Source organism: Ahaetulla prasina, chromosome 15 (assembly GCF_028640845.1).
Source record: "Ahaetulla prasina isolate Xishuangbanna chromosome 15, ASM2864084v1, whole genome shotgun sequence".
Classification (NCBI taxonomy): domain Eukaryota; kingdom Metazoa; phylum Chordata; class Lepidosauria; order Squamata; family Colubridae; genus Ahaetulla; species Ahaetulla prasina.
Genome location: NC_080553.1, coordinates 375,554 through 519,732, shown reverse-complemented (window position 1 = coordinate 519,732; position 144,179 = coordinate 375,554). Strand labels below are relative to the sequence as shown.

The 144,179-nt window shown below is 43.8% G+C and overlaps 2 protein-coding genes across 2 annotated transcripts in view; both read right to left on the bottom strand.

Moving 5' to 3' along the window:
- Positions 1–25,547: 25,547 nt before the first annotated feature.
- Positions 25,548–120,569, bottom strand: LOC131185831 (solute carrier family 2, facilitated glucose transporter member 11-like). Its single transcript, XM_058158735.1, has 12 exons — positions 120,441–120,569; positions 110,163–110,261; positions 87,240–87,400; positions 86,882–87,006; positions 86,635–86,764; positions 86,153–86,301; positions 83,279–83,463; positions 78,663–78,773; positions 78,285–78,386; positions 72,834–72,909; positions 29,122–29,249; positions 25,548–25,760 (listed from the first exon to the last, which is right to left on the bottom strand). Exons 1-12 carry the CDS (start codon positions 120,567–120,569, stop codon positions 25,548–25,550), a joined length of 1,608 nt encoding a protein of 535 aa, XP_058014718.1.
- Positions 120,570–138,578: 18,009 nt separating this feature from the next.
- The window catches only part of LOC131185830 (solute carrier family 2, facilitated glucose transporter member 11-like), a gene marked incomplete at its 5' end in the record, with an annotated part of 23,725 nt that continues 18,124 nt past the window's right edge, over positions 138,579–144,179 (bottom strand). The window contains 2 exons of the mRNA XM_058158734.1: positions 138,579–138,766; positions 141,287–141,433. Coding sequence (XP_058014717.1) covers positions 138,579–138,766; positions 141,287–141,433 — 335 coding nt within the window. The remainder of the gene's footprint in view (positions 138,767–141,286; positions 141,434–144,179) is intronic.

Here is a 144,179-nt window from a genome sequence, read left to right as displayed (position 1 = left end):
ATAATAATAATAATAATAATAATAATAATAATAATAATATGCATTATTATTATTATTATTATTATTATTATTATTATTATTATTATTATTATTATTATTATTATTATTATTATTATTAAGAATCCTGGTCCAGAAAGGGACGCAACTGGCATATCAGGCGAACCTGATAAAAAGCCCCCCTGGCAACGACCGTCATATGCTCTTCTAAAGACAGCCGTGCATCCAGGAGGACACCTAGATTGCAAGCCCTCTCCGTGGGTGCCAATAACTCGCCCCCAACAGCCAGCGATGGCGTCAGCTGGTTATATCGGGACGCTGGCATCCATAGCCACTCAGTCTTGGAGGGGTTGAGTTGGAGCCTGTTTCTCCCCATCCAGACCCACACGGCCTCCAGACACCGGGACATCACTTCAGTGGCATCGTTGGTGTCAGGCCTGGAAACCATACTAGACTTTAGGGTTCCAGACGCTGCCACATTTTTCCCCTGAGGGGAAGAAGGGGGGTTGAGGGGTATGGTAACATTCTTCAAGCGGTCAAGGTCGGATGGTGTTCACATCTGCAGGAAGAGTGGCAAGAAGATATTCGAATGAACTGGGAGAATGTGGGACCATGTGACCATCAAAGGGGTCAGGGGGTGGGACTCTTGGGGTTTGTATAACTGGGAAAAGAATCCGGAAGTTCAGTTTTGGAATTTCACTCATCGTGTGCCAGTTTCCTCATGCTAGTAAAGAACTCTGAAAAACAATGGCTTCTGAGTTTTTTTATGCAGAAGAGGTTTTTCTGGAACCTTGACATTATTCCAAAAAACTCTTAACTTTCTTTTGCTAACGGTACCCTCTCCTCCACTCAGAGGGGGCCCGATAGGGGGGTGCTGGGCCCCAGCCTCCGCAACCTCCACAGCGGTACAAAGACCCAGCGAAGATGGAAGGGCAGCAAGCTGAAAGCGTGGAAGTAGCACAGAAGTTTGAATCTGAGGATTTAGTTGAAATCACCTACTTCCCATCGGAAGATATGACTCAAAAACCCGAAGTGGTAGAGCCTACTTGTCAGCTTGGTGCACGGCCCAAAGACTCTGATTCATGGGTAAGCTGTCGTTCAGAAGAAAACATTTCCCAGGGGCGGAATGGAGAGCCCCCTCCCTCTTCTCAACCTCACTGGAGGACAGTAAAACCCGGAGAATCGGGAGAGTCACTGGATTGGGACCTGAGAAACCCCCTGAAATCCCAGTCTCTATTAGACCTCCCTAAAACTTTTGAGCGTTTGGAAGTGAGGCCTCGTATAAGCTCAGCTCACCCACCTTGAGAGCCTTTAGCTCAGCCTAAATTCACCTTCCCTCCCACCAGAGAGGGAGAAATTACTGAAGCTCAAAGCCGTTCCAATGAGCAGGAGGACCTCCTTCCCTCCTTCAGGCGGCAGGGAATTCAGTCAGCACCAGGGACTTGGGGGAATCGCAACTCCCTCCAATTGACTTTTCCCGCCAACAGAGGCCTCGCTGCCTCCTGCTGCTTCTATTCCTCCTGGTTGGGCATTTTATCATGGACAAGGATGGATCCAATACCCATGGCAACCAGCCAGTTCAGCACCTTTCTTTCCTGGGGCCCCAGGCCGATTTTTGCCTCGTCAGCTGAAGACATATCTATTCTTTCGAGCAGGACTGGCTTAAATAGGGTTTTAAATATGGATTTTATTGGGTTTTTTTTATATTTTGTATGGTATTTTAAATTTAGGCTATTTTGAATAAGTTTTTTAAAATGTGTTTTATTGTAATATATTGTACTATTTTATTTGCCTGTTCACCACCCTGAGTCCTTCGGGAGAAGGGCCCACACACACACACACACACACACACACACACACACACACACACACACACACACATAATTATTATTATTATTATTATTATTATTATTATTATTATTATTATTATTATTATTATTATTATTATTATTATTATTATTATTATTATTATTAAGAATCCTGGTCCAGAAAGGGACGCAACTGGCATATCAGGTGAACCTGATAAAAAGCCCCCCTGGCAACGACCGTCATATGCTCTTCTAAAGACAGCCGTGCATCCAGGAGGACACCTAGATTGCGAGCCCTCTCCGTGGGTGCCAATAACTCGCCCCCAACAGGCAGCGATGGCGTCAGCTGGTTATATCGGGACGCTGGCATCCATAGCCACTCAGTCTTGGAGGGGTTGAGTTGGAGCCTGTTTCTCCCCATCCAGACCCACACGGCCTCCAGACACCGGGACATCACTTCAGTGGCATCGTTGGTGTCAGGCCTGGAAACCATACTAGACTTTAGGGTTCCAGACGCTGCCACATTTTTCCCCTGAGGGGAAGAAGGGGGGTTGAGGGGTATGGTAACATTCTTCAAGCGGTCAAGGTCGGATGGTGTTCACATCTGCAGGAAGAGTGGCAAGAAGATATTCGAATGAACTGGGAGAACGTGGGACCATGTGACCATCAAAGGGGTCAGGGGGGTGGGACTCTTGGGGTTTGTATAACTGGGAAAAGAACTGAAGTTCAGTTTTGGAATTTCACTCATCGTGTGCCAGTTTCCTCATGCTAGTAAAGAACTCTGAAAACAATGGCTTCTGAGTTTTTTATGCAGAAGAGGTTTTTCTGGAACCTTGACATTATTCCAAAAAACTCTTAACTTTCTTTTGCTAACGGTACCCTCTCCTCCACTCAGAGGGGGCCCGATAGGGGGGTGCTGGGCCCCAGCCTCCGCAACCTCCACAGCGGTACAAAGACCCAGCGAAGATGGAAGGGCAGCAAGCTGAAAGCGTGGAAGTAGCACAGAAGTTTGAATCTGAGGATTTAGTTGAAATCACCTACTTCCCATCGGAAGATATGACTCAAAAACCCGAAGTGGTAGAGCCTGCTTGTCAGCTTGGTGCACGGCCCAAAGACTCTGATTCATGGGTAAGCTGTCGTTCAGAAGAAAACATTTCCCAGGGGCGGAATGGAGAGCCCCCTCCCTCTTCTCAACCTCACTGGAGGACAGTAAAACCCGGAGAATCGGGAGAGTCACTGGATTGGGACCTGAGAAACCCCCTGAAATCCCAGTCTCTATTAGACCTCCCTGAAACTTTTGAGCGTTTGGAAGTGAGGCCTCGTATAAGCTCAGCTCACCCACCTTGAGAGCCTTTAGCTCAGCCTAAATTCACCTTCCCTCCCACCAGAGAGGGAGAAATTACTGAAGCTCAAAGCCGTTCCAATGAACGCAGGAGGACCTCCCTTCCCTCCTTCAGACGGCAGGGAATTCAGTCAGCACCAGGGACTTGGGGGGAATCGCAACTCCCCCCTCCAATTGACTTTTCCCGCCAACAGAGGCCTACGCTGCCTCCTGCTGCTTCTATTCCTCCTGGTTGGGCATTTTATCATGGACAAGGATGGATCCAATACCCATGGCAACCAGCCAGTTCAGCACCTTTCTTTCCTGGGGGCCCCAGGCCGATTTTTGCCTCGTCAGCTGAAGCATTCAAGGACTTAGTTCTGGGTTCCATCCGGAGACCAATGGAGCGGCTTAAAAATTGAACTCGATGGTGGAACAATACATACGGTGTTATGTAAATTACCAACAAGAAAACTGGTCAGATTTGTTACCATTTGCAGAGGTCGCATATAATAATGCTGTACACAGCAGCACGGGGTTAACCCCTTTTCAAGTAACCACCGGCATGGACTTCGTTCCAATGCCTGAACTCCCTGTGCAACCCCCCACTTCCGTTTCCCTAACGGACTGGATGAATTGGTTGAAAAAAGGTTGGGAAAATACAAAAAAGGCCTTAGCTGTGACAGCTCGGAATTACAAAGCCCAAGATGACAAACACCGTTCCCTTCAACCCCCTTTTCGCATTGGAGATAAAGTCTTTTTATCTACTAAGTATCTGAGGTTGAGAATACCCAGCAGAAAATTTGGTCCAAAATTTTTGGGTCCTTTCCCCATTGTAAAAATTATTAATCCCGTTACCGTCCAACTCAAGCTCCCTCGAATGTTGGGGAAAATACACCCGGTATTCCATACCAGCTTATTAAAACCTGCTAGACAGTCTGGTCTGAGACCTCAACCTGCCGCTCCCCCACCACCCTTGATAATCCAAGGTGAAACCCACTATGAAATCAAGAAAATCCTTGACTCTAGACTATACAGAGGTCAATTACAATATTTAGTCCACTGGAAGGTATATCCATTATCTGAATCTACTTGGGTCAAAAGTTGGAAAGTAAATGCGGACAATTTGATTAAACAATTTCACAACACTTTCCTGACAAACCTAAAAACCTCTTGGAGAGGAGAGGGGGTAGAAGGAAGTGTGGACCACTGACACTCTTCTTTATTAACTCTTTGTTTTCTTTCCTAGGATATAGCTTCTTTTCCAAGAGGGGACGCCTGTCAGGCCTGGTAACCATACTAGACTTTAGGGTTCCAGACGCTGCCACATTTTTCCCCTGAGGGGAAGAAGGGGGGTTGAGGGGTATGGTAACATTCTTCAAGCGGTCAAGGTCGGATGGTGTTCACATCTGCAGGAAGAGTGGCGAGAAGATATTCGAATGAACTGGGAGAACGTGGGACCATGTGACCATCAAAGGGGTCAGGGGGGTGGGACTCTTGGGGTTTGTATAACTGGGAAAAGAATCCGGAAGTTCAGTTTTGGAATTTCACTCATCGTGTGCCAGTTTCCTCATGCTAGTAAAGAACTCTGAAAAACAATGGCTTCTGAGTTTTTTTATGCAGAAGAGGTTTTTCTGGAACCTTGACAGTTGGGATGGTTTGGGGTGGAAATGTACAACTGAGTATCGTCAGCGTACAGATAGCATCGCACCCCAAAACCACGGATGATCTCACCTAGCGGCTTCACATAGATGTCTGGAGGCGAGAGAACTGACCCCTGTGGCACCTCACATATGAGGCGCCTCGCGGCTGATCTCTGCCCTCCTGCCAACATCGTCTGCGACCGGTCAGAAAGATAGGAGGAGAACCACTGCAAAACGGTGCCCCCCACTCCTAACCCCTCCAACCAGCGCAGCAAAATACCATGGTCGATGGTATCAAAGGCTGCTGAGAGATCTAATAGGACCAGGACAGAGGAGCAACCCCTCTCCCGAGCCCTCCAGAGATCATCCACCAATGTGACCAATGCCGTCTCCGTGCTGTGCCCAGGCCGGAAGCCAGACTGAAATGGGTCGAGATAGGCAGTTTCATCCAGGTACTGTGGGAGTTGTCGCGCCACCACACTCTCTACAACCTTCACCACAAAGCGAAGGTTGGAGATGGGACGATAGTTCACTAAAACAGCTGGATCCAGGGAGGGCTTCTTGAGGAGGGGCCTCACTACGGCCTCTTTCAAGGCGGCAGGGAAGACACCCTCTGTCAAATAAGCGTTGACAATTCCCTGAAGCCAACCTCGTGTAACTTCCTGGGTGGTCAATACCAGCCAGGAGGGACACAGATCCAATCAACATGTGGTCGCATTCAGCCTCCCCAGTATCCTGTCCAGGTCTTCAGGAGCAACAGTATTGAACTCTTCCCAGATAACATCCTCAAGACCCATCTCCATCACCCCGCCAGAATCCACCCAGTCAGAGTCCAGACCATTCCAAATCTGAGTGATTTTGTCGTGCAGATATCATCCGTAATCCTCAGCATGCCCTTGCATCTCAGAAAGGGTCGGCGTGAATGAGGAGACGGCTTGTAACACGAACCATTTATTGACAACAAGGCAACTCCAGAACAGAATCAACACTAGAAAAAGAGTTGACAGCTCTTAAAATACAGAGCTGTCCAAAACAACAACCAATAGCAAAGCCCTAATTTTCCCACCTGAAAGGATTCAGAAATAAACCAATCAGATCGCATTGCGTGAGCACGCTTAATACTCCTTTGGCAGCTCCACAGAGATAACACTAAGCAACTTTGTGGGATGAAAAGATCTCCGTGTGTCCAGGTAGTAGTAGGGTTCCTGGAGATAGCAGCAGGGTTGATGGAGGGAGGGTAGATTGAGGGTGGATGGACTCAGAGGCTAAAGATGGATTGAGAGGCTAAAGATGTACTCAGTTCTTTGAATGTAGAAATAGGCTGCTTGGACTTGAGAGGTTGAATAAAGGAATTAGGAACTAATATACCACAGACTTCCACACAGTGAGTACCTAATTTCCAGAGAGGATAAATAACAAGAGCAAGAGCACTTAGACTTATATATTGCTTTACAGTCCTCTCTAAGCAATACAGAGTCAGCATATTGCCCTTAGCAATCTGGATCCTCATTTTACTGACCTTGGAAGGATAGAAGGCTGAGTCAACCTTTTTTTTTTTTTTAATTCAAAAAGTTTTACAAAATTTTTCCCCCTTTCCTCCCAACCCCCCTCCCTTCACAAACCCCCTCCCCCCTCCCCCCTGACTTCCCGGAACAAGCACAAGGTATAGTTAAAAATAAAACAAACATATGCTAAAAAATTTTTCCCCCAAAACTATTATACCAATTTTCCCTCTCTAGCTCTGACTTCCTCCTTACATAACCAAAATCCTTCAAAAAAATTAACAATAAACAGTAATAAAATATATAAGTCAATAGAACAAATTAATCCTAAAGTATTTAAAACCAGCTAAAGCATAAAAATCCAATCCAATTCAGAAAATATCTCCCTTATAGCTTCTATAACCATATAATTTCCCCCCCAAGTCTTTCTTACATAAGATCTTTTGAGAATATTCTATTTAAAATTCAGTACAACACATTATAAAATTTCAATACAGGAAATTACAATATCTATTCAACTTTAGTCCTTCCTCGTCAAAATCCAGTATAAATCCAAATATCTAGTTTTTTATGATAGATATAAAACATATAATCAACCCATTTCTTCCAGATCTTCCTCACGTATTGTCTTTCAGGGACGCTAATATTTTTATCTGTTAATATTTCAAAAAAAACTTCTTTCAAGGATAATACTTTTGTCTCTTGCCATTTTTTTTGATGCATTAATCTCTGTTTTTCCTTCATTACTCCTTTTGAAAAGTCAGTCGCAATATTTCCTAGTAGTTCCTTATGTCCAAGAATCCACAAGTTACTGCCGTATATTCCATCAGTCCGAAAAGAGAACTCTTGGAAAGCATTAATCCTGTGATTTTTTTCGGTTCGGGAGACAGCCTCCTGTAGTACAAATTCAGGCATTTCATCCAAACTTTTTTTAAAAAGCTTCTTTACATCAACTTGTTTATTCATGATCATATCTTCATATTTATCCACTTTTGTTTGTATCTCCTCCATTCCATTTTCCAAGTTCTGATTACACTGGTTAATTTCCTCCAAACTCTCATCCAAAACATCTCCATTTTTTATCAATTTGTATTTTTGAATAATTAAATACATTCTTTCTGTATAATCCTGTATAAAGTCACGAATCCATTCTTCTGAAAGAACCTTCATGGCAAAGTTCTTGCTGAGAATCCCCTTATAAAATACTTAAGCAAACTAAAATAATCCAACAGTCCACAGTCCAGCACAATAAGATAAGGTCTCCATTCACTTTCACTTTCTCAGCAAGTAAACACCATTTTATTTCATTATGTTGATTGTAGATGAAAGAAGAAAAAAAAAGTTTTTTAAAAAATAGAAGTCAGATTTAATACTTGCAATTTAAATGACTGATCTCCTGTGTTTATTCCGTCTGCTTATAAATATCCATAACAATCACTTGAAGCAGAAGTGGTCACTCTTTTCTCTTTCTGCTGAATAAAGCAGAGACACGCTGGGTCTGGAGCTGCTGCAGAGAGATTTCCAGGGAACTTTCCCCTTCGAGTTCCCCAAGCGGGGCCTCTAGAGAGTTCTACCTATCCTTCTTCTGCTCTTTCCTTTCCCCTTTACCGGGGAAAGTACTTTCAGCTGGCGAACGGCTGATATTCGCTGTTTTCGCCAGCTTTTTTACAGAATCCCAGCGTGGGCGCCCTTAAGGCGTCCTTCGGAGAGAGCGGAGCCACTGGAAGTCAACCTTGAGCCAATAAGATTTGAACTGCCAAATTGCAGGCAGTTGGCAGTCAGCAGAAGTAGCTTGAAGTACTGCATTCTAACCACTGCACCACAATGGCTAAATGATGTGGAATGATGGACAGTTTGATATGAGTAACATCTCCTATGCAAGTTAAAGGTAAGAGACTGAGGGTGAAGGTTTGTTCTCTGAGTGTCAGGCTGCCTCTGATTATATTTAGAAAAGAATACACCTTGACTTCATTTGTAAATAAAGAAAAGTACTTTTACTAAATACATCCAGACTGCAGCAGTATAAAGTTGGATCTGAGACAAAATATGGCTAACATTCCATATCCCCTCGTTAGTCTCTCCTCCCCCAAGAAGTCAGGCAGGTCTGGTCCAATGCCAGCTCCTTCTCGGCCCCCCGTGGTAATCTTCTTCCGGTCTCTGGCTGTAAATCATCTCAGGAATGCAATGTCCATTGGAAAGCCCACGCTCTAACATTCTTGCTGATTACAAACCATCAATCTCCCCTCCCCTTGATCTCATGTCAGACGACACTCTTAAAGGGCCCTCTCCACTTAACCTGAATCCATGAGCTATTTACATTACACATAAAAACCCATTGCAATCTAACTACTGAATATAAAGTGTACAAAAGGATGTGAGGATGTGGAGTAGAGGCTGACACTCAGCTTGTGAGTTAGTTTCTGAATGTTTCGTTACAGGGCTAGTAACATCTTAGGCAGAGTTTTGAAGCTACTTTTAATTCTACTCCCACCATCATTGGTCTCGAAGCTCCATTTATCATTGGGTCGTTGTTGCTGCTTTCACTTCTCCAGGAAGTTTTGGGTTCTTCACCAGAGCTCCTTCACCTTCACTGGATGGAGGGGTGAACTCCACAATCTTGGTTCTTTTTCAGGTGCAACTTTGGTTTTGGCAGCCAGTTTCCCACATTTTGGTGAGGCATTTGTTGGTAGTGGATTGGGGCAGTTGTTTGCCCAATGGCCCTCTCTATCACACTGGAAACAGCCTGCCAGGCATCATCTGGGGCTAGTCTCTCTCTTGTCCATTTTCTCTGGGGTTCTAAAATGTTGTGAGCCTTCCCGTATGGTTGTAGGTAATGGTGAGGTTAATCTCTACTTTGGTGAATGGTAAGATGTACCATTCCCATAAGGTTCTGGGTGATCCCCAAGGATAAGTAAGTGACCAAGACTTCCTGGTTCAGACCCTGATGGAACCATTCTAGAAGTATCTCTTGGGGCCAGCCCAGGACTTTTCTGGCTAGCCCTCAGAATTCCTGGATGTGACAGACCACCTACTTTACTTGATGGTTTTGATTCTTCTTGGTCGCCTCTCCTTCCAGGACCACTGTGATGCAGTGCACTCTGGGTTCGTCATTTGGGAAGTTCGGCCCATATTGCACCATGAACTCCAAGACTTGGGTGAGGTAGTATTCCAACGGCCTCTTTGAACTTCATTTATAGCACCGTGGTCTGATGGTCATCTTATCCCATTGGGGCTGCAGGGGCCAGTGATGCTGCACAGCTTAATGGCGCTGCAGGTACTGGTGTACTGGACAAGTGGTGCAGCAGCTGGGAGTGATCTCAGATTGGGTGCTTGATCAGGCTGTTTCTGGAGATTAGGGGCTAAGGGTTCCCCAAACTGCTCCCTGATGAGGTCTATCACCTGGTTGATCACTGTGCCTTGGGCTCTCTTCTTGGGTTGCCTCAGATTGGCTGCATCTCTGGGTAGTCTGGACCCTCAGTGAAGGTCACCCCACTGGGGCTTCTCCAATTTTGGGGTGGGAAGCAGAACGCATTAAAGAAAGGTAAAAGGGAAGTGGGGGGAGTGGTGGGGGAGAGAGAGAGAGGCGGGCTGTCTTTAATTTGCTTCACGTGACGCTGGCGTAGTGGGGCGGGGTAGGAATGACCCGCCATTTAGCACAGTCCTGGGGAGGGGAAGGAGAAAGCATCCCTGAGTGGACCTGGCATTTTCGTGAGACCTTGCTGGACCTCTGTGAGGTAAGGGAAGCAGCAGCAGCAGCCAAGGCGACGGATGCTGTTTGTTGTTCCTCGCCACACTGTAAAAAGCAACCATTTCCCCAAAGAGGTAGCAATCCGACGAAAATAAGAGGCCCCAGAGATGGCCACTTCAGCATCTGTCAGAGGCTGGAGGCTCTTTTCTTTTCATTCACTCCCTGTTTCTCCTTCATGCAAAAATAATAATAATAAATGCCCGATCTGATCTGGAGCCAAATGTCATGGAAGCAATGCTGTCAGCCTAGAGCATTTCATTTCAGTCTTTAACGTGGCGATGAATTGAACCTCCTCCCCTAAAACAGATGTGATGTAGATTGTTTTTTGAGGTTTTTTTAGTGACTTGGATTGTTCCCCTAGACCAGAGGTTGGCAATGTGCAGCTCTAGAGCTGCATGCAGCTCTTTGGGCTCTCTCCTGCGGCTCCCTGTCAGATGATCCCACCACTGGATGGCCGCTCCCCTCCCTCTCACTCCTTGCCTGTCCTGAAAAGAGAAGGACAACTGCGGCAGATAGAGACTTGCTCCATATCCCAGAGTGGAAGTGAAGCGCCCCTCTACTTGCCTCTTTTTCCAGCCCTTGTTGGTACTGTGTGCACCTCGGCTGCTGGGGGAGATGTGTGACTTTGCTCTGCACTGAGACAGTGGCTGGGCTGCTTGGCTACAGCCAATGCTCCGTGCTGTAATGGGCTCCAGGAGGATGAGGAGGGGATGCCGTCTCCCCCGTTGTGCAGTGTGCTAAGTTTAAGTGCAAGAGCGGCAAGCAGCCATAGAGGCGGTGAAAAGTGTTAGATCGGTCGAATGAGGAGGCACGAGACTGTTGTGGCTCCCACCCCCGAACCTGGCCCCATGCCCCAAAGTGCCTTGGAGCTGGGCCTGCTGCCAGAAAGTGCCTTGGAGCCGGGCCTGCTGCCAGAAAGTGACTCGGAGCCGGGCCTACTGCCAGAAAGTGACATGGACAGTGAGGGGGAAGGGCCATCAGGACTTACCTCGAAAGCACCGGCCTCCCTGGATCAGCTCCAGGAGCCAGAAGCAGGCCAAGCGAAAGAGATAACGAGGCCTCCTTCTCCTGATTCTTTCCCCCCCCAGGCCATGCCTGCAGACCCAGCTGACAGCAATCAGGCTTGGCTCAATCCCAGGTTTCGTAGGCAGGAGAGAAGAGAACAACAGAAGCAGGGGAGGGGCAGGCCTAGGAAGTGCTGAGTCATGGAGCCACACCCCATAGGATATAGAATAGAATAGAATAGAATAGAATTTTATTGGCCAAGTGTGATTGGACACACAAGGAAGTTGTCTTGGTGCATATGCTCTCAGTGTACATAAAATAAAAGATATGTTCATCAAGGTACAACATTTACAACACAATTGATGGTCAATATATCAATATAAATCATAAGGATTGCCAGCAACAAGTTATAGTCATTCAGTCATAAGTGGAAAGAGATTGGTGATGGGAACTATGAAACGATTAATAGTAGTGCAGATTCAGTAAATAGTCTGACAGTGTTGAGGGAATTATTTGTTTAGCAGAGTGATGGCCTTCGGGAAAAAACTGTTCTTGTGTCTAGTTGTTCTGGTGTGCAGTGCTCTATAGCGTCGTTTTGAGGGTAGGAGTTGAAACAGTTTATGTCCAGGATGCGAGGGATCTGCAAATATTTTCACGGCCCTCTTCTTGATTCGTGCAGTATACAGGTCCTCAATGGAAGGCAGGTTGGTAGCAATTATTTTTTCTGCAGTTCTAATTATCCTCTGAAGTCTGTGTTTTTCTTGTTGGGTTGCAGAACCGAACCAGACAGTTATAGAGGTGCAAATGACAGACTCAATAATTCCTCTGTAGAATTGGATCAGCAGCTCCTTGGGCAGTTTGAGCTTACTGAGTTGGCACAGAAAGAACATTCTTTGTTGTCCTTTTTTAATGATGTTTTTGATGTTAGCTGTCCATTTGAGATCTTGCGATATGATAGAACCCAGAAATTTGAAGGTTTCTACTGTTGATACTGTGTTGTCAAGTATTGTGAGAGGTGGAAGTATGGAAGGGTTTTTCCTAAAGTCTACCACCATTTCTACGGTTTTGAGTGTGTTCAGTTCCAGACTGTTTTGGTTGCACCACAAGGCTAGTCGTTCGACCTCTCGTCTATATGTGGATTCGTCATTGTCTCGAATGAGACCAATCACTGTTGTGTCATCTGCGAACTATATAAAAGGCAGCAAGAGCTGGTGTGTCTCTTTGTATCAGGCAAATCCACAGATAGACTAGAGCCGAAGGTTGTGACTCACCAGCGTCTTGGCAGCTATCGAGGGCTCTTGGCAGACGCTGATTCTTTTGCTGTCAGAGCTGATAAGAGCTGGCTAATTAAGCCATCGTTTGGATGGAGGCGAGGAGGACACAACAGAGACCCAGTGAGTGACAACAGCTCTTTTTATTAAAGTGAGAATCCAGCAAGGGGCACTGGTCAAGAGTGCCCCTTATATACCCACATGGCTGGGGCACCAGCCAATTAGCAATGTTTATTTTTCCGCCAAAAATCCCACCAGTAGATTCACACACAACACTCCTCCCCTCCCAGAAAGGACTTTGCCCCGGATTTGCATTTATTTGCATTCGTAATCACGCAGGTAGACAGGGCGTTCCCTGTCTGCTGGACCTGCGCAACTCAGTTTTGCTGGGGGAGTCATGCGGTTCGGAGGTACTTTCTGATCCTCCCAGCTCTTCTGTTGGGGCCCTTTCGGTTAGACTATTGCCAGTTGTTTCTTCATTTCCCTCTGGGTTATTTGCTGTTTGGTCGTCATCGGGGAGTATGGGCGGTGTCGGACAGCGCTGGACACCGAAGTCCTCAGATAAGTCATCCGGTTCCCTCGGGCTTGAGTTAGGTGTCGGAAGGATTGGTTGGCAGTTAGGGATTGGCTTTTGTGGTGTCTGTTCTACACTTTTTCTAAGTTGGTCAATGTGTTTCCTCTCTATTTTGCCATTGCTCCAGTCCACAGAGTAGGACTTTGGGCCTTTGATTCCTGTCACCCTGCCGGCCACCCATGTGGGGTCTTCGGCGTAATTTCTTGCGAACATGGGTGTTCCTATTTGAAAACCCCTTGTGTCATCCCCTCCCCCCTGGTAACCGTCTGGGGAGTAGTTGGGGTTGAGTCTGTCTAGTGTGCGCCTCAGTTTCCGTCCCATTAAGAGCTCAGCTGGGCTTAGGCCTGTGGCTGAGCAGGGTGTCCCATGTTGGGCTGTCAGGAAAACATCTATTCTTTCCTGCCAATCCCCCGGCCCAAAGCATGCCAATGCCTCTTTGGTTGACCGCACAAATCGTTCTGCCAATCCATTTGATGCTGGGTGGTATGGGACCGAGAGGGTGTGACGGATTCTGCCAGGTAGCCTTCAGAAAGGGTTGCGGTGAACTGGGCCCCATTATCTGAGACCAGTGTGTCCATAGCCCGTGGGTTGAGAATAGTTTCCGGAGGACCCTTATGATTGCCTCTGCAGTGGTAGATTTCATGATGACTACTTCTAACCACTTTGAAAAGGCATCGACTATGATCAGAAAGGTTTGGCCGTGGATGGGCCCCACAAAGTCTATGTGTATGCAGGACCAGGGGCCTCGGGGTCATTCCCATTCCTTTACCAGGGCTGAGGGGGGGTTGGGTCTGGATTCTTGGCATTGCAGGCATTTTGCTACCCAATTCGTTATATCGTTGTCCATTTGTGGCCACCACATGTAGCTTCTGGCCAGACCCTTCATACATACTATCCCTGGGTGACCCTCATGCAACATTTCAAGAACCCTTTCATGCAAGCAGGCAGGAACAACAATCTGATCACCCCACAACAAACACCCCCCTTGCGTAGACAGCTCGAGTTGCCTCATAGCGAACTGTTTAAATTCTCCTGCCACTTGTTCCTTTGGTCAACCCCTTTGAACCCAACCAATTACAGTTTTCACTACAAAGTCCCTTCTCAATGCCCTTGCAATTTCTGCTGATGTCAATGGTCCAGAACTCAAAGAGTTTATAAGCAGTGCCAGTCTCCCCAGGGTTGGGTCTTCCACCAACTTCAGCAGTGGGCATCTGCTAAGAGCATCGGCATGGCTCAAGTCCTTGCCAGGGCAATGGACCAGTGTATAATTGTAGGCTGCCAGGAAGATAGCCCTAGGTGTCAGTCTCGGAGACATGGCAATGGGAGTGGGTCGGTCCCCTGCTAACAGTCCTAGTAGGGGGCGGTGGTTGGTGAGAAGTTCAAAGCCCTCCCGAATAGATATTCATGGAATATTTTGACCCTGACCACCACAGCCAGGGCTTCCCTATTCAGCTGGCTGTAGTTTCTCTCGGCTGGACAGGGTTCGGGAGAAGTAGGTAATGGGGGCTTCGGACCCATTGGGCATTCGGTGGTTCAGTATGGCACCCACTCTGAAGGGGGATGCATCGCAGACGAGTACAAATAGGAGGGTATTATTACATTGGATGAGGAGGCTGTTCTCTGTTAGCAGTTTCTTAACCCCCATGAACGCTGTTGCTTCAGGCTTTCCCCAGACCCAGGGTGCTTTCTTTGCCAAAAGTCTATGGAATGGTTCCGCTATCGTGGCTTTTTGTTTTAAAAAGACCGCATAGAAGTATAGGAGACCCAGAAAGGCTTGTAGCTCCGCTTTGTCCTGAGGGGTGGGTGCCTCCCTGATGGCCTTGATTTTGGATTCGGTGGGATGGATGCCCGCCTGGTCTATCCTGTACCCCAGGAATTCAACTGAAGGGACCCCGATTTGACATTTTTCTAGTTTGAGCTTAAGTTCTGCATTTCTAAAAATGGTCAGGATGCTTTGTAGCCTGTCCCCCAGTTGTTGATGGTTGTCTGTGGATACCAGGACATCGTCGAAATATGGCACTACTACTAGTATCCCATGCAGTAGCCTCTCCATCAAATTTTGGAAAAGTCCCGGGGCTACGCTGACTCCAAATTGTAACCAAGTGCATTTGAAGGCACCTCTGTGGGTTACAATAGTCTGCGCTTCAGCTGTGGCACCATCTACAGGCAGTTGTTGGTATGCCTGCGCCAAATCTAGTTTTGCGAATGTCTTTCCTGGCCCCAGGGAGTGCAGTAGATGCTACACTATTGGCACCGGGTAGGCGCTCTTCTGTAGGGCCTTATTTAAAGTTGCCTTATAGTCTGTGCAAATGCGGACAGACCCGTCGGACTTTATGGAGGCCTCCCATTTCGCATGATCGGTGGGAATAAGGACCCCTTGCTTAACTAGCTTTTCTAGTTCCCGGTTAATCTTGGGCTTTAAAGCAAATGGCACCCATCTGGCTTTCAGTCTTATGGGGGAGATCCCAGGGACTAGATTGAAGGAAATAGGGGTCCTCACATACTTGCCAAGGCTTCCTGAGAACACACCCTGGAACTCTCAAAGAAGGTCGTCCTTCCGGCTCTGGTGGGTGGCATGGATCCCGGTGACCCAATAGAGTCCCATTCCAAGGGCTCTGATCCAGTCCCACCCTAGGAGGTTCGGTAGGTTTTCCTGGACGATGGTCACTGGCACTCGTTTCTTGTAGGGACCATAGGTTACATTGACTGTTGTGATGCCTTCCACGGGGATTTGGTTCCCCTGGTAGTCTTGCACGTGGAGTCGTTGGTGTTCTAGTTGCTCCTTCTGGATGTGTGGCAGGGTTGCCCTAATGTTGTCCTAAGATACGATCGTGATGGACGAGCCGGTGTTGATCTCCATCTCAATCTGCTTCCCATCGATGCCGACCATGGTGAATACTTTGTCTTCTGGGTTGGTGTTGGCTTGGCCGATTCAAATGTGGTTCAATTTTGCGCCTTTTCTCTGGGGGCCATTTTGGGTCCTCCTGTGCGGAGGTGGTTGCTGATTGGAGGGCTTCCATTTAGCGCGGTTCTTTTGGCGGGAAGGTTGGCTTGCTCTGCACACTCTAGCCAGATGTCCCTTCCCTTTGCACCGCCGGCATACTGTGTCTTTAAACCAGCAGCTGCCTCAGTGGTGGTTCCCGCCACAGCTGGCGTACTCGTCTTCATCGTCTTGGGTGGCTCTATCAATTTTGAAGACCTCTTCCTCTTCTTCCACGTCTTCGCTCTCGAGCCTTGCATCCCCCCGGTGTATGGGAGCACGTTGGTCGAGGGGCTCGATGTGCCCGGTCGATGGAGGGTCTCGGCTGCCTTGCTGGACAGTTCGTGTCCCTTGGCCTCGTCGATTGTGACCTACAGGGTTAGGCTGGACTTCAATAGGAGTCACCTCTGTAGCCATAGATCCCTCACCCCACAGATCAGTTGCTCTAGGAGTGTGTCATCCAAATCTTGGTACTTGCAATGGGTGGCTGCCTTGCTCAGGATGGCAATGTAGGTGCTGATTGGCTCACCTTCTTGCTGCAGCCACTGGTGGAATTTGAACCACTGCACGAATTTGGATGGTGTCGGGGCATAGTGTGCCCTGAGAGTCTCTTTGAGGATGTGCCAGGGTATGGCCTGGACTGGTGTTGGTTCTGAGAATGATTTGGCAAAGTCGAATACCACGGGGCTGCAATGGTTTAGGAAGTAGGCTTGCTTCCAATTGTCTGGCAACCCTTGGAAATCATTGGCCTCGAGGAAACAGTCAAATCGGGCCATGTACGATCCCCACTTCTCGGTGGCTTCAGTGTGTGGTAGGCAGCCATCTTGTGGTCTTGGCTTCAGTGATGGTTGGTCTGCCTGGTGGATGTGGAGTCATCGGGTGTCTCCTTTGGTTCGTTCAGCTCTTTCATGCCAGCCTCAATCCCACCTTCGTTGCCAGTGTTAGATCAGGTGAATGAGGAGGCACGAGACCCAGAAAGTGACAACAGCTCTTTTTATTAGAGTGAGAATCCAGCAAGGGGCACCGGTCAAGAGAGCCCCTTATATACGCACCTGGCTGAGGCACCAGCCAATTAGCAATGCTTATTTTCCTGCCAAAAATCCCACCAATAGATTCACACACAACAAAAAGAATATGGGGAGATGCGCCCCAGCTGGTGTCTCAGGGCAGAGAAAGTCAGGTGTCTCCCCATATTCCTCTCACTGCCTCCATGGCTGCTTGTGCTCTTGCATTTAAGCTTAGTGCGCTGCACAATGGGGGAGACGGCATCCCTCCCTCCTCCTGGAGCCCATTACGATGTGGAGCATCAGTTGGGGCGGCCCAGCCGGTGTCTTGGGGTGGAGAAAGTTGCACATTTCCCAACAAGGGCCGGAAAAAGAGGCAAGGAGAGGGGTCTTAGCTTCCGCTCTGAAATATGGAGCAAGTCTCCATCCACCTCCACTGCCCTTCTCTTCTCAGGGCAGGCAAGGAGTGAGGAGGAGGGGAGAGCAGGGGGCAAGGGGGGCCAGCTAGTTAACAGGAAGCCACACCAGGGGGATGAAAGAGCTTCATTTATCTGGGAGCCTGAAATGACTCTTGATTTAAAATTAAATCATCTGGTAAAAAGCACCCAAAGAAGAAAGAACAACATCAGAAAAAAAAACCTTCACCTGTTTTTGGAAATGGTTCAAGAGGGAATCCATGCATGTGCACACACATGCACACACGAGAGAGAGAGAGAAGAGAGGGAGAAAGAGGAGAAAAAGAAAAAGAGAGATGAGAGAAAGGGAGGAAGGGAGGGAGGGAGGGAGATGAGAAAGAGGGGGAAAGGGAGAAAGATGAGAAAGAGAGAGGAAGAAAGAGAAAGATGAGGGGGAAAGATGAGAAAGAGATGAGGGAGAGAGATGGGAAAGAGAGAGGGGGAGAAAGATGAGAGAGAGGGAGGGAGAAAGAGCCTGGGAGAATGAGATGGGAGAAAGAGAGAGGGAGAAAGAGAGAGGACAAAGGGAGAAAGAGATGAGAAAGAGGGAGAAAGATGAGAGAGAGAGAGAGAGAGAGAAAGAGAGGGAGGGAGAGAGGGAGAAAGAGATAAAAGAGGGTGGGAGGGAGAAAGAAAAAGCCAGGGAGAAAGAGAGATGAGAAAGAGGGGAGGGGAGGGAGAAAGAGAGGGAGAAAGAGATAAAAGAGGTGGGAGGGAGGGAGGGAGAGAGAGAGAGAGACCTGTTTAAAAGAAAATACCTGGCGCCACAAAACCTGGGTAGGCGTGGGTGTGGGGTGTTATGTGACTGGGTGGGAGTGAGAGATGTAAAGTTGCCACACCCATTCAGGTTTTGTGGCTCCCAGTGTTTTGTTTTCTGTGGGAAACGGTCCCAAGTGGCTCTTTGAGTGTTTAAGGTTGCAGACCCCTGCCCTAGGCCAGGGTCTCAACCTGGCAACTTTAAAACTTCTGGACTTCAACTCCCAGAGTCCCTCAGCCAGAGTTGAAGCCCACAAGTCTAAAAGTTGCCAAGGTTGGAGATCCCTGCCCTAGACCACTTTAGGAGCAAAGTGGTTGGTTTTGCTGGCGTTTCTGGAGGGAGGGGAAGGAAGGAAGGAGGGAGGGAAGGAGGGAGGGAGAGAGAAAGAGAAAGAGAAAGAGAAAGAAGGAAAGAGGAAGGGAGAGAGAGAGAGGAAAGATATAAAGAAAAAGAGAAAGAAAGAGGAGAGAGAGGGAGAAAGAGATAAAAGAGGGTGGGAGGGAGAAAGAAAAAGCGAGGGAGAAAGAGAGATGAGAAAGAGGGGGAGGGGGAGTTAGAAAGAGAGAGGGGGAGAAAGATGAGAGAGGGGAGTGGGAGGGAGGGAGGGAGAGAGAGAGAGAGACCTGTTTAAAAGAAAATACCTGGAGCCACAAAACCTGGGTAGGCGTGGGTGTGGGGTGTTATGTGACTGGGTGGGAGTGAGTGATGTAAAGTTGCCACACCCATTCAGGTTTTGTGGCTCCCAGTGTTTTGTTTTCTGTGGGAAACGGTCCCAAGTGGCTCTTTGAGTGTTTAAGGTTGCAGACCCCTGCCCTAGGCCAGGGGTCTCCAACCTTGGCAACTTTAAAACTTCTGGACTTCAACTCCCAGAGTTCCTCAGCCAGAGTTGAAGTCCACAAGTCTAAAAGTTGCCAAGGTTGGAGATCCCTGCCCTAGACCACTTTAGGAGCAAAGTGGTTGGTTTTGCTGGCGTTTCTGGAGGGAGGGAAGGAAGGAAGGAGGGAGGGAAGGAGGGAGGGAGGGAGAGAGAAAGAGAAAGAAGGAAAGAGGAAGGGAGAGAGAGAGAGGAAAGATATAAAGAAAAAGAGAAAGAAAGAGGAGAGAGAGAAAAGAAAAAGAAAGAGAAAGAAAGAAAGAAAGGAAGGAAGGAAGGAAGGAAGGAAGGAAGGAAGGAAGGAAGGAAGGAAGGGAAAGAGAGAGAGAGAGAAAGAAGAGGAGGGAAGGACCAGAAACCCTGGCACTAGATGTGGCTTCAGAAGACGCTTTGAAACAGAACAGCAATATAGGGCTGGAAGGGACTTTGGAGGCCATCTAGTCCAGCCCCCTGCTCCAGCAGGAAACTTTATATCATCTGGATTATTTTGGTGCCTCTAACAGAGAGGAAAATTGCCAGACAAGAGAAGGAGTTTACTAGGACAAGGCTGCCATGCAGAGGAAGGCAGAGATATTCCTTGACTTATGACCATAATTGAGCCCAAAATTTTGGTTGCTAAGCAAGAGCGTTGTTAAGTGAGTTTCACCACATTTTACTCAATCCATCACCTCTCCTGCCTCTGACAGTCATGCTAGGAAAGAACATCTGAAAGTGTGTGTAATGTTCTAAATCAGGGGTGTCCAAACTTTTTTGAGTGAGGGCCAAATACAGAAAAATAAGCAAAGGCCCGGGCCACGGGGAATGGGTGTGGCTTATTTTGGGGTGTGGCTTGGTAGTCATGTGACTGGTGGGCGTGGCTAACTGCTCATGTGACTGAGTGGATGTGGCTATGGGCATAGAAACTACTCAGAGGGCTGTAATTTTGACCAGTCCTCACACTTATGACCATCCTCACATTTATGCCCATTGCAGCATTTTAACAACCATATCACTCATTTCACAACTGCTTCTCTTCACCACGGTTACAAGATAGGGTGCAAAATGTAAAGATAGTTGTAGGTGTGAGGACCAGTCAAAAGTGTGAGGACAGGTCAAAAATAACTTTTTCAGCCCTCTGAGTAGTCCTTATGCACAAAATGCTGCAACAGGCATAAATGATGACCGGTCATAAGTGTGAGGACTGGTCAAAAGTGTGAGAACCTGTCAGAAATCACTTTTTTCAGCCGTCTGGGTAGTCCCTATGCACAGTTTAGGCTTAAGTATACGAAAGTTTGGTGGTTGAGACACGAAGGACTTCACAGAGATGGCTATCAGTCATTCTGGATCTCAGTCTGCTTTTGTTCTGATTTAACAGAGAAAATGTTTGTTCACATATGTATGTTGAGCCGAACAGGCTCATCATTCTTTTTGCATGGCGTCTCATCAGAGGAAACTTGGCATGATCCAAATTCTGATAGAAGTCAGGGAGGGAGAGAAGCTGATGTTGACTCTTCAGAGAATCATCACATTGCATTTCAATCAGTTCTAACTGCAGACTCTCCTCCACTTCTTCTGCATCCACCAGGAAGGGGGTCGAGAACAGCTTGATTTGTTTTTCAATGACAGAAAAATCTTGAAAACGCTGGTTGAATTCTGTCACGAGAGATGTAATTACAGAAACATATTTCTCCTTTTAGCAGAAAGGTCTGCCTTTGGAAAAGCAGACTTGATTTCAGACAGCGAGGGAAGTGTACAGCATTAAAGCTTCAGTAGTTGTGTCTCAAACAGGCGGAGCTTTACACAGAAGGCTTTCATGCGCATACAGGTGTGATACCAGCTGTTCTTTGCCTTGTAGGTTCTTGTTCAGTGTATTCAGATGATGAGTAAGATCAACTAAAATGCCAGGTCTGCCAGCCACAGAGGGTCACTCAGTTCATGAAGAGGTCGGTCCTTCTCTTTCAAAAATTGTCGATTTCTGATCTCAGCGAATAAAACCCCTGCAGCACAGAGCCACGGCTGAGCCAGCGCACATCAGAGTGGTAGAGTACATCCACGTATTCAGCATCCACGTCAGATAAGAAAGCTTGAAATTCCCTGTGGTACAGTCCTCTAGCTCGAATTATGTTGACAGTTTTTACAACAGTGTTCATCACATTGCCCAGCTGCACAGTCTTGGCACACAGTGCTTCTTGGTGGATTATACAGTGCATCCTAACAGCCTCACCTCCGCTCTTTACCTTGACGCACACCATGGATGCCATTCCTTTGCGCCACCCGTCATGGCCGGAGCTCCATCCGTTGTTACTCCACAGAGCTTGTCCCATTTAAGCCCCATCTTTTCAACTGCCTCTGACACAGCGTCAAAATATTTCCACCTGTCGTTGTGCCTTTTAGGCTCATCATATCAAGCAGCTCCTCCGTACAGCAAAAATTATCATCGACTCCCCGCAAAAAAATTAAAAGCTGTGCGGTGTCTGTGGCGTCTGTGCTCTCATCGCATGCTATCGAGTAAAAATCAAAAGCACAAGCTTTCTCTCTCAGCTGAAGTTTCAGGTTAGCTGACAAGTCCTCGATTCTCCGCACCACTGTATTTCTGGATAAGGTCACATTGTTGAAATCCTGCACTTTTTCCGGGCACATTACTTCTGTGACTTTGATGAGGCACTGCTTTATGAAATCACCGTCTGAGAACGGTTTGCCATGCTGGGCAATAAGTTTTGCGACTTCATAGCTTGCTGCTGTGGCGTTTTCCTGTATTTTGTTAGCACGAAATAAAAACTGTTGTTGAGCTTGCAGGCTAGCTGCCATTTGCTTGAATTGGTGTGGCTTCTCCCTGTTAGGGCTGGTGAAGATGAGAGGATTAGCAGAGATGGCAAAATAGATTTTCTTGATTAGAGAAAGGACAATAATTACATTTATTAGTGACTGAAAATCCCTTATGGACTTTTTGTTGAAACATGAAAAAAATGAGCTTGATATATATTTGATAATGAAAAAGGGCAAATTATGGAAAGAAAGAACTTGTCAGGCAACCTTAGAGAGAGAGAAGGTAAGATATAAATGCCCTTATTCTCTGCTGCTGAGATCAGAAGCCACATCTGTTTTTCTTTTCTTTCTTTTTTTTCTATTCTATATTTTTTATTTGCATTTTCACTTACATATATATTACTTTTATTTGCTCTCCTTACCTTTTTCTTTCATAATTTGTATTGTTTTTATTCCTTCAGAAATTTCTTCAATATGAATTATATATCTAATTTTCTTTGCTTAGTCTTGCACCCAGATTGATGTAGAATGTAAGGACAGAATCAACATCTGTGGAAGGTGAACTAAGTGCTTGGTCAGAATTCATCTATTGAGTCAAAATGATCCCATCCACTCTGGTCCATTACAGCAAATATAAATCTAATCAAATGGTAATAATATTTTAAATATATATAATTTTAGAATACACACATTGTGATATTAGGTTGGTTTTTTTTAAAGTTAAGACTTTTGTGGTAGACCCCGGAAGCTTCATAGTCCCCGGAGTTATGCCTGTCTTGCATGACAAAAAATCCGGGCTTTCTGGCTCCAATGGAAGGAGGGAAGTGTGTGAGGCCTTTTCCCTGGCTGCCCTGATCATTCAGGAGCACCTTCCCTGCCCCTCTCCTCCCTCATCTCTTTGGCTTAGGCCTCAAAGCCTGTTTTTGCAGAGTTTTCAGGGCTGTGGTCATAACTTGGTGCAAAGGCTGTGGCTCCTGGGGGCAGAGCTGCTTTTCAAAGCAGGTAATGTAAGCCTCTTCCCCAGAGGGATCCTGTTGAGGTCTTCTGTGATGTCTAGGATGGACATTATACTCTTTCATCACGGCAACATCTTCATTGCAAATCAAACAGACACACTTTCCGTTGATTTCTTTAAAGAAATATTCATTTTCCCACCGTGTTTGAAATCTTCTACACTCACTTGCTATCTTGCGTTTCTTGTGCTGCCATTTCTGATGACTCGTGGTAAATATTTAGGACTATATTAGAGGCCTGAAAACCTGGGACATTACAATACAGATGGATACAGTCAGTCTACTAAAAGCAACAATATGTGGATATCATCTTCATTTAAGGGGAAAATGTTTCATATTCATTCATCTTGGGGTGTCAAACTTGGTCCTTAAGACTTGTGGACTTCAACTCCCAGAGTCCTCAGCCAGCAAAGCTGGCTGAGGAACTCTGGGAACTGAAGTCCACAAGTCTTAAAGAGACCAAGTTTGGACACCCCTGATCTTGGCTTTGTTTTGTATTTGGTATGAATAGAACTGCTGGGCCGGGCACGCCAGCAGCCTCTTTCGCGCTTGCCGCCTCCTCACCTGTTTCTCGATGGCTGTCACTGCCGCCACGCGTGTCCGACATGGGGAGGCGCGAGGAGCCTCGCCAGGCGGCCCGGGGAAGGCGAGGGTAGAACTGCTGGGGGCAGGCACGGCCAGCAGCCTCTTCCCCGCCGCCTCCTCTGCCCTTCCTTCATTATTCCCACCATGGGGAGGAGCAGCGTGTTCTGCGAAAGGCCATATTAAATTATACTTCCAGAATTTGCTGCGGGCCAATAAAAACTGACCCGCAGGCCGCAGTTGGCCCGCGGGCCGTAGTTTGGACACCCCTGTTCTAAATGTACATAAGTTATAATTAAATGTGTGGCAGAAAGTGGACTCTGGGTGTGTTTTTCCAAATGTAGTAAGTGAGGTTGAATGTGTATAGTTTTAGAAGAGCTGTGTGCGTGTGTGTACATACACATACAGCATACTGTATATAGTAGATAATGTATCTTTTTGTGTGCCTATATACACTCTATACTATGTAATACGTATGGTATATATATACATAGAATTAAATAGCATATTTTGGATGTTAAGTAGTAGTAGTAAATAAATAGACAGAGAAATTGTATTTTCTTTGAGGCGAGGAGAGGCCAGCACCCTAACTCTAACCCTAACCCTTGACCTGAGTGATGTCAAGTTGGCGTCACCCACCCAGTCACATGATCATTCAGCTACGCCCACCCAGTCACATGACCACCAAGCCACACCTACCATCACATGACCATCAAGCCACACCCACAAAATAAGCCATGCCCACAGAAAAAATTTGGAATCCACCACTGATTAGGGGTCTGGGGTCTAAAACATATGAAGAATGGCTACAGGAACTGGGCATGGCTAGTCTAGTGCAGAGAAGGACCAGGGGAGACAAGATAGCAATGTTCCAATATTTGAGGGGCTGCCACAGAGAGGAGGGGGTCAAGCTATTCTCCAAGGCACCTGAAGGCCAGACAAGGAATAATGGAGGGAAACTGAACAAGGAGAGATTCAACCTGGAAATAAAGAGGAATTTTGTGACAGTGAGAACAGTCAACCAATGGAAAAGCTTGCCTTCAGAAGTTATAGGTGCTTCATCACTGGAGGCTTTCAAGAAAAGATTGGACTGCCAATTCTGAGAAATGTTGTAGGGTCTCCTGCTTGGGCGGGCGGTTAGACTAGATGATCTACAGATCCCTTCCAACTCTGTTAATCCGTAATCCTCTCAAAAACCACTGCCTTGGTCTTGGACTTTGCTGAGGCTACAGTATGAACACAGGCATCTTCTGATTCCTGCCCAGGCATGACATCTGCATAAACAGAGTGTTTAGATATTTATTTTTAATTTTAGGCATTAGTATGTCTGGTGAATGAAGGACATTTGGGATATCATTAATGTACAGATTAAAGAAATGGGAGCAAATATCTATCCTTGTCTGGACCCTTGATTGGTGTGGCTTCTCCCTGTTAGGGCTGGTGAAGATGAGAGGATTAGCAGAGATGGCAAAATAGATTTTCTTGATTAGAGAAAGGACAATAATTACATTTATTAGTGACTGAAAATCCCTTATGGACTTTTTGTTGAAACATGAAAAAAATGAGCTTGATATATATTTGATAATGAAAAAGGGCAAATTATGGAAAGAAAGAACTTGTCAGGCAACCTTAGAGAGAGAGAAGGTAAGATATAAATGCCCTTATTCTCTGCTGCTGAGATCAGAAGCCACATCTGTTTTTCTTTTCTTTCTTTTCTTTCTATTCTATATTTTTTATTTGCATTTTCACTTACATATATATTACTTTTATTTACTCTCCTTACCTTTTTCTTTCATAATTTGTATTGTTTTTATTCTCTTTGCTTAGTCTTGCACCCAGATTGATGTAGAATGTAAGGACAGAATCAACATCTGTGGAAGGTGAACTAAGTGCTTGGTCAGAATTCATCTATTGAGTCAAAATGATCCCATCCACTCTGGTCCATTACAGCAAATATAAATCTAATCAAATGGTAATAATATTTTAAATATATATAATTTTAGAATACACACATTGTGATATTAGGTTGGTTTTTTTTAAAGTTAAGACTTTTGTGGTAGACCCCGGAAGCTTCATAGTCCCCGGAGTTATGCCTGTCTTGCATGACAAAAAATCCGGGCTTTCTGGCTCCAATGGAAGGAGGGAAGTGTGTGAGGCCTTTTCCCTGGCTGCCCTGATCATTCAGGAGCACCTTCCCTGCCCCTCTCCTCCCTCATCTCTTTGGCTTAGGCCTCAAAGCCTGTTTTTGCAGAGTTTTCAGGGCTGTGGTCATAACTTGGTGCAAAGGCTGTGGCTCCTGGGGGCAGAGCTGCTTTTCAAAGCAGGTAATGTAAGCCTCTTCCCCAGAGGGATCCTGTTGAGGTCTTCTGTGATGTCTAGGATGGACCTCCCCTTTGTCTCTGGAATGAAGAGGTAGGTGAAAAGTCCCATTCCGATGAGCACACTGAAGAAGATGAGGAAGCAGTAGTGGCCAAGGGCCTCCTAAGGACAGAAAATCAGAGATAAGGATGAGTTTCTTGGCTGCAGTATAGAGCGGAGACTGAGGTGCAACTGAGGTCTTGCCAGACTGTAGAAAGGGTAAGAATTTCCCATGGTTAAAGGTGACAGATTCACTGTCTAACCTCAGTTCACTCTGGACTTTCTGAATGAAATCAGACACTTTCTGGATTTCTCAAGAAAGGCTCTCTTCCCAGAACCACAATCTCCCCTGCACAGTTGTTTGGGGCTGAAGGGGGAAAGCACTGGAGAACTGAAAACCTAATTAAATCCAAGCCACTGAGTGAATCTGATGGACAACGGGTGAGTTGGACAATAAGAAAGTCCTTTTTACCCATCTCATAGCTCCAAGAAGGAATGGACAAAGTGCTCAGTGGCTCAAACTAAAAAGAGGTTGGACAAATTCAAGAGAGCTCAGAAAGGCCTGGACATGGATGGATGTGTCGCTGAAAGTCAGGAGCAGCACAGGCCCTTTCTGGAGGCAGGAACCCAGGGGTGAAATTTGACTGGTTTGGACTGGATCATGCATACCAGTAGCAGTGATTTTAAATGTTTCACCAAATTGATAAAAACCACCCCTGGTTGGCCCCACCTGCCCAGGTGCAAGCTGGCCACAGGGACTGCCGGAAAGGCTGCGTGGAAGGTAGGCAAGCAAACATCTTGGGGCTGTTGTGGTCCATCAGCAGCCTACAGAGCTGGCAATGGAGTTGGACAGCAGTGAGGCTGAGGTGAGGCCAGGGCCATTGGGAAGTGAGGTGCAGACTCCAGAGCCTCCAGAGACTGATAGTAGTTTGGCAGAGGAACAGGAGGAGCCTGTTCCTAATGCACACATGAGAAGAGCTGCCAGAAGGCAAGAGCAGCTCAAGCAGAGGACAAATCGGGAGTAGGGCCAAGAGATGATTGACCCCTCCCATAAGGCTTAAAACAGACCAGCATCAGTGTTTCAGCTTTGCCGGAAAACAACGTTGTAGCTGCGTCTTCTGCTTCGTCCTCTGCTCTGTGTACGTCTTTGTTTTTGTGGCTTCTGGACATTTGCCAGGGAGGGCCTTTGGCAGTTTGCCTAATTGGACTAAGGTTTGTGAGATAACTAGGGAGTTTGTGTTGGGAAGCATTTGAGTTGAACGACGCTGGGTTTGAGTTTAACGATGCTGGGAATGAAATAATTCCCAGCTGTTCAAATAAAGTTTGTTTTTCCATGGACTAAGTTTATTACTGCCTACTTGGGCCTGAGTCGCAACAGGGGCCACCCCGCCGCAGGGAAGGGAGCTAGCAGCCTACTCCCTTCCCCGCAGCCCTGCCATGTTTGCCTGCCTTCCAGTGGCCTTCCTGGCAGTCCCCCATGTCCACTTGCCTTCTGAGATCCAGTCCCACATCCAGCCCTTGATGGGAGATCCACCGCTTCCAGGCCGGGCCAGAAGGGTGGGCAGCTGGCCTTTGGGGGAGACACAGCCACTGTGCTGGAGCCAAGAGAGGATGTGGTAGCAGTACCACATGTGCAGTCACGGGACATCCTCCCTCCCTCCTGGAGTGCTGTTATCCCCCCAAGCTCGCCTTTACTTCTGCTGCCTGCTGGCCCATTGGGGCAGCGTAAATACTACTTTTGTCCTTCTCTTTCTGGATGCAGCATTTCTGCTTGTTGGGCCACTTCCCTGAAGCTAGCAGCTCCGTGGCAGCTGCTTTGCTTTTTCTCTCTTTTTGGGAGGCTCGCAGGAGGCTTGCACAGCGGCACCAGCATGATGGAAGCAGGCAATCCAGATGCCCTGTGCTGGTGCTTATTTGCTGCAGCTGCAGGCAAGTCAAGTGACAGTGGGATGAAGGGGCTGGTGCATTGGGATCGCCTCTACCTCGCCCGTGCCTCTGCCTCCCCCTTCTGCTGGTGCCACCCCGCAAGCCTCCCATGAGGAAAAAGAGGGAAAAAGCAAAACAGCTGGCTACGGAGCTGCCAACTTTGGGAAGTGGCCCAACAGGCAGAAGTGCCGCGCCCAGAAAGAGACAGGCGAAAATCATTCTGCACTGAAGCAGAGGCATTCCGAGCTTTTAGCATATCGCAGGGTTGCAACACTGAAGGTTCAGAATGGAGCCATTTTCATGAAAGGCAGAAAAATGGGGAAGGGGATTTTCCTGCCTGTCAACCATTCCTGAAGCCCAGCACAGACTGAGGGAAGGATGATAGGCAGGAAAATTCCCCTCTCAATTTTCCTGCCATTCATGACAAGGAGTGGTTGGGATGGGAGGGGCCGGGTGAGGTGCCTCTGGACATGAGTGATGTTGAGTTGGCCACACCTACCCAGTCACATGACCTCCCCCCACCAAGCCATGCCCACCAAGCCACGCCCACAGAACTGGTAGGGAAAATTTTTGAATTTCACCCCTGCAGAAACTTAAAGGACTGGTGGCTGAAGGAAGCATTGAAGACATTTTTCAACCTTCCTCCAAGCAATGAAGCAGAACAGGGAAGCAGGCAGAGGAGAGAGGCAGAAGGGGAAAGTAAAATTCTTCTGGCGTTTTTGGCTGTCAATTCTTTAATCCAGGGGAATGATTACTCCTGGGGTGACAGTATTACCCCGGCTTTCACTTCCTCATGTCTCAGGGAAGCAGATATTTTGGTACCAATTCTTTGAGCACCCTCACTTGCTTCTCCCCACAGAGTGGTAGTTGAAGAGCCACTTAAAGAAGTTGAAGTGGGGTGCAGCCTCCCTGGGGCAAATCTTCCTGTGGGTGCCAGCTGCTGCTGCTTCTGCTGCTGGTGCAGGTGGTGATGACAATGATTTGCCTTTTTGTACATTTTGGGTCTCAAAATCTTATGCTCTGCTTATTAATTATCAATTGATTTAAAAAAGTTTCTTTCATGCTCTTTCTCCAGCAGCTCCAAGCAGTTCCACTTTATCTCTAGAGCTGCACTCTGTGAGGAAGCTTAGGCCGAGGGTGTTTGACTGGCTCAAGCTCTGGTCAGTCAGGTCCCTTTTGAATGAGGCTCTCTAAAGTGCCTTGGAGCTCAAAAGTCAAAATGGGAAAGAAGGAAAGGAAGACCAGAGTCTTCATTTGGGCAAAGAAGTGGGGTGGATGGGGAACCCTCTTTGGAAATGATTGAAAGAAACAGTAAAAAAATGCTATATTGAACTGCTCTTTTAAAGACTCTTGAAGTGTAGCAGAAGCAAATCCAAATGATATTCTTTAAAGCGAACACATTTCTCTGAAATTAAGAATGATAAGAATGTTTTGAAATGGTTCATTGGAAATCAGCTTTAAAATCAATCACCAAGATTGTCATTACATACATGACTCATGCTATTATTTTAATTAATTTCTCCTTTCCTGTGGATACATGGCCTTCAGTCCAACTTACCACCACAAAGGGAAAGCCTATGCCAGTGATAAAGAGGCCCAACCAGCTGAACGAGACAGCTACGGCAAGGGCGGAGGGTTGTGCATCAGGACGGAAAATCTCCACCATGACAGAGAAGATGGCACCAGCTGAAAGAAGAGACAGCCGTAGAATGTCAAGAGTCTCTCTCCTTGCAGGATTCATGTTCCATGCTCCTGAGCAGCCCTGGGTCCCTTGTGCCCCTCCCTGTCAGAGCTCACCATGGCCATGCCCTGGTGCATGAAACAGCTTGCTGAGATCGCTCCTGGCACCCTCTAATCTCTGTATGTTGTTCACTTAATTTAAAGTATGTCACAGTTCATAGTCAGGATTCTGGTCCCCACACCCCTGTGTGAACATGTTCAAGCACATAGTATTCTACTTCTGCCCCCAAGATGAGCCAGGGGAGGGGAAGACCCATCACACCCGTGCCACAATATGAGATGATAATAATAATCTGATGCACGAAATGCACTCCATGGGAGCAAAGCTGTTTTTTCAAGATAGGTCTTTTGGGGAACAACTGTTGTTAGTCTTTTGGTGTTTTCTTGGCACTGTCCCAGATTTTTTTTGGGGGGCAGGGGTGTGTGGTCCCACAGTTATCTACACATTAATCATAATCAAATATTAATACTATGTGCTTACCCATTTTAGTGAGCTTTCCTTATATAATTGGTGTTTTCTTTTATACTTTTATATTTCTAACTTCTGTTTCTGTTACTTAGCCATTGATAAAACAAATCCCATGTTAAAAAGTATTCGAAGCCTTCTCCTTGATTTAAATTTTTACTTTAATCATTTCTGCACATTCTAATTTTTTTTTCTCATTTTCATATCTTCGTTTTTCCACTGTTGTGCAAACACAATTCTAGCAGCTGTTAACATGTGTAAAATTAAATATGTATTGTATTCCCTTTAAAATACTCAACAAAATATTTCTGGCTTTAAATCCATATCTTGCTTTACCGTTGCTTCTAACCATGATGACACCACTAACTCTTGACTTGTACTGACCTAGATACTCAACCTACTTCATATATTCCTGTTCTTTGAACTGGGAAATAAATTTCATAAGAAAGAATTCAGTATTGCTCTGTGGATGTACCTTTTCTTCTTGATCTAACTTCTTGGCTCCTAAAAAGAACATTTTATCTTTCTTGTTTGTTGGACCCTGAACACATCCTGAAAAGACTACATTGTTGGGTGAAAACAGAGATCCCTTCTGTTGCCTTTAGTCCTCAGTTTACAACCACAATCAAATCCAAATCCAAAGGACAATATTGTTTCTTTTCTTTTGCATTAGTGTTTAACAGAATGAAAAAGCAAAGTAATATGATCTCTTTCTTCACCAAGAGACCAAGACTAGAACAATCAGATACAACAGAATTGAACCCAAAACCATCAGAACCAGAAGCACTACTGCCACCACTTGAACATGGAGAAAGCAGCAAATCAATCTCCTCAACTAAAAGTCTTCCCAATCTTCCAGACTGCTGGACATTTCAGCAATACAGCAACTTTCAAGAGATGTATGATGGTCTGAAAGATGCACACAAAAAGTTAGGTTGTAAGTACTGCATGAACATGATTTCACATTTGAGAAAGATGTTCATGTTTCCAAAGAATGGAAACACTTCAAGATTGAGGTGGCAGGGACAAGTAAAGAGGTACAGTAAGCATCTCTTAGGGAAAAAATGAAAGAACATTTTACATCAAAATCTCACACCATTTGCAGAGACAACTAAAACAACGGGAACTGGATGCAATCACAAAATCAGTAGATAGGTCAACTGACAAACATTTACTACTTGTAGAGTTTTTCTTACAGTTTACAGTCTGGCACAAAGATGTAAACCATTTTCAGACATAGAAGGAGAGGTAAAATTGTTAACTACAGTTGGAGTAGATCTGGGAATAGGATTGCATTCACGGAGAAGTGCAGTGAAAATAGTTGCTTTCATTGCAAACAAAATTAAAACCGAAATGTTTAGTAGTATTATTGGGCAGAATCTAAAAATACGTTTGATAATTGACAAAGCCTCAACGCTATCATGCAAACTAATTGTGATTTTTGTAAAAGTTGAGGATTCAGATAACTGAACAATAATTTTTGTTGAGCTTGTGAAATTGGAAAAACAAGATATAAAGACAATATGTTCTTCAGTGATGGGAAGTTTATAAAAGTTTACTGTGGAATATCTGCAAAAACATTTAATAGCATTTTGCTCTGCTGGTGCCAGCGTTATGCTTGGGTGAAAATCTGGAGCGAGCACTAGACTAGCAAGAGTTCCCAAACATCGTAATATGGCACTGCTTGAACCATCGCCTGGTTTTAGATGACTCCGTAAAGCAGTGGTCACCAACTGGTGGTCCGTGAGAACATTTTGGTGGTCCGCAGAAACATTATTTGCGTTTTTTATATTGCACTAAATCAGGGGTTCTCAAACTACGGCCCCTGGGACAGATATGTACAATGAATGTTTGTGCTGCTACAGAGAGTCTCCCCCTTGGGGTCTTTTTGTGTGGGTAGAAGGGGGGCAGAAATTCCAACTTGGGGTCTGCTTCAGCCTCCTGGTGCAGAGCTTTGGGCGAACGCTGGAGGGAAGCGCTGCTAGTGGTGAAGAGCTGGAGGGCCTTGTTCCAGTGGGACTGCATCATGGCCTGGAACTGGCTGACCACCTCAGCTCACTGAGCCTCCAGGCACCGGTACCTGGCCTTGCATTCCTGCAGGTTTTCCCTTTGCTTGGAAAGCCTATTTATTTTTATTTATTTATTTATTTTATTAAATTTTTATACCGCCCTTCTCCCGAAGGACTCAGGGCGGTGTACAGCCAAGATAAAATACAGGAATATATACAAATTAAAACATTTAAAACCTAGCAAATTACAATAAAGGCTGATAATTAAAATTTAGTTTTAAAAATTTAAAAATATTAATAAAACCCTGAATTAAAATTTAACACTATTATGCCAGTCCCGCTTGAATAAATAGGTGTGTTTTTAGCTCACGACGGAAGGTCTGAAGATCCGGCACTTGACGTAAGCCAGGGGGAAGTTCGTTCCAGAGCGTCGGTGCCCCCACAGAGAAGGCCCTACTCCTGGGGGCCACCAGCCGACACTGTTTGGTGGACGGCATCCTAAGGAGACCCTCTCTGTGAGATCGTACGGGTCGGTGGGAGGCATAAGGTAACAGCAGGCGGTCTCGTAAGTACCCGGATCCTAAGCTATGGAGCGCTTTAAAGGTGGTAACCAAAATCTTGAAGCGCACCCGGAAAACCACAGGAAGCCAGTGCAGGCTACAGAGTAGTGGTGTTACGTGGGAGCCACGAGCGGCTCCCGTTACCACTCGCGCAGCCGCATTCTGGACTAACTGTAGCCTCTGGGTGCACCTCAAGGGCAGCCCCATGTAGAGAGCATTGCAGTAATCCAACCTAGATGTAACCAGAGCGTGAGTGACCGTGCATAAGGCATCCCGGTCAAGGAAGGGACGCAACTGGCGGACCAAGCGAACTTGGTAAAAGGCCCTCCTGGAGACGGCCGCCAGATGTTCATCAAAGGACAGCCGTCCATCCAGGAGGACGCCCAAGTTGCGAACCACCTCCTTTGGGGCCACTAACTCACCCCCAACAGTCAGCTGCGGATGCAGCTGACTGTACCGGGGTGCCGGCATCCACAGCCACTCCATCTTGGAGGGATTGAGCTTGAGTCTGTTTCTCCCCATCCAGACCCATACAGCTTCCAGGCACCGGGACAGCACTTCGACCGCTTCGTTGGGGTGGTCCAGGGTGGAAAGGTACAGCTGAGTATCGTCAGCGTACAGATGATAACTCACCCCGAAACCACTGATGACCTCACCCAACGGCTTCATATAGATGTTGAACAGGGTAGGCAAGAGAATCGACCCCTGAGGCACCCCACAAGTGAGGCGCCTCGAGGACGACCTCTGCCCCCCCGTCAACACCGTCTGCGACCGGTCAGAGAGATAGGAGAAGAACCACCGACAAACGGTGCCCCCCACTCCCAATCCCTCCAACTGGCACAGCAGGATACCATCGTCGATGGTATCGAAAGCCGCTGAGAGGTCTAATAGGACCAAGGCAGAGGAGCAACCCCTATCCCTGGCCCTCCAGAGGTCATCCACCAACGCGACCAAAGCCGTCTCCGTGCTATAACCGGGTCGGAAGCCGGACTGGAACGGGTCTAGATAGACAGTTTCCTCCAGGTGCCAGGGGAGCTGCCATGCAACCACACTCTCTACAACCTTCGCCACAAAGCGAAGGTTGGAGACTGGACGATAATTTCCCAAAATAGCTGGGTCCAGGGAAGGCTTCTTTAGGAGGGGTCTCACCACTGCCTCTTTCAAGGCGGCGGGGAAAACCCCTTCCACCAAAGAAGCATTTATAATCCCCTGGAGCCAGCCTCGTGTCACTTCCTGAGCAGCCAGCACTAACCAGGAAGGACACCGGTCCAGTAAACATGTAATTGCATGCAACCCCCCCAGCAACCTGTCCACGTCCTCGAGAGCCACAGAATCAAACTCATCCCAAATAACATCAGCAAGACGTGTCTCTGTCATCCCAGTTGGATCGCCGCAATCTTGGTCCAAACTATCCCGAAGCTGAACGATTTTATCGTATAGATAACCGTTAAACTCCTCAGCTCGTCCCTGTAAGGGGTCATCCCATCCCTCTTGATGAAGGAGGGAACGGGTCACCCGAAACAAGGCGGCTGGGCGGTTATCTGCCGATGCAATGAGGGTGGAAACGTAAGAACGTTTCGCCTCCTTCATTGCCACTAGGTAGGTCTTAGTAAAAGACCTCACTAGTGTCCGATCAGCCTCAGAATGGCTGGACCTCCAGGTGCTCTCTAGGCGTCTTCTCCAGCGTTTCATCTCTCTCAGCTCCTTGGAGAACCAGGGAGCCAATTGAGATCTACGCCGGGTCAGAGGCTGCAAAGGCACGACACGGTCCAAAGCCCCAGCCGCGGCCCGTTCCCAGGCCGCAACCAGTTCTTCAGTCGTGCCGTGGGTAAGATCCTCAGGAAACAGCCCAAGCTCCGTCAGGAACCTCTCCGGGTCCATCAGGCGCCTGGGACGGAACCAACGCATTGGTTCCGTCTCCCTGCGGTGGTGGGCAGCGGTCTGAAAGTCTAGGCGAAGAAGAAAATGATCTGACCATGACACCGGTTCCTTCACTATATCTCCTAAAACCAGATCATTAACCCACTGACCAGAGATAAAAATCAAATCTAGCGCGCCTCCCCCGCTGTGTGTAGGGCCATCAGTTACTTGAATCAGGTCCAAGGCCGTCATGGAGGCCTGGAACTCCTGAACCACCGTTGATGACAAGCCGGCCGATGGCAAGTTGAAATCCCCCAAAACCATAAGTCTGGGAATCTCAACCGCCATGCCAGCAAGCACCTCTAGAAGCTCAGGTAGGGCTGTAGTCACGCAGCAAGGAGCCAGGTACGCGATCAACAGTCCCATCTGATTCCGATGGCCCCACTTCACAAAGAGGGATTTACAACCAGCTATCTGAGGAACAGTGCACTCCCTCAGCTCCAGACTTTCTTTAATCACAACCGCCACCCCCCCACCCCTACATTGGGCCCTCGGCTGATGAAATGCCCGGAAACCCGGAGTGCACAGTTCAACCAGGGGTACACCCCCTTCTGTGCCCAACCAGGTCTCCGTAATGCCCATAAAGTCCACGGACTCCCTCTGAATAAGATCACAAATCAGGGGAGCCTTGTTAACCACGGACCGGGCATTGCAAAGCATTAGCCGAAGACCCAAACTCTGAGGGTCTTGACCATCCGGGGAACGAATAAGGACTGGGGGGCCAGAGCATGTGATCGCTTTTAAACATCGAACACGTGCTCCCAAAGCACGATACGGCCCCCTGCCTCCGCCATATCTGCCTCTCCCACTTACCGTACAGATGGAATAACACTCTCTGCACAATCCCCTCCTCCCCTGTCTTCGGACCAACTGAAATAATGTCATGAGCGCACGCTGGGACTGGACATACCCTCCTCGATGGGTTCCCCACCCTCCCCCCCATCCCCCCCAACCCAAACCCGTCAGTTCCCACCCTCCCCTTAAAATTCCCATTAAAACTCCCCCTAAAAAGCCGATTAAAACAGTTAGTTAAAAATCCCCTGAGTCTCCTATTTTTGGCATGCCATCTCTCGGGGTTCCAAAACCCATCCTCAAGATGGGCGGGGGGCCCATAATGTGGGGGGCCAAACCCGCGAGAGAGGGGAATCTCGCAGGGCAAGAAGGTCAGCCGCTGTAAATGTCCGCATGATAAGAGTCAGGCAAGCAGACCCATCCTGGACCTGTCAAGATGATAATTGACACACCAGTAATTCCGGGTGAAAGACAGACGAGATATAGTTCTTAGGCGGTGGATGAACAAAACCGGCATGATTCAGTCAGAACACCAACCCCTCGTATCCAATCCCGAGGGGTGGTCTATGGACGAGGGAAAGGGGGAAAAGGATGAAGTCCTACAATAGTCTAGCTAGGATTGTCCAGGACCATCCACAATTCCCCCAACTGGGGGCCAAAGATCTTCAAAGGGTCCCCTTGCAGCCAGCCCATGAGCGTCCTCCAAGATGATAAAAAGGCGCCCACATGGCCCGTGGTCGTCCTTCAAGTTGACAAAGAGGGCGTCCACCGAGCCTGTTAGCGACCGCCAGGCCGAACGCCGCCAGGCTGAAGCACGCGCCCAATGGGCCAAGCCGCTCCACCGACGAGGCATCCCTCTCCCAAAGTCTGGGGGGGGCAAAGGACTCAAAAAAGCCCCCACAGATGGCCCATAGACATCCTCTAGGTGATAGGGAGGGCGTCCACTAGGCCCGTGGACAACCTTCAGGGTGGCAAAGAAGGCGACCATCGGACCTCTTCGTGGCCACTAAGCCAGGCCGCCAGCTGGTGTAGGCCACTCATCCGCCAGGCTTGCTGGGTCATGCCACCGGCCCCGACTACTGAGCCGGTTTGCCGGACCCAGCCGCCCACCAACAGGCTAAGCCATCGCCAGACCGGTCCAGCCAGGCCGCCGCCACCGCTGCCACTGCCGACAGCACCGCCGCTGCCGGGGGGAGAGAGCTCCGAGGCTCCTCCCGGAGCAACGCCAGGCCAGGCTGCCGCCGCCACCGAAGAACTCGGCCGCCGCCACCGCTGCTAGAAGAGGCCAGGCTGCCCACACCACCGACAACACTGCCATCAAAGGGGAGAAGGCTCTAAGGCCCCTCCCGAAGCAGCGCCAAGCTGGGCCGCTGCCGCCGGCGCCGGAAAACCGGCCGCCACCGCCGCCACCGCTGGAAAAGGCCGGGCCACTGCCGCTGCCGCCGTCGGACATACCACCGCCGGAGGGAGAGCGCTCCGGGACTCCTCCTGAGGGAACCCGGAGCCGCCCCGCCTCAATCCGCCCATCCTCCGACCTACCGCACTGTCTTCTACCCCGGCGGGGGGTCCAAGCTGTCAAAAGGACCCCCACCGACGCGGTCGGGTCCAAAATAGGCCCGTCGCCACAACAGCTGTTCAGCGGCGCGGCGCCATCTTGGACATGCGCAGAATGTTTATTCTCCTAGTCCTCAGTGAGGTGCTTCTGCTGAGCCTCCTTCTTGGTCAGATCCAATTTGAACTGAACTGTTTTGCCAACTCTTTCTTATGGTGGCTGCTTAGCTCCAGCAACTGCTTCCTGTTGAGGCCCTAAGGAGCCTAGGCAGGCAGGCGAGGAGGGGCTAGGAGGGGAGGGACAAGTAGAGGCTGGCGATCTGCACCCCTCAACGTGAGTGACATCAAGTTGACAATGGCCACTCAATCACCTGACCACCTAGCCATGCCCACCCAGCCGGTCATTAGGCAGATCATATTAATGGTCTACAGGATTTAAAATTATAAATTTAGTGGTCCCTGAGGTCTGAAAGGTTGGTGACCCCTGCCATAAGGTTGGTGACCCCTGCCATCAAGCAACTGAACCATTTCAAAATATTTCTAGACAAGATACCACTTTCCATAAATCCTGTAAGAGCCAGACAGAACTTTTCAACGTATCAGAACAACTTGGACTTGAAGTTGTAAAAACTGGAAGAATTTTGGGACCAAGATGGGCTGCCTGTAATTTAAGATCAACCGTAGCTATGTGGTGTGCTTATCCAGCGCTGCATCAGTTTTTTTCATGGAAATGAAAAATACCCAGGTATAGCTGCCAGTCCTGAAAATATAATTATTTTGACTGATTTGGCTTGATGATTGATATTCTGAATGAGATTTCTCTTCTGTCAAATGCACTGCAAGGAAGAAATACAGATATCATAAAGGCCAAAAAATTTGTGCTGAGATCAATTAAAGCATTTGAAATGCTTAGAGGGGGAAAGGGTCCATATGAAAAAAAGGTTGATGGAATGATTACTTCAGAATCCAATCAAGATGCAACCACACAGCCAACCAACCCACTTAGAGCAACACTCCTCACCTCCCCACCAGTATTTATAGAGAGATGGCAGCTCTGACCCTGCTTTGCTCACACAAGCATGAAACCGAAAACACCAGCCTCAAGATGATGAGTGAGAGCTCATCGAAATGTCGCCAAGATACTCTCAACCTTACACGGGAAAATACCTGAATATGCCAGGACCTACATATATATATATATAATACATACTTGACAAATAAAAAAAATAAAATATAAATAAATAAAATAAAGACATCGAAGATGATTGGAGAACTAGAAATTCAGCCCTGGTAAAGAGAGATGGGAGGAAATAGCTGTATTTATCTTGAGAAGGTAAATGTCAGGCTGCCTCTGATTATAACCAGGAAAGAAATACACCTTGACTTCATTTGCAAATAAAGAAAAGTATTTTTACTAGTTACATCTGGATAGCAGCAGTGCTAAGTTGAATCTGAGACAAAATATGGCTAACAATCTGTATCACCCTATTCCTCCCTCCTCTTTCCCAAAAGGTCATCAGGTCTGGTCCAATGCCAGCTCCTTCCCGGGGTCCCGTGGTGATCTTCTTCCGCAGGTCTCTGGTTGTCAATCATATCAGAAATGCAATGTCCGTTAGAGTTCGCGCTCAAACATTCCTGTTGAATTCAAAACATTAATCTCCCCTCCCACCTTAATTATGTCAGACCGACACTCTTAAAGGGCCCTCTCTACTTAACTTGAATCCAATAGCTATTTACATTAGAAATACAATCCCATGCTATCTAACAACTGAATATAAGGAGTACAAAGAGATACGAAGTTTGGAGTGGAGGCTGACAGTAAGATTGAAGGGACGTACAACTAGGCTCTTCAAATATTGGAAAGGATCTCACACAGAAGATCTCAGAGCAAAAGTATAACTTACAGAAAAATAGGTTCTGGTTGAATGTCAAGAAAAAATGCTCTTTGACCCTTGCTAAAGAAGATGGAAGCCTTCCCTTTATTCAGGTACTGAGTAGTGCCTATTTGTCATTTGCAAAATCAAGTTTCTTTCAACATTTAAGAAACAAGGAGGGCGGAGCTGACGTCATGATGACACGACAGGCGACCTGATAGCTCCAGGATTGCCGTTGATAATCTCCTCATCTAGATGGTCCTTTTTGGACCTCACTGTCCCATTGAGACAGTGATAAGGGCACATCCTGTTGATCCCAGGGATACGGCAAAGTCCCTAGTTGATCCAGGAGAACCCCTTTTTTCCGATGAGGAAGATTCAGCCATAAAAGCTGTTGAAGTTGGGACACCTCCGGAACAGAAGGACTTGAAAGGAACTGTGCCGGTGTGGTGAGCGACTCTTTTGTTAAAACTTTTTTTAGAAATCACCCTGAGATTTAAAGAAAATAGAGAATAAAAGAAGTTGAGCAGCGGATTTAAGACTATTTTAGAAGAAATGTTTTCCTTGCCTTTTTTTAAAAAATTTTTTCTCTTTGGAGTGGATGCCCATAGCTGATTTAGATACTGAAACTGGACTGATTGAACTGAGACTTGTTGGTCACCTTCTTTGGAATTTAAACATTTTATTGCTCTTTTTGTGAAAATTTTTATTCTTTTTTTCCCCAATATTTTTCAGCTTTCTTTTGAATTAAAAAAAAATTGATTCAATAAAGAGAGAACTATGCAGGTGCTCTAGTAGGTACTATCAGCAAAAAAAGTCTGAAAGTGGGAAAAACTTTCTGAGAATATTACAGCGACTCTGGAAAGAGAGCTGTAAATAAATACTGGAGAATTTATAAAAGAGGCCTTTTTCTCCCCCCCTCCCTTTTTTCTCTTTGATTGAAAAAAAAAAGCGAAGTGATTAATATTTATTCTCCTTTTTCTTTTTTTCTCTTTTTTGTCCCTCCACTCTTTTTCTTTTTGGGACTAATTGGACTATTGGATTAAGACATACAAGAGTCTGAAGAATTTATTAGATTTTCCTCTCTTTTTTCTCCTTCTTTTTCCTTTTTTATCTTTTTTCTTCCTCAATTACTACCCGAGGCTATTTTTTTCTATTGTGCTTTCTTGGACTCACCTTGATCTTTCCTATACTACAATGAGTAGAAAAGAAACAACATTTGGATTGGCCACTTCAACTCCCTCTTCCTCACCATTAGGGGTGAAAGGTCAATACAAATGATGCTTCAACAGGAAAAAGACAAGGAAATTATTTTACAGATGATTTGGCAAGGAATTCAAAAGCTGCAAACCGAAGTGGAAAACATTGAACTGCAATCAGAAAAAAATTGAACAAAGAACAGAAAAAAGAATGAGCAAAGAATGGAAAATACAGATGAAAAGGTGGAGAATATACATCAAATGATTAAAAAATATGAGGATAGGCTCCAAAAAATTGAGGAAAGAGAAGAACAGAGAGATAAAGAATTAGAAATATTGACAGCAGACTAGAGGAGGTTGAACGAGATAAAAGTGGAATATTGGGATGGGAGATGGACCTAGAAGAATTTTACCTTAGATTCCAAAACATAGAAGAGGAGAAGGGAGAAAACTTGGTAGAAATTTTGGTGGAAGCCCTAGAAATTAATAAAGGATGGTATTGATGAGATTTTTAGAGTACACACAAGATACGCAACAAGGCATAACCTCCCAAGGGAAGTTCTTATCAGATTCACCAAAAAATCTATTAAGCGCAAATATTGCAGGTTGCAAGAGACAAAACATTGAAATATAAAGATAAGGAAATTGTGGTGTTGAAACAAGTTCTGAGAAGAGTAAGAGAGATGAGAAGAGAATACCATTTTTTGACCAAAATTCTGTTGCAGAAAGGCATGAATTACAGATGGTTGGCACCAGAAGGACTGGTGTTTACATGGCAACAACAAAAATACAGGATTGATTCAATAGATAAAGCTAGAGAATTTTATGCAGAATATCTTAAAGAGAAAGAAATGGATACAAGTGGAGAAGTCACACTGATTGAATTACAGGAGACAGAACTGCTAGCGATGATTGAAAAAGAACAAGGCGCGGTGGGTGGCAAGGTTGAAGTTAGACCACAACATGAACCAAGATCAACTAGAGCTATAAATCCTAATTATAAAGTGTGAATATGGAAGAGAGGAAATGGATAATGATAAATATTACTGCAAGTTCAAGTCCCACCAGGCCCAAGGTTGACTCAGCCTTCCATCCTTTATAAGGTAGGTAAAATGAGGACCCAGATTGTTGGGGGCAATAAAAGTTGACTTTGTATATAATATACAAATGGATGAACACTATTGCTTAACACATTGTAAGCCGCCCTGAGTCTTCGGAGAAGGGCGGGATATAAATTTTTTTTAAAAATGGACTCAATTCAGCCACCAAAAGAAGAAAAATGTTTCACAAATTAGAAAAATTAAAACCAGACATAATCTGCTTACAAGAAGTATAAGGACTATAAGGGGCATGTATAAGAGCACAAAAGTGCCTACCGTTCTTGTCCTATTGTTCCCTTTCATTATATCAAATTAATATAGTTGCTGCATACTTTTGCTTATATATATGATGTGTTGTTGTTTTATGTCAATGTTTACGTATACTGTTGTGACAAAATAAAATAAAATAAAATAAGTACATATCCAAAATAGAATAGAATAGAATAGAATTTTATTGGCCAAGTGTGATTGGACACACAAGGAATTTGTCTTGGTGCATATGCTCTCAGTGTACATAAAAGAAAAGATACATTCATCAAGGTACAACATTTACAACACAATTGATGATCAATATATCAATATAAATCATAAGGATTGCCAGCAACAAGTTATAGTCATACAGTCATAAGTGGAAAGAGATTGGTGATGGGAACTATGAAACGATTAATAGTAGTGCAGATTCAGTAAATAGTCTGACAGTGTTGAGGGAATTATTTGTTTAGCAGAGTGATGGCCTTCGAAAAAACTGTTCTTGTGTCTAGTTGTTCTGGTGTGCAGTGCTCTCGTTTTGAGGGTAGGAGTTGAAACAGTTTATGTCCAGGATGCGAGGGATCTGCAAATATTTTCACGGCCTCTTCTTGATTCGTGCAGTACAGGTCCTCAATGGAAGGCAGGTTGGTAGCAATTATTTTCCTGCAGTTCTAATTATCCTCTGAAGTCTGTGTTTTCTTGTTGGGTTGCAGAACCGAACCAGACAGTTATAGAGGTGCAAATGACAGACTCAATAATTCCTCTGTAGAATTGGATCAGCAGCCTTGGGCAGTTTGAGCTACTGAGTTGAAAAGAACATGTTGTCCTTTTAATGATGTTTTTGATGTTAGCTGTCCATTTGAGATCTTGCGATATGATAGAACCCAGAAATTTGAAGGTTTCTACTGTTGATACTGTGTTGTCAAGTATTGTGAGAGGTGGAAGTATGGAAGGTTTTCCTAAAGTCTACCACCATTTCTACGGTTTTGAGTGTGTTCAGTTCCAGATTGTTTTGGTTGCACCACAAGGCTAGTCGTTCGACCTCTCGTCTATATCTTGGATTCGTCATTGTCTCGAATGAGACCAATCACTGTTGTGTCATCTGCGAACTTCAGTAGCTTAACAAATGGATCATTGGAGATGCAGTCATTGTATACAGAGAGAAGAGAAGTGGGAGACACAGCCTTTGTGCTAATTGTACAGGTATCTGGTGTGATTCTGCTTAGCTTCACCTGCTGCTTCCTGTTTGTTAGGAAGTTTGTGATCCACTTACAAGTCTGTTCAGGTACCTGTAGCTGATTTAGCTTAGTTAGAAGAGTGTCTGGAATGATGGTGTTGAATGCTGAACTAAAGTCTACAAAAAGGACCCTTGCATAGGTCTTTGGAGACTCAAGATGTTGTAGGATGTGCAGAGCCATATTAACAGCATCATCTGTTGATCTATTTGCTTGGTATGCAAATTGCAAGGGGTCTAAGAGCGGATTCGTGATGGTTTTCAGGTAGGAAAGCACTAGCCTTTCAAAGGTTTTCATGACTACAGATGTTAGAGCAACTGGTCTGTAGTCATTCAGTTCCTTGATGGTGGGCTTCTTCGGCAGTGGGATGATGGTAGAGTGTTTGAAGCAAGAAGGAACATAGCACATCTCTAGTGATTTATTGAAAATATGGGTGAAGATGGGGGCCAATTGGTCAGCACAGACTTTTAAGCAAGAAGGAGTTATCTTGTCTGGGCCTGGAGCAATATGAACATTTATTGATGCACCCAAAATTGGGGAAAATATTTACTTCATTGCCACAATGTAAGAAAAGAGGAATAGCTTTATACATAAGAGATACAATTGAGGCGAAGTTGATATATACAGATGAGAATGGTAGAATTTTGATGGTGGAAATAACAGATAACAATATGAAAATACTTATAATAGCAGTATACGCTCCAAATGACAACCAAGAAGACTTTTATAGAAAATTACATATGAAAATTACTGAGTTGGACCAAATCTCAACCAGCAAATGCTCTGTCTTACACATTGGAAAAAAGAATAGAACATTAAATACAAGCTTAATAGACATTACCTTGTAGATGACCCTCACCCCGTCAAAGACCTTGGAGTTTTCATATCTAAGTGCCAAAGCCCACTGCAACTACATCGCCAAACATTCTTTGGCTCAGTCTTTGTAAACAGCGATGGCTCATATCTGACATTCCTCAATCGTACCAAAAATGTTAACAACGACTTAACACATATAGACTTCACAGAAGATAATGTTGAAAAAGCCCTTCGCAACCTGAAACCATCATTATCTATTGGACCAGATGGACTATGTGCATACTTTTTAAAAAAACTTTCAATTAATATAGCTGAACCCCTAAGCATAATCTTAATAAAGTCAACTAGTTCCTTCCAAACTCTGGAGCCACAGTCATCCCTATCTTCAAAAAAGGAGATCCCAGCCTAGTTGAAAATTACAGACCTATCTTCTATGTTGTGTCTCATGCAAAGTAATGGAATCTATCATAAACCAACCCATTACTCCAAACAAACAACCTTCTCTAATAAACAATTTGGTTTCAGAAAAAAATTGTCTTGTAACCTACAACTTCTCCACTGCAAAAATATATGGACTACCAACCTTGATCAAGGAAAAGCAATAGATGCAATCTACATAGACTTCTGCAAAGCTTTGTTCAGTAGTACATGATAAACTTCTCCTCAAACTAAAATCCTACAGCATTTCGGGACCTCTTCACAATTGGATAAATGCCTTCCTTTCAAACAGACAACAAGTGGTCAAAATTGGCAACGCTACATCAAATCCTGTTCCTGTCAAAAGTGGTGTTCCCCAAGGTAGTGTTCTTGGACCAACGCTCATTATACATAAATGATCTCTGTGACCTTTCTCAAGTTATTGTGTTCTTCTGATCATCAAACATTTAATACACTACAATACTTATTAAGAAGATCGACTTTGTTTCATTTGTCTACTTGGCAACCCAAATATCCAGCAAATGCTCAGTCTTATATATTGGAAAGAATATCAACAAGTACAAACTTGATGTTACCTTACTGACAACCCTGTCAAAGATCAGAGTTTTCATATCAAATGACCTAAATGAAAGCCCACTGCAATTACATAGCAAAAATAAGAGTTGTAACCTAATTTTACAGCTTTTCCATCTGCACTACTAACTAGAGCATACAAAACATTTGCTGACCTTTTGAATATAGCTCATCCATCTGGAACCATACCATATCTCTGACATTAATACAATAAGATCCAGAAATATTTACTAGAAGAGTTCTTATAAAACAACAAAATACCTTATACCACCAGACTTGAAACCTGAGATTAGAAAACTTAGAACTACTTCATATGATGTGTTTAACACACAAAATCATCTATTGAAATATCCTTCCTGCAAAAAGACTACTTCATTTCAATGCAATAATACAAGAGCAAACAATAGATTCAAACTTAATGTCAACCGCTCAAACTTGATTGCAGAAATATGACTTAACAGAGTTAAACGCTTGAAAATTACCTGACTCCATAGTCTCTATTAAAATCCCAAACTTCAACCAAACTGTCTACTATTGACCACCCCATTCCTAAAAGGATTATAAGATAAGAGCACAAAAGTGCTATCCTGTCCTATTGTTCCCTTCATTATATCAAATTAACATAGCTATTGCATACTTTTACTTATATATATATATTTTCTTTTCATGATGTGTTTTTTTTAACAATGTTTGTTATACTGTTTGTGTATTCCCTAATGTTCCATTTCTTCTAATTGCTGTTTATTTGTACCACAAGCCTGTAAACAAGGCATTCAATAATGATTCACTCCATTGTTTTAGATCAAACAAGGCAAACTTAAGGAAGAGCTACCAAAATACTTCAGCATGTCAATTGTCCCACCAGAGGCAAGAATACAGACCATTGCTACACAACCCTAAAGATGCTTATTGGTCTTACCAATCTGTAGGACACTCTGACATTGCATGATTCACCTTGATGCTTACAGGCAAAGACTTAAAACCACAAACCAATAATTCCAGAAGACCTGGACAGGAGGCAAAATTAAAGCTGCAGGCAAATTTTGACTGCACTGATTGGAATATTTTGAAGATACTGACCTGGATGAACCACAGATACTGTAACATCATATGTCAGCTTCTGTGAAGACCTATGTCAAGAACTGAATATACAGTAACAACAAATTTCACACTTAAACTTAAGCAGCTTTACATTCCAAAGAGGAAGCCTACAGAAAATGACAAAATGCTGTACAATCAGGCCAGAAATGCACTAACAAGGAGATCAGAGCAAAAGAAGCTACTCTGAAAGCTAAAGAATCATTTTCAGCAAATGAACCAGCAAACATGTGGAAAACTCTTAAAATATCACTGGCTATGGCAAACCTCCTTCCCAGGCTGAAGGTAATCAACTGGCAGATGACCTGAATGAGTTTTACTGCAGGTCTGAAAGGAAACTACAGATTCTTACAACCCCATCTCAGACACACCAACAACAGAAGCTGAACTGACCCCATTTCATTGGGTTCAATCTAGTGATCTCAGAACAGGAAGTGCAGACCTATTTCACAGACAAAAGCCAGGAAAAGCCAGGAGACAAGATAACTTTCTTGCTTAAAAGTCTGTGCTGACCAATTTATCTTCACCCATATTTTCATAAATCACTAGAGATGTGTTATATTCCTTCTGCTTCAAACGCCTACCATCATCCCAGTGAAGAAGCCACCATCAAGGAACTGAATGATACAGACCAGTTTTAACATCTATAGTCATGAAAATTTGAAAGGCTAGTGCTTTACCTGAAACCATCAGGATCCGCTGTTAGATTGCATTACATAGAGCAAATAGATCAGATGATGTTGTTAATATGGCTCTACCACATCCTATACATCTGAGTCTCCAAAGACCTATGCAAGGGTCCTTTGTAGAATTTAGTTCAGCATTCAATACCATCATTCCAGATATTCTTCTAAGGCTAAACCAGCTACAGGATGAACAGACTTGTAAGTGATCAGCTTCCTAACAAACAGGAAGCAGCAGAAGCAAGATCACATCAAATACCTGTACAATTAGCACAGGGCCCAAGGCTGTGTGCTCTCCCACTTCTCTTCTCTCTGTATACCAATGACTATCTCCAAGATCCATCTGTTAAGCTACAGTTCTATGACAAACAGTGATTGGTCTATTCGAGACAATGACGAATATACAGAAGAGGTGGAATGACTAGCCTTGTGCAACCGAAAACAACAAAATACCTTATACCACCAGACTTGAAATCCTGAGATTAGAAAACTTAGAACTCCACCGACTTCAACATGACCTGTGTTTAACACACAAAATCATCTATTGCAATATCCTTCCTGCAAAAGACTACTTCAGCTTCAATCGCAATAATACAAGAGCAAACAATAGATTCAAACTTAATGTCAACCGCTTCAAACTTGATTGCAGAAAATATGACTTCTGTAACAGAGTTGTTAACGCTTGGAACTCATTACCTGACTCCATAGTCTCTACTCAAAATCCCAAAATCTTCAACCAAAAGCTGTCTACTATTGACCTCACCCCATTCCTAAAAGGATTATAAGGGGCGTGCATAAGAGCACAAAAGTGCCTACCGTTCCTGTCCTATTGTTCCCTTCATTATATCAAATTAACATAGCTATTGCATACTTTTACTTATATATATATATTTTTCTTTCATGATGTGTTTTTTTTTATGACAATGTTTGTGTATACTGTTTGTGTATTCGCCTCGTGAATGTTCCTCATTTCTTCTAATTGCTGTTTATGTCCCACCACAAGCCTGTGTAAACAAGGCATTACGAACACCCTGATTCACTGGCCATTGTTTTGGGAGATCTAAACAAGGCAAACTTAAGGAAAGAGCTACCAAAATACTTTCAGCATGTCAATTGTCCCACCAGAGGCAAGAATACTCTAGACCATTGCTACACAACCCTAAAAGATGCTTATTGGTCTTTACCACGTGCAACTGTAGGACACTCTGATCATTGCATGATTCACCTTGTACGTGCTTACAGGCAAAGACTTAAAACCACAAAACCAATAATTAAATCAGTGAAGACCTGGACGGAGGAGGCAAAATTAAAGCTGCAGGCATGTTTTGACTGCACTGATTGGAATATTTTTGAAGATACCTCTGCAGACCTGGATGAACTCACAGATACTGTAACATCATATGTCAGCTTCTGTGAAGACCTATGTGTACCTACAAGGAACAACAAACCTTGGTTCACACTTAAACTTAAGCAGCTACGACATTCCAAAGAGGAAGCCTACAGAAAAGGTGATAAAATGCTGTACAATCAGGCCAGAAATGCACTAACAAGGGAGATCAGAGCAGCAAAAAGAAGCTACTCTGAAAAGCTAAAGAATCAGTTTTCAGCAAATGAACCAGCAAACATGTGGAAAACTCTTAAAAATATCACTGGCTATGGCAAACCTCCTTCCCAGGCTGAAGGTAATCAACAACTGGCAGATGACCTGAATGAGTTTTACTGCAGGTCTGAAAGGAAACTACAGCCACCTATCTCCACAACCCCCATCTCAGACACACCAACAACAGCCAAGCCTCCTACAACTGACCCCATTTCATTGGGTTCACAACCTCTAGTGATCTCAGAACAGGAAGTGCAGAACCTATTTCACAGACAAAAGCCAGGAAAAGCTCCAGGCCCAGACAAGATAACTCCTTCTTGCTTAAAAGTCTGTGCTGACCAATTGGCCCCCATCTTCACCCATATTTTCAGTAAATCACTAGAGATGTGCTATATTCCTTCTTGCTTCAAACGCTCTACCATCATCCCAGTGCCGAAGAAGCCCACCATCAAGGAACTGAATGACTACAGACCAGTTGCTTTAACATCTGTAGTCATGAAAACCTTTGAAAGGCTAGTGCTTTCCTACTTGAAAACCATCACAGATTCGCTGTTAGATCCCTTGCAATTTACATACCGAGCAAATAGATCAACAGATGATGTTGTTAATATGGCTCTGCACTACATCCTATAACATCTTGAGTCTCCAAAGACCTATGCAAGGGTCCTTTTTGTAGAATTTAGTTCAGCATTCAATACCATCATTCCAGATATTCTTCTAACTAAGCTAAACCAGCTACAGGTACCGGAACAGACTTGTAAGTGGATCACAAGCTTCCTAACAAACAGGAAGCAGCAGGTGAAGCTAAGCAAGATCACATCAAATACCTGTACAATTAGCACAGGGCCCCCCCAAGGCTGTGTGCTCTCCCCACTTCTCTTCTCTCTGTATACCAATGACTGCATCTCCAACGATCCATCTGTTAAGCTACTGAAGTTCGCAGATGACACAACAGTGATTGGTCTCATTTGAGACAATGACGAATCCGCATATAGACGAGAGGTGGAATGACTAGCCTTGTGGTGCAACCAAAACAATCTGGAACTGAATACACTCAAAACCGTAGAAATGGTGGTAGACTTTAGGAGAAACCCTTCCATACTTCCACCTCTCACAATACTAGACAATGTCAACAGTAGAAACCTTTAAATTTCTAGGTTCTATCATATCGCAAGATCTAAAATGGACAGCCAACATAAAAAACATCATTAAAAAAGGACAACAAAGAATGTTCTTTCTGCACTAACTCAATAAGCTCAAACTGCCCAAGGAGCTGCTGATTCAGTTCTACAAAGGAATTATTGAGTCTGTCATTTGCACCTCTATAACTGTCTGGTTCGGTTCTGCAACCCAACAAGAAAAACACAGATTTCAGAGGATAATTAGAACTGCAGAAAAAATAATTGCTACCAACCTGCCTTCCATTGAGGACCTGTATACTGCACGAATCAAGAAGAGGGCCGTGAAAATATTTGCAGATCCCTCACATCCTGGACATAAACTGTTTCAACTCCTACCCTCAAAACGACGCTATAGAGCACTGCACACCAGAACAACTAGACACAAGAACAGTTTTTTCCCGAAGGCCATCACTCTGCTAAACAAATAATTCCCTCAACACTGTCAAACTATTTACTGAATCTGCACTACTATTAATCTTCCCATCACCAATCTCTTTCCACTTATGACTGTATGACTGTAACTTGTTGCTGGCAATCCTTATGATTTATATTGATATACTGACCATCAATTGTGTTGTAAATGTTGTACCTTGATGAACGTATCTTTTCTGAGAGCATATACACTGAGAGCATATGCACCAAGACAAATTCCTTGTGTGTCCAATCACACTTGGCCAATAAAATTCTATTCTATTCTATTCTATTCTATTCTTTTTTTAAAAAATAATTTTTATTTCCATTTTCCATTTTCCAACATCATATTATTATCATATTATCATATTACATTGATACTGAAATAATGAGTATAATATCTTTTCAAAAATATAAATAGATCATATAAAGATAAATCATATTAAAATTTAGCTGAAAGGCATGTTATAGGACTTCAGTCATAAAATGTGAAAAAAGCAAAGATATTTCTGGTATCACTTAAAAAAAAACAGTATTATGAAAATAAAGTTTTCCTTTAAAAATGTTATTTTAAAGTATGTAAACAGGCTCAAGCTCAATAAATTTATGAATCTATTCAGTCAGCTGCAATGCAGCTGACTGTTCAGTTATTAAAATATCTTAATTGTCCTCCTATATATGTCTTAAAGACCATTTGACCTCTCATTATGTGGTCTGTTAGATGATATGCAAGTCACTGATTTTCTGGATTATTGTAATTCTCATTTTGATCACTCAGGCTTCAATAGTCAGAATGCAGCTCTTTGATTCATTATATGTAACATCTGAGATATGGCTATGTGGATGCACAATTTTGGTTGATTAGCGCTCCATGGCTTGACTGGGTAGTTTGTTAATATGCCTCCAGATCTCTCACAGAGAGGGACTTCTCAGGGTGCCATGAACAATGTGGCTCTGAGAAGGTCCTTCTCTGTGGACTTGGAGCAATTTTTCAAATACCTGAAATTTTGCAGAACTGAAGACACATCATTGACTGGCTTTTATGGATTTTATAGTTTTTTATTAATTTTAAGCATTTAGTTTATATGTTTTAAACTAGGCAAATTATAATAAGTTTTTAATTTTACATTTTATATAATAGTGTCTTGTCTGTTTTTATTTGCTGTACATTCCTTCAGGAGATATATCAAATAAATGAAATGAAATGAAATGAAATTAATCATTAATTTTATTTATTACTGATTCAGGCCTGCCCGATTGCCACTTCCTTTCTTCACAACCTCCTCTAACTACTACATCCTTCATCTCCTTCACTTTACTCTTCCTCCTTCTCCACTCCTCCTTCTTCCACCTATCTAATCTTTTTATTCCCCTCCTCCTTCTCTACTCTTTCCTACCTACTTTCTTCCCTCCTTCTACTCCTCTCTCCTTTTCTTTCTGAAATGGCAGTCGAGCATCCCTAATATCATTTTAAATTTTAATTTCATATCTTCAAAAATTACTGTACATTAATAATCAATCCATGTACCCTAATCCTAACCCCTCCTCCCCCTTCCCCCTTTCCCCCCCCCCCAGACTTCCCAGAGCAAATACCGGGTATTATGACCAACAATCACAAGCTAAAGTATACAAAATATACATAACCTCCCTCCTTTAAAAATTTAAAACTTTAGATCCCCTCACAATAAAAATAAAGAGATAGGAAAGAATAATAAAAAGAAAAGAAGAAAAGAAGCAATACCAACTTCACATATTACTTCTTCTTACAGTCCATTTTTAAAATTAATCCATCTTCTCAAATTCAATTTTCCCCCCCACTTGTATAGTCCATTTCTCAAATTACAGTCCATCTTCTCGAACTCAAATTTTCATCACATATATTTCTTCAATTGCCATAACATTTAATGTCCGTTCTTCTTACAGTCCATTTTAATGTATGGCTCCGCTTCGTTGAGAAGCAGTCTTGATTAGGCTGCTAACTCCCTAGTCTGTAAGAGCTGTCAGGACATCGTAAATCTGGTCCGACAGCTTGGAAATCTCTTCCCTCGGGCAAAGAGGGAGAGATGAGCGTTCAGGCTGAAGTTGAGACACCCAAATAAAGCCACAGAAAAAGTTTCTGAGGCTTGAGGGGAGCTCTCCTTCCATAGCCTGGAAAGCTCCAGACTGGGGGAGGGCATCTGCCTTTTATGGCAGACAAAAACGTAGCGTCCAATTTCCACGGCAGGAATTGATTTATGATAGATTGTAACGTGGACGGAGCAGAAACTGGAGTTCTAGCACTTGTTTGTAAGAAGACTGCAAGCCCCTGAGGATATATTTGCTGCGAAGATAGGAGAGAAGAAAGCAAATGGCGGTTTTGTGGAATGTGTGTACTGGAAACGAAAGTTAAAGAAATGCTTACTAACAGCTAGTGTCGAATTAGAAGATATATAGGAAGATACTGACTAAATGGAAGAAATGAGAATTTTATGATTTATATTTTTTCCTCTTCTTTGGGATTATAGTGATTTAGAAGAAAAGTTTTTTGAATTTTTCTTTTTTAATTTTTTTTGGTCCGTTATTAGGTTATATTTTTAAAAAATGGCTTTTAAGCAAATAGTACCAAAAGTCACTAAAAACTTTGAAATTTCTTCAGTTCAGATTCAAAAATTAAAAGAAGAAATCAAAAAGGAATTAAGAAATTTTTTACAGGAGTTTTTGGAGAGTCATTTTTTAGAAATAGATCAAAAATTTGATGAAATAGAGAAAGAGATGTTGGATTTTAAGGAAGTGGTGGAAGAGCAGAAGAGGGAAATGAAAATGGTAAAGGATGCAATTGCGCAAATATTAAGCTCTTGTATTCAGATGGAAGATGATCTTGCAGAAATTAATAAAGCTAATTTAGAGTTGCAAAGGAAAATAGAGGAAATTCAAAAGAATCAAAACAATTGGAACTTAGATAATAAGATGGAAGATATACAGGCAAAGGTAGATAGGGCAGATGAAGAAAGAGTAATATTACAATATAGATTAATGGAATATGCTATAAGGGTGAGGGGTTTGAAGCAAAGTAGGAAGGAAAATTTAAAAGAGATTTTTATGCAAGCCTTTGCTCAGATAAAGGCTGTGGAGCCAGAAGATTTTGAGATTAATATTGAAAGAATTTATCGTGTTAATTATTGGTGGGCAAGACAAAATAGAGTACCGAGGGATGTGGTTATTTATTTTACAACTAAAAAGATTAGGTATGAAATTTTGCAAGCCTTTTATAAAAATAAATTTCAAATATTGGGACAAGATATAAAAATGATGAAGGATATTCCTCCTAAAATGTTAAGAAAGAGAAGAGAATTTGCTTTTTTAGTGGATGAGTTTAAGAAACATCAGATATATTTTAGATGGGAAGTTCCAATGGGTTTGTCAGTGAATTTTAGAGGCAGAAAGTATTTTCTTAATTCAGTTATGAAAGCGAGACATTTTTATATTAATGTTTTAAAGAGTGGGAATACTTTGTTGTTAGATGCTAAGTTAATTGGTTTGGAAATGATGGAAAATAGAATGGGAGAGGGGAGGAATGTTTAAGATGTGAATATGATGATTATGGTTAATCTTTGGAATTGATTTGTTTAGGATATAAATTATAGGATTTTTGTTATTTGCTATTTGTATGGTATAAATCTATGGGATGATATTATTTAATTGTGAAGGATGGAAAGTAAAATTTATGAATTTAAATAATGTGGATGTAATGATTTTAATTGTTTACTGTTATATTGTGAATGTAGTTTAAATGATTATTTGTTTTAATTGACACGTTTATAGATAGTAAAAGTTATGAAGTTAAGCTGGAAATATTGTATTTGAGAGATTTTATTCGAAATGTTATTTGATTGATGGAGTAGTATTGGAAGATTGGACATTAAATGTTATGACAATTGAAGAAATATATAAATGATGAAAATTTGAATTTGAGAAGCTGGATTGTAATTTAAGAAATGGACTTATGAAATCGAAGGAATATACAAGTGGGTGAAAAAATTTGAATTTTAGAAGATGGACTAATTTTTATTCTATTCTATTCTATTCTATTCTGTTGTGACAAAATAAAAAAAAAAGGCTTTAAGAGTTGTAAACTTAATCTTGGGTAGTTTCTTCTCCAGAAAGATTACACTACTAACCAGAGCATACAAAACATTTGCTAGACCAATTCTCAATTACCGCTCGCCTGTCTGGAACCCACACTTCATTTTGGACATTAATACAATTGAGCGTGTCCAGAAATATTTTACAAGAAGAGTTCTCCACTCCTCTGATCCCAACAAAATACCTTATGCCACCAGACTTGAAATTCTGGGTTTAGAAAACTTAGAACTCCGCTGCCTTCGGCATGACCTGAGTATAACTCATAAAATCATCTGCTACAATGTCCTTCCTGTCGACGACTACCTCAGCTTCAACCACAACAATACACGAGCATACAATAGATTTAAACTTAAAGTGAACCGCTCCAATATTGATTGTAGAAAATATGACTTCAGTAACAGAGTTGTTAATGCCTGGAATGCACTACCTGACTCTGTGGTCTCTTCCCAAAATCCCCAAAGCTTTAACCAAAGACTATCTACTATTGGCCTCACCCCATTCCTAAGAGGTCTGTAAGGGGCATGCATAAGAGCACCAGCGTGCCTACCGTTCCTGTCCTAATGTTCCCTTTGGTTGTATCCAATTTGTATGGTTATTTCATGCTTATATATATTGTTGTGTTTGACAAATAAATAAAAATATGAAAATATTTGTATGATGTGAGATTTTAATGGCATAGTTGATGAGAAAGTTGATTATAGAACACAAAAGGCAACAAAACAAAGTAGGAAGACCCTTCCAAAATCCTTTTTTAGGATGGTAGAGGAAGTAAACCTAAAAGATGCATGGAAAGAAAAAAATCCAGCAAATAGACAATATAATTTTTACTTAAATAGATACTTATCATGGTCTAGAATATATATGATTTGGATGACAATGGAATTCTTAACATAGAAGAAATTGACATAGAAACCAATATCTGGGTGGATCATAACCCCATGACGATGAAATGGAAAGGACAAAGGAGAAGAACTAGATCAACTTTAAATACTACAGTATTAAAAGATAAGGAATTTGTACAGAAAATGGAGAAGGATCTGGCTTTTTTCTTTAAGGAAAATAAAATAAAATAAAAAAGAAGATACAACAATACAAAACCATTGGGATACAATGAAGGCCTATGCAAGAGGCCTGATGATAGATTACATAAGGAAAAGAAATGCAAAAAAAAAAAGGCTAGTTTACAAAATGCTAGAAATTAGCCATAAGAAATTTGAGGAAGATCTACAGAAATCTCCAGATAAAAAAGATATTAAAATGAAAATGGAATTAATTAAACACAAAATGGGTCTAATCGAAAAAGAAGAATTAGCACAAAAAATTAGATGTGCGAAGCAGAATTATTTTGAAAATGCTAATAAACCAGGTAGATGGTTAGCATATAAATTGAAAAAAGAGAAAGCATCTCCGAAAATAATATGGCTAGAGGATAATCAAGGTCAGGCCAGATAGGGGAATGAAGAGAAGAAAAAAATTGTACAAGATTACTACAGGAAATTATATGAGCAAGAAAGTATAGAGGAGGAAAATGTTAAGCAGTATTTATGCTTGTTATACTTGTGTATATTGTTATGACAAAATTAAATAAATAAAAATAAATAAATAAATAAAATTTACAGAAAGCGAACCTACCACAGATTTCTAAAGATACTGAAATGATATTGGGAGGAAACATAACAACGATGTAATTAATTGAAGCACTTAAAAAACAAAAAAATGGGAAGGCACTGGGTCCAGATGGGTTGCCAGCAGAATATTATAAGATATTCCAGGAGTCGTTGGGTCTCCCATTACTGGAAGTCATGAATGAAGTGATGTTAAAGAAGAAACTATCTGAGACATGGACAGAGGCCTATATTACACTTATCCCAAAAGAGGATACTGATTTGCAGGAAATTAAGAATTATAGGCCTATATCTTTGCTAAACTCAGATTATAAATTTTTTGCTTTAATATTGGCAGAAAGACTTCAAAGATATTTAAATAACTTTATACATTCTGATCAAAATGGATTTCTGCCTAAAAGACATATCAAAGATAATATGAGTATAGTTCTGAATACCCTGGAATATTATGAGGCCCATCCTGAAAAACAGATGGCCTTGATTTTTCTTGAAGCGTGATTACGTTTCCAGCCTTATTGCATCGGCAGAAACCAATTGTTCATGATCCTGCATCAGGAGGCGGGATGATTTAAGGGAAAGGCTGAGGATTTAAAATATCACGATAAAAGCCAGATTCGGGACGGATTGGACCAAAATTGGGTAGATTCAGGCGGGATGGTGGAGGTAAGTCTTGGTGATACCATCTGGGATGAGTTTGATACTGTGACTCCCGAGGACATGGACAGGATGCTGGGAAGGCTGAGAGTGACCACATGTTTATTGGACCCATGTCCCTCCTGGTTGGTGCTGGCCACACAGGAGGTTACACGAGGCTGGCTCCAGGGAATTATCAACACCTCTTTGATGGATGGTGTCGTTCCTACTGCCCTGAAAGAGGCGGTGGTGAGGCCCCTCCTCAAGAAGCCCTCCCTGGATCCAGCTGTTTTGAAATCGTCTGTTCCAACCTTTGCTTGTGGCGAAGGTTGTTGAGATGGCAGCTACCCCAGTACCTGGATGAAACTGTCTATCTAGACCCTCAGTTTCAGGCCTGGGTACATCAGGAGATGGCTTTGGTCACAGATGATCTCAGGGCTCACAGGGCCTCTGCCCTGGTCCTTTTGGATCTCTCAGCAGCTTTGATACCAGATGGTATCCTGCTGAGTTGGGGACTTTGGAGTCATTTTGGTGGTTCTCCTCCTATCTCTCTGGGATCATGTTAGGCAGAGATCGGCCCCACCTCATGTGTGGGATGCCACAGGGTCAGTTCTCTCATTCCTGTTCAACATCTATGAATAGAGATCATCCATGGTTTTGGGGTGAGGTACCAGCTGTACGCTGATGATACTCAGCTGTACATTTATAACCACCAACTTGTCAAGTTGTCCCGGTATCTGGAGGCATGATCTGGATAAGAACAGGCAAACTCAATCCAAGACTGAGTGTTGTATGCATCTGACAGTCAGCTGCAGCCATCGCTGACTGTTTTCATTGAATGGAGATGGTACTCAGATTCTCCTAGATGGATTGTCCTTTGAAAATATCTGAACTGTCTAGGAGAGCATCAGAGTGATACCAATTGATTTCTAGATGGTTATGCAGGTCACTCATGAAGTCATGTGGCTCAGCTGTAAGATGTTTAAAACACAGCTGCGTGCAATTACTGCAGGTTCTAGTCCCATCAGGTCCAAGGTTGACTCAGCCTTCCATCCTTTATAAGGTAGGTAAAATGAGGACCCAGATTGTTGGGGGGCAATAAGTTGACTTTGTAGATATACAAATAGAATGAGACTATTGCCTTACACACTGTAAGTCGCCCTGAGTCTTTGGAGAAGGGCGGGATATAAATGTAAATTAAAAAAAAAAACGCATGCCCTCGTCATGGACTACTGCAATGCTCTCTATGGGGCTCCCCTTGAAGAGCACCCGGAGGCTCCAGCTGGTCCAGAATGCGGCTGCGCGGGTGATAGAGGGAGCTACCCATGGCTCCCATATAACACCTCTCCTGCGCAAGCTGCACTGGCTGCCTGTGGTCTTCCGGGTGCAATTCAAGGTGTTGGTTACCACCTTTAAAGCGCTCCATGGCTCAGGACCGGGTTATTTACGGGACCGCCTGCTGATTGCCTCCATCGACCTGTGCGCTTAGAGGGCCTCCTCAGTGCTGTCAAAACAATGTCGGCAGAACCACAGAGAGCCTTCTGTGGGGCTCCCACCCTGGAATGAGCTCCACCAGGACTGACAGCTGACCTCCAGACCTTGAAGCTGAAGACATTTATTCTTGAGGGCTATCATAAAACTATTAGTAATTTTAATTGGGTTTTTATGGTTTTAGTGTGTATTTTAATTAATGGGCCAAATTGAATAGGTTTTTTAATGGGTTTTTAACTGTATATTGTATGTTTTATTGTGTTTTTACCTGGCTGGAAACCGCCCTGAGTCCTTCGGGAGACAGGCGGTATAGAAATTAAATTATTCTTATTTTTCTTATTCTTCTTGATGCACAGTTCACATTATCGAAAGCTTTCGATAATGTGAACTGGCGTTTTATGCTATTACAACTGGAACAGATGGGCTTTTGTAGAAAGTTTATTAAGGCTATAGAAGTAATGATAAATGGAGAATTGACAGAATCGATTCAAATAAAAAAACCCTCTATTGTTTGTATTAACACTGGAAGTACTAAATAGAAGTATTAGAGAAGAAGAAGAAATAAAAGGTATGAAAATTGAAAAAGAACTACAAGCATTTGCAGATGACCTGGTTTTTATTATTGAAGATCCATTAGAATCCATAACTAAATTGATAGATAAAATAGGAGAATATGGAAAAGTGGCAGGATTGAAAATAAAGACAAAATGAAGATTTTAACAAAAAATATGTTAATAAAACAAAAAGCTGAACTGGCAGAACGATCGGATATGCAGGTCACAAATAAGGTTAAATATTTGGGAATATATCTGACAGCAAGATGCAATACACTTAAAGAGAATAATTATAATAAACTCAAACAGCAGATTGTGTCAGATTTGGCAAAATGGGAGAATTTACAACTATCATTGATTGGAAGAATATCAACGATTAAGATGAATATATTGCTTAGAATCTTATATTTGTTCCAGACTATCCCAGTTAAATTGGGGAAAGGATATTTTGAAGAATTGAACAAGATAATGCTGAAATATATTTGGCAGGGTGAAAAAGCAAGGATAAAATTAAAATTACTGCAAGATGCGAGGATAAGCTGGTCATGAAACTGAATTATATTACCAAGCCACAAATTTAATGTGGACCAAAGAATGGATAACATTAAGAAACACTAGAATATTGACTTTGGAAGGACATGCTCCTGTGCAGTCTGCACTGGCTATCAGATTCGCATTTTGGTTACATTTAAAGCGCCCATGGCTTACCCAATACGGATGCTGTTACTTTATGCCTAAAGACACACAGAGGGTCTTCATGAAGCAATGTCTGGCAGGAACCTTCTGTCAGTACCTCTGGAACGAACTTGGTCTCGACCACCTGATCTTGGACCTGCCGGAATTGAAAACATTTATTTATCTGCAGACTGCCTAAATTTTTTAAACTTTTTTAAACTTTTTAAAATTCTAAATAATTTTAAGTGGGGTATTTTTTATGAATTTTATGGGTTTTAAATCTGATGGTTCTAAATTTTGGCCATTTATGGAATATGTTATTTTAAGTTTCTGTTTTAATTTGTATATTGTACTGTTTTAATCAGCTGTAAACATTTGAGTTTCGAGAACTCAAAAATCTAAATAAATAAATAAATGATTTACTATTGGGTTGGAATGCCTTTTTATGATATAGGGAAGCTAAAACACAGGGGTACTTCAGAAGACACTTCATAAGAGAGGCTTTGTTATTAAACTGGGAAAGAATCAAGAAAAACTTCTATTTAAAAATTCCAGTCCTGATATAGACTATCGAGGCATTCTCGTACTCAATAACATTTAGAAAGGGACAAATTTTAGATATAATGAATTGTTGAATGAAAAGGGTGAATTAAAAACGATGCAAGAAATACAAGGTATAAAAATGAATTGGTTTTGGGGCGTGGCCATGACTGTGGTGGGGTAAGGACTTTTCCTTCACTTCTCAGGGCTTATTAATGAAGATTTATGAGGATTAATGCTGTTTGGAATGCACCGTTATGGATGAAAGTTAATAAATCATGAAGTGAAAGTGTTAATAGCCCAGCAGACTGAATTTAAAACTGGTAGGTCATCTGAAACTGCTTGAATTAAGGAGTTTTTACAGCGTGGGGGTGACCGAGCCGACTGGCAGACACGATGAGTTTGGAATAAATTGTTGTCTTTTGCTTTCCCTATTATAACTATCGTGTTCTGTGTTAAAAAAATTTTTTTTATTGCTGAGGCTAAGGAGTGATTATTAAAGACTGAATTTGTTAATGAGAAGAATTTAACTGAAGAGAAACCGATCTTTTGTGTTGGACTGACTGGCAGCAATAAGATTTCACTGGGCAGATAAAATTTTTTTATTTTTTTTATTTTGAGAGGAAATTAATAGCTTGTTTATATTACAGAAAACAAAAAAAGGACTTTGTTTTGAAGTCTAAGCTGGTTTTTTTTTTTCTTTCTCCTTTGCTGACTGGAGAAAAAATGGCGCTGATTAATGTTTAAAAGCTGTGTTTCTTTGTGGAGTGACTATGAGTCACAAGCTACTGAGAGATAACGAGTGCAAATAAGCCGCTTCGCTTCAATTAAAAGATTGCCGTCCCTTGATCTTCATCAAGACCCTCTGTAAAATTGGTTTGGAATCCTAGTTTGGAAAAAATTTAGGTTTTTCAAAATGACTCAACAACTTTCAAACGCAGCAACTTGCTGCAGCTTTAAATAAAATTGGGGAAAAATAGCAGGACTATCAGGCGTATGGATAATATGACATTGGAACTGACATCTGAAATGAAAAGATGAAAACAGAGATGAATGAAAACTTTGCAAAGCAAAGAGAGGAAATGACAATGATTAAAGATGAAATGGAGCAGATCCATGTACATGAGGTAAAAGTGGACCGCAAATTGGTGAAATATTTTATAAAATGAGCAGCAAGATAAGAGAATTTGTCTTTGGAAGAAGAGATGAGGAAATATAATTTGGTTATCAGAGGATTTCAGAACAAAGGAGGACAAATTGAAACAGCGGTTTTAAAATGGATTAATGATCTTGATACGCAACTTACGTTCACAATAGCAGACCTGGCAAGTGTTTTTAGAATTGGATATAGAAGGCAAAATGGCTCTAACAGGAATGTGCTTGTCAGGTTCGCAAATCTTGGTGATAAGCTGGAAGTTATGGCCAAGGTGAGAGAGTTGGGAGATGCTTTGAAGTTTGAAGGGAAGACTATTCAAGTCTTCCCGGATATATCAAGAGAAGAAAGGGCATGGAGATTTTTTTAAAAACCAATTACAAAAGTTTTGAGAGATAATGGAATTAAATATAATTGGAGGCCACCACAACAATTGAAATTTTTTTATAAAGGAAGGATGCGTACAATCACCCCAGATATAGATGCATTATTATATTTACGGGAGCTTGGACTGATTGAGATGGAGGATTTAATGGAGATAAATGATCAAATGCTTAAGATGGGTGGAACATACGGAAACATCAATCCCAGAAGAAGAAAAAGGGCTATTGGAGGCAAGACTCTAAAGGGTTAAAGAGGAAAGAAATATCACCTGTGTTGGTTGAACAGAAGAAGAAGAGTGAGGATACAGTAGGAGAAGAAGCAGACAAGAGTCTTGGAAAATATGAAGCCGAATGCAGGAGAGAACCATCATTATCTTTTTTCTTGAGTGATGAATTTAAATAGACAGCCCGAAAGAAGTGGCCCGGACATTGGCACGTCCCCTCTCCCCCATTCTCTTTATAGAGGCGAAACCGATGAGGATGTGGGGGAAGAAGATTGTTTGTATTTTATTATTTGTCTTGTTTATTGTTTTTTTTTGGTTTTCTTATCTTTTTTTATATGTTAAATGTTGGTTATATGGGAGTTTAATGTTGGGTTGTGGGCACAGAAAGGAAGATGCGAGGATAGGATTGAAGAATTTATATTTTAAATGGGAGTCATAAAAATAATGTCATGGAATGTGAAGGGTACAGGGAATCAGATTAAAAGAAGAAGATTGGAATTTAAGATTAAAAGAGATTTACCAGATATTTTATTTTTACAAGAAACCCATCAGAAATCTGAAGATTCAAATAGAATGTATATAAAAGGTATGCAAATATATGAAAAAGCATTTGGAACTTCAAAAGCCAGAGGAGTTGCAACACTGATATCAGATAGGGTGTATTTTGAAAAACATCAGGTAATTTTGGATGAAGATGGAAGATATGTAATAATTGTTGGAAATCTTAATGAGGAAAAAGTGACACTTGTTAATTTATATTTACGAATGAAAACAAAGAGAATTTCTTGAAAAATAACAAAATTTTGGAGAATGAAAGTGTAGGAAAGTAATTGTGGCTGGGGATTTTAATTTAATCAGAGATAAAATAGACAGTACTAACCCCACCCGCTGTGGAGGAGCAAATAAAATGGGGATTTTAAATATGTGGATGCTTGAAACGGCGTGGTGGATGTGTGAGAGAGGTCAAAGGAATTGAAAGAGTATATACTTTTTCTCTAAGATATATAATACATATTCTAGAATTGATTATATTTTTCTTTCTAAAGATTTGTTGAATAATGTGGATAAGGTAGATGTGGAATTTTTAAAGATTCTGATCATGCAGAAGTTATGGTGGATTTAGATTTTAATTTTGAGAAAAAGAAGCTATTGGAGATATGAGGAGAAACTGTATAAAATGAAAAGGATAAAAATGGATACTTAAAAATTGGAGGAAAGTTGGAGATTAAATGATAACGGGAGGTTAAATTTGAAATTGTTTGGGATGATGAAAGCGTGTTTATAAGGAGAATATTAAATTATCAAGTAGGAAATATAAAAATTATAAAATTAAAATGGAAAGAGATAAAAACCAGATTAAAGAATTGGAAAATCAATTTTTGCTTACTAAAGAAAAAAAAATTCTTCAGGAGCTTAATATGTTAAGGAATAAAATGATAGAAGAGGATACAGAGTGAGTAAAAGAAATTTGAGATATTTTAAATAGGAATTTTTTTGAATTTAGTAATAGAAATTCTAAGTTATTGGCAAAGATGGCGAAAAATAAAAGAGAGAAGAGAGAAATTGGAGCTTTGATAGATGACAGAGGTATAAGATGTTATAAAAAATTAGAGAAATGTGAAGTGGTTAGAAATTTTTTTCAGAATTTATATTCAAAGAAACCAGTTAATCGGGGAAAATTGCAAAGCTATTTAGAAAATATGTGGTGAAAATTGATCAAACATATAAGGAATTGATGGAAGAAGATATAACACAAGATGAGATTAATGGAATTATACAAAAAATAAAATTAGGGAAAGCTCCAGGTGAGGATGGATTACCTGCTGAGTTCTATAAAGAATTTAAAGAATTAATAATACCAAGATTGCAAAAATTATTCAATGGAATATTACATGGTGGAGAAGTACCTTCGTCATGGAATAGAACGGTGATATCCCTAATTCCTAAGCCAGATAAAGATTTAGAAAGGATTGAGTCCTATCGGCCCATTTCTTTAATTAATCAGGATGCAAAGAGATTTACTGCTATTATAAGTAATAGATTAAATAGATTTATAGATAGATATATAAGTTACAACCAAGTAGGTTTTGTGAAGGGTAGATACATGTTAGAAGAGTATTAAATATTATAGATGTAGCTGAATATAACGGTGATAAAATTGGTATAGTATCATTGGATATTTTTAAAGCTTTTGATTCCGTACAATGGGAAACTATTAAAGTAATTGTGGAGGCTTTAGGTTTTGGTAATAAGTTTATACATGTTATTTCAAAATTGTACCAAAAAAGCAGTGCAAGAATGAAGGTGAATGGAATATTAACTGAAGAGATAAAATTAGAAGCAGGTACGAGACAAGGATGTCCCTTGTCCCCAACATTATTTTTATTAGCTATGGAAATTTTGACAAAAATGATAGAAAAAGATGAAGAATTAGAAGGATATAAGGGGTATAAGATAAATTTGTATGCGGATGATACTTTAATTATTTTGAAAAATGTAGAGAAAGACCTGAAAAAGATATATAAGCATTTGAAAGAATTTGAGGAAATGACAGGTCTGAAAGTAAATTGGTCAAAGTCAGAATTATTGATGGATAGTAATGGTAATGAGTCTGAGAATATGCAAGAGCAATTTGGGATAAGGATTAAAAATACATTGAAATATTTGGGTATAGTGCTTTCACTAAGGTTAAAGAATTGAAAAACTTAATTATGATGTGGTGATTAATGAAATTGAGAAGAAGATAGATAAATATAAAATTTAAAGTTGTCTTGGTTTGGTAGAATTGCAATGTGTAAGATGATGTTGCTGCCCAAGTTCAACTTTTTATTCGAGATGCTACCACTAAATTTGACAGAGAAAGATATTGAAGGATATCAGAAAAATTGGACAAATTTTGTAATGGTGGCAAAAGACCTAGATTAGTGAAGAAAATGTGGTATCAAAATCAAAGGGAAGGTGGATTAGGAATCCCCAAATTATTTAATTATTACTGTGCGTATGGGATCCGGGTAGTGGTAAAAATATTTATAGGTGAAGATAACTATTGAGAGACTTAGAGTTAAGGGATATAGAAATTTGGATCAAGGTGGTTTTAGATAAAGCAAACTCAAAATGTGTAATTAGAAGTTATTGGTTAAAGGGATTAAGTAAAATGTGGAATAAATTTGTTAAAATTTTAATTCCGGATATAATCTTTTTGGGAGAGACAATTGGAAATTGGCCGATTAAAAATAATATAAAACGTAATGAAGTGATTAAAGAGGAAAATATAGAAATTATTAGAGATTGGATAAAAGTTATGGAAAATGAAAGGAGGAATAAAGAAATTATTGAAAAATTAGGGTTAAGTTGGTTTGAAAAAATACAGATAGAAAAATGGACAAAAAAATTAAGGGAAAATTACTTGATAAGTAGATGTGAAACTGAATTTGAATATTTAGTATCTCGGATTATGAAAGATGAAATTGGGCTAAAGGGACTCATTAGTAGGGTTTATAAGATTATAAATTCTGATGAAAAATTACAAAGAGTGATGAGGACAAATTGGGAAAAAGATCTTAATATTGAAATACCAGATTGGAATGTGAATTGGAATAGTAGAATTATGAGAACTTTATCTATAAGGATTAAAGAGCATAATTATAAAGTTGTTTGGAAATGGTATTTGACTCCAGTAAGATTGTCACAAATGGATAAAAAAATTAGTAAAAAATGTTGGAGATGTGAGATGGAATTGGGGACTTATGAACATATGTGGTGTAAATGTGACAAGGTTAAAAAGTTTTGGCAACAATTGGAGAAAATGATATTTGAAATGATGGGGAAAGTAATAATATTGAGAGTGGAAACTATATTATTGTTGGTAATTAAGGAAATAGAATTAACAAAATATGAAAAAGAATTGATTAGAATTATGATTATAATAGGTAGAGTTATAATAGCTAGATATTGGAAATTAGATGTGATTTTTAGAATAAAAGAGTGGAATTCTGAAATGTGGAAATTAGCCATAAATGATAAAATGACATGTGATATTAAAATTAGAAGTGGTGTGTATAAAGAAGATATTTTTTGGAAGACTTGGAAACCATTCGTGGACTATGCGCTTGGAAAATTGGATGCTTCGGTACCTGTACCTCGAGAACGTGGATTTTGGCAATCATGAGGACATATCTGAAGACCCAAATCTTCCTTTTTTTTATGTATAGCACAAGGGTGTAATAATGTATTTTCTTTTTTGTTTGTTGGAAAAAAGTAATAAAAAAATTTAAAAAAAAATGAATTGGTTTTCATATCTGCAAATACACTCCAGATATGATAAAGACTCCAAAACAGAAGGTTTTTACAATAACCTGACCAATCTAGATAAAATTTTAACAGGTACGGATGATAATTTAATTAGAAAAATATATGGATACTTATTAGAGGTTAAACTAGAAGAAGAACACGTTAAAGAGACTATGATTGCTTGGGGGAAAAACTTTGAGCATGGGATTGATTTAGAAATATGGCAGAAATTGTGGATGCAAAATTATAAGATGACAATGTCTACTGTGTATAAAGAGAATTTGTATAAGATATTTTACAGGTGGCACCTACCTCCGACAAGAATAACTAGAATGTTCAAGAACAAATCAGAAAAATGTTGGAAATGCCAACAGATACTTGGTTCTTATTACCATATGTGGTGGACATGCGCAGAAGCTAAAAGATATTGGACTAAAATCCACACATGGTTGGAAAAAATGATAAAAAAGCATATAGACTTTAAACCAGAAGTTTTTCTATTGGGGATTATATCTGAAACTTATAATAGAGAATTGAGATACTTGATTGTGACTGTAGTAATAGCAGCTAGGATTGTATTTGCTAAGAACTGGAAAAATGAGAAACTATCATCGCAAGACAAAATTATTAAGAAATAATGGAATGTGCAGAAATGAGTAAATTGACATTTGAAATGAGAGAATTATTATTATTATTATTTATTAGATTTTTATACCGCCCTTCTCCCAAAGGACTCAGGGCGGTTTACAGCCAAAGATAAGAACACAAGCAATATACAATTAAAACAAAATTAAAAAACTTATTAAATAATTGGCCAAAATTTAAAACATTTAAAATCTAAAACCCCTTAAAATTCATCTTGAAATTTAAAATTTAAAAATTAAAAAATTTAAAATTTAAACCAGCCCCGCGCGAGTAAATAAATACGTTTTCTGCTCGCGCCGAAAGGTCTGAAGATCAGGCACTTGGCACAAGCCAGGGGGAAGTTCGTTCCAGAGGGTAGGAGCCCCCACAGAGAAGGATCTTCCCCTGGGGGCCGCTTGGCGGACAGCACCCTGAGAAGTCCCTCTCTGTGTGAGCTTACGGGTTGGTGGGAGGCATGAGGTAACAATAGGCGGTCCCGTAAGTACCCAAGCCCGAAAGACCACAGGCAGCCAGTGCAGCCTGCGCAGGAGTGGTGTTACATGGGAGCCGTGTGCGGCTCCCTCTATTTATTTATTTATTTATTTATTTCAATTTTTATACCGCCCTTCTCCCGAAGGACTATCACCCATGCAGCTGCATTCTGAACTAACTGAAGCCTCCGAGTGCACTTCAAGGGGAGCCCCATGTAGAGAGCATTGCAATAATCCAATCGAGAGGTAAAAAGAGCATGAGTGACCGTGCATAAGGCATCCCGATCAAGGAAGGGGCGCAACTGGCGAACCAGGCGAACCTGGTGAAAAGCTCTCCTGGAGACGGCCGTCAAATGATCTTCAAACGACAGCCGTCCATCCAGGAGAACACCCAAGTTGCGCACCCTTTCCATTGGGATCAATGACTCGCCCCAACAGTCAGCTGCGGCTGCAGCTGACTGTATCAGGGTGCTGGCATCCACAGCCACTCCATCTTGGAGGGATTGAGCTTGAGCCTGTTTCTCCCCATCCAGACCCGTATGGCTTCCAAGCACCGGGACAGCACTTCAACAGCTCCGTTGGGGTGGCCCGGGGTGGAGAAGTACAGCTGCGTGTCATCAGCATACAGTTGGTATCTCACCCCAAAACCACTGATGATCTCGCTGCTTCTCTCTTTGTTGAGTTTCCACCCATTGCTTCTTGTTTTGCCTTCTGGTGCTTTGGAAAATACTTCTCCCCCTCCGTCTTTCTAGCAGCCCCTTAACAGACTGTTGTCTATCACACTCTTGGGCAAAGCATGTGAGCCATTTCCTCCTTTCAGTGGTCCATGAAAGTGCAGACTTTAAGACAGCAAAGCTGGCTGAGGAATTCTGGAAGTTGGTCCACAAGTCTTAAAGTGGCCAAGTTTGGAGACCCCTGATCTCCAGGGGTATGTAGGGGTATGTAGATAATAAAGTTGAAAAAACATTTTTGCAGAACTATAGATACGTTGAGGCTGGGTGTGACAAAGAATGGCTGGGAGGGGAGGGGCCAGGCCAGGTACTCCTTGACATGAGAGACATTGAGTTGGCCACACCTACCCAGTCATATGACCATCAACCACACCCACTGTCACATGACCACCAGGCCACGCCCGCAAAATAAGCCACGCCCACAGAACTGGTAGTAAAAAAATTTAGAACCCACCCCTGAACTGCACATTGATAGAATAGGTGGTACCCAGCTCAACAGTATCAACTGTGAGATGGATCTAAGTGTCCTAATAGAGCACCACTAAGTATGAACCAGTAATGTACTGCAGCTCTCCAAAAAAGGTAACGCAGTTCTCTGAATCAAGAGAGGGATAGTTTTGAGATCATATGAAATGATAGCACAGTTTTATGAGACCACATTTTAAATACTACATCCAATTCTGGTCACCACAATATAAACAAAGATGTTAAAACCCTAGAAAGGGTGCAGAGAAGAGCAACAAAGATGATAAAGGTCTGAAGGCTAAACCATTTGATCGAGAAAACTAGGTATGTCTAGTCTAGCAAGGAGAAGACCTAGGGCTGATAATGAGAGCAGTCTTTCAGTACTAGAGGGGCTGTTGCAGAGAAGAATTTATTTATTTTATTTATTTTATTTATTAAATTTATATACCGCCCTTCTCCCGTAGGACTCAGGGCGGTTCACAGCCAAGTAAAAAATACACAATAAATACAATTAAAATACAATTTAAAAACCTTATTAAATTGGCCAGAATTAAAATTTAGAACTAAAACCCATAAAAAACCCATAAACTAAAAACTAACCCAGTCCAGCGCAGATGAATAGATGAGTTTTAAGCTCGCGGCGAAAGGTTCGGAGGTCCGGAAGTTGACGGAGTCCTGGGGGGAGTTCGTTCCAGAGGGCGGGAGCCCCCACAGAGAAGGCCCTTCCCTGGGTGTCGCCAGACGACACTGTCGCGCCGACGGCACCCTGAGGAGTCCCTCTCTGTGAGGCGCACGGTCGGTGAGAGGTATTCGCAGCAGCAGGCGGTCCCGTAAGTAACCCGGCCCTATGCCATGGAGCGCTTTAAAGGCGTTCACCAGCACCTTGAAGCGCACCGGAAGGCCACAGGTAGCCAGTGCAGCCTGCAGGATAGGTGTCACTCGGGAGCCACGAGGGCTCCTCAATCACCCGCGCAGCTGCATTCTGGACTAACTGTAGCCTCCGGATGCCCCTCAAGGAGCCCCATGTAGAGAGCATTGCAGTAATCCAGGCGAGGGCGTCACAAGGCGTGAGTGACTGTGCACAAGGCATCCCGGTCTAGAAAGGCGCAACTGGCGCACCAGGCGAACCTGGTGAAAGCTCTCCTGGAGGCGGCCGTCAAATGTCTTCAAAGACAGCCGTTCATCCAGGAGAACGCCCAAATTGCGCACCCTCTCCATCGGGCCAATGACTCGCTCCCGACAGTCAGCCGCGGACTCAGCTGACTGTACCGGGATGCCGGCATCCACAGCCACTCCGTCTTGGAGGATTGAGCTTGAGCCTGTTTCTCCCATCCAGACCCGTCGGCTTCCAAACACCGGGACAGCACTTGATAGCTTCATTGGGGTGGCCCGGTGTGGAAAGTACAGCTGGGTGTCATCAGCGTACAGCTGGTACCTCACACGAAGCCACTGATGATCTCACCCAGCGGCTTCATATAGATGTTGAACAGAAGGCGAGAGAATCGGCCCTGCGGCACCCACAAGTGAGGCGCCGCGGGTGACCTCTGCCCCGTCAACACCGTCTGCGACGGTCGGAGAGATAGGAGGAGAACCACCGATAAGCGGTGCCTCCACTCCCAATCCCCAGCCGGGCGCAGCAGGATACCATGGTCGATGGTATCGAAAACGCTGAGAGGTCTAATAGGACCAGGGCAGAAGAACAACCCCTATCCTGGCCCTCCAGAGATCGTCCACCAACGCGACCAAAGCCGTCTCAGTGCTGTAACCGGGCCGGAAGCCGGACTGGAACGGGTCCAGATAGACAGTTTCCTCCAAGTGCAGGGGGAACTGATATGCCACCATACTCTCTACAACCTTCGCCGCGAAGCGAAGGTTGGAGACTGGACGATAATTACCTAAAACAGCCGGGTCCAGGGAAGGCTTCTTGAGGAGGGGCCTCACCACCGCCTCTTTCAAGGCGGCCGGAAAGACTCCCTCCAACAAGGAAGCACTCGTAATCCCCTGGAGCCAGCCTCGTGTCACCTCCTGAGTGGCCAGCACCAGCCAGGAGGGGCACGGGTCCAGTAAACATGTGGTGGCATTCAGTCTACCCAGCAACCTGTCCATGTCCTCGGGAGTCACAGGGTCAAACTCATCCCACACAACATCACCAAGACCGCCCTCAGACATCCCGTCCGAATCACTACAATCTTGGTCCAAGCCGTCCTTCAGCTGAACGATTTTATCGTATAGATAACCGTTAAACTCCTCAGCACGTCCCTGCAACGGGTCATCCCGCTCCCCCTGGTGAAGGAGGGAGCGGGTCACCCGAAACAGGGCAGCTGGGCGGTTATCTGCCGATGCAATGAGGGAGGAGGCGTAGGAACGCCTCGCTTCCCTCAGTGCCACTAGGTAGGTCCTAGTATAGGATCTAACTAGTGTCCGATCAGCCTCTGAACGGCTGGACCTCCAGGAGCTCTCTAGGCGTCTTCTCCGGCGTTTCATCCCCCTCAGCTCCTCGGAGAACCAAGGAGCCGGTTGGGATCTCGCCGGGTCAGAGAGGCCGCAAAGGCACGACACGGTCTAAAGCCCCAGCCGCAGCCCGTTCCCAGGCTGCAGCTAGTTCCTCTGCCGTGCCGTGAGCCAGACCCTCAGGAAATGGCCCAAGCTCCGTCCGAAACCTCTCAGGGACCACCACGCGCCTGGGACGGTACCAACGTAATGGTTCCGTCACCCTGCGGTGTTGGGTAGCGGTCAGAAAGTCCAGGCGAAGGAGAGAGTGATCTGACCATGACAAAGGTTCAATGACTATTTCCTTTACGTCCAGATCTCTCAACCACTGACCAGAGACAAAAATCAGGTCCAGTGTGCCACCCCCGATGTGAGTGGGGCCATCCACTACTTGAGTCAGGACCAAGGTCGTCATGGAGGCCAAGAACTCCCGAGCTACTGCCGATGACAAGCCGGCAGATGGCAGGTTAAAGTCCCCATGACTAAAAGTCTGGGGTCTCCACCGCCACCCGGCAAGCACCTCTAGGAGCTCGGGCAGGGCAGCTGTCACGCAGCAAGGAGCCAGGCACGCCACCAGTAAGCCCATCTGACATCTATGACCCCACCTCACAAAGAGGATTCACACCCGGCTATCTGAGGTACAGTGGTCTCCTCGGCTCTAGACTCTCTTTAATCACAACCGCCACCCCTCCACCCCTACCCTGGGCCCTCGGCTGATGGAATGCACGGAAACCCGGTGGGCACATCTCAACCAGGGGCACACCCCCTTCAATGCCCAGCCAGGTCTCCGTAACGCCTATAATATCCGCGGCACCCCCCTGAATTAGATCATGTATTAGGGGGGCTTTATTGGCCGCGGACCGTGCGTTGCATAGCATCAGACGAAGGCCCAGGCTCTGAGGGTCCTGACCATCCGGGGAACGGGTAAAGTTAAGGGGATCGGGGCACGCGATCGCCTGCATACATCGAACGCGTGACCCCCTGTGTCGATACGATCCCCCCCTTCCGCCATATCTGCCCCTCCCACTTACCGTGCCAATAGACTCACCCTCACACAAAGGAACACCCTCCCCCCCCATAACCTCCGAACCCTTTTGATAATCGCCACGAGCATGCGTTGGAACTGGTTTCCCTCCCGACGGGCTACCCCCCTCACCCGCCTTACCCCTCCCACCCCTTAAAAATACCCTGTCTAAAAACCCCCAAAGGCTCCTTCTTCTCGCATGCCACCTCTGTGGGTCCCAAGACCCGTCATTGAGGCCGGCCCTTGGTAGCGATATGGGCCATTCCTGGCGGGGGCACTGCATGAGGCGCAGAGTTCACGTGCAGTGTAGCGCATAGGAAAGTGCGAATCGGCGAGGATGCTAAGATGGTAAACTCCCAAAGTAACAGAAATGGTAGATCTTCCAGCGGAGTCCAGATGGTCAAAGGACAAATGGAGCAGGAACTGGATAACGATGACAAAACAGGAACAGACAGGCCGACAGTCTCCATGGCATGCCAATGGGGAACAGTTCTACAAGAGATCTTAATTAGGTAGATGTGGCTAGCGGTCTGTCCAAGTCCGAGACCAGTCCAAGCTAGTCCAATCCAGTCCAATCCACTCCATCCCGCAGATGGACATGCATGACCGCCCAGTTTAGATGACCCATGGTCCGGAATAAGGGGCGGAAATAGGATGAGCAAGCCAGGCCATAAGGCCACAAAGGAAAATACGATGGAGCAAGCCAGGCCACCAAGGGCCATTCGATGACACACGATGAAATAATGCGATAAAACAGGCCAAAGAGGACAAACCTCAGCCACGGTTCCGGCCTCTTCTCCCACGAGGCCTTACCACACCCATCCTCGGTGGGGCTGCCACCTCTAGGGCGCCGTTGGACGGGCGCCACGCGGACCACACAGCCTCGCTGGGCACAACCAGCGCCGATGGACCTGGCGCCGATGGCACTGGCGCCAAAGGAGCCGGCAGGCCCGCCGACAGGCAAAAACGGGCCGGGAATTCGCACCAGCTGAAACCAGGCCGAATCCACACCCCGAAGCCGTCGGAGCCAGGCCGGGATCACCGACGATCTCAAGCCGCTGGAATTCGGCCACGATCGCCGGGGTCGCCACTGGACAGGGCTCACCGCTAGGCCGCTGGGCAGGGCTCCGCTAGGCAAGGCTCCGCTAAGCAGGGTTCCGCTGGGCAGGGCTTGCTGCTGGGCCGCTGGGCAGAGCTCCGTTGGGCAGGGCTCCGCTCCGCTGGGCAAGGCTCCGCCGAACAAGGCAGACCAAAGCAGGGCTGGGCAGGGCTCCGCTCCGCTCCACTCCGCTCCGCTGGGCAAGGCTGGGCCAGAGCCGAGGCCGAAGCCCGCAACAAGCAGCAGGCCTCCCTCGCCTCCTCGCCTCCATCGCATCCTGCTTCCTCCAAAATGGCCGCCCCCTTCCGGATCGCCTCTCCGTCCCTCGGCCCGTTCTCGGCTGTCGCATGTCCGAGAGGCCACAAACCTCTCCAGCGGCAGCCAGACAGATCGAACCACCCGCCGAGGGACCAGAGAAGCCTGGTAAGTCAGGCTGAAGTCTCCATTTCCAGGAAAGCCGCCACTTTGGAGAATAGTCAACCTATTCTCCAAAGTGCCAGGGCAGGACAAAATTTAATTTAATGGGTGGAAGAAACTGTAGGTGCTCTATCACTGGATGTTTTCAAGAAGAGAATGAAAAGCCATTTGTCCAGAATTATATAAGGTCTCCTGCTATGGGCAGGGGGTTAGACTAGAAGACCTCTAAAGCCTCTTCCAACCCTATTATACTATATTCTGTGTCATGGCTTCTCCAATTTGGAAGTTGGGACCTCCTAATCTCAGTTGCCCCTTCCATACATTCGATTATTCTAGTGCCTCAGAAGGATCTTGCCAGAACCTATCCCATTAGCTTTATTTGGTCTTTCCCTGCCCCCCAGATGAGATTCCACCCCCCAAAAAAATGCTGGAGAAATGTTTTTACTTGATTGAAGAAGTAAAAGGTTGTGATGAGTAAGGCACCAGACTAGAACCACTGGGAAACCATGAGTTCTACTTCTGATATAGATGTGAAACCAGTTGTGTGACTTAAACAATTTATTTGTCAAATTTATACGGCCACCTATTTCACAAAAAAGCATTTCTGGGCAGCATATGATAAGATTAGAATAAAATCAATATATAAAACTAATATTTTTTTTAAATAAACAAATAAACAAAATAAATAAATAAAGCATGTATAGACAATGAGGGAAGGTCTGTATTTGATTTCACTGTACTCACATGGACCACTTCCATAGAAAGTTATGAAGAGGAAGATGAGGATGATGCTGCTGTAGGAAATCCAGGGAGACTGATCCTAAAAGGGAGGAACAAGAGCAGGTGGGATTAAAATGAGGGCCCACTGCCAGCAAGGCAAACTGCAAAGTAGATCACAACCTACTTCTTGGTAAGCTAGAAAAATGTGGGATAGAAGCATCACCACCAGATGGATTTGTAACTGGCTGAAAAACTGTACTCAACAAGTAATCTTTTAATGGTACTACATCTACATGGAAAGAAGTTAAACAGTGGAGTACCAGAAGATTGTGTCTTAGGCTCAGTATTCTTCAGTATCTTCATAAATGACTTAGATGGGGGAATAGAAGGGGAACTCATCAAATTTGCAGATGACACTAAACTGGCAGGAATAACCAACACCCAGAAAATAAATTCAGGATCCAAAAAGATCTTGACAGACTTGAACAATGGGCTCTATCCAACAACATGAAATTTAATGTGGAGAAAAGCAAGGTTTTATACCTGGGCATAAAAACCAAAGACACAAGTACAGATTAAGCAAAGCCTGGCTCAAAAACAGTAACTTTGAGAGGGACCTTGGAGTCTTAGTGGACGATCATTTAAATCTGAGTCAGCCAGTAGAGCCAAAAAAGCTAATACAATCCTTGGTTGTATAAACAGAAGCATAGAATCAAAATCATGTGAAGTATTAATACAGCTTTAAAAGCCTTAGTAAGACCACACCTGGAATATTGCATCCAGTTTTGGTCACTACATTACAAAAAAGAAGTTGAGATTTTGGAAAAGTGCAAAGAAGAGCAACTAAGATGATGTTTTAGCCTGGAGACTAAAACATATGAAGAACGGATGCAGGATTTGGGTTTGGCTAGTCTAGAGAAAAGAAGGACTAAGGGTGATCTTTATTTTTATTTATTTATTTTGTCACAACATTATATATAAACACATATAATGAAAGAAAACAATAGGACAGGAACGGTAGGCACTTTTCATCATCTCCAATCTTGACTACATTCTCTGTCAGGGAGTTAAAATCTTCTTACAATCAAATGCTAACGCTCCTGTTTCAGCTCTGTCCGCGTTAGTAATCCATTTCAGTCGCGGAGATGGACGCTGCGTTTTGTTCTGCCATTTGGCAGAAGCGTTCCGGATTCCGTAGCTTTTTTCGGGCTATAGAAGGAGCATTCCCATCAAGCCACCAGAAATCTTCCTGGGGCTTTCCTGGGGGCTCTACTTCAGCCCGAATGCTCACCTCTCCCTCTTTGTCCGAGGGAAGAGATTTTCAAGCCGCTTGACAGCAGATTAACGCTGTCTGAGCGGCTCTACAGAATCACACAGAACTGGCGGTCTGAAATAGACCACCATTAACGAAGCGGAGCCACCCGGAAATTCGAACAGTAGGCACTTTTGTGCACTTATGCACGCCCCTTATAGCCCTCTTAGGAATGGGGTGAGGTCAATGGTAGACAGTTTTTGGTTAAAGAGTCAGGTAGTGTGTTCCAAGCGTTAACAACTCTGTTACAAAAGTCATATTTTCTGCAATCAAGATTGAAGCAGTTAACATTAAGTTTGAATCTATTGTTTGCTCTTGTATTATTGCGATTGAAGCTGAAGTAGTCTTTAACAGGAAGGACATTGCAATAGATGATTCTGTGTGTTAAATACAGGTCCTGTCTGAGTCGGCGGAGTTCTAAATTTTCTAATCCCAGGATTTCAAGTCTGGAGGTATAAGGTATTTCGTTATTTACAGAGGAGTGTAGGACTCTTCTTGTAAAATATTTCTGGACTCGTTCAATTGTATTAATGTCAGAGATGTGGTATGGGTTCCAGACAGGTGAGCTGTATTCAAGAATGGGTCTTGCAAATGTTTTGTATGCTCTGGTTAGTAGTGTAGTGTTTTTGGAAAAGAAGCTACGCAAAATTAGGTTTACAATTCTTAGAGCTTTTTTTGCTATGTAGTTGCAATGGGCTTTGGCACTTAGATCATTTGATATGAAAACTCCAAGGTCTTTTACAGGGTGGGGGTCATCAGTAAGGTAATGTCCATCAAGCTTGTATTTAGTGTTTGGGTTCTTTTTTCCAATATGTAAGACTGAGCATTTGCTGGTTGAGATTTGGAGTTGCCAAGTTTTAGACCAATTGGATACAAAGTCAAGGTCTTTTTGAAGGGTAGTAGTATTGTTGGTGGTGTTAAGTAGTTTAACATCGTCAGCAAAGAGAACACAATAACTTGAGATATGGTTACAGAGATCATTTATGTATAGTATGAAGAGTGTTGGTCCGAGAATGCTGCCTTGAGGAACGCCACTTTTGACAGGAACAGGATTTGATAGAGCATTGCCAATTTTGACCACTTGTTGTCTGTTTGATAGGAAAGCTGTTATCCAATTGTGAAGAGGTCCTGAAATGCCATAGGATTTTAGTTTAAGGAGAAGTTTATCGTGTACTACTGAGCCAAAAGCTTTGTAGAAGTCTATGTAGATTGTATCTATTGCTTTGCCTTGATCAAGATTAGTTGTCCATATGTTTTATGGACTACTAATGATAGTAATATTCATGATATTACTATCATTAGTATATCATGATAACATGATAGCAATATTCCAGTAATCGACTACAACAGTACTTTAGGTCTTGGTTCTTTGTATGAATTCCATGGCAAAAGGCTTTGAAAACGGAGAGGCCTTCCCTCTGTTTGCAAAGCCTTTTGCTGTGGATCTGGTTCTCTACAGAGGCCTAAAGTACTTTTCACGCCAAGACTGAAAGCTTCTGGGGGCTGATCACAGCCCCAAAAGCTTCCAGTCTCAACACAAAAAGCATTTGTAAACTGATGGGAGGCTTGAAATAATGAGATTTCATTGTCCCAAAGTCTTGTCAGCTTGCAAATACTTGTCATGCCAAGACTGAAAGCAGGTAAAGAAAGCACAGCAGAGAGGTTGAAGAGGAGACGTCTTCACAAGGTAAGTGACCCGGCATGGCAGGATGTGGGGGGAGCAATTGTGGGGACCCCATAGGATGGAGCATGAGTTATCTCAGTGGGTTGGGGGAGGCCTTGGTTGCTCTGAAGCAGGTGGTCTGTTCCATTGCTAAGCCCTCCTCCCCATGGCCTTCCTCACACTAAGATATCTCATGTGTACTTAACGACCTGTGCATTCGGTTAGCGAATGTGTGGATGAAAGCAGGGAGTGATCACATTTGTTTGACATGATTCACTTCAACGAATCCTCAGATTATGAATGTAATTGGCAGGCGCCATTACATTCTTAACTCGAGGATTACCTTTATTTGTACTGCTTTATAAAAATTTAGTAAGGCCACACCTGGAATGCTACATTCAGTTTGGGTGATCACATTACAAAAAAGATGAGATTTTGGACAAAGTGCAGAGAAGAGCAACTAAGATGATTAAAGGCTTGGACACTAAAACATATGAAGAATGATTGGTTGCAGGAGTTGGGTATGGCTAGTCTACAGAAAAGGAGTGACATGATAGCCATGTTCCAATATATGACTGGCTGCCACAAATTTCCTAACAATTAGAACAATTAACCAGTGGAACAGCTTTCCTTCAGAAGTTGTGGGTACTTCATCACTGGAGGTAATAATAATATAATATCAGAGTTGGAAGGGACCTTGGAGGTCTTCTAGTCCAATCACCTGCCCCGGCAGGAAACCCTACACCATTTCAGACAAATGGCTATCCAACATTTTCTTAAAAATTTCCAGTGTTGGAGCATTTACAACTTCTGCAGACAAGTTGTTCCACTTATTGATTGTTCTAACTGTCAGGAAATTTCTCCTTAGTTCTAGGTTGCTTCTCTCCTTGATTAGTTTCCACCCATTGCTTCTTGTTCTACCCTCAGGTGCTTTGGAGAATAGTTTGACTCCCTCTTCTTTGTGGCAACCCCTGAGATATTGGAACACTGCTATCATGTCTCCCCTAGTCCTTCTTTTCATTAAACTAGGTGTCGTGTCCCACTCCTCCGCTGACGGCTGGGTCCGGGAAATCCGAATCAGGCTTGCCTCTGCAGCTCTGCCCAAAGTCCTAGCAAAGTCCTCAGAGCAGGCAGGAGACCAGTAAGTGACTTCAGCAAGATAAGTTTGACTTTTGCCTGACTCAGAGACTGCCAGAAAGTAGCTCCTTTATATAGGCCATGGGGTGTGGCTCCATGACTCAGCACTCATTAAGGCCTGCCCCTCCTTCCCTCTGTTGCCTCCGCCTCCAATCTTCTGATGCGAGGTCACTCCAATCAGCTGTTCTTGGGAGTAAACCCTCCTCAGGCTCACCTGCTGTGGATGAGGGGGAGGGGTCTAGCTGCTCCGTTTGCCTGGGCATGGAGTCAGGGCTGGGGCAGGGAGATGCTCCTTCTTCTGCAGTTTGTGGGGGCATGGAGCCAGGACTTGGGCCGGAAGGCATACATTCCTCAGTGTTGGGGAGCAGGTAAGAAGGCCCCGGCTGCTCTGAGGGCGGGCAAGACACAACACTAGGCATACCGAGTTCCTGCAACTGTTCTTCATATGTTTTACCCTCCAGTCCCCTAATCATCTTTGTTGCTCTTCTCTGCACTCTTTCTAGAATCTCTACATCCTTTTTACATTGTGGCGACCAAAACTGAATGCAATATTCCAAGTGTGGCCTTACCAAGGCATTATAAAGTGGTACTAACACTTCATGTGATCTTGATTCTATCCCTCTGTTTATGCAGCCCAGAATTGTGTTGGCTTTTTTGGCAGTTGCTGCATACTGCTGGCTCATATCTAAATGGTTGTCCACTAGGACTCCAAGATCCCTCTCACAGTTACTACTATTGAGCAAGGTACCACATATCCGGTACCTGTGCATTTTTTTTTTTGGCCTAAACGTAGAACCTTGCTTTTTTTACTGTTGAATTTCATTTTGTTAGATAGTGCCTAAGATCTCTAAGATCTTGGTCTTTAAGAAGAGACTGGACAGTCACTTGTGTGAAATGGTACAGGATCTCCTGCCTGAACAGTGGGTTGGGTTAGAAGGCCTCCAAGGTCCTTCCGGCTCTATCCTGAATGAGTTTGAATTTTGGTGGAAACCTTTGGTGAAAAGCACAAGCTCTTTTTTAACCCCATCTTTTAAATTGGTAATGGACTTTTATTTTGCTTTTCTATCAATCTATTGATAATCAGCAGATGACAAGACTAAGATTGGACACATGCATGAATACACATATGCACACACATATAAAACAGCATTAGTATAATTAAAATTTAGATAAAAATTAGATAAAAATGAAGAAACTAGTATCTGTTAAGTAAAAACCTTTGTGACAGTTTGTGGCAAGTGGGACAATAAACAGAAGCCTTCTAAAGATAATACTGTGCTTAGAGAAAGGTGAATTAAAAAAGAAGAATTGTCCAAAAGGTGTTAATCCAATGAGTCAGGAATTAGCCAGGTGGAGTGCTTACCTGGAGAGACAGAGTGATGACGAGGAGGGCCAATGTGAAGGCCATCATCCCAAACCCGCCCCACAGCAGAACTCTCCGGCCCAGGCGGTCAATGATGGAGCTCTGAGGGCAAAAGAGATGGTCACTTGTAACAGAAGCTCACCCCAAAGGAATCTTGCCGCACACACAGGAGGAGGTGAGTGAGCCTGGCCTGACTTAGTTGCCACCTCTTGCCTTAACATCTGACTGAAAGACATCTGTCTGGAGAAGCGGATGCCAATCCACCAGGGCCTCGATCCAGCTGCTGCCATCTGAGTTTTCTCTTGGGAGGCTACTTGCCTGACCCTTTCTCTTTGCAGCTGATTGTGCAAAATCAGCGAGCTACTCATCTGTACTTACACACAGGACCACAGAGGCAAATTCGCAGAGACCAATGCCCAGAGTGACGTAAGGGATGACCGGCTCTTCAAGCCTGGCAGTGCGGAAAACTTCAAAAGCATAGAAGTATATCTGGAAGGCAGAGCAAGGGGAATCATGGACTGCAGATTTTCAAGATGAAGGGTTTTGTATATGTAGTGGACAAGAGACACAGACTTTCAAGCGCCATTTTTGCAGTTTGTGCTTTTTTTTAGCTTTTTTTTAAAAAAATGTGTCATTTATAAATTGCCTTTGCTATAAGAGGCTATCCATTGTCATCGTCATCATCAAGTCTTCCCTTTAGGGTTGCAGTTATCTCATGTTGCTGAATAGCAAAGCTTTTCCTCAAGGCTAGTTTTCCTTTACCTTTTGGCAAACTGTTTATTACAATATAAAAGTTGAATATGCCTGAAGTTAGATGCTCACATTCACAGCCTACAAGCCTCCCTATCAGAGCTCTGGAAAATCAACTTGTACCCCGAGAAGTCCAAATTAAGTTCTGTCTTCAAGATTCTGAGGCATCTTGGTTCAGAGACACTTGGCGGAATTGCCAAGCAGATGAGACCAGACCTATTTCCAAGCTTAAAACAACCCACTGAAAAGGATTGGTTTCAACCAGCCCATCTCTTGTTACAAGTACCCATTGGGTGGTGGACAAAGTCTGGTTTATTAGTCCCTAATTGTAACCCTAATCCAGCAGCATTAATGGTGCCTTTATCAACTTCGATATGGAGACACAAAATTGGTAATGCCAAAGCATATATGTACTTTTCTGAAAGTCACAGAACCTTCTCAATAATAGATATACTTTGAGAGCTGTATGTAACAAAATTTCTTTTCAGTATATGCTGACTAGTGTACATTCAAAGTGACAATAAAGTTATTCTAAGTCTAAGTCTACTTTGGATTTCTAAGAAGCTCAGTATGGGAGCCAATAAAATGGAGATATTACAAAAACCTTTTTCAGTTCATAACCCAGTGACTTTAATATGGAAGAGGCAGGATAGAACTTATAGATGGAGGCTAAAAAAGGAATTAATAATTAAGGACTAAAAAGAAGCTGAAATAATATTTTGAGATTAATTTAAATAAAGGCATGGAAATAAGGACACTGAGACACAAGTAAGTTTAGGATAGGACAATTTGGACTGCAAAATGGCAAATTAAAAAGACAAAGAGAAGAGAAGGAATTTAAAGGGAATAAAAATAAAAGAGGAGGAATCAAAGAGGCATCCAGAAAGAAAAAAAAATCTCACAAAAAAATTAAACTTCCAAAAATTTTCCATGGTAACAATTAAAGAAATGGAAATAAAAATAAAATTTGCTAAACAGAAAAATTTTGAGATAGCAAATAAGCTGGGAAAATGGCTAACTTATAAACTGAAAAAAGTAAAAAGAAAATGATATTAAAATTACAAAATGGAAATGCTATGGTAATTGATAATATAAATTATGCAAAAAAGGGGCTCAGTGGCTCGGCAGTTAAAGATGCTGAGCTCGTCAGCTAGAAAGCTGATAACCCAGATTCAAGACCTGAGCACCGCATGGGGGTGAGGGGGCTTCTGTTCTTGCCCCAGCTACTGCCCACCTAGTAATTGAAAGCATGCAAATGTGAGTCAATAAATTGGTGCCCCTTCAATGGGATGGAAACAGCATTCTGTGTGCTTCAGTGCAGTCATGCTGGCCCCATGACCCAGTGGTGGGTTTCAAAAATTTTTACTACTGGTTCTGTGGGTGTGGTTTGGTGGGTGTGGCATGGCTTGGTGGGCATGGCTTGATGGGCGTGGCAGGGAAGGTTACTGCAAAATCCCCATTTCCTCCCAATCAGCTGGGACTCGGGAGGCAGAGAATAGATGGGGGTGGGGCAGTCAGAATTTTTATTACCGGTTCTCCGAACTACTCAAAATTTCTGCCACCGGTTCTCCAGAACTGGTCAGAACCTGCTGAAGCCCACCTCTGCCATGACCCCAGTAGAGTATTCAGACAATGCTGGATCCCTCATTTAAGAAATAGAGATGAGCACCTTCCTCTAGAGTTGGAAACAATTGGACATGGGAAACCTTTACCTTTACCTTTACCTTTAAAATTGCAAATAATGTTTCATCAGTATTATACAAAATGTTATGAAGAAGAAATTCCTCTGGCAAAAATAAATATTGAAAGAAACAAAATTTACCAAAGTGAATGAATAAACAGCTGATGAATGGATCTATAATAATAATAAGGGAAATCTATGAGAAAAGGCTAAAATAGGGAAAGCTGGCCAGGAAGAATTGCCAGCCTTCTATTATAAATATTTTGAAGGCTACCTATTACAATTTCTTTAAAAAGATGACAAAATCAATTCTGGATAGAGGAAGGATACCAGAAAGTTGGACAGATGCAAATATAGGTTAATTCTTAAAGAAGGCCAAGACCTGATCTTATTACCATCTTTATTGATGAACTAAACAGCCTATGCATCTTTAGGTCATTGTTTAGGGCAGCAACCTGTGGCTCTAAGCTGTATGCGGCTCTTTGGGCCTTCTCCTGCGGCTCCCTGTCAGATGATCCCACCACTGGGTGGCTCCTCTCCTCCCACTCACTCCTCGCCTGCCCTGACAAGAGAAGGGTGACTGCAATGGATAGAGACTCGTTCCGTATTGCAGAGTGAGAGCGAAGCACCCCTCTACTTGCCTCTTTTTCCGGCCCTTATTGGTACTGTGCACAGCGCGGCCACTAGGGGAGATGCGTGACTTTGCTCTGCACCGAGAGACTGGCTGGGCCACCTGGCTGCAGCTGATGCTGCATGCTGTAATGGGCTCCAGGAGGAGGAAGAGGAGGGGATGCCATCTCCCCTGCTGTGCAGTGCACTAAGTTTAAGTGCAAGAGCAACAAGCAGCCACAGGGGCGGTGAAAGGAATATGGGGAGACGCGTCCCAGCTGGTGTCTCGGGATGGAGAAAGTCACACGTTTCCCAACAAGGACCGGAAAAAGAGGCAAGTAGAGGGGCACTTCAGAGGTGGGTTTCAGCAGGTTCTGACCAGTTCTGGAGAACCGGTAGTGGAAATTTTGAGTAGTTCAGAGAACCAGTAGTAAAAATTCTGACTGGCCCCACCCCCATCTATTCTCTGCCTCCCATCTGATTGGGAGGAAATGGGGATTTTGCAGTAACCTTCCCCTGGAGTGGGGAGGGAATGGAGATTTTACAATATCCTTCCCCTGCCACGCCCACCAAGCCACACCCACAGAACCGGTAGTAAAAAATTTGAAACCCATCACTGGGGCGCTTCCCTTCTGCTCTGAAATATGGAGCAAGTCTCCATCACCTCCACTGCCCTTCTCTTCTCAGGGCAGGTGAGGAGTGAGGAGGAGGGGAGGGCGGGGGGCGGGCAGCCAGCTAACAGAGAGCCACAGCAAGGGTACGAAATTAAATCATTTGGTAAGAAGCACCCAAAGAAGAAGAAAGAACATCAGAAAAAAAAACACCCAAGCCTTGCCTGTTTTTGGAAATGGTTCAAGAGGGAACCTGTGCGTGTGTGCGCACGCATACACACATGTGTGTGCACACGCATGAGAGAGAGAGAAGAGGGAGAAAAAGAGAGGTAGACAGATGAGAGACAGAGAGATGAGAAAGAGGGGAAAAAGAAAAAAATGAGGGAGGGAGAAAGATGAGAAAGAGAGGGAGAGAGAGAAAGTTGAGAGAGAGAAAGGGAGAAAGATAAGAGATGAAAGATGAAAAAGAGAGAGGGGGAAAGAGAAAGATGAGGGGGAAAGATGAAAAAGAGAGAAAGAGATGAGGGAGAAAGATGAGAGAGAGGGATGGAGAAAGAGATGAGAGATGGGAAAGATGAGAGAGGGAGAAAGAGAGAGAGGAGAAAAATGAGAGAGAGAGGAGAAAGAGATGAGAGAGGGAGGGAGGGAGAAAGAGAGGGAGAAAGAGAGGAGAAAGGGAGAGGGAGGGAGGAAGAGAGGGAGAGAGAGGGAGCAAGGGAGAAAGAGATGAGAGAGAGGGTGGGAGAAAGAAAGAAAGAGAGGGAGAAAAAGAGAGGGAGAAAAATGAGAGGGGTGGGGAGAGAGAGACCTGTTTAAAAGAAAATACCTGAAGCCACAAAACCTGGGTAGGTGTGGCTGGGAGATGTCATGTGACTGGGTGTGAATGAGTGATGTCGAGTTGGCTTCGCCCACCTAGGTTTTGTGGCTCCCAGTGCTTTGTTTTCTGTGGGAAATGGGCCCAAGTGGCTCTTTGAATGTTTAAGGTTGCAGACTCCTGGTTTAGAGGCAAGGATTAAATACCATTATAAAAAAAGTTATGTAAAAAACTAATTTGAAAAGGAGGTGTGAAAATATGTTTTGGGGGTCCTTGGGAAGAAATGGAAATATAAGAAAGTTAGTAACTGTCCCTGGTCCTGTTGAATGCCTTGGGGTTAAAAAAAAAAGTCTAGAAGATCTGGGCCAAATTGCATAATTCCTCTCTTCTTCCTTCTTACGACCACTTGCCTATGTATGGAGCACCAAGAAGAAGGCATAGTCCTGTTGGCTTTGTCTACAAATAGCAACATCAAAAAAGGGAAGGAAAGGTCATTTCTTAACTGTTTCCAAATAGTATTCTACTCAACTGCACTCAGGCCACAGAGCTGCAAACTCGCGACCAGCAGAATGGCGATAAACAATGGCCATCGCAAGCTGGGCTGTCTCACCACTTCCCAGATACTCAAGTTCTTGGAGCCTGCAATGGCCATCTCTTTCAATGCCTCCTCAATTTCTGTTTGCTGATGTCTTCCACCCCAGAGGTCTTTCATTGCTTTGGGGGAAGGGAGAGAAAAATAATTCAAATGTTCCAAAAAACATTTAGCTGATTCAACAAGATAAATTTATGTAGAGTTAAATGTGTCATCAGTTTCAAATCACTGTGCAGCCACAAGAGACCCAAGTTCATCTCCCTGTAAATTCCTTTGATCCTTATCTAGCACCAATTTGGCTTGACCATTAGTAGATCAGATTTTTGTGTATTTGCTGAATAAACTCTTAGTTCTTTGAACCCGTTTCTGGTTTCCTGTGCCTGATGTTTATAGACAGAATTGGAACTGACTTTTGAAATAGCATCATATTAGATCATTTGGATTTTTTTTTTAAAAAAGCACATTTTATATACTGTTATATTTGTGGAAATTCTGAATACCTACAGAATTAATCAGATTTAAAAAGAAACACCTCAAAACCATGATAAAGTTTTAAAGAAAATTTCCTTGTACTTTTTTGTAAGATTTTGTAATCTGGCAAGTAATGCTCCATATTTAATACTGTGCCAAAATGGGCTTCAGGTTATTCATGGTTTCCAGCAGATTCAATTGCTTATCTTAAGCAATTTGGCAGGCCTTGGATCTGTCGTGTCCCACTCCTCCGCTGACGGCTGGGTCAGGGAAATCCGAATCAGGCGTGCCTCTGCAGCTCTGCCAAAGTCCTAGCAAAGTCCTCAGGGCAGGCAGGAGATCAGAAAGTGACTTCAGCAAGGTATGTTTAGACTTTGCCTGACTCAGAGAATGCCAGAAAGCAGATCCTTTATATAGGCCATGAGGTGTGGCTCCATGACTCAGCACTTATCCAGGCCTGCCCCTCCCTTCTGTTGCCTCCGCCTATCAAGTCTTCTGACGCGAGGGTCACTCCAGTCGGCAGCTGTTGGCAATAGACCTCCCTCAGGCTCACATGCTGTGGAGGAGGGGGAGGGGACTAGTTGCTCCATTTGCCTGGGCATGGAGCCAGAGCTGGGGGCTGGAGATATTTCCTCCTCTTCAGCCTGTCTGAGCATGGAGACAGGGCTGGGGCCGGGAGGCATACTAGAACATTCCTCCGTGTTCGGAAGCAGATAAGCAGGCCCCGGCTGTGGTGAGATTGGGCGAGACACAACAGGATCAGTGGTGGGTTTCAAATTTTTTTACTACCGGTTCTGTGGGTGTGGCTTGGTAGGCGTGGCATGGCTTGATGGGCATGGCTTGATGGGCATGGCAGGAAAAGGATACTGCAAAATCCCCATTTCCTCCCAATCAGCTGGGACTTGGGAGGCAGAGAATAGATGGGGGTGGGGCCAGTCAGAATTTTTACTATGGGTTCTCTGAACTACGCAAAATTTCTGCTACCGGTTCTCAAGAATTGATCAGAACCTGCTGAACCCACCTCTGCCCTGGAGGGGGAGGTCCCAAAAAACTAGCGGAAAACAAATATCAGCTCAATTTTCAAAAGGAGTAGAGAAAACTAACCCTAACCCCCCTCCCCCCGGGTGGGTGGGATAATTTAGTCTCTTAATTTGACTTTCTGAGCTGCAGTTCTTGCTTCGCTGAGGCACCAAAGATACTTAACCCTGGTCTCCATTTTCATTTGCAGAGCCCTGTTGCTCCAAACACCGGGGCATTTTCAATACTAAAACTGCTTCAAAAATACAACCCTTTCATACTTTCTATTTTAGCCAGGGGGTAAGAGGGGCAAACAGGAACTGCTTTGGAGCTCCCCCTTTCTGAATCACTGGCATCCATTGCCATTAATGGGGATTTTTCTCTTTCCTGAAAAGCATTCCTGACAAACACTTTCAACTTTCCTCCTTAAAAACATACTCAAGTTTGAGAATAAAATTAAGAGAGATGCTGCTCATAAACTGCAGCTTTCCCCACAGGAAAAGCGAGTTAGCAATTTGTCTGATCACCATAATTTCTGGCTTTGGCATCATCAAAATCCCAATTCCTTCCCTCTCTCTTAGTCATAGGTCACTGATTATCCCTTTTGTGTCCCTTTAAAGCAACTCCTGTTTCTCCGAGTCCGTCTTATTCCAGAACTGAAGGCAGAAGCCAAGGTGTCAGCAATGCAGAATAAAGTGGAACCGTTACTTTTCTTCTTCAAAATTCTTTGGATGCAACCTACAATTCTATTTGACTTTTTTACAGCATGATCATGGTGATGATTCTTAATAATTTTAATCAAAGACTGTTAATTGTATTCTACAATATTTTTATTACATTATTACCAAACCAGACACGCCCAAAGTCTGTGTATCTGATTTTTGTTTCCTAAGTAAAACCTATTGGTCTCTACTTGGTTTCATGGAAGTTTTGTTGATTTCCATGATTCAAGTTCAAGACAATGTATTGATATTTCAAGTGAGAGGAAAGCCAACATAAAAAAGCAGGGCTGCCCGTGAGCCCACTACCACTCAGGTCTCCACTGAAAAGGACACCAACAGGTCTCCACTGAAAAGTTGTGATTGGCCTGGCTATAACTGGTTCATCACTGAATGTGGTAATAGTTGTCTTTTAAGTATCTCTTTTCTGGCCTTATTTAATTCTTCTTTACCCACATCATCCTTATTTATGTTTTTATTTATTAGTCTCATTTATATGGCTGCTCTTCTCATGGAAAGCAATTCTGGGTGGCATAATGGTTAAATGGCCTCCTTTAGCTTTAGAACAAAGAGGTTCTTTCCCACAGGAGAAGACATGTGTCACCTTTTCGGCAGGCATCAGCATCCTTCCTTTGTATCAGGAGGTACGGGGGCGACTCTGGGAAGAACGGCAGCAGCAGCAGCTGCAGCAGGGCTGGGAAGCCGCACAGGGCCAGCAGGAGGGGCCACAGGGCCTCGGTGCCTAAAAGGTCTCTGAGGCGATGGTGGGGAGAGGGAGAAAGAGACACAATTTTTCTCTCTGAAGGGATTGGATGACAAAGTGAAGGGGGTGAAGTGGGCATCATCTCTTTGACCAAAGTGCCCTTCCCACCATTGCAGCCTGAACTGAGGACCCCTTGAGAACTTTATTCCTCAGAGGGAGTTTTCATATCAGTCTAAAGGAAACGAGAAGACCAGCTTTCTCTTTGGCAGAGCAAGTGGGAGACCACAGCCCAGGACAGCCAAAATTGTTGGCCTTAAATGGGAATGGAGGGTGGGAGGGCAAGAGCTTGTCTGGCTGGATAGGCACATGGGTGGTGAGCTTACCTTAAGCCCAGGATTTGCCCCAACGCTTTTCCAAGGGAGAAAAATATGGCTGCTGTGGTGGTGGCCAGGCCTCGGAACTTCTTGGGGGAAATTTCACCGAGATAGGGCCCATGGATATTGAGGCAGAGTCCTTCAAGAGAAGAATCACTGGAATTAAAAGGTCTCCCCCACATACCTGTCCCTTCTGATTTAGGGGATGCATTTGGTTTCCCCGAGGTCAGAAGTTGGCCCCTCCTTCCCATCATACCTGCACTGATGCCATAAAGGAAACGGCCCATTAGAATAATTTCAAAAGACCTGGCCATCTTACTGGAACCAATAAGAAGAGCTCCCACGATTATAATAAAATTACTGCAAATTAAAGTTTTCTTTCTGAAATAAACCACAATCAGGTGTTAGTTAGAGTCTCCAAGCATTGTGTATTTCCCACTGTTGAGTGATTTCTCTGTGACTTCAAGGCTTTCAGTTCTAATTTAAGGTGAAGAGGGAGGGAAAATGAGAACTCTCCCAATTATATAGTCACCAACATCAACATATGTGAGAAAATCTCACAGCTATAAGACAAGGGGCCATTATGCAAACTTTGTTTTGAGGAAAAGCCATACTTTCCGTATCTCACAGCCAGTGATCCGCTCCATAAACAGCCCAGAAGTCCCCCCAGGCAGTAGATGGAGATGATGAAGGACCACAGCACAGCCAGCCTCTCTGGCGGGAGAGACACACCATGTCGCTGTAGCCACGTCTCATTGATGAAACTCTTGATGTCCTAAGAAAACAAGCAAGAGTGTGTTCAACTACCAGGCTGGTTGCAAATCTTGGAGGATAACACAACCTGAATCAGTTTTTCATGTATTAATTTACATTATATAAATCTTGATAACCTGGGTAATTCATGATTTTTTTGTTTGTTTTTGTTTTACATTTATACCCCGCCCTTCTCCGAAGACTCAGGGCGGCTTACAGTGTATAAGGCAATAGTCTCATTCTATTTGTATATTTTTACAAAGTCAACTTATTGCCCCCCCAACAATCTGGGTCCTCATTTTACCTACCTTATAAAGGATGGAAGGCTGAGTCAACCTTGGGCCGGGCTTGAACCTGCAGTAATTGCAGGCTTTGTGTTCTTAATAACAGGCTGTACCAGCCTGAGCTATCCGGCCCCTAATGAGTATATTGTGTCAATACAGGAAATGGCTTAATTCAATAAACAAGTTTTTAATTTTTTTATTGATGATATACAATAACCCCAACATACTGCAAGGTCTGGCCTCATACATTTGAAATTATACAATATAAAACAACATATAGATAATAATTAAACAATAAAAACTTACAAAATTGTATATTAATACAGTTTAGGTCAATGTTAAATTTCTTGTCTTCAGAAGGTGTGAGTGCTCTATCACTGGAGGCTTTTAAGAAGAGACTGGACAACACTTCTCTGGAATGGTAAAGGGCAGGGGTGTCAAACTTGATTTCATTGAGGGCCACATCAGGGTTGTGTTTGATCTCAGAGGATGAGATGGGTGTGGCCAAGGTGGGAGTGGCCAGCTTGAAGTCACTTGTGTCGGGGGCACCTGTGATGGCCTGAGCACTCAGCTAGTGAAAACAGGCTCCTGATCTCCATTTTTGGTTTCGATGGCCTCTTGCAGCCCTCTGCCAGTGAAAACGGGGCTCTGTTTTCACTGGCAGAGGGTTGCAGGAGGCCATTGTGGCTAAAAACGGGGCCAGAGAGGGCCTCATGCAGCCCTCCTGAGCTCCATTTTTCTGGCAGAGGCACGGCAGGACGGTCCTTCACTGTTTCCAGGGCGGCCCCACCAGCCAGATCTGGGCCCTGGGCCTTGACTTTGACACCCCTGGTATAGGGTCCTCCTGTTTGAGCAGGAAATTGGACTAGAAGATATTTTGGCCACCTAATGAGAAAGAAGGACTCACTGGAGAAGAGCCTAATGCTGGGAAAGATTGAGGGCAAAAGAAGAAGGGGACGACAGAGAACGAGGTGGCTGGAGTCACTGAAGCAGTAGGCATGAGTTTAAATGGACTCCAGAGGATGGTAGAGGACAGGAAGGCCTGGAGGAATGTTGTCCATGGGCTCGCAATGGGTCAGACACAACTTCGCAACTAACAACAACAAAAAAAAAGGTCCAATTTCAATTCTGATAGTCTGTGTTCTATGTTCTTAAATCTAGACCACATAGAAAAATATTGCTTGAATATTTCTTTGGAAAAACATTCCAAAGAAACATTATGAATGTATCTTTATTATTAGGAAGATAAGTTTCTTTTCACTTATATAATGCTCTTTGGTGAGACTGTGGCACTTTTTTTAACCTTCTAAAAGTATATATTCCATATTTTAAAAATATAATTTAACATCATATTTACATGTTTGTTATATTATGTCCCAGAATTGTCTTAACAAGTCTGAAAACTCAAAATCAAAATGGAGCTATAGTTGGGAAAGACAAAATCATATGAATCTGAAATTTGTGATTTGGGCAGTAAAAAAATCGTATATAAATTTTTTAAAAAATATTCTTTGGGCAGTCCAATAAACATTGAACAATATTTTCTGATGAAATAACTTCATTCTTAAAAATTGAACCCATTGGTTTTCCACTAGTGGATATTTTAATTCCTCATTCCACATTTCATATATAGTACTTCTTCTAAACTTCAAAGAGTTTTTTTTTTTACTTCCATGTAAAATGAAATGAAATAGTTTCACTTCAAATTCAGTAACTATCAGGGACTTATTTTTAAATTAAATTTATATGCTGCTAATCTCACCAATAGGATCCTAGGACTTGAGGTACCTCTGAAGCTGCTAAGGTAGTTACAGAATTACAGAACAACAGAGTTGGAAGAGACCCTGGAGATGTTCTAGTCCACCCCCCTCCCCCTGCTCAGGCAGTAGACCCTATACAATTCTATACAATAGAATAGAATAGAATAGAATTTTATTGGCCAAGTGTGATTGGACACACAAGGAATTTGTCTTGGTGCATATGCTCTCAGTGTACATAAAAGAAAAGATACGTTCATCAAGGTACAACATTTACAACACAATTGATGATCAATATATCAATATAAATCATAAGGATTGCCAGCAACAAGTTATAGTCATACAGTCATAAGTGGAAAGAGATTGGTGATGGGAACTATGAAACGATTAATAGTAGTGCAGATTCAGTAAATAGTCTGACAGTGTTGAGGGAATTATTTGTTTAGCAGAGTGATGGCCTTCGGGAAAAAACTGTTCTTGTGTCTAGTTGTTCTGGTGTGCAGTGCTCTATAGCGTCGTTTTGAGGGTAGGAGTTGAAACAGTTTATGTCCAGGATGCGAGGGATCTGCAAATATTTTCACGGCCCTCTTCTTGATTCGTGCAGTATACAGGTCCTCAATGGAAGGCAGGTTGGTAGCAATTATTTTTCCTGCAGTTCTAATTATCCTCTGAAGTCTGTGTTTTTCTTGTTGGGTTGCTGAACCAAACCAGACAGTTATAGAGGTGCAAATGACAGACTCAATAATTCCTCTGTAGAATTGGATCAGCAGCTCCTTGGGCAGTTCGAGCTTACTGAGTTGGTGCAGAAAGAACATTTCTTCTTAAAAACCTCTAGTGATGGAGTACCCACAGCCTCTGGACAATTTTGTTTTGTCAGTATAGAGGAGCAGTCTATTTGATTATTCTGTCCCAGGCAGCTGATGGTACCTAGTGGGGCTTCAGAGAGAGCTTGCAATTATTGTGCAATTTGGTTGAGGCCCTGATGATGGATTGGAATGAACACATTGCCTACTTGTGGGGGTCGAACAAGAAGACGTCCAAGGTCTCTTCCAACACTGTTATTGTGTATTCTATATGACAAGGGCCTTCGGCCAATTTGTCCCTGAGCATACTATACATGTCTACACACCAGTACACAAAGTATGAGGAATAAACAGGGTGAACTAGAAATTCAAGTAAACGAGGGAAGATATGATATTGTTGCCATTAAAGTGGTGTGAAACCCATGAATGGAATATGCAGCTAAAGGGATTTAAATTATTTAAAAGAAACAGACCAAATAAAAAAGGAAGTCGAGTTACACTATACAGTATATAAAAAATAACTACAGCTTTACAGCAATGAAGCAGAACAATAATGGAAACCATTTTGAATGTATTTGGGCTAATAGAAAAGGGGGGGGGGAAATGACACTGCCATAGGCCACCCCACCAAACTGTAGACCCAACCAAATAGAGGAAATAGATGCACTTTTTGCTAGTCAGTTAACAAAGGAAGCACATCACAATAGTAATCGGGGACTTTAACTATCCTGACATCAACAGGGAAACAAACTCCACAACAAGTGGAAGATCAAACAGATTCCTGACAAACCTAACAGACAACTTTCTCTTCCAAAAAGTAGAGAAGGGAACTACGGGGTCAGCCATATTGGACTTAATTCTCACTAACAGAGATGAAATGACAGAAAGTGTTGAAGTTTCAGAAAGTGTTTGAACCTTGGGTGGGGGGAAGTGATCATGCAATATTGGAATTCAACATTATACAAGCACAAGCAACAGAACAAAGTCAAGCTAGAATCTTGGCTTTGAGAAAGCTGATTTCAATAGACTTAGAGAGAGCTTGAAAAGGATTTCATAGATGAGAATCCTCAAGGGGAAAACAACTCAAGAAGTTTGGGAAATTTTGAAAAGTGAGATTGTAAAAGCCCAGTCTAGCACAATACCAATGAAGAAGAAAAATAACAGCTGTCAAAAACAATCAGCATGGCTGCATAAAGAACTCTCTGATAAATTGAAAGACAAAAGGGACAAAAAACTAAGGCAAAATATCATCTCTATAAAGAGAATTCCAAACTCCATCAACACTCGTTTTATTATATTTCCTGACTATAAGAGTCACAAATATATGAAGTCACTACAGGTAGTCCTCAACTTACAACAACAATTTGAATCAGAATTTTGGTTGCTAAATAATTGGTGGTAAAGTATAACTGCATCCCTTAATGACAGCAATCTCTGTAGTCTCAGCAGCCATTGTTATCTCCTTCCCACAGCAACTTCCTGCTGGCTTCCTACCATAAAAGTCCATGGGGAATCTGGCAGGAATCTGCAACTTCCAGGCCCACATTTAGGCAAATGCCTGCCATGCTGGGTGGAGAGGATTGGGGAAGGTGTGCAAGAGGCTCAGTGTGAGTTTAGAATAGAATAGAATAGAATAGAATAGAATAGAATAGAATAGAATAGAATAGAATAGAATAGAATAGAATAGAATTCTTTATTGGCCAAGTGTGATTGGACATGCAAGGAATTTGTCTTGGTGCATATGCTCTCAGTGTACATTAAAGAAAAGATACATTGGTCAAGAATCATAAGGTACAACACTTAATGATAGTTATAAGGTACAGATAAGCAATCAAATCATATTAGGAAACAGTCAGTATAAATTGTAAGGATACCAGCAACAAGTTACAGTTATAGTCATAAGTGGGAGGAGATGGGTGATAGGAACTATTCTGGTTTTGACAGTGAAGGGATGGATAGCTTCACTTACCATTAGGTCCTCTTCACCACTACTCCTGCTGGTAGCACCTGGAGGGGACTCTCTAGCCGGAGTTTCCTCACCTTCGTTTGAGGGGAGAGGAGTCCATGACTTGCCGGGTGAATCTCCCTGGGTCTGGTGGCTTCCTTAGGATTCTTCTTCCCTGGGATATGGAGGGGGTCCGAAGTTGAGGGACCAGTGCAGGTGCCAGGCACTCAGATGCTCTGTGCCCATGTTGATCACATCGGAAGCATGTGATCTCGTCCCCACTGGTGCTGGTTGCGGTGCTACTGCTGGTCTTGCAGGGGCTCGGTGGCCCAGGCTTGTCCTGCCCTCTCGAGAGTAGGTTTCCAGTGCAGATGGTTCTCTAGGTCCATTGGCACGATTAGCTTGTACCAGTCCTGTAAGTGGTCCGGAACCAGTCTAATACCACAAGCTTTTCTAAGGTCTTGGTCTAGAACCTCTTTGAAATGGTGGATGAGAAGCCACTTCAGCCAGTCCCTCAGCTTTCTGGCCAGTCTTCTGAATTCCCAAAGTCTTTTGGGGGCCAGCCGGCTTGCTTCAGGGCTTTGATCTGAGCCTCATCTTCTTGCCTATCCTCTAATTGGGCCCACAGTATTTGTAGAAACTCATCTGTGTTGTCCACTCAGGACCCCCCCTCATCATGTAGTTGGGCTATCCAGTCCACTGCATCCCCCTCTTTCATCTGATCAGTGATGGCGGATACAATGTCTTGGTCAGTTTGGTATTGCTCCCCATAACAGTTGATGTGGGACCAGATCTGATTGAGGAAATAAGCTAATATCCCTGGCGTTCCACCAAAAGGTGCTCTGAACTGTGGTGGAGGAGCGGCTGGGGGGGGGCAGAGGGTTGAGCCAGTGCCAGTGTCAGCACTGGCATCCATTGGCATTGCACCCACCCCTGGCTGGGGTAGAAGGCCCAGCCAGGAGGAATCTGATTGGTGGGTGGCAGCCTAAGGATTTGCTGGCAAGGAGGGGTCTTGGGTCTGGGCAGCCCCAATGGTTCTACTTGCTGTGCTGTGCTGGACTGTTCCAGCGGGCCTAACTGCTGTGCCGCTCCAATTCCTGCGGGATCCATCATTCCAGTAGACCGGGCCCAATGGGGAAGTCTGAAGCACGATCTGCTCTGCATTGAGTGAAATGAAGCCAAAACTCTAGCCAGAGCATCTGCAGCTCCTGGGTCCAGAAAGGTGAACGTGGGTTGAGCCAGGACCCAGCCAGGTTGGCCAGCAGGAGGTGGTTATGCAATGCTACCCATGCTGAGTTGATCAAACTGCTCCTGTAGGCCCACAAGTGACTGGCTCTGCAACGATGGCTGGAGAACCCAATCTTGGGAGTCACTGGGCTCCTGATGTCTCGTTTTCCACTTGGGGGGCCTGAGTATGCTCTGCTCTACTTCTCCCGCCTGAGATTCCTGCAGTATTACCCCGATCTCCAACTCGGGATGGTGTGGCTCCTGGAGCTTTGTCCCATATGGAAGGATCCGGTTGAGCGGCTTGCCAGAGTGCAGGCTCTTTGGGCTGGGCACTCTGTTGGCATTCCACTTCAGCGGCCTCTGCTGCTAGCACCACAGATTTGGAAGGGGAGTAGATGGTCTCGAGGTGGATCCTCCAACCAGTCCTGGTAGTTCCCTCCATGGTCACCATTTTCTCCTCCATCTTCTCTGAGTCTTTATCTGACTTTATCCTAAGCCCAGGTATCAGGTCGGTGCTCAGTGCTCAGGACCCTGGAGAGCACCCCAGTGATCAGGGAGCTGGGTTAAATTTTTAAAGGAGATTTGGGTTAATATCAGGGTTCCAAGTAATACCCCAATGAAAGAAGACTCCAAGGCTAGCAATTCCTCCAAGTTCCATTTTATTAAAGATTTCATGTTGGCACATCTAGGAAAACCGAATCTGAAAGTTCCTGGGTTTTCCCCACTCAAAAGAAAGTCAAAGATCCATCCCCTGCACCCACATGTCCATCACATGGTCCAATCAATCCATTGTCCCAACTGGAGACAATCCCTAGTCACTCCTATCCAGGTGCAGGCTGAATGTCCTTGACTCCCAGAGAAAAGAATGTTGTTATGGCTATATCTCCACCTTGCAATTCCCCCTCCCGTTTTCCCAGGGCACTAAATGTGGCAGCCCTGAAACTCCAAAGAAAAAGATGGCTTCCAGGGCTGACACCTGTATCATTTGGGGAAGGGTATACATGAATGTGGGTGTTGTGGCTCCAGTGGGGATATATGGGGGTCCATGACAGGTGCCGTGCAGATCAGAGAGCTCACAAGGGTACAAGGGTTGTGTGCCGCATGTGTTGTGGGGGGCCTGTGGTAGTACACAAGAGGCACCATGCAGGTTGGGGAAGTTTCACAAAGGTGCAATGAGGATGTGCAAAGGTTTGTGGGGTGTGCAAATGTCCAATGTGGAGCTAGCACAAAGAAGCTAGAGGAAGGTGCACAGATGGGGGTTATTTATCCCCTGCAACTTGGCTTCCTCAATGATTTTCTAAGAAAGCCAACCAGAAAGTTTGCAAATAATGAGCAAGTGATTGCAGTGTGCTGGGCAACCAGTTGAAAGTGCGCAACGGTTGCCAAGCATCCAGATCATGATATGAGATTATGGGGGTGTTGGAATGGCCAGGCCTCCAAGGACTGTAACTGCCATTTGTACAGCACTTTCGTAACTTACCAGGCAGCACGGATGAAAGAATGGATGGTACTTAGACTATTGACTATTGACTATTGACTAAGGCTATTGACATTGGAAGGATATGATTTGCAATTGACCTGGCATGACTTCTTGTGATATGGGAAAAACAAGATACACGGTTACTTTCAAAGACACTATATAAGAAATCCTTTATTGTTAACATGGGAGAAAACTAGAGAACCGCAGTGGGCCGCGGTGTGGCTCAGGCTGTAAGAAGCCTGTTATTAAACACAGCTGCTTGCAATTACTGCAGGTTCTAGTCCCACCAGGCCCAAGGTTGACTCAGCCTTCCACCCTTTATAAGGTAGGTAAAATGAGGACCCAGATTGTTGGGGGGGCAATAAGTTGACTTTGTATATAAATATACAAATAGGATGAGACTATTGCCTTACACAATGTAAGCCGCCCTGAGTCTTTGGAGAAGGGCGGGATATAAATGTAAATAAATTTAAAAAAAAGAACAATATTATTTGAAGATACTGGTTTGGCCTTCAACGATGGAAGCACTTATACTTTCAAATATTATTAATATGGGAAATATTGTGAGATATAAAGATATTTTGATTGAAAAGGTTGAACTCAAAACTAAACAAGAATTGGAAAAAAAAAGGATTGTGTTGTGACTCCGGCCCCGGAGCCTGTTCTCATGGAGGAGGAGGAGGAGGAGAGTGAGGGAGAGAAGCTGACAAGGCCTCCTTCTCCAGGTCTCTCCTTCCTAGCAACGCCTCAAGTGCTGGCGGAAGGCCAGGAAGAAGGCGTGTCAGAGCCTCCACAGATAGAGGACGAGGAGGATCAATCCTGGATAGACCTTAGGCACTGTCGGCAAGAGAGGCGTGCGCAGCAGAGGAAGAGGTGTGGCAGGCCCAGAGAGTGCTGGATCACTGAGCCACACCCCATAGGGGATAAAAGTGGGTGTGGCTGCCATCTGGCCTTTGTGACGGACAAAAGCTACTAAGGGTGAACTGCATCGTGTGAGCTTCAGACAGTTTTTGGATTTAACGCTTGGATTTTTGTGAGTAACTCTTGACCATTCTTTCATCTCCTGGTTGCTCCAGCGACGGATTGTAAACACGCTGGCTCTTGTAAACACTTGGTAGGCACTTGGGGAATCGCTGCCAGAACGTTCCTCTGCCAAAGGAAACCAGGCCAACTTGTAAATACATTGCTGGCAGACGTTCTTCGACACGTGTGTTTTCTTAGGTGAGGTGGAGGGGACAGAACAGAGATTTGGCTTGGTACACACAACTACAAATACAATCTAGATATGAAAAAAATGCAAAATTATATCCTTTTTATACGGAATTGACAGAACTGGATAAGATATTAACAGAAACAGATGAGAGGGTGATAAAAAATTGTATAGTTATTTACCATGTATTAAACTAGAAGTAGAACAAGTGAAGGAAACAATGGTAGCATGGGCAAAAAATTTTGGTTACACGATAGAATTAGAAAAATGGCAGCAATTATGGATAGAAATTATAAATTAACAATGTTGACTGCATATAAAGAGAATTTGTACAAGATGTTTTACAGATGGCATTTTCTACCGTCAGGGTTGCCAAAGATGTTTAAGGATAAATCAGTGAAATGTTGCAAATGCCACCAGACATTGGGATCGTATTATCATATGTGGTGGACGTGCGTAAAAGCCAAAAAATATTGGATAAAAATATGTACATGGTTGGAGGAGATGATGCAATAGCATATTGATCTGAAACCTGAATTATTCTTCTTGGGGATTTTACCAGAAACTTACAGTAAAGAAGATGTATATTGATAATTCTCGTAATAACTGCAGCAAGGATTGTATTTGCACAAAATTGGAAAAATGAAGAGATTCCTACGGAATGTGATTAGGAAAATATTAGAATGTGCAGAAATGAAAGTTAACACTTGAAATTAAAGAAAAGAAACAATCCAAGTATTGTTATTTTAAGAGAATAAATATGAAAAGTGGAAAAAAGCGGATGAGTGAGATAGAGAAAATGTTTTAACGAAGTTAAATAAGTTAAGAAGAGGATTGTTATAGTATTAGGTATGGTATATATCAGTATTAGTAATAAGTTAAGAATAGATAAAATAATAAATATGGCTGTAAATTGTAATTGTTGTATAAAATATGTGCGCAAAATATTTGTACCCAGATAACACACTGTTGCGATATTATGCCATATGAACCCCTTTATGAAACTGTTTATAAAATTACTTATGTGCAAATATAAGCATGAGCAAGAAATTGCTTATGTGCAAAAATATCAGCATAGGTAAGTCTGGCTAATTGTTATCATGTAAGCAGAAATCTGTTTGATGCCAAGGTTACAAAGATGTTTGCCAGTAAAAGTAACAACACCTATGAGATAGCCACAGAACATTCCTTCTCTGATAAGGTCAACTTCACAGAGCTTCAAAAGAAGTTTGCTCCTACACACAATTATATGAGATTTATTAGTATGTAGTCAGGATGTCTCAAGATGTATTTCTGTTTGCTGTACCACGTAGGCAAAAAGCAGAGAACAAAGAACCACTTCATGGTAAAACTCCTCCCAAGAATCATGATCTTTCTCCCAAAATCATAGGCTTGTGGATGTGCTTGTAGTCACGTGTTCACGTGTTGAATATATGCTAATATGTAACCACCCTGCTTACCTTCTGTAACCACCCTAACCCCTAATCTTAATAAAAGGGTTGTTTCGAGCTAGCTCGGGCTTGCTCACCCGAGGAGAATTGGACTCTGCTTATTCATTTCTCACTCCGTCTGGCGCGGGATTGCCCAGACCCTTTCGTGGCGAGCCCGCTGGCGCGAGAAAAGCCACAACTGGTGACCCGGCGTGATTTGATCCCCGGTCCTGGTTGTTCGCCTTGATGCCCCGTACTTTCGCCAGTGAGGCGCTCCAGTCGTAAGACTTAGTAAGTATGGGGAACGGGTTGTCCAAGGGCCAGGTTACGCACCTCCAAGAACTTGGAGACCTTATTAAGGCTGCAAAAATTATTTGTATGAACCATGGCAAACCTTTACCCTCAATTTCAGCAAATGATCTAGTCAAATTATTGAAATTCATTTGGCAAAAATATCCCAGCTATCCCCCTTCAGGGGATATTACATCTAAAAAATGGAGGCGCATATTGAAATATTTAAATGACCCCCCTAAAGCCAATCATGATTTGATTGTAACTTGTCAAGTAATTGTTATTAGCCTGGAGATTTATGAAAAGGCTATCAGAGATTCGGCGATGCCATGGCGCTCAACGCTGCATCTCCACCTCCATACGAGGATGCCTCCACGCAGCAAAAATCTCTTGAGGTAAAATGTTCCAACATTGCCTCTTTAACTGAAACATCTCCACCATCTGCCCCCCCTCCGCCTCCGCTAACTGCGGACGGGGAGACCTCGTCTCATTCTGCTCTCGCAGCTGGACTGAAGAGAGCGATGGCAACGGGGGACCTTTCCTTAGAGGATTTGCAAATGTTTCCTGTTGCCCTTATAGATGGCCCATAAAATCCTAATCAAAAAATTCGAGGTCATCAACCCCTTGATTTCAAAATGGTTAAAGATCTTAAAAGGGCAGTGGCAGAATATGGGATTCAGAGTCCTTATACCAGGGGTTTGCTTACTTCCATGGCCAATGGTCATGAATTGATTCCGGAAGATTGGAAAAATATTGCCTCTATGCTTCTTTCCTCTTCGCAATTTCTGATTTTTGAATCTGTTTGGCGGCAAGGGGTAAGAGTGGCGGTGGCCATGAGGAACCTCCGGCCGGCATCACCGCTGACCATCTTCTAGGGGAAGGTGCTGTTAACACCATTGCATTGCAAGCTGCTTCCCCCCGTACCCTGTTCCCTCCACTTAATGCCATAATCTTATCTGCCTTTCTCAAAGTGGATGACCCTAAGTCATCCGTCTCCTTCTTTGCTTCTATCCAGAAACCCAATGAGTTGTATTCTGATTTCATTGAAAATTCTCCAACCTTTTCGTTCTTTGTTCCTTCTTTTCTTGTGTATCATTATATGGATGACATTCTTGTCGCTGTGCCTGGGCCCCAGGCACAGTCAAACAACAATTGCCAAAACTCTTACACCCTTCAGAAGGGTGGCCTTACTGTTGCCCCAGAAAAAATTCAATCCCACCCCCCTTTCTCTTATTTAGGATATACGGTTCTCAGGTCAGCGGCGGCCCCAAATGTGCCAACCCTCTACCTTTCAAACAAGCCCACTTTAGTTCAGCTACAGCAATACTTGGGGACACTGAATTGGATTCGCTCTTACACAGCTCTAACCACTGCTCAATTATCTCCACTGTTCACAGCCCTCACACAAGGCTCTCAACCATCAGACCGTATACAACTGACCGATCAACAAACGCATGCCATGCATCAAGTCAATCTAACCCTAAAACACATATGGGTAGACAGACTTGCTCCTAACATCCCATTTGGCATGCTCATTGTCAACACTGTAATGCTCCCTACTGGGGCATTAGTTCAAAAGGAGGAGAAACTTCTAATCCTAGAATGGTTTCATCTTCCTCACACTTCACGCACTTCTTTAACTTCAAAGCCTACACAATTAGCGCAGCTCATTACAAAGATTAGATCTAGGAGTAAACTCCTCGCTGGAATAGAACCATCTATTTTATATGTTCCTTTTTCTTTGTCTATTTGGGAATCTTTGTTGTCTGTTTCTGATGAATTGCAATTTGCACTTGCCGAATGGCCAGGAGAAGTCTCCTGCCATCCGCCCCAGCCCCACGACTGCTACTTCTAAGAACCATTCCTTTCTCCTGGAATTCCCCCTTCTCTCCCCAACCACTACCTAATGCCCTCACTGTCTTTGCTGATGGCAGCAAGTCTTATGGTGCCTGTGCTTGGCAGAAAGGTGGTCAGTGGTACACTAAAATTACTCCTCCTCAAAAATCTGCCCAGAGAGCAGAACTCTTTGCTTCTATATTGGCTTTTCAAAACTTTTCTGATGAACCTTTCAATCTCATCTTAGACAGTCTATATGTCACTCAAATTATTAGCTCTCTCTATGAGTCATATCTGGCTCCCTCCCTCGATGCAGAACTGCTATCTTTGTTTCTCAAACTACAAACACTCATTTCTGCTCGACATCTTCCTTTTCATGTTTCACACATTGAAGCCACCAGCCTCTGCCTGGAATACTTCAAAAGGCAATAATGTGGCGATGCTGCAGGTGCCGCCGCCTCTGTTAGTCCTCCACTATCTGTTCTGCCCCCCTCCCCCCAATCTCCCTGGGAGAGTCACGCTTATTTTCATCAAAATAAAAAGGCGCTCATGAAACAATTTGGTTTAACGGTTGCTGAGGCATCTGCTATAATACATCAATGCCCTACCTGCAGCCGCCAAGGTAACTCTCTTCCCATGGGGGTCAACCCCAGCGGAACAGTAACCTATCAACTTTGGCAAATGGATGTTACTCAATATCCATCCTTTGCTCCATGGAAATTCTTACATGTATCAGTGGATACCTTCTCAGGCTTCATCATGGCCACCCCACAAAGGGGAGAAGCCACTAAACATGTAATCAATCATTGTATTCGGACCTTTGCATCGCTGGGATGCCCCAAAGAACTAAAAACAGATAATGGTCCTGCCTACACCAGTGCTGCATTTGCAGACTTCTGCGGACGGTGGAACATTACTCACAAATTCGGAATTCCATACAACAGCCAAGGTCAAGCTCTGGTAGAACGCGCCAACCAGACATTAAAAACAGCCCTTGACCGATACACCAAACAACAGGGGAAAAATGCCCCTGGCCTCCCAGCAGTGCAAGATACCTTGAATCGTTGTTTATATGTGTTGAATTTTTTAAACTTAACTGGACAACGCTCGCGACCGCTGCAGGCGACATTTTCCCCTCCCCATCTGCAGGTCTACCCAAACCACAGGTATACTACATGAATTACCTGACCTGACATGGAAAGGGCCTGCTGATCTCATCACCTGGGGTCGAGGTTACACAGCCATCCAGCTGCCGGACCGAGTGCTTTGGGTTCCAGCCAGACACACCAGACCGTATTTGGTTAAAGACGGTCCCTTCAGCCATCCTCAACTAGAAAGAATGCTGTAGTTCCTGTTGCCTTTCAGCTACTGGACACTGCCTCCCTTCCCCCAGAGCACCCCTCCTTTTCCCCCATGGGTGCGATAGCTCAGACTATTTTTAAAAGTTTTTTTCTCTCCCTCTCTCCTCGCTGGCTTATCTTAACTACCCCCCCTTGGTTCCTTGCAGGGCCAGGGAAAAGGTGGGCTACGAGGAGAACCATTCACCCCACTCCATTTTTCTCTCTTCTTTCTTGTCTGAGAAGGAGGGACAATTAGGCTTTTGGAAGCATTGCTTTTGTAAAAAGCTATGTAAAAAACTATGCAGATATATTTTCTTTTTAACCACAAAACAATTTTGATTCTAATTTTCAATCCTGAAAACACTTTTGATTTTACCTTTTAACCATGAAAACAATTTTGATTTTAATTTTTAACCCTACATACAATTTTGCTTTTGCTTTTAATTTTTAATTTTCCTTTTTCTGGAACTTTTTGAGGTTTAAACTGCCTGATTAAACCTAGCATTGTATTTTTGAACCTGTTAACATATATAAAGAGAGTTGAAAGGGACCCTTGGAGGTCTTCTAGTCCAACCCCCTGCCCAGGCAGGAAACCCTATAGCATTTCAGACAAATGGCTATCTTCTTATCTGTTTTTTGAAAAATGCACTCAGGTTTTCCACATAAAACTGACTCACCCAAAAGTTTAAACCCTTATTTGCTGTTTGTATTGTTTCTTTTTCTTTTTAGCAGCACAATATGTGCCCTGTTTTAGGAACTATTTCAGAGATACGTTAGAAAGTTATAGGATGTGATAAGTTAGAAGGTTACAGTATGTGAAGAGAGAGTTAAGAGGATGTTTTGATACTAGTGCTGAGAAAGTTTTAGGAAGTTAGAAAAGTATGAGCAAAGTAAGACAGATGGTGATTTTGCTAAGATATAATGTGGTTTGTTTTTGAAAGTTTTTGATAGCATGGTTTTGTTAGTGACCAACTTCACACATAAATAAAAGGGTGGGAGTTGGGTTTTATTGATTGATTGTCTTTTCTCTGTCTTCCACATAGTACCTTTGTTAAAAACAAAACTGAGATTTGTATGTTTGTTGTTTCTATTTCAGTTCTACATGCAAGCTATCTATTCCCCTTGGCCCCTCCTAATCCTCCAACAATGCCTTTTTCACCCAGAAAGGGAGGAGGAGGGACCCTTTCTCATGTCTTTTAAACATGTAACGATCAAAAGACTTTTAAGACAGTTTGGTTCTTTTCTTGTTTTATGTATTCATGTAAGGATTGTATTTTGAGATTTCTGTCAGCAGCGAACATCCACATCAACGGTGAGACCTTGAGGCCCTGGTCGACATATCAGTCCCTACCATCAAAGATTGATGGCAACTGACTCTTTTCTTCCTACAAGAGACATTTATCGCTCCTTTGGCCTTTTCTTTCTCCAAGAAGGTGGATTGTGTGTGGTTTTAAAGGAAGAATGCTGCTTCTATACTGACCATCTGACATTGTACAGGACTCAAAGAAAAAAACTAACGGACTTAACTTTGATATGATTTACAAGCTATTATAGTTGTAGTTGGTATAATTGCATTAGGATGTATAATTTTACCTTGTATTCTACCTATTTTTGTTAGAACAATTTCTAAAAGTTTATCTTTACTGGCTATTGAAGAACTCGAAGATGATTACACCCAAACTGCACCTAACTATTCCTGCCTGGTTGTCGAAAAAGAACTAGACAAGGATAGTATGGCTAATATCTGTGTTTACACCAACATGAAACCGACTGATTGTCTGGTCCTAAAAAATAAAAACAGAGGAGATGTTGCGATATTATGCCATATGAACCCCTTTATGAAACTGTTTATAAAATTACTTATGTGCAAATATAAGCATGAGCAAGAAATTGCTTATGTGCAAAAATATCAGCATAGGTAAGTCTGGCTAATTGTTATCATGTAAGCAGAAATCTGTTTGATGCCAAGGTTACAAAGATGTTTGCCAGTAAATGTAACAACACCTATGAGATAGCCACAGAACATTCCTTCTCTGATAAGGTCAACTTCACAGAGCTTCAAAAGAAGTTTGCTCCTACACACAATTATATGAGATTTATTAGTATGTAGTCAGGATGTCTCAAGATGTATTTCTGTTTGCTGTACCACGTAGGCAAAAAGCAGAGAACAAAGAACCACTTCATGGTAAAACTCCTCCCAAGAATCATGATCTTTCTCCCAAAATCATAGGCTTGTGGATGTGCTTGTAGTCACGTGTTCACGTGTTGAATATATGCTAATATGTAACCTCCCTGCTTACCTTCTGTAACCACCCCTAACCCCTAATCTTAATAAAAGGGTTGTTTCGAGCTAGCTCGGGCTTGCTCACCCGAGGAGAATTGGACTCTGCTTATTCATTTCTCACTCCGTCTGGCTGGGATTGCATTGCCCGGACCCTTTCGTGGCGAGCCCGCTGGCCGCGAGAAAAGCCACAACTGGTGACCCCGACGTGATTTGATCCCCGGTCCTGGTTGTTCGCCTTGATGCCCCCGTACTTTCGCCAGTGAGGCGCTCCGCAGTCGTAAGACTTAGTAAGTATGGGGAACGGGTTGTCCAAGGGCCAGGTTACGCACCTCCAAGAACTTGGAGACCTTATTAAGGCTGCAAAAATTATTTGTATGAACCATGGCAAACCTTTACCCTCAATTTCAGCAAATGATCTAGTCAAATTATTGAAATTCATTTGGCAAAAATATCCCAGCTATCCCCCTTCAGGGGATATTACATCTAAAAAATGGAGGCGCATATTGAAATATTTAAATGACCCCCCTAAAGCCAATCATGATTTGATTGTAACTTGTCAAGTAATTGTTATTAGCCTGGAGATTTATGAAAAGGCTATCAGAGATTCGAGCGATGCCATGGCGCTCAACGCTGCATCTCCACCTCCATACGAGGATGCCTCCACGCAGCAAAAATCTCTTGAGGTAAAATGTTCCAACATTGCCTCTTTAACTGAAACATCTCCACCATCTGCCCCCCCTCCGCCTCCGCTAACTGCGGGCGGGAGACTGTCTCATTCTGCTCTCGCAGCTGGACTGAAGAGAGCGATGGCAACGGGGACCTTTCCTTAGAGGATTTGCAAATGTTTCCTGTTGCCCTTATAGATGACCCATAAAATCCTAATCAAAAATTCGAGGTCATCAACCCCTTGATTTCAAAATGGTTAAAGATCTTAAAAGGGCAGTGGCAGAATATGGGATTCAGAGTCCTTATACCAGGGGTTTGCTTACTTCCATGGCCAATGGTCATGAATTGATTCCGGAAGATTGGAAAAATATTGCCTCTATGCTTCTTTCCTCTTCGCAATTTCTGATTTTTGAATCTGTTTGGCGGCAAGGGGTAAGAGTGGCGGTGGCCAGGAACCTCCGGCCGGCATCACCGCTGACCATCTTCTAGGGGAAGGTGCTGTTAACACCATTGCATTGCAAGCTGCTTCCCCCCGTACCCTGTTCCCTCCACTTAATGCCATAATCTTATCTGCCTTTCTCAAAGTGGATGACCCTAAGTCATCCGTCTCCTCCTTTGCTTCTATCCGCCAGAAACCCAATGAGTTGTATTCTGATTTCATTGAAAATTCTCCAACCTTTTCGTTCTTTGTTCCCTTCTTTTCTTGTGTATTATTATATGGATGACATTCTTGTCGCTGTGCCTGGGCCCCCAGGCACAGTCAAACAGCAATTGCCAAAACTCTTACACACCCTTCAGAAGGGTGGCCTTACTGTTGCCCCAGAAAAAATTCAATCCCACCCCCCTTTCTCTTATTTAGGATATACGGTTCTCAGGTCAGCGGCCCCAAATGTGCCAACCCTCTACCTTTCAAACAAGCCCACTTTAGTTCAGCTACAGCAATACTTGGGGACACTGAATTGGATTCGCTCTTACACAGCTCTAACCACTGCTCAATTATCTCCACTGTTCACAGCCCTCACACAAGGCTCTCAACCATCAGACCGTATACAACTGACCGATCAACAACGCATGCCATGCATCAAGTCAATCTAACCCTAAAACACATATGGGTAGACAGACTTGCCCCTAACATCCCATTTGGCATGCTCATTGTCAACACTGTAATGCTCCCTACTGGGGCATTAGTTCAAAAGGAGGAGAAACTTCTAATCCTAGAATGGTTTCATCTTCCTCACACTTCACGCACTTCTTTAACTTCAAAGCCTACACAATTAGCGCAGCTCATTACAAAGATTAGATCTAGGAGTAAACTCCTCGCTGGAATAGAACCATCTATTTTATATGTTCCTTTTTCTTTGTCTATTTGGGAATCTTTGTTGTCTGTTTCTGATGAATTGCAATTTGCACTTGCCGAATGGCCAGGAGAAGTCTCCTGCCATCCGCCCCAGACCCACGACTGCTACTTCTAAGAACCATTCCTTTCTCCTGAATTCCCCTTCTCTCCCAACCACTACCTAATGCCCTCACTGTCTTTGCTGATGGCAGCAAGTCTTATGGTGCCTGTGCTTGGCAGAAAGGTGGTCAGTGGTACACTAAAATTACTCCTCCTCAAAAATCTGCCCAGAGAGCAGAACTCTTTGCTTCTATATTGGCTTTTCAAAACTTTTCTGATGAACCTTTCAATCTCATCTTAGACAGTCTATATGTCACTCAAATTATTAGCTCTCTCTATGAGTCATATCTGGCTCCCTCCCTCGATGCAGAACTGCTATCTTTGTTTCTCAAACTACAAACACTCATTTCTGCTCGACATCTTCCTTTTCATGTTTCACACATTCGAAGCCACCAGCCTCTGCCTGGAATACTTCAAAAAGGCAATAATGTGGCCGATGCTGCAGCTGCCGCTGCCTCTGTTAGTACTTCACTATCTGTTCTGTCTCTCTCTCCCCAATCTCCCTGGGAGAGTCACGCTTATTTTCATCAAAATAAAAAGGCGCTCATGAAACAATTTGGTTTAACGGTTGCTGAGGCATCTGCTATAATACATCAATGCCCTACCTGCAGCCGCCAAGGTAACTCTCTTCCGATGGGGGTCAACCCCAGAGGAACAGTGGCCTGTCAACTTTGGCAAATGGATGTTACTCAATATCCATCCTTTGCTCCATGGAAATTCTTACATGTATCAGTGGATACCTTCTCAGGCTTCATCATGGCCACCCCACAAAGGGGAGAAGCCACTAAACATGTAATCAATCATTGTATTCGGACCTTTGCATCGCTGGGATGCCCCAAAGAACTAAAAACAGATAATGGTCCTGCCTACACCAGTGCTGCATTTGCAGACTTCATGGACGGTGGAACATTACTCACAAATTCGGAATTCCATACAACAGCCAAGGTCAAGCTCTGGTAGAACGCGCCAACCAGACATTAAAAACAGCCCTTGACCGATACACCAAACAACAGGGGGAAAATGCCCCTGGCCTCCCAGCAGTGCAAGATACCTTGAATCGTTGTTTATATGTGTTGAATTTTTTAAACTTAACTGGACAACCGCTCGCGACCGCTGCAGAGCGACATTTTTCCCCTCCCCCATCTGCAGGTCTACCCAAACCACAGGTATACTACCGCGAATTACCTGACCTGACATGGAAAGGGCCTGCTGATCTCATCACCTGGGGTCGAGGTTACACAGCCATCCAGCTGCCGGACCGAGTGCTTTGGGTTCCAGCCAGACACACCAGACCGTATTTGGTTAAAGACGGTCTCCTTCAGCCATCCTCAACTAGAAAGAATGCTGTAGTTCCTGTTGCCTTTCAGCTACTGGACACTGCCTCCCTTCCCCCAGAGCACCCCTCCTTTTCCCCCATGGGTGCGATAGCTCAGACTATTTTTAAAAGTTTTTTTTTCTCTCTCTCTCTCCTCGCTGGCTTATCTTAACTACCCCCCCTTGGTTCCTTGCAGTGCCAGGGGAAAGGGTGGGCTACGGGGGAGAACCATTCACCCCCACTCCATTTTTTTTTTCTCTCTTCTTTCTTGTCTGAGAAGGGAGGGACAATTAGGCTTTTTGGAAGCATTGCTTTTGTAAAAAGCTATGTAAAAAACTATGCAGATATATTTTCTTTTTAACCACAAAACAATTTTGATTCTAATTTTCAATCCTGAAAACACTTTTGATTTTACCTTTTAACCATGAAAACAATTTTGATTTTAATTTTTAACCCTACATACAATTTTGCTTTTGCTTTTAATTTTTAATTTTCCTTTTTCTGGAACTTTTTGAGGTTTAAACTGCCTGATTAAACCTAGCATTGTATTTTTGAACCTGTTAACATATATAAAGAGAGTTGAAAGGGACCCTTGGAGGTCTTCTAGTCCAACCCCCTGCCCAGGCAGGAAACCCTATAGCATTTCAGACAAATGGCTATCTTCTTATCTGTTTTTTGAAAAATGCACTCAGGTTTTCCACATAAACTGACTCACCCAAAAGTTTAAACCCTTATTTGCTGTTTGTATTGTTTCTTTTTCTTTTTTAGCAGCACAATATGTGCCCTGTTTTAGGAACTATTTCAGAGATACGTTAGAAAGTTATAGGATGTGATAAGTTAGAAGGTTACAGTATGTGAAGAGAGAGTTAAGAGGATGTTTTGATACTAGTGCTGAGAAAGTTTTAGGAAGTTAGAAAAGTATGAGCAAAGTAAGACAGATGGTGATTTTGCTAAGATATAATGTGGTTTGTTTTTGAAAGTTTTTGATAGCATGGTTTTGTTAGTGACCAACTTCCACACATAAATAAAAAGGGTGGGAGTTGGGTTTTTATTGATTGATTGTCTTTTTCTCTGTCTTCCACATAGTACTTTTGTTAAAAAACAAAACTGAGATTTGTATGTTTGTTGTTTCTATTTCAGTTCTACATGCAAGCTATCTATTCCCCCTTGGCCCCCTCCCTAATCCTCCAACAATGCCTTTTTTCACCCAGAAAGGGAGGAGGAGGGGACCCTTTCTCATGTCTTTTAAACATGTAACGATCAAAAGACCTTTTAAGACAGTTTGGTTTTTTCTTGTTTTATGTATTCATGTAAGGATTTGTATTTTGAGATTTCTGTCAGCAGCGAACATCCACATCAACGGTGAGACCTTGAGGCCCTGGTCGACATATCAGCCCTACCATCAAAAGATTGATGGCAACTGACTCTTTTCTTCCTACAAGAGACATTTATCGCTCCTTTGGCCTTTTCTTTCTCCAAGAAGGTGGATTGTGTGTGGCTTTAAAGGACGAATGCTGCTTCTATACTGACCATCTGACATTGTACAGGACTCAAAGAAAAACTAAGGACTTAACTTTGATATGGTTTACAAGCTATTATAGTTGTAGTTGGTATAATTGCATTAGGATGTATAATTTTACCTTGTATTCTACCTATTTTTGTTAGAACAATTTCTAAAAGTTTATCTTTACTGGCTATTGAAGAACTCGAAGATGATTACACCCAAACTGCACCTAACAATTCCTGCCTGGTTGACGAAAAAGAAATAGACAAGGATAGTATGGCTAATATCTGTGTTTACACCACCATGAAACCGACTGATTGTCTGGTCCTACAAAAAAAATAAAAACAGAGGAGATGTTGCGATATGCCATATGAACCCCTTTATGAAACTGTTTATAAAATTACTTATGTGCAAATATAAGCATGAGCAAGAAATTGCTTATGTGCAAAAATATCAGCATAGGTAAGTCTGGCTAATTGTTATCATGTAAGCAGAAATCTGTTTGATGCCAAGGTTACAAAGATGTTTGCCAGTAAATGTAGCAACACCTATGAGATAGCCACAGAACATTCCTTCTCTGATAAGGTCAACTTCACAGAGCTTCAAAAGAAGTTTGCTCCTACACACAATTATATGAGATTTATTAGTATGTAGTCAGGATGTCTCAAGATGTATTTCTGTTTGCTGTACCACGTAGGCAAAAAGCAGAGAACAAAGAACCACTTCATGGTAAAACTCCTCCCAAGAATCATGATCTTTCTCCCAAAATCATAGGCTTGTGGATGTGCTTGCAGTCACGTGTTCACGTGTTGAATATATGCTAATATGTAACCACCCCTGCTTACCTTCTGTAACCCACCCCTAACCCCTAATCTTAATAAAAGGGTTGTTTCGAGCTAGCTCGGGGCTTGCTCACCCCGAGGAGAATTGGACTCTGCTTATTCATTTCTCACTCCGTCTGGCGCGGGGATTGCACAGACCCTTTCGTGGCGAGCCCGCTGGCCGCGAGAAAAGCCACAACACACTGTTTAATGGAAGATGATGTTCGAATCAAAATAAAATAATTTTTTTAATAAAAAAAAACACCTTGGAATGTTTGCTGACTGAATGGTTGTAGGTCAAGGACTTCCTGCAGATTACCTGTAGGGAAAGAAATATGGCTGCCTCCTCTCAGAACCTGTTGTTCTGTTACCAAATGCATTGTTGTGAAGATGCTATTTATAAAATCAAAGGGAACGCATGGGTTTTGTGTCAGTACTAACTCACTAGATGACCATGAAGAGAGAAGATTCTTGTAACAATTCAGTCCTATTGGCCCACAGGAAAGCATCCCGTCATCAGTTGCATTCTTACTGGGACTCATCAGAGTGGTGACTGGTCAGCGGTTATTCTATGGGGTTCAACTCTCTACCACACAGGATATTCTTTGTATAAAAGAGAAGTTAGAGAAGTTTCTACCCTGGATAGAAGTCATGTGAAAGCTTGTGCATGGAGGCATGATGTGATGTCACCTCTAAGCCTCCCTGATCTGATGACTGAAGGAAGGATGGGTGGTATATATTGTGCTAACAGAAGTGCCCATGAGAGGTGATCTTTGGCCCAGCAGAGGCAACAGTTGAATGACTCTGGCAGCAGGGTGCAGCTGGAGAAGGACACCAAGAGGAAAGGAGAGTGGCCAGAAAGCTGTATGCACTAGGATTTGTGTGTTCAGCTACATAGATTGTCTCCTAATGGAGGCCTTACCAGCTCGCTCAAGGCCATATTGTCCCTAATGTTCCCTTTGATTGTATCCAATTCGCATAGTATCCAATTCGTATAAGCATACATGCTTATACCTATATATACTGTTGTGACAAATAAATAAATAAATAAATAAATAAATAAATAAATAAATAAATAAATAAATAAATAATAAAAAAAAAAAGATACTGAGTTGCTAAAACTTCTGTGACTTACCTGGGATGGATACGTGATCACAGAGACCTGGAAGCCAATAAGCAGGGTCCCACTCATTCCTAATACAATCACCATTTGGAACAGCTGCCGGTACTGCACCTGGAAAGACAACATTCTGGTCTAGGTCCTCTAGAAGTCTCCTTTCATACTCTGTTGTTGAAGCAGCTGAGAAAGAAGCTCTGCAGCTGCACAGTGGGTACAGCAGAAGATCAGGTGAAAGCAAGAGAACCAGGGACAAGTCTTCAGATCAACAGGCTCATCTACCAAAAGAAGGCAGACAGGATGTCCTTCAGCTAAAACGTCTTTCTGCGGCCTAGTCAGAGTCATTTGCAGAGAACGCAAACATCGCTTATATGCTGTGTCCTGGCTAGAAGAAGTAAACTGCCAATAATCTTGTCTGCCATCCTCACAACTCTCTGTGCCGCCTTCCCGTCTGAAGCAGTAATGCTTCCAAACCAGACTGTCATATAATCTGACAGGATGCTCTCGATTGGCCCTCTATAAAAAGTGGTAAGGACAGGGGAAGGATGCAAGGTCATCTGCCGAAGCCCTGGGCATTTGGTTAGAAAGGCTCAAAAAGGAGCTCACAGGCTAAAAAAAAAAAGTCAATAGAATAGAATAGAATAGAATAGAATAGAATAGAATAGAATAGAATAGAATAGAATAGAATTTTTATTGGCCAAGTGTGATTCGACACACAAGAATAGAATAGAATAGAATAGAATTTTTTATTGGCCAAGTGTGATTGGACACACAAGGAATTTGTCTTGGTGCATATGCTCTCAGTGTACATAAAAGAAAAGATACCTTCATCAAGGTACAACATTTAAAACACAAATGATGGTCAATATATCAATATAAATCATAAGGATTGCAAGCAACAAAGTTACAGTCATACAATCATAAGTGGAAAGAAATTGGTGATGGGAACGATGAGAAGATTAATAGTAGTGCAGATTTAATAAATAGTTTGACAGTGTTGAGGGAATTAATTGTTTAGCAGAGTGATGGCCTTTGGGAAAAAACTGTTCTTGTGTCTAGTTGTTCTGGTGTGCAGTGCTCTATAGCATCGTTTTGAGGGTAAGAGCTGAAACAGTTTATGTCCAGGATGTGAGGGATCTGTAAATATTTTCACGTCCCTCTTTTTTTTTTTTATTTCATTTTGTCACAACAGTATACACAAACATCAACATAAGAAAATCAACACATTATAAAAGAAAAAAATATATAAGCAAAAGTATGCAACAACAATATTAATTTGTTATAACGAAAGGGAACAATAGGACAGGAACGGTAGGCACATTTGTGCTCTTATGCACGCCCCTTATTGTCCTCTTAGGACAATAATCTTCTTGATTTGTGCAGTATACAGGTCCTCAATGGAAGGCAGGTTGGTAGCAATTATTTTTTCTGCAGTTCTAATTAATCCTCTGAAGTCTATGTCTTTCTTGTTGGGTTGCAGAACTGAACCAGACAATTATAGAGGTGCAAATGACAGACTCAGTAATTCCTCTGTAGAACTGAATCAGCAGCTCCTTGGGCAGTTTGAGCTTACTGAGTTGGTGCAGAAAGAACATTTTTTGTTGTCCTTTTTTGATCATGTTTTTGATGTTAGCTGTCCATTTTAGATCTTACGATATGATAGAACCTAGAAATTTAAAGGTTTCTACTGTTGATACTGTGTTGTCTAGTATTGTGAGAGGTGGAAGTATGGAAGAGTTTCTCCTAAATTCTATCACCATTTCTACGGTTTTGAGTGTGTTCAGTTCCAGATTGTTTCAATTGCACCATGAGGCTAGTCGTTCAACCTCTCGTCTATATGAGGATTCGTCATTGTCTTGAATGAGACTGTCAGGCTGCCTCTGATTATATTTAGGAAAGAATACACCTTGACTTCATTTGTAAATAAAGAAAAGTACTTTTACTAAATACATCTGGACAACAGCAGTGTAAAGTTGGATCTGAGACAGAATATGGCTAACATTCCATATCCCCTTGTTAGTCCCTCCTTCCCACAAAGGTCAGGCAAGAATGCAGGGTATGTTGGAAAATCCCCGTGTCTGCCGCTTATGCTGATTCAAACATTAACTGCCCCCTCCCCTCCTTTTATGTCAGACGACACTCTTAAAGGGCCCTCTTCTGTTAATCTGAATAGTATAGTATACATCTTAGGTTCATGGCTATTTTACATTAACATACTGACACTGCAATCTAACTACTGAATACAAAATGCACACATATAACACAAACAGAGTGAAGCTTGGAGTGGAGGTTGACAGAGACCAATCACTGTTGTGTCATCTGCGAACTTCAGTAGCTTAACAGATGGATCATTGGAGATGCAGTCATTGGTATACAGAGAGAAGAGAAGTGGGGAGAGCACACAGCCTTGGGGGGGCCCTGTGCTAATTGTACAGGTATTTGATGTGATCTTGCTTAGCTTCACCTGCTGCTTCCTGTTTGTTAGGAAGCTTGTGATCCACTTACAAGTCTGTTCCGGTACCTGTAGCTGGTTTAGCTTAGTTAGAAGAGTGTCTGGAATGATGGTATTGAATGCTGAACTAAAGTCTACAAAAAGGACCCTTGCATAGGTCTTTGGAGACTCAAGATGTTGTAGGATGTAGTGCAGAGCCATATTAACAGCATCATCTGTTGATCTATTTGCTCGGTATGCAAATTGCAAGGGGTCTAACAGCGGATCCGTGATGGTTTTCAAGTAGGAAAGCACTAGCCTTTCAAAGGTTTTCATGACTACAGATGTTAAAGCAACTGGTCTGTAGTCATTCAGTTCCTTGATGGTGGGCTTCTTCGGCACTGGGATGATGGTAGAGCGTTTGAAGCAAGAAGGAACATAGCACATCTCTAGTGATTTATTGAAAATATGGGTGAAGATGGGGGCCAATTGGTCAGCACAGACTTTTAAGCAAGAAGGAGTTATCTTGTCTGGGCCTGGAGCTTTTCCTGGTTTTTGACTGTGAAATAGGTCCTGCACTTCCTTTTCTGTAATCACTAGGGGTCGTGAACCCAATGGGATGGGGTCAGTTGTAGGAGGCTTGGCTGTTGTTGGTGTGTCTGAGATGGGGGTTGTGGAGATAGGTGGCTGTAGTTTCCTTTCAAACCTGCAGTAAAATTCATTCAGGTCATCTGCCAGTTGTTGATTTCCTTCAGCCTGGGAAGGAGGTTTGCCATGATATTTTAAAGAGTTTTCCACATGTTTGCTGGTTCATTTGTTGAGAACTGATTCTTTAGCTTTTCAGAGTAGCTTCTTTTTGCTGCTCTGATCTCCCTTGTTAGTACATTTCTGGCCTGATTGTGCAGCATTTTATCACCTTTTCTGTAGGCTTCCTCTTTGGAATGGTGTAGCTGCTTAAGTTTAGGTGTGAACCAAGGTTTGTTGTTACTGTATATTCGCAAGTTCCTTGTCGGTACACATAAATCTTCACAGAAGCTGACATATGATGTTACAGTATCTGTGAGTTTACCCAGGTCTGCAGAGGTATCTTCAAAAATATTCCAATCAGTGCAGTCAAAGCAGTCCTGTAGCTTTAATTTTGCCTCCTCAGTCCAGGTCTTCATTGATTTAATTGTTGGTTTTGTGGTTTTAAGTCTTTGCCTGTAAGCAGGTACAAGGTGAATCATGCAATGATCAGAGTGTCAAAGCCCTCTGTCAAAGCAGGCTGGGTTAATGTCAGGAGAAAGTGGAAAAGAAATAATGGTTGAGGACCTTCCATTTTGCAAGTTGGCTGAACTGTGGCCCTTTTTTTAAATCTCTAGGGTGGTTTATTTTCTCACTCCTTCAGGGCTGATTCAGCCTGGAATGAAAGGGCCAGGGATGGGGTTTTAGAGATTAGCTCGGGTGTTGTAGTCAAAATAAAATTCTTTCCCTGGGAATCAAGGATGTTTGTGCAGGTGTCTGCAGGGTAGAGACTGAGGTCATCTAGCAACTGGGCTGTATGCTGATTGGACCATGTGACTGAGACTCGGGGGCAGGGAGTGATAAAGTTTTACTTTTAATTGGGTTTTAAAAAAATTACTTACCAAGTTATTACTTTTTGGTAACAATGGGGGATATATAGCATCACCAATAGATCACACTCAATATGCAGTCCTCAATGGAACTATATCTACATAAAGGGAAACATGCAGTGGAGCACTTTAAGGTTCTGTCTTGGGCCCAGTACTCTTCAACATCTTCATAAAGGATCATAAATTTGCAGATGACACCAAACTGGAGGGACTAGCCAACAGCCAATAGAAGATAGGCTCAAGATCCAGAAGGACTTTGACAGACTAGAACACTGGGCCTTATCCAAGAAAATTCAATTCAGTAGTGCCTACACTTAGCCAAGAAAAAACAAATACACAAGTATAGAATAGGTGGCAGCTGGCTCAACCGCAGTAGCTGTCAGAGGGATCTACAATAGCAGTCTAGTGAACAATCACTTAAACATGAGCCAGCACTACCAAGAGTGATTCGCTCTTTCAAGTTGCTCCTTTGCACGCAGCTTGACAACAAGGGAGGGAAGTGGTTGGAATGTCAGGGAAGGAATGGAATGCCAAGACTCTGCAGATTGTGAGACCCTGCTGCCATCCCCAAGGTCATACAATGCAGGTGCTTGAACGATCTGGACTGTTACCATAACAAAAGAAGTGGGGTTAATTGGACAATGCAAAGAACTGAGGAGAATGGCCAAAGGGAAAAAGCAAGTTTAACTATGTGGGATTATGTGTGGGAAAACCAGAGCTGGTTTCACTTCCTCTGGGCCAACGTAGTGTATTGAATAAAGCTTTACCTTGGGGAAGCACAATGTCCCAGGTATTCTCTTTTTGGACTTTCTAGCTGGACAGTTGCAACTGCTGAAAAAGCCAATGCAGTCCTAGGCTACATCAACAGAGGGATTGTTTCAAGATCACATGATGTGATACTACTGCTTTCTATTGCACTAGTGAGTTGGAATACTGCATCCAATTCTGGTCATCATAATACAAAAAATATTGAGACCATAGAAAGAATGCAGAGAAGAGTAACAAGGGTGATAAAGTTTTACTTTTAATTGGGTTTTAAAAATTACTTACCAAGTTAATTGGACAATGCAAAGAACTGAGGAGAATGGCCAAAGGGAAAAAGCAAGTTTAACTATGTGGGATTATGTGTGGGAAAACCAGAGCTGGTTTCACTTCCTCTGGGCCAATGTAGTGTATTGAATAAAGCTTTACCTTGGGGAAGCACAATGTCCCAGGTATTCTCTTTTTGGACTTTCTAGCTGGACAGTTGCAACTGCTGAAAAAGCCAATGCAGTCCTAGGCTACATCAACAGAGGGATTGTTTCAAGATCACATGATGTGATACTACTGCTTTCTATTGCACCAGTGAGTTGGAATACTGCATCCAATTCTGGTCATCATAATACAAAAAATATTGAGACCATAGAAAGAATGCAGAGAAGAGTAACAAGGGTGATAAAGTTTTACTTTTAATTGGGTTTTAAAAAAATTACTTACCAAGTTATTACTTTTTGGTAACAATGGGGGATAGATAGCATCTCCAATAGATCACACTCAATATGCAGTTCTCAATGGAACTATATCTACATAAAGGGAAACATGCAGTGGAGCACTTTAAGGTTCTGTCTTGGGCCCAGTACTCTTCAACATCTTCATAAAGGATCATAAATTTGCAGATGACACCAAACTGGAGGGACTAGCCAACAGCCAATAGAAGATAGGCTCAAGATCCAGAAGGACTTTGACAGACTAGAACACTGGGCCTTGTCCAAGAAAATTCAATTCAGTAGTGCCTACACTTAGGCAAGAAAAAACAAATACACAAGTATAGAATAGGTGGCAGCTGGCTCAACCGCAGTAGCTGTCAGAGGGATCTACAATAGCAGTCTAGTGAACAATCACTTAAACATGAGCCAGCACTACCAAGAGTGATTCGCTCTTTCAAGTTGCTCCTTTGCACACAGCTTGACAACAAGGGAGGGAAGTGGTTGGAATGTCAGGGAAGGAATGGAATGCCAAGACTCTGCAGATTGTGAGACCCTGCTGCCATCCCCAAGGTCATACAATGCAGGTGCTTGAACGATCTGGACTGTTACCATAACAAAAGAAGTGGGTTTAATTGGACAATGCAAAGAACTGAGGAGAATGGCCAAAGGGAAAAAGCAAGTTTAACTATGTGGGATTATGTGTGGGAAAACCAGAGCTGGTTTCACTTCCTCTGGGCCAATGTAGTGTATTGAATAAAGCTTTACCTTGGGGAAGCACAATGTCCCAGGTATTCTCTTTTTGGACTTTCTAGCTGGACAGTTGCAACTGCTGAAAAAGCCAATGCAGTCCTAGGCTACATCAACAGAGGGATTGTTTCAAGATCACATGATGTGATACTACTGCTTTCTATTGCACCAGTGAGTTGGAATACTGCATCCAATTCTGGTCATCATAATACAAAAAATATTGAGACCATAGAAAGAATGCAGAGAAGAGTAACAAGGGTGATAAAGGATCTGGGGGCTAAACAATATAATGAACAATTGAGAAAATTAGTCAGTGGAACAGCTTGACTCCAGAAGAAACTGGACAGGCATTTGTCCAGAATAATATAGGATCTCCAGGACCTCCTCCAAGGTCCCTTCCAATTCTATTATTGTATGTTCTATGTTCTAAGACACTGCAGGAGTAATGTCCTTAGATAAATTAACAAGTTGTACATTTGTGAGCACTTGGACAGTGGTACTACAATAAATAGAAGCCAGTATGACTTATATTGTATGACACTAAGCTTTCCTCCATCTTTGATGGACTGACTAACTTGGTTGATGAAGGGTTTTCTCCCAAGACTCCAGCAAAATCTTCAACAGTTTGTGCATATTTCCATCAAAGATGAATGTTGCAGTTAGCTTTCCAAGTGGGGACCTGAGGGTTAACCCCCAACAGGCAGTATACTCACAAACTCCAAGAAGAAACTGACTGTCATTTTCTGGAGGGGATCCTGCTGCTCTCCAGCTGGCAGTTGTCAGGCTGATCAAGTTTCATTAACTGAATCTGGATATTTAGGAGAACTATGACCCAGAATTCAGTGATTTCTACTCTTGTTGGCTATTGGAGGATGGCATGCAATGTTGGATTAACAATTTCAAGAAGCAGATAAATCTGCTTGAGGTCACCATTTTCCCCACCCCTCCTTCCTCTTTAGCATGCTGCCAGCAACTGATCTGAAGCCAGGAGATGGATGAATTCCTCCTCTGGACTTTCGTAATCCTTTGGGCTGATCAGTAACAGGAGCTGCTGATATTGCTGTCTAGAGTGAAATGTGAAAAAGGGCAGCTAACTGAGGAAAGTTTGAGGACTAGGAATCCAACACCCTGCTAATGCAGGAGACCCTATATCATTCTAGATAAACGACTGTCCAATCTCTTTTCCAATCTCTTATGCAGTTATTAAAAAGCCTAGAACTAAAGAGAAATTTCCTGACAATGAGAAAATTAGTCAGTGGAACAGCTTGACTCCAGAAGAAACTGACTGTCATTTTCTGGAGGATCCTGCTGCTCTCCAGCTGGCAGTTGTCAGGCTGATCAAGTTTCATTAACTGAATCTGGATATTTAGGAGAACTATGACCCAGAATTCAGTGATTTCTACTCTTGTTGGCTATTGGAGGATGGCATGCAATGTTGGATTAACAATTTCAAGAAGCAGATAAATCTGCTTGAGGTCACCATTCTCCCCACCCCGCCTTCCTCTTTAGCATGCTGCCAGCAACTGATCTGAAGCCAGGAGATGGATGAATTCCTCCTCTGGACTTTCGTAATCCTTTGGGCTGATCAGTAACAGGAGCTGCTGATATTGCTGTCTAGAGTGAAATGTGAAAAAGGGCAGCTAACTGAGGAAAGTTTGAGGACTAGGAATCCAACACCCTGCTAATGCAGGAGACCCTATATCATTCTAGATAAACGACTGTCCAATCTCTTTTCCAATCTCTTTTCCAATCTCTTATGCAGTTATTAAAAAGCCTAGAACTAAAGAGAAATTTCCTGACAATTGAGAAAATTAGGTATGTCCAGTCTAACAAGGAGAAGACCTAGAGATGATAATGAGAGCAGTCTTTCAGTACTTGAGGGGCTATTACAGAGAAGAATGAGTCAATCTATTCTCCAAAGCATTTGATTGCAGGATAAGAAGTAATGGGCGGAAGATACAGAATTACTACCAAAAAAGAATACAAATAATGAAATATGAAGCCAGAAACCAGTTTGCAGGTAGCTCAGAGAATGAAAAATTTTTTACGGAATTATATAGGATACAGTGTCTCAATCATGGATAATAAAATCTGTGCCAAATATGAAATTGTTTAATACAGAGTTGGAAGGACCTTGGAAGTCCAACACCCTGCTAATGCAGGAGACCCTATATCATTCTAGATAAACGACTGTCCAATCTCTTTTCCAATCTCTTATGCAGTTATTAAAAAGCCTAGAACTAAAGAGAAATTTCCTGACAATGAGAAAATTAGTCAGTGGAACAGCTTGACTCCAGAAGAAACTGGACAGGCATTTGTCCAGAATAATATAGGATCTCCAGGACCTCCTCCAAGGTCCCTTCCAATTCTATTATTGTATGTTCTATGTTCTAAGACACTGCAGGAGTAATGTCCTTAGATAAATTAACAAGTTGTACATTTGTGAGCACTTGGACAGTGGTACTACAATAAATAGAAGCCAGTATGACTTATATTGTATGACACTAAGCTTTCCTCCATCTTTGATGGACTGACTAACTTGGTTGATGAAGGGTTTTCTCCCAAGACTCCAGCAAAATCTTCAACAGTTTGTGGCTCTTGCCTGTTTAATCTACAGAAAAAACAATTTATTTATTCCCTACCTCCTACCTCTACCCCATATACCCCAGTGAGTCAAGGAGGCATCTGTCTGAGCCGGTTTTGAATACCATGTTGTTTTTTAGAACTTAAAAAATATTTCAGCTCTGTTGCCTAAGGAACAGTTTGTGCATATTTCCATCAAAGATGAATGTTGCAGTTAGCTTTCCAAGTGGGGACCTGAGGGTTAACCCCCCAACAGGCAGTATACTCACAAACTCCAAGAAGAAACTGACTGTCATTTTCTGGAGGGGATCCTGCTGCTCTCCAGCTGGCAGTTGTCAGGCTGATCAAGTTTCATTAACTGAATCTGGATATTTAGGAGAACTATGACCCAGAATTCAGTGATTTCTACTCTTGTTGGCTATTGGAGGATGGCATGCAATGTTGGATTAACAATTTCAAGAAGCAGATAAATCTGCTTGAGGTCACCATTTTCCCCACCCCTCCTTCCTCTTTAGCATGCTGCCAGCAACTGATCTGAAGCCAGGAGATGGATGAATTCCTCCTCTGGACTTTCGTAATCCTTTGGGCTGATCAGTAACAGGAGCTGCTGATATTGCTGTCTAGAGTGAAATGTGAAAAAGGGCAGCTAACTGAGGAAAGTTTGAGGACTAGGAATCCAACACCCAGATTATGTCCTTCTGCAGTATGAGGAAAATCTTTGGAAGACTTGAAGATCAGGTAGTGATCATGGTTGCAACATTTGGGATTGACCATTCACCTAGAAGCCACTAAATCCCATTAAGGGGAAGGAGAAAAGCCTGGTTCAGAGTGATTGAGAGCAAGTCCTAAGCCTCCAGTGCCAGGTCTGCCATCGTAAATGCTTCAGCCTGCTTTGCTTCACTTCAGTGCAGTGTGAAGGTGAATCAGTTTAAGTATTGGGTCCAGCGGACTTGTTTCTGAGACAATTTTTAGAGTGTTTTTAAAGCTTCCAGGTTCTTATGGTCTGTCCATACTTTGAAAGGGGTTTTTCCCCCTTCTAAAAAATGTGAGTGCCCAACACACCACATATGACTCTTTTTCCCATAGTGCCCACTGTCAGTTTCTGATGGTTTTCTGAGATATAAGCGCAAGGTTGCAAGACCTCTTGGTCATTGTTTTGAAGTAAAACAGCTCTGACTGCTGTTTTGAATAAAACTGGAAACATTCTAAGGGACAATTGAAAGCTGTTTTGCCAGTTGCTACTTTCAATTTCTCCTTGGAATGTTTCCAATTCTGAGTACTCTCTTATGGCCTACAGGGAGTAGTCTTAAACTCTGTTCTTCAGCCAAAGACCAGGGAAAACCCCAGGGATCCTTCAACCAGTAGCAAAACCTCAAGCACCTTGGAAAGAAATTTCCATGGACTTTATAGTGGAATTACCAGAAGGCATGTGCCATCTCCACCGCTGCGCCCAGACTGCGTTTCTCAGCCTTTTGGCCCCATCTCGTTGGAACATCCCTCCGCTGGCGGTGAGGATCGGTGTGGAGGCGGCCATGTGGAAACGTGGTGATGGGGCGGCGTGTTCCCAGCTGAGGGCGGCGTCCATTCATCGGCGCCGCTGATTGCGCCCCTGGACTGCACCTCCCTTTCTTCTGGTTCCCAACTCGTTGGAACATCCCCCCCGCTGAGTGCAGGGGCGAGCGGTGGACTTGACGACCATGTGGAGGCTGATACCATTGTTTACCCATCTACCCCATCTCCCGGCCCCCTCCCTGGCCTGCTGGAACATCTCCCCCACAGACAGCATTCTCCGGCCCGGTGGAACATCTGCTCGGTGGTCGTTGGGTGAGGTCTTCGGCCTCTTGGTACCCACGGTTGCCGCGCACAGTGCTGGAGAAGGGGTGAGCGACGAAGGATAGCGGCCTTGATGTGCCGCAGGAGGGAGATGGTGGTCCGGCCGGATCGACGTTTCTGCCTTGTTCCTCTAGCTGCAAGACCAACTGCGGCGTTTTTGACGTCCGGATCCTTTGGGGAGTGGCTTGGACTTGCCAGGAGGGGCGTGGGAGGTGATGAAGATGGCCCCTTGGACGGCATTTCCAGATACTCTCGGAGGACTGAGCCGGAGACGAGAGGAACGTCGGAGGCATTGTGGTCTCTGTTCGACGTGTCTTCCTTTTCATATGGGCGACAATGATGGACAGGGACGGAGGCGATGGAAGCACCACTTATTTATTTATTTATTTTATTTATTTATTATTCACATTTTTATACCGCCCTTCTCCGAAGACTCAGGGCAGTGTACAGCAAATAAAACGACAATGATACAAAAACCATTTAAAATACCATAACAAAAATTAAAAATCTTATTAACTGCTGTATACTTAAAACTATTAGATAAAAATACAAAGAAAAAACCCCTATTAAAAGCCCGCTAAAATCCCCAATTATTAAAATCAATCAATCAGGCCAGCCCCACTTGGTGGAAAAAGAAAGTCTTGAGCTCACGTTTAAAGGTCTGAAGATCAGGGAGAAAATGGAGTCCCACCGGCAGCTCGTTCCACAAAGCCGGGGCCCCCACAGAGAATGCCATTGGTTGGCTGATGGCACCCTAAGGAGGCCCTCCCTGTGAGAGCGGACTGGATGCACCGGACAATGGGAGGTAACTGGCGGCAGCAGGCGGTCCCATAAATATCCCGGTCCGATGCCATGGAGCACTTTAAAGGTGATAACCAACACCTTGAAGCACACCCGGAAGACCACCGGCAACCAATGCAGCCCGCGCAGGAGAGGTGTTACATGGGAGCTACGAGGAGCTCCCTCAATCCCCCGCGTGGCCACATTCTGTACCAGTTGGAGCCTCCGGATGCTCTTCAAGGGGAGCCCCATGTAGAGAGCATTGCAGTAATCCAGGCGGGAAGTGACAAGGGCATGAGTGACTGTGCATAACGAGTCCTGGTCCAGGAAAGGGTGCAATTGGCGAATCAGGCGAACCTGACAAAAAGCTCCCCGGTGACGGCCGTCAAATGATCTTCTAAAGACAGCCGTACGTCCAGGAGAACGCCTAAATTGTGCACCGATTCCCTGGGAGCCAACGATTCGCCCCCCACAGTCAGCAATGGGGTAAGCTGACTGTGCCGGGCTGCTGGCATCCACAGCCACTCCGTCTTGCATGGGTTGAGTCGGAGCCTGTTCGTCCCCATCCAGACCTGAACGGCTTCAAGACACCGAGTCATCACATCGATGGCTTCGTTGGGGTGGTTCAGGGTGGAGATGTACAGCTGAGTGTCGTCGGCATACAGCTGGCAGCTCACCCCAAAACCACAAATGACCTCTCCCAGCGGCTTCATATAAATGGTGAACAGGAGGGGTGAGAGAATCGACCCCTGCGGCACCCCACACGTGAGTTGCCTAGCGGTCGATCTCTGCCCTCCTGTCAACACCGTCTGCGAACGGTCGGAGAGGTAGGAGGAGAACCACCGTAAAATGGTGCCTCCCACTCCCAAACCCCCCAACTGCTGCAGCAAGATACCATGGTCGATGGTATCGAACGCCGCTGACAAATCTAACAGGACAAGAACAGAGGAGCAACCTCTGTCCTGTGCCCTCCAGAGATCATCAACCAACGCGACCAAAGCCGTCTCTGTGCTGTACCCAGGCCTGAAGCCAGACTGGCACGGGTCTAGATAAACAGTTTCCTCCAGGTACCGGGGGAGCTGCCAAGCCACCACACTCTCAACAACCTTCACCAGAAAGCGGAGGTTGGAGACCGGACGATAATTAGCCAAAATAGCTGGGTCCAGGGAGGGCTTCTTGAGGAGGGGCCTCACCACCGCCTCTTTCAAGGTGGCAGGGAAGACTCCCTCCATCAGAGAAGCACTAGTAATGCTCTGGAGCCAGCCTCGTGTAACCTCCTGGGTGGCCAGTACTAGCCAGGAGGGACACGGGTCCAATAAACATGTGGTGGCATTCAGCCTCCCCAGTATCCTGTCCATGTCATCGGGAGCCACAGAGTCAAACTCAGCCCAAACAATGTTCTCAAGACGTGCCTGCGTCATCCCGCCTAGATCCACCCAATCAGTGTCCAACCCTATGGGACTCGGGTTTTATGGAACAGAGCAGTTGTGTTTTATGTCCTGGTTGGTTTAAGACGATTTAAGATCTTTGTCTGTTAATCCACCAGGAATGGACTTTACATCTAGCCATGAAAGACTGCTTGTTCTTCTTTTCCATCTTGTACCGGGCCCCGGATAACCACCTTAGTATAACACCTCAGCCGATAAAGGGGACGGAATCAGCTGTCGGCCGATGCCATGCGTTATTCGCCACATGAACTCTTGCGCCTGCGAGGCACCCCCGCCTCGCAGGAATGGCCCTCCACATTATCGAGGGCCGGCCTTATTGACGGGTTTTGGGACCCAGAGAGGTGGCATGCGTCGAGGAAGAATCTTTGGGGTTTTTTAAAAAAGGGTTTTTTAAAGGGGAGGAAAGGACGGGTGTGGGGGGTAACCCTTCGGGGAGGGGCCCAGTTCCTGCGCCTGCTCGCGGCGTTACTTCAGCTGGTCTGAATGCAAGGGGGGAGGGGTATGTTCCTGGTTTAGAGGGTCGTTCCATCTGTACGGTAAGTGGGAGAGGCAGATATGGCAGAAGCGAGGGGCCATATCGATCTTTGGGAGCACATGCTCACTGTCTAAAAGCGATCGTGCGCTCCGGCCCCTCAGACTTCACCCGTTCCCCGGGCAGCCAGGATCCTCAGAGCTTGGGCCTTCGGTTGATGCTGTGCAATGCACGGTCCGTGGTTAACAAGGCCCCCTGATTTGTGATCTTATTCGGGGGGGGTCCGCGGACCTTATGGGCATTACGGAGACCTGGTTGGGCACAGAAGGGGGTGTTCCCCTTGTCGAACTGTGCCCTCCGGGTTTCCGAGCATTCCATCAACCGAGGGCCCAAGGTAGGGGTGGGGGGGTGGCGGTTGTTATTAGGGAAAGTCTACAGCCGAGGGAGTCCACTGTGCCTCAGATAGCCGGTTGTGAATCCCTCTTTGTGAGGTGGGGTCATAGGGGTCAGATGGGCTTGTTGATCACGTACCTGGCTCCTTGCTGCGTGACTACAGCCCTGCCCGAGCTGTTGAAGGTGCTTGCCGGGGTGGCGGTTGAGACCCCCAGACTTATGGTCATGGGGGATTTCAACTTGCCATCGACCGGCTTGTCATCGACGGCGGCTCGGGAGTTCAAGGCCTCCATGACGGCCTTGGACCTGATACAAGTAGTTGATGGCCCTACTCACATTGGGGGAGGCACACTGGATCTGATTTATATCTCTGGACAGTGGTTAAATGATCTGGATTTAGGAGATTTAGCAACAGAGCCTTTGTCATGGTCAGATCATTTTCTCCTTCGCTTGGACTTTCGGACCGCTACCCACCACCGCAGGGAGATGGGACCAATACGGTGGTTCCGTCCCAGGTGCCTGATGGACCCGGAGAGGTTCCTCATGGAGCTTGGGCCGTTCCCTGAGGATCTGGCCCACGGCATGGCTGAAGAACTAGTTGTGGCCTGGGAACAGGCCACGGCTGGGGCTTTAGACCGTGTCGTGCCTTTGCGGCCTCTGACCCGGCGTACATCTCAACCAGCCCCTTGGTTCTCCAAGGAGCTGAGGGAGATGAAACGCCGGAGAAGACGCCTAGAGAGTACCTGGAGATCCAGCCATTCCGAAGCTGACCGGACACTAGTTAGGTCTTATACTAATACCTACCTAGTGGCATTGAGGGAAGCGAAGCATTCCTACGTTTCCTCCCTCATTGCGTTGGCAGATAACCACCTGGCCACCCTGTTTTGGGTGACCCGCTCTTTCCTTCATCAGGAGGTGCGGGATGACCCCTTACAGGGCCATGCCGAGGAGTTTAGTGGTTATCTATACGATAAAATCGTTCAGCTCCGGGATGGTCTGGATCAAAACTGGGATGATCCAGGTGAGAGGGCGGAGACTCGTCTTGTTGAGATTGTTTGGGATGAATTTGACCCTGTGGCTCTCGAGAACGTGGACAGGTTGTTGGGGAGGTTGCATGCCACCACATGTTTACTGGACCCATGCCCCTCCTGGCTGGTGCTGGCCACACAGGAGGTGACACGAGGCTGGCTCCGGGGGATTATTAATGCTTCCTTGTTGGAAGGGGTTTTCCCTGCTGCCTTGAAAGAGGTGGTGGTGAGACCCCTCCTCAAGAAGCCTTCCCTGGACCCAGCTGTTTTGGGAAATTATCATCCGGTCTCCAACCTTCGCTTTGTCGCGAAGGTTGTAGAGAGTGTGGTAGCATGTCAGCTACCCCAATACCTGGATGAAGCTGTCTATCTAGACCCATTCCAGTCCGGCTTCCGGCCCGGATATAGTACGGAGACGGCTTTGGTCGCGTTGGTGGATGATCTCTGGAGGGACAGGGACAGGGGTTATTCCTCTGCCCTGGTCCTACTAGACCTCTCAGCAGCTTTTGATACCATTGACCATGGTATCTTGCTGCGGTTGGGGAGTTTGGGAGTGGGAGGCACTGTTTATCGGTGGTTCTCCTCCTATCTCTCTGACCGGTTGCAGACGGTGTTGACAGGGGATTAGAGATTGACCACGAAGCGCCTCACTTGTGGGGTGCTGCAGGGGTCGATTCTCTCGCCTCTCCTGTTCAATATCTACATGAAGCCGCTGGGTGAGATCATCAGTGGCTTTGGGGTGAGGTACTAACTGTACGCTGACGATACGCAGCTGTACTTTTCCACCCCAGGCCACCCCAACGAAGCTATCGAAGTACTGTCCCGGTGCCTGGAAGCCGTATGGGTCTGGATGGGGAGAAACTGGCTCAAGCTCAATCCCTCCAAGATGGAGTGGCTGTGGATGCCGGCACCCCGGTACAGTCAGCTGCAGCTGACTGTTGGGGGTGAATCATTGGCCCCAATGGAAAGGGTGTGCAACTTGGGCGTTCTCCTGGATCGACGGTTGTCGTTTGAAGATCACTTGACGGCTGTCTCCAGGAGAGCTTTCTATCAGTTCCGCCTGATCCGCCAGTTGCGCCCCTTCCTTGACCGGGATGCCTTATGCATGGTCACGCATGCTCTTGTTACCTCTCGCTTGGATTATTGCAATGCTCTCTACATGGGGCTCCCCTTGAAGAGCACCCGGAGGGTCCAGTTAGTTCAGAATGCAGCTGCGCGGGTGGTAGAGGGAGCCGCACATGGCTCCCATGTAACACCACTCCTGCGCAGGCTGCACTGGCTGCCTATGGTCTCTCGGGTGCACTTTAAGGTTTTGGTTACTACCTTTAAAGCGCTCCATGGCTTAGGGCCAGGGTACTTACAGGACCGCCTACTGCTACCGAACGCCTCCCACCGACCCGTACGCTCACACAGAGAGGGACTTCTCAGGGTACCGTCTGCCAAGCAATGTCAGCTGGCGGCCCCCAGGGGAAGGTCCTTCTCTGTGGGGGCTCCCACCCTTTGGAACGAACTTCCCCCTGGACTGCGTCAACTGCCTGACCTTCGGACCTTTCGCCGCGAGCTGAAGACGTATCTGTTTATTCACGCAGGAGTGGCTTAGGAATTTTAAATTTTAATTTTAAAGTGTTTTAATTTTAATATTTATATTTGATACAAATTTTATGGGGTTTTTAACGGTATAATGTTTTAAATTTTTGCCAAACATATAATAAGTTTTTTTAATCTTTGTTTTTATCTGTACATTGTCATTGTTTTTTATTGTGGCTGTGAACCGCCCTGAGTCCTTCGGAAGAAGGGCGGTATAAAAATCCAATAAATACTAAATACTAAATACTAATACTTAGAAAGTACAATATTACCGACCTGTTCTCTAAACAGATGCATTTCATGCCATGCCCCCAATTCCTTCAGCATGCACACTGGCTAAACTTTTCTGACAACATGTATATAGCAGTGGTGGGATTCAATTTTTTTTACTATTGGTTCTGTGGGTGTGGCTTGATGGGCGTGACTTGGCAAGGTCATGTGACTGAGTGGACGTGGCCAACTCAATGTCACTCATAGCAAGGTGGGGCAGCAGCTTGCTGTGAGTGACATTGAGTTGGCCACACCCACTCAGTCACATGACCAATGCTGCAGAGACAGGGCAATTTCCTATGTACCTCCCCCCCTTCCCTTGGGCTGACAAAATAAAAGCCTGCCTGCTGAGTCTGCCTGCCAAGCCTGCTTGCCTGCCTGTCGAGCAGCCCGGACTGGAAAACGCATGGCTGGGGTGGAGAAACGGTCCTCCTTAACAAGCTCCAAACTGTTGCTGCAAGCATGGGTTTTGTTTTGGAGTGGGATTTTTTTTTTTTGCCAGAAGCCCTTCAGAGATGCACTATTTTTTATGGGACAATTTCTGCACCACCAAATCTTACTGTACCTCATTGTTGAAGGGCTGCTTGTTGCTGCTGCGGCTGTTGGGGCTGTCCAAGTAAAGAACTGCACCGACTCAGCTCAGGGCGACTGTAGAAAGCAAGAGGGGAAGCCAAGGCACTTGCCCCATAGTGGCCAAGTTTGCGTGCTTTCGCTCCCGTGCACGCTTTCCCACTCCAGTTCGGCACTCCCGGCATGTGCAAGGAATGTGAAGGGAGGCAGACATTGCACAGATGTGTTTAGAAATCAGAGAACTTTACCCAGGACCCTAAGAGTGCCGAGATGTCGAGAAACTGAGAGCAAAAGTAGTCGCGGAGAGGGCGATGGGCATGCAACAGGTCTCTCCTCAGTCCTCTACCAGGTGACAGCCAGGGCTTCACCACCTCCTCTTTTCCTCAGAGTCATGGTGTCTGCCTCCCTTCACACTCCTTGCAGAGGGACACACGCCCCTATCGCTTCCGCTACCGCTTTTACTCTTGGCTTCTCGGTGCTCTTAAAGTCGATCTTGAAGAACTGGAAGACATTTTCTTAGATTGCCACCAAACTCATTGTTGGGAGGAGTGTAGGCTAGCCCCTGAATACACGAGAAGTTTTGGGCAAAGTTCTTCCAAAGTTCAGCCAAGTCTTCTCCTCCTTCTTGGCCTTAATGTGTGTGAGCAAACATGTACACCATGAAGTGTGTGTGCTGTGAGGTGTGTGTGACTGTGTGTGTTTGCTCTGTGATACAAGGCCAAGAAGGCAGTGTAGGAAGGAAAACTTAAAAAAACTTAAGTTTTAATCCTCCTTTTTCAGCGCTGTGCAGTAGCATCTGCGGTGCGCATGCATGCAAAGTGCGCGTTTACCGGACACCACACATGCATGGCTAAGCAAACTGGTAGCAGAATTCGGAGCATTTCACCCCGGTGTGTGTTTTTCCCTCTGCAAGGAGCGTGAAGGGAGGCAGACACCACGCCTCTGAGGAAAAGAGGAAGCAGCAGAGCCTTGACTGTCACCCAAAATGGGACCATGGAGGGACATGTCACACATCCCTTTCATCCTCACCGCCGCTACTTTTGCTCTTGGCTTCTTCCATAGGGGCGCTCTTTAAGTCGATCTTGAAGAGCTGGGAGACATTTCCCTAGATCGCTGCCAAGGAAGAGGCTCATCTGCCAGGCTGGGAAGCTGCATGGCAGCGCTGGCTGGGAGGACACTTGCCCCACATGACGTTGCTCACCTGCCTGGTCAGTGTCAGAAGAGAGGGAGGCAGAAAAATTTGGCCAAGTCTTCTCCTCCTTCTCAGCCTTAATGTGTATGAGCAAACATGCATACACCTCACACTGCTGGGACCTTCTGTGAGGAGACAGTATGTGCTGAAGGTCCCGGGGCCTTGAGATGTGTGTGACTGTGTGTGTTTGCTCTGTGTGTATGTTTGAGGTCGAGAAGGAGAAGAAGACTTGGCCAAACTTTTCTGCCTCCCTCCCTTCTGACACTGGCCAGGCAGATGAGCAGTGTCATGTGGGGCAAGTGTCTTCCCAGCCAGGGCAGCCATGCAGCTTCCCAGCCAGACAGGCAAGACTCTTCCTGGCTAATGTGGCCATGCAGGGACAGTGGGGGGATGGTGGGGGAGGGGGCTAGCATGACTTGCAGGCTTACTTGTAAGCAGGCAGCTCAGTTGGGGCGCAGGCACCGCAGGCACCACAGGCATGGGAAGGCAGATTAGGCAGGCAAGCTGCAGAGCAGAGACTGTGCGCATGCACGAGGACCTAGTGTGCCACATAGGCAGTGAGAAGTGACTGAGTGGGCAGGGCGAGCAAGCAGGCCGGGGAAAGTGGCGAGCGGGCAAGGGTGGGGCCAGCCAGAGGTGGTATTTGCTGTTTCTCCAAACCAGGTAAAATCTCCACTACCAGTTCACTTGAACCGGTCCAAACCAGCTGAATACCATCTCTGGTATATAGACTCCCTGAACGAATCATCTTGGATCATGGCATTCAATTCACTTCTAAATTTTGGCATGAATTCCTGAAAATACTATGGTAGATACCATCCAGACGCTTAGCTCCTCCCATCATTCCCAGATGAATGGAGGCTGTGAATGTAAGAATCGCGTCCTAGAGCAATACCTTAGATCTATGATGGCAAACCTATGGTATGCATGCCAGACATGGCCCACAGAGCCCTCTCTGTGGACACACATGCAGTCGCCCCAGCCCAGTTGCAATCGCATTTCTCTATTGTGTTTCACTCAATCAATTCCAACTTCTTGTGAAAGAAAAAGATCTCACAAAGTTGGAATTGATTTTTTTTTTAATGTTTTTTTAATTTTTTTTTTTTAATTTATATCCCGCCCTTCTCCGAAGACTCAGGGCTTACACTGTGTTAAGCAATAGTCTTCATCCATTTGTATATTATCTACAAAGTCAACTTTGTAGATCTGGGTCCTCATATTACCTACCTTATAAAGGATGGGAGGCTGAGTCAACCTTGGGCCTGGTGGGACTTGAACTTGCAATAATTGCAAGCAGCTGTGTTAATAACAGACAGACTTAGTCTGCTAAGCCAACTTTTTCACTCATGCACTTCCTGTCCTCCTCTTGAAGCCCATTACGACACACAATGTCAAGAGCCACAATGCGACCCTCCATTGGCTCAGCTCAGCAAAAAAAAGCAGTTTCTCTTCCTGCAGAGCTGCCTATGTTGGGATGCCTCCCCACCAGCCAGCTGAGCTTTGGCAAGCTGCTCCTGGGCTTGTCAGCCTTCAAACATCATTCCCACCACCCAGTACCAGTTCAGGGGTTCCTTCCCTCCATGCGGGGGGGGGGGGGCAGGTAGAGAAACAGGGAGGCAGAGAGAAAGAGAGTGGGAGGGGGAGAAAGAGAGAAACGGGGGGGGGGAGAGAGAGAGGGAAGGAAAGAGAAATATTACAAACCTTTTTTTAAAAAGTTTATTTTTTTAAATAAACAAACATATAAACAAACAATACATTCTTAATTATTCAGTGTTTCATCTGAGTACATATTTTGTATCTTCTACTAACCCTAACCCTAACCCTACTCATTTTCATATTATATTTCTATCATACCTTTATATTTTCATTTAGATTATTACATCATTCATCCCAAATTTAATTAATCAATTATCTAAATTGCACATTCCAATATTTTCTTAATTACTTCTCCCTCTAAAGGGATTTTCTGTGCTTTCCAATTTTGTGCAAATACAATTCTTGCTGCAGTTACAATATGTATAATCAAATAAGTATTCTCTTTATGATATTTCTCTGGTAAGATACCCAATAGGAACAGCTCAGGTTTTAAATCAATATATTGTTTGTATCATTTCCTCTAGCCATGTTCTAATTTTAATCCAGTAGTTCCTTGCTTCTGGACATGTCCACCACATATGATAATACAATCCTGATATCTGATGGCATTTCCAGCATTTAGCTGATTTATCTTTAAATATTTTTGCCAATTTTTCAGGTGCCATGTGCCATCTATAGAATATTTTGTATTGATTTTCTTTATATGCTGTGGACATGGTTAATTTATAATTTCTTTCCCATATTTGCTGCCATTTGTCTAGCTCAATTGTGTATCCAAAATATACATTTCTTGTTTCTTTTTCAATTTCCCCTTATCTGTTAGAATATCTTTATATCTAAGAATAGTCCCCATATTAATAATATTTGGATGTATTAACGTTTCCATTGTAGATAACCACACTGGTATTTTCAAGTAATATTTATCTCTAACATTCTTTTTTTTTATTATTTCTTTTTGTCACAACAGTATACACAAACAAATGTCATAGATAAAACAGCATATCTTGAAGAAATTATATATATATATAATTAAAAATATGTATCAACTATATTAATTGGATATAATGAAGGGAACAAATAGGACAGGAACGGTAGGCACTTTTGTGCTCTTATGCCTCTCAGGAATGGGGTGAGGTCAATAGTAGACAGCTTTTGGTTGAAGATTTTGGGATTTTGAGTAGAGACTATGGAGTCAGGTAATGAGTTCCAAGCATTAACAACTCTGTTACAGAAGTCATATTTTCTGCAATCAAGTTTGAAGCGGTTGACATTTAGCTTGAATCTATTTTTTGCTCTTGTAATATTGTGATTGAAGCTGAAGTCTTCTGATTGAAAGATTGAAAGATTGAAGCTGATTGAAAGATCCTGGAGCACAGGGGAGCTGCCAGAGGACTGGAAAAAAGCTGATGTAGTTCCCATCTTCAAAAAAGGAAAAAAAACAGATCCAGGAAACTACAGACCTATCAGCCTGACCTCAATACTGGGGAAGATTCTGGAAAAGATAATCAAGCAACAAATCACCGAACACCTAGAAGCAAACAAAGTAATAACCAAAAGCCAACATGGGTTTGTCAAAAACAGATCGTGCCAGACTAATCTTATCGCATTCTTTGACAAAATGACAAAATTAGTGGACCAGAGGAATGCTGTCGATATAATTTACTTGGATTTCAGTAAAGCATTTGATAAAGTAGACCATAACCTACTACTAGATAAAGTAGAAAAATGTGGGTTAGACAGCACCACCACCAGATGGATTCGTAACTGGCTGACCAACCGCACTCAACGTGTAGTCCTCAACGGAACTACATCCACGTGGAGGGAAGTATGCAGTGGAATACCCCAAGGCTCTGTTTTAGGCCCAGTACTCTTCAACATAACATAACATAACATAACATAACATAACATAACATAACATAACATAACATAACATAACATAACATAACATAACATAACATAACATAACATAACATAACATAACATAACATTGATGAAGATGTTGAAGAGTACTGGTCCAAGTAAATGATATCGACAGCATTCCTCTGGTCTACTAATTTTGTCATTTTGTCAAAGAATGCATCTTTGACATCTTCATCAATGACTTGGACGAGGGGATAGATGGGGAACTCATCAAATTTGCAGATGACACCAAGCTGGCAGGAATAGCCAACACTCCAGAAGATAGGCTCAAGTTATAGAAAGATCTTGACAGACTTGAACATTGGGCGCTATCTAACAAAATGAAATTCAACAGTGAAAAAAGTAAGGTTCTACATTTAGGCCAAAAAAACAAAATGCACCGGTACCGTATATGTGGTACCTTGCTCAATAGTAGTACCTGTGAGAGGGATCTTGGAGTCCTAGTGGATAACCATTAGATATGAGCCAGCAGTGTGCAGCAGCTGCGAAAAAAGCCAACACAGTTCTGGGCTGCATAAACAGAGGGATAGAATCAAGATCACGTGAAGTGTTAGTACCACTTTATAATGCCTTGGTAAGGCCACACTTGGAATATTGCATCCAGTTTTGGTCGCCACGATGTAAAAAAGATGTTGAGACTCTAGAAAGAATGCAGAGAAGAGCAACAAAGATGATTAGGGGACTGGAGGCTAAAACATATGAAGAACGGTTGCAGGAACTGGGTATGTCTAGTTTAATAAAAAGAAGGACTAGGGGAGACATGATAGCTGTGTTCCAATATCTCAGGGGCTGCCACAAAGAAGAAGGAGTCGGGCTGTTCTCCAAAGCACCTGAGGGTAGAACAAGAAGCAATGGGTGGAAACTGATCAAAGAAAGAAGCAACTTAGAACTAAGGAGAAATTTCCTGACAGTTAGAACAATCAATAAGTGGAACGACTTGCCTTCAGAAGTTGTGAATGCTCCAACACTGGAAATTTTTAAGAAAATGTTGGATAACCATCTGACTGAGATGGTGTAGGGTTTCCTGCCTGGGCAGGGGGTTGGACTAGAAGGCCTCCAAGGTCCCTTCCAACTCTCTTGTTATGTTATGTTATGTTATGTTATGTTATGTTATGTTATGTTATGTTATGAAGTAGTCTTTTATAGGAAGGATATTGCAATAGATGATTTTGTGTGTTAAACACAGGTCATGTCGAAGTCGACGGAGTTGTAAGTTTTCTAATCCCAGGATTTCAAGTCTGTCGGTATAAGGTATTTTGCTGTTTTTGGAGGAGTGAAGAACTCTTCTAGTAAAATATTTCTGGACTCGTTCTATTGTGTTTATGTCAGAGATATGGTATGGGTTCCAGACGGATGAGCTGTATTCAAGAATAGGTCTGGCAAATGTTTTGTATGCTCTAGTTAGTAGTGTAGAGTTTTTTGAAAAGAAGCTGTGTAAAATTAGATTTACAACTCTTAGGGCCTTTTTTGATATGTAGTTGCAGTGGGCTTTGGCATTAAGGTCATTTGATACGAGAACTCCAAGATCTTTGACAGGGTGGGGGTTGTCAGTTAGGTAATGTCCATCAAGTTTGTACTTGATGTTAGGGTTCTTTTTTCCAATATGTAAGACTGAGCATTTGCTGGTTCAGATTTGGAGTTGCCAAGTTTTAGACCAATCAGAAATTAAGTCGAGGTCTTCTTGAAGGGTAGAAGTATTATTAGTGGTATTAAATAGTTTGACATCGTCAGCAAAGAGAACACAATAACTTGAGATAAGGTCACAGAGATCATTTATGTATAGTATGAAGAGTGTTGGTTCAAGAACACTACCTTGGGGAACGCCACTTTTGACAGGAACAGGATTTGATATAGCATTGCCAATTTTGACCACTTGTTGTCTATTTGACAGGAAGGCATTTATCCAATTGTGAAGAGGTCCCGAAATGCCGTAGGATTTTAGTTTAAGGAGTAGTTTATAATGCCTTGGAAAGGCCACACTTGGAATATTGCAATAGATGATTTTGTGTGTTAAACACAGGTCATGTCGAAGTCGACGGAGTTGTAAGTTTTCTAATCCCAGGATTTCAAGTCTGTCGGTATAAGGTATTTTGCTGTTTTCGGAGGAGTGAAGAACTCTTCTAGTAAAATATTTCTGGACTCGTTCTATTGTGTTTATGTCAGAGATATGGTATGGGTTCCAGACGGATGAGCTGTATTCAAGAATAGATCTGGCAAATGTTTTGTATGCTCTAGTTAGTAGTGTAGAGTTTTTTGAAAAGAAGCTGTGTAAAATTAGATTTACAACTCTTAGGGCCTTTTTTGATATGTAAAAATATGCTGAGACTCTAGAAAGAGTGCAGAGAAGAGCAACAAAGATGATTAGGGGACTGGAGGCTAAAACATACGAAGAATGGTTGCAGGAACTGGGTATGTCTAGTTTAATGAAAAGAAGGACTAGGGGAGTTGTGATAGCAGTGTTCCAATATCTCAGGGGTTGCCACAAAGAAGAGGGAGTCAAGCTATTCTCCAAAGCACCTGAGGGTAGGACAAGAAACAATAGGTGGAAACTAATCAAGGAGAGAAGCAACTTAGAATTAAGGAGAAATTTCCTGACAGTTAGAACAATCAATAAGTGGAACAACTTGCCTGCAGAAGTTGTGAATGCTCCAACACTGGAAATTTTTAAGAAAATGTTGGATATGAGCCAGCAGTGTACAGCAGCTGCTAAAAAAGCCAACACAGTTCTGGGCTGCATAAACAGAGGGATAGAATCAAGATCATGTGACGTGTTAGTGCCACTTTATAATGCCTTGGTAAGGCCACACTTGGAATATTGCATTCAGTTTTGGTCGCCACGATGTAAAAATATGCTGAGACTCTAGAAAGAGTGCAGAGAAGAGCAACAAAGATGATTAGGGGACTGGAGGCTAAAACATACGAAGAATGGTTGCAGGAACTGGGTATGTCTAGTTTAATGAAAAGAAGGACTAGGGGAGTTGTGATAGCAGTGTTCCAATATCTCAGGGGTTGCCACAAAGAAGAGGGAGTCAAGCTATTCTCCAAAGCACCTGAGGGTAGAACAAGAAGCAATGGGTGGAAACTAATCAAGGAGAGAAGCAACTTAGAACTAAGGAGAAATTTCCTGACAGTTAGAACAATCAATAAGTGGTACAACTTGCCTGCAGAAGTTGTAGGTTACAAGACAATTTTTTCTGAAACCAAATTGTTTATTAGAGAGAAGGTTGTTTGTTTCAAGATGGAGTGTAATGGATTGGTTAATGATGGTTTAAGGTTGCGAAGGGCTTTTTCAACATTATCTTCTGTGAAGCCTATATGTGTTAGGTCGTTGTTATCTTCTGTGGAATCTATATGTGTTAAGTCATTGTTAACATTTTTGGTACGATTGAGGAATGTTGGATATGAGCCATCACTGTTTACAAAGACTGAGCCGAAGAATGTGTTAAAGAGGTTTGCTTTAACTGTTTCGTCAGTACATTCTTTGCCATTAGGTTCTTTTATTCTCCCACCGAGCCCGAGTGCAGCTCTAAATATTTGGCTCACGCTCCCTCCCAGCCACCACCAGCTTCCCTTCCTCCCTCTCTATCTCTCTCTGCCTCCCTGTTTCTCTCCCCCCGCCCCGTGGAGAGGGAGGAAGAGCCCCTGAACTGGTGCTGGATGGTGGGAATGACGTCTGATGGCTGACAAACCCAGGAGCAGTGCACCCACGCTCAAATGGCTGGTGGGGAGGTGGGGCAACTGTGGTTTTTTGTTTTTTGCTGAGTTGAGCCGACACCAGGTTGCATTGTGACTCCAAGTTGTAATGGGCTTCAAGAGAAGGACACGGCCCTGTCTCCCCCATTATGAAGCAGGGGGAGAGAGGGAGATGGAAGGGATCCAGGTTGGAGTTGCCTTATTTTGTCTGGATTTCTAACGCTTGGCTTTGCCAGCCAGCCTCCCCTTCCCTCCACAGCCCAAGTGGTTGGATTCACACGACATGTGAAGCTGGACAGGAGCGCAGATAGATAGATAGACAGACAGACTGACAGATAGATAGATACAACAGAGAGACAGAAGGAAAGAGAGGGAGGGAAGGAAAGAGAAGAGAGAGGGCTCTTGGAGTCCTAGTGGACAACCATTTAGATATGAGCCAGCAGTGTACAGCAGCTGCTAAAAAAGCCAACACAGTTCTGGGCTGCATAAACAGAGGGATAGAATCAAGATCATGTGAAGTGTTAGTGCCACTTTATAATGCCTTGGAAAGGCCACACTTGGAATATTGCATTCAGTTTTGGTCGCCGCGATGTAAAAAATATGCTGAGACTCTAGAAAGAGTGCAGAGAAGAGCAACAAAGATGATTAGGGGACTGGAGGCTAAAACATATGAAGAATGGTTGCAGGAACTGGGTATGTCTAGTTTAATGAAAAGAAGGACTAGGGGAGTTGTGATAGCAGTGTTCCAATATCTCAGGGGTTGCCACAAAGAAGAGGGAGTCAAGCTATTCTCCAAAGCACCTGAGGGTAGGACAAGAAACAATAGGTGGAAACTAATCAAGGAGAGAAGCAACTTAGAATTAAGGAGAAATTTCCTGACAGTTAGAACAATCAATAAGTGGAACAACTTGCCTGCAGAAGTTGTAAATGCTCCAACACTGGAAATTTTTAAGAAAATGTTGGATAACCATCTGTCTGAGATGGTGTAGGGTTCCTGCCTAGGCAGGGGGTTGGACTAGAAGGCTTCCAAGGTCCTTTCCAACTCTGTTGTTATTATTAAGAGAGAGAGGCAGAGAGAAAGGGAGGGAGGGAAAAAGAGAAAGAAAGGCAGGGAAAAGAGACAGGTGGAGGGAAAGAGAGAAATGATATTACAAAAGTTTTTCTTTTTTATTGTTTCTAAACATAATATTTCAAAAGCAGGAAAAAATAAAGGGGCATAAACGTGCATTTATCACATTTTTTAAGAACAATTAGAACTCTGCATTGTTTATCATTATTTTAGGGAGTAAAACCTCATTACTCAGGTTAAATTGCCGTGTTGGCACTTGGCCATAAATAAGTGGGTTTTGGGTTCAGTTTGGACACTCGGTCTCTAAAAGGTTTGCCCTCATTGCCTTAGATGCTACATTAACTTCCAACAAGGTGACTGGGCTGACCTCCTCCCCTTCGCAGAGGTAGCTTACAGCAATGCTGTTCACAGCAGCCCCAGCTTTGCACCATTTCAAGTTGCAACAGCCAAGACTTTGTAGCCATTCCAGAATTGCCACAGACCTCCCCCCAGAACACTTCCCTAGTGGACTGGATTTCTCAACTACAAAGCACCTGGCCAGTGATCTGCAAAGCTCTACAGGAAGCACATTAAGAAACAAATGGCCAAAAATCCTCTAAGCCAAAAAACTTTAACATCAGGAACAAGGTCTATTTGTCCACCAAATATCTCCAGTCCAGACAGCCCATGAAGAAACTAGGACCTAAGGACATTGGTCCCTTCCCCATAATTAAAACCATCGATCCTGTGACAATACACTTGGACTTGGCTAAAACTCTCAAATTCATTCACCCAGTTTTCCACTATAGCAATAGCACTTAGATTTATATACCACTTTATAGTGCTTTACAGCCCTCTCTAAGCAGTTTACAGAGTCAGCAAATTGCCCCCCAACAATTTACCCACCACAGAAGGATGGAAGGCTGAGTCAAACTATAGCTTGTTAAAGCCAGCAATCACTTCCCCCTTGTACCCTGCAAGGAAACCACCTCCACTTACTATCCTTATTGAAGGAGAACAACACTTCGAGGTCAAAGAAATTTTAGAGAGGGAAAGTTCAATACTTTGGAAATGATCCTGGCTGAGGAAGTTCGGAGGAGGGTCTCCCCACATGTGCGCACCCTCCCAGCCCCGCCAAAGCTGGCCAGGGGGTTGCAGGAGGAGGAGGGGGAGGGTCGCCTGAAGGGAAGCCTCCACCAAGGCTGGCAATCTTTCCTCAGCCAGCCCGGATTTCCAAAAATATCCAAAAAAGGAATAAAAGGAGTAGCGAATCGCCCCAAGGAGACTTTGCTGGCTTGGCCCAGCCACGGCTTTCCAAGAGAGAGAGAAGAGATGCAGAGACAGAGAGAGAGTGTGCGAGAGATACACACACCAGTAGTGGGTTTCAATTTTGGCCACTACTGGTTCACTCATGGGTGCTCATGCACTTGCACATGCGCAGAGACATCCGGGCAGGTGGGTGGAGCCTCCCTCTGGCACTCCCACACCACTACTACAGGTTCACCCAATCTGGGGTGAACCAGTAGCAACCCACCACTGACACACACAGAGAGGTGGGGGGATATCAGCTCACAGGTGAGCATCTTGGGTGAGGGCTTTCTCTGAGCCTGAGCCCCAGGATGGGCTTGAGAGGTTCGGCAGGGCCAGCTCTCTTTTTCCACTGCCCTGAGCCTCTTAAAGCCATGGCTGGGCACTGCTGGCCCATCCCCCTTTCCCATCCTTCCGGATCCCATTCCCACCCCACCAGCCCTCATGTTAGTGAGGCTAGTGTTGGTCGCAGCCAGGCCAGGCCAGTGTCTTGGGGCAGAGAGCAAGTTGTGCATCTCCCCTAGCGTCCGAGGCATGCCCAGCACCAACAAGGGCCAGAAGAAGCTCTATAAGAGTGTGGTGCCAGAGAATCAGCCCCGGCTGCTTCTCCATCCCTGTGTTAGCGAGGCCAGCATCAATCGCAGCTGGGCCAGGCCAGTGTCACAGGGCAGAGAGCAGGTTCCACATCTCCCCAAGCTATCAAGGCATGCCCAGAACCAACAAGGGCCAGAAGAAGCTCCACAAGAGTATGGCGCCGGAGAATCAGCCCCAGCTGCTTCTCCATCCCTCACCATCACCCTTACCTTCTCAGGCCAGGTGAGGGAGGGGAGGGGAGGGCAAGGGGCAGGGCCAGCCAGGGATAGGACAGGGAGCCGCAGTAGAGGGCCCAAACAGCCGCATGTGAGTTAGGGTTAGCCTTTTGCTGTTTCTGAAAATATATGGTTTCTGTGATCATTTCTTCTTTCTGGGTTGGGGATGAAAGCTCTGATTGACTCTACTATTTGATAATCCTGGGGTGTTGTAGAAGATTTGGGGGAGGATTCCTCCACCAACCAAGTCATTCCCTTCTTCTAGAGAGGAGAGGCCCTGGTTGAGCGGTAGGACTTCCATGCAGGTCTCCACATTGCTCATTGGGATGTGAACTGCCTTCCCTCAGAGCTAGCCCTTCTCCCTCAAAGCAGTCTTCTGTTCCAGATGCTGGAGATTGACCAGGTCAAGCAATCACACACCTGGAGTGACCAGGTGCCAATGAGTGAATCAGCACAGGGGACTCTCTGCCGAAGGAGTCTGCCCAGCGGCATTTCCTGCACCAACTCCTTTTCCGAAATTGGACGGATGTCAAGCCAATTGAAACAAGGAGTTTTTGAATTTGTCTTAATAAATGGTTCAACCAGATGTGGATTTGGGATTAGCACATCCTTTCCCCACCTATATTGGATTCATTCATTCATTCATTCAATTTCTATAGCTGTCCAGCTCAACCATGTGACTCTGGTGAGTTGGCTGTGCTGCTGCCTTTTTTATCCTTCTCCACCTGCCCCCAATAGCCCCAACTCCAGTGCTCCTTCAGATCCCACTTCAAAGCTGCAGATACTTTGCATTTATGCTGAGTCACCTGTTGGGCACTGGGCATGCCAGCTGAAAAATGATCTAACAGTTAAACAGTCCTGGAATGAAGCAGTGCAGAAGCACTTCTCTCATGTTGCAAAATAAATAAATAAATAAAAATGACATGACTATGAGTCATCACCCATGGACCTCAAGGACACTGGTACTTTTTGCATTCATTCAGGCTTTTGGTGAATAATAATTGTAATGCACTGGTTCCTCAGTCTACTCTACTCAACAAGTCAGGTCATCCCACCTTCTTTACATGAACAGTCTGAAGCTGTATGGAAAAAGACTATCTGAAGTAGAATCACTGCCCAATACTGTCTGTACATGCAGGCAAGATATCGTAATGGTATCTGGATAGGACGTACCATATGTGCCATCCTCACCACCAACAATGGAAAAATAGTAAAAATTGAAGGACTCAAGATGCTCTTGGAAATAACATCAAAGGTCTGGATGAAGATGATCACTGGACATCCTTTAACCTGGCACCATCAAACACACACTCAGAGAAGACATACTGTCAAGGTTCCAGAAATACCTCTTCTGCGTAAAAGAAACTCAGAGACATTTCTTTTCCAGAGTTCTTTACTAGCATGAGGAGACTGGCACACGATGAGTGCAATTCCAAAACTGAAGTTCCGGATTCTTTTCCCCAGTTATACAAACCCCAAGAGTCCCACCCCCCTGACCCCTTTGATGGTCACATGGTCCCACGTTCTCCCAGTCCATTCGAATATCTTCTTGCCACTCTTCCTGCAGATGTGAACCCCATCCGACCTTGACCGTCTAAAGAATGTTACCATAGCCCTCAACCCCACTTCTTCCCCTCAGGGGAAAAATGTGGCAGCGTCTGGAACCCTAAAGTCTAATATGGTTTCCAGGCCTGACACATACCATCAGTTAACTAAAAGGTTAGAAAGACCAGAAAATTAAAGACAATGAAACATCCCACCCCATATTTTGAAGTTCCTGGTGAGAAATGGATAACAGGACTCATGACTTTTGGCTGAGCAACCAGGGCCAGCAGGTGTAGGACTATTGGAAGGAAAAGTGCCCATTGCAAATATTCAAGGATTGAAAAGAAAGAAATAATGCTGTGTTATAAAATTGGATTACAAGCCCAACGAGAAGACAATATCTAAAAAGAATGCATTAGTTCTATAAACAACAACATCCACAATCAGAAATAACAGGATAGCCAATCCACATCAATTTATAATACAAAATAAGTTGTTGTGTCAGGTGAATGAGGAGGCAGGAGACAGATCATTAGCAACGACAGCTCTTTATTGTATGGTGAACCCAGTAAGTGGAACAGTGGAGCAGACCTCCTTATATACTATTCAGGCTGAGGCACCATCCAATCACCAAAGTGCATTTTCTCTCCAAAATTCAAATACATAACACCCCTCCCTTCCCAGAAAACACTTGGCCAGAAATTTACAACTATTTACATACATAGTCACACAGATAACCAGGGTGTTCCCTATGCCTGGTTGACCTGTGCAACTCAGTTCTAGGTGGGGAGTTAAGCTGGTCGGAGGGACTTTCTGTTCCTCCCAGCTCTTCCAATGGGCCTTGCTGGATTGGATTATGGGCAGATTTTTCTTCGAGGATTTCTGGTTGGTCAAGAGGGCGACACTGGACACCGAAATCCTCAGATAAGTCCTCCAGCCACTTCAGGCTTGAGTTAGCTGTTGGAAGAAATGATGGGTAGTCAGGGACTGGTTTTTTTTATTGTTGTTCTGAATTGGTTTCTAAACGGTTTTGTATTTGATCAACATGTCATCTCCAGACCCTCCCATCACCCATATCTACTAAGTATGATTTTGGGCTGGTGACTTCGATAATTGTTCCTGCTAACCACAGGGGCCCCTCAGCATAATTCCTAGCAAACACTGGGGTGCCTACCAAAAATTCCCTTGTTTTGTTCCCCCTTTCCTGGTACCCATCAGGGGAATAATTCGGGTTGAGCCTAACAGACAATGGAGCCTTCGGCCCATCAGTAATTCCGCTGGGCTGCACCTGATGGCAGTACAAGGTGTCCTATGTTGGACAGTCAGGAATGTGTCAATTCTAGCTTGCCAGTCCCCGGGCCCAAACGGGATAGTGCCTCCTTGGCACTCCTAATGAAGCATTCTGCCAAGCCTTTCGTAGCCAGATGAAATGGCACTGAGAGGGCATGGTGGATGCCTAGCTCAGCAAGGTAGCCTTCAAATTGGGTGGTTGTAAACTGGGGCCCATTGTCTGAGACTAGGTTATCTGGCAACCCATGTGTGGCAAATAGCCTTCGGAGGACTTGGATTACTGCTTCCGTGGTAGTGGAACGCATCAGAATGATCTCTAACCATTTGGAAAAAGCATCCAGTACAATTAGAAAGGTTTGTCCATGAAATGGACCGGCAAAATCTATGTGGAGTCTGGACCATGGCCCTTGGGGTCTCTCCCACTCTCTCACAGGTGCTACTGGGGGTAATGGTCTAGAGTCTTGGCACGGTGAGTATCGTGCCACCCATTCTGCAATTTCCCTATCCATAGTGGGCCACCACACATAACTCCTTGCCAGTCCCTTCATTCGAACAATACCTGGGTGCCCCACATGCAATAATTCCAGAACTTTTTCCCTGAGACTCAGTGGGACCGCCACTCTGTCGCCCCATAGCAAACACTCCCCTTGGGTAGACAATTCAAAACGCTTTGTAACAAACTGTTTGAATTCCCCACTGATTGAGCTGGGCCACCCCTCTCTGCACCCAGTCAATTACAGTCTTGACAATATAATCCTTTGATGAGGCTCTTGCAACCTCAGCTGACGTGAGCGGACCAGTATCCAGAGAGTCAATGAGGAGTGTTGGAGTCCTGGGGGTCGGGTCCTCCAAAATGTCAGGCAAAGGGCACCTGCTCAAAGCATCAGCATGCCCCAAGTCTCAGCCTAGTCGGTGGGTCAGGCAGTATGAATAAGCGACCAGGAAAATGAGCCATCTGGTCAGTCTTGGGGACAGAGCCACAGGAGTGGGGCGGTTCCCAGCCAAAAGTCCAAGAAGGGGGTGGTGGTCAGTGACCAGTTCAAACTGTCTTCCAAATAAATATTTTTAACACCTGAGACAATGGCAAGAGCCTCTCTATCTAGTTGACTATAGTTCCATTCCACAGCAGACAGGGTGTGGGAAAAATATGCAATTGGTGCTTCAGTTCCATTAGGAAGTCTATGGCTGAGTAAAGCCCCAATGCCAAAAGAGGAGGCGTCACACAGAAGGACCAAGGGTAGTGTCCCATTATACTGGATCAGGAGGCTGTCTCCAGACAATAGTTGTTTGACAGCCCTGAAAGCAGTAGATTCTGTTTTCCGCCAAGTCCAAGGGGTCTTTTTTGCAAGCAGCTTGTGCAAGGGTTCAGCCACTGTTGCTCTGTTTTTTAAGAAAACAGAATAAAAATGTAAAAGTCCTAAAAAGGCTTGTAGTTCCTGTTAAGGGTAATCTGGGTTCACAACCAAGATTGTGGACTGTTGAGCAGAGTACCCTATGCATGAAAACGACTGAGACTGGTTGTATACAATAACAGTCACTTGCAGACAAACTGGGGTTTGATATTCCTTTACTTTTAGGGAAAAGGCAAAGTCATAGTCCAAAAACAATTCCAGGTCCTACACATATAAAGTCAGTCAGTTAGTCTTCTTACCAATGTAGACTTGCAAAACAAACAAGCAAGGTCTTCTTTCAGTTTCGGCAAAACACAGTTCAATTCACAACAGTCAGTATCTTGAGGAATCAGTAACTAGCCATGATCAAGCAATGATCATAAAACTCAAATATACAGTTGCAGCATGTCATCAGGTTACAATGCTGTAGTGTCTCTGTAGATTCCCCAAGCTGTAATTTAATAGTCCTTTTATACATTGGCTACAGAGCTCAACCAATCAGAATTCTTGCATGATGCAGCACACCTTTAAAGCAATATCATGCCTTTCTATAAACATACATAGTTAGTTTATATATTGCCTGGCCAACTAGTTAGGCAAATAGCAATTTCCTGACAGTTCCATCTTATTTTTGGGAGGGGGAGCTTTCTGGATGGCTCAAACCTTGCTTTCGGTGGGGTGTATTCCTGCTTCCTATAGCCTAAGAATTCTACTGTGGGTACAGCAATTTGACATTTGTTGAGTTTGACCCTCAGACCTGCAGTCCTAAAAATAGTCAGCACCTTTCGCACTCGTTCCTTTAGTTGCTGTTCATCATTTGCTGATATCAAAACGTCATCAAAATAGGCAGTGGTGGGATTCAAAAAATTTAACAATCAGTTCTCTGCCTTAATGATTTCTTCCAACAACCAGTTCACCAAACTGCTCAGAAAGTTAACAACCGGTTCTCCCGAAGTGGTGCGAACTGGCTAAATCCCACCACTGAAAATAGGGTACCATCCCTGGTAACCCTTGCAGTAGGC

What these genes read in the sequence shown, in the direction of transcription:
- LOC131185831 (XM_058158735.1), bottom strand. Translation starts at nt 120,569, where the DNA reads ATGGACGCCGCCCTCAGCTGGGAACACGCCGCCCCATCACCACGTTTC. An exon ending in CTGGCTGTGAGATACGGAAA is followed by an intron (nt 87,007 to 87,239) that starts GTATGGCTTTTC and finishes GGTTTATTTCAG; the next exon opens with AAAGAAAACTTTAATTTGCA. An exon ending in CCTTTATGGCATCAGTGCAG is followed by an intron (nt 86,765 to 86,881) that starts GTATGATGGGAA and finishes CTTCTCTTGAAG; the next exon opens with GACTCTGCCTCAATATCCAT.